The 115,377-nt window shown below is 47.1% G+C and overlaps 1 protein-coding gene across 2 annotated transcripts; it reads left to right on the forward strand.

Moving 5' to 3' along the window:
- The first annotated feature begins 10,215 nt into the window (after positions 1-10,215).
- Positions 10,216-91,825, forward strand: CAPN13 (calpain 13). 2 transcript variants are annotated; one of them, XM_045447257.1, is made up of 24 exons: positions 10,216-10,474; positions 26,892-26,935; positions 30,648-30,880; positions 40,061-40,139; positions 40,928-41,043; positions 46,640-46,776; positions 51,926-52,100; positions 53,038-53,112; positions 57,684-57,769; positions 61,403-61,477; positions 62,523-62,668; positions 64,277-64,419; positions 68,566-68,577; positions 70,762-70,961; positions 71,986-72,022; positions 72,381-72,437; positions 75,555-75,612; positions 75,725-75,783; positions 77,362-77,430; positions 79,566-79,641; positions 81,886-82,014; positions 83,029-83,084; positions 83,656-83,713; positions 91,550-91,825. In XM_045447257.1, the coding sequence occupies exons 3-23, from the start codon at positions 30,683-30,685 to the stop codon at positions 83,680-83,682; spliced, it is 2,010 nt and encodes a 669-aa protein (XP_045303213.1). In that variant the 5' UTR covers positions 10,216-10,474; positions 26,892-26,935; positions 30,648-30,682; the 3' UTR covers positions 83,683-83,713; positions 91,550-91,825. The 2 variants fall into 2 exon arrangements, with proteins under 2 accessions (XP_045303213.1, XP_045303212.1); XM_045447256.1 differs by lacking the exon at positions 26,892-26,935.
- Positions 91,826-115,377: the final 23,552 nt, after the last annotated feature.

A 115,377-nucleotide genomic window follows, 5' to 3' on the forward strand; every position in this document is an offset into this window, starting at 1 on the left:
CATGATCTCACCATTTGTGAGTTCGAGCCCCACATTGGGGCTCCATACTGACAGTGTGGACCCTGCTTGGGATTCTCTCTTCCTCTCTCTCTCTGCCCCTCCCCTGCTCTCTCTCTCTGTCTCTGTCTAAAAAAAAAAAAAATACTGCCGGTTGTTAACAAGAGGATCAAATATTCATGACTTGGGGTGGGATGTCTTGGAAGTAGAGTTTCATGCTTTTTCTTCCTTATTTGTTTAGGGGTTACCTGCTACATCACCCACCATCTTGGGCGTGTCTGGTTTGATCTGGCTTCTTGTGGTTTTGTTTTCGAGTACTTCCAGGACCGGCCTCTTCCCCGACAGCTGGCCCTGTCTTCCTCTTTGCTGGCCTCCAGGTATCCTGTTAGAACCTAACGAACTGCTTTCTCTAACACCAGGAACTGGACTATGTTTTGAGGACAGATGGGACTTACCAGGGCCCATCCAAGCCCCGTCCTCACTACCTTGGGACTCTGCATGCCCCTTAGTGCTACTTACAGCTTCCCATCTCCTCACACATCTGGTATACCAGCCTTCTTACCCTTCTGCCTCAGCCCTGGTACCTGACCAACAGTGGCCGTCCCTCTGTCTCTCCGGGAGAGCTGCTCATGTAGAACAACAAATGTTGTCCTTGGTGACAAAATTATCCAGTGAGGGCCAGGAAACACACACACCCAGGCAGCCAGCAGCTGACAACAAGTCTCCCCCCAAACATGCAGCAGCCAAGCTCCCAAGTGCTTATTAGCACAAGTGTCTGCTTTGCTAATATCTCCTCACACAGACATTTTGAGCCCCGGGGAAGTGAGACAGACACCCAGGTTTGCACACCCCTCCCCCCACCCCACAGTCCCATCATCATCTGTGAGAGAAGCTGGTGGGAAACACTGGCATGTGCCTTTCCACTGGTGGGAGCACATTTTCCATTTTCTTTTTCCTTTTCTTTCTCCACCCCCTGCTCCTCATGGAAAAAAATTAAACTATAGAAACATGTAAAGAAGGCATGAATATAATCAGCCACAGTCTTACCATGCAGAGGCAGTTATTGTGACATCTTGACATTTTTGCTTCCAGAATTTTCCTGAACCATTGTAAAACATAGTGGAAATCATATTGAATATATTATTTTGAGTCTCATTTTTTTTATAGTCTCACAGCCTTTTGCTAAGGTTGGTTATTAGTCAACTTCATAATGAATATCATTTAGGAGACTGGCAACCCCACTGATGAAGCAGAAATCCAATTTGAGTCAGTTCTTTGTCCTCACTGGTGGTTGTCTTTCACCTTGACTTTGAGATTTCTTCAGACCCAGGGGGGAGTCCTGTTTACTATTACAACACTCCACTCAGATTGCAAGCCCTCCTGCCAGGCCACCAATTAAAGACAAACTGGACAAGGCATTTGTTGGTACTCCAGTGAGAAGAGTGAGGATCTGAGAAGTGAGCAAGTCTGGGACCAAACATGGCGCAACTGTCTCCCCAGGGATAGCACCAGGGTTCTCTCAGCATCTCAGCTACCAAGACAAGCAGCATGAATTGGAGACAAGTCTTTCCCTAAGTGTCCTGTAGAGAGAGACAGCTCAGGTGGGCAAAACCCAGCTCACACAAACTCCACTGCCCCAGATACTGCACACCCACTGCATTTAATGCTCAGCAACCCTGCAAGGTACTTATGGATCAACCCCATTGCAAAGACAAATTAATGGAGGCCTAGAGATTTTAATGTCTTACCTAAAATAAGTAAGGGTCCAAGCTGGGATTCTGATCCAAATCCAGAGATTTTTATATCACACTCAAGTGGCCTCTCCAGGCCACGGAGAAGCCTCTCTTCCTCAAGCAAAGTAGTAAGATATTCATTTCTACTGAAAATTTCTCTCAAAAAATAAAGACCCTGAGTATGGTTGGTACAGTGGGTGAAGTGGTATGACAGGTAGATCCTGGTTCGGGGCTGAGACATTCAGTCCCACATGTCACTCCCTTACTTGCTGCATGTTGACAGCCGGTGGCTCTTAGTCAAGTAGGGAGACTCCAGGTATTGCCCTGAATTGTCCTTGACTGAAGAGTCACCCATTCCAAGGTCACATTGCCTCCCCAAAGGCAGCCTACATCCAGTTACTGGTCCATATAGGGGATATAAAAGGCTTGCCTTCATGCTTCAAAGTGCAACAATTCTTTTTTTTTTTTTTTTTCTTTTCAGATTTCTATTTAAATTCCAGTTAAGTAACATACAGTGCAATATCGGTTTCAGGAGTATAATTCAGTGATTCATCACTTACAACACTCAGAGCTCATCACAACAAATGCCCTCCTTAATACCCATCACCCATCTAGCCCATCTCCCCACCTCCCTCCATCAATCCTCAGTTTGTTCTCTATCTTTAAGAGTTTCTTATTGTTGGTTTCCCTCTCCCCTCCATATGTTCATCTGTTTTGTTTCTTAATTCCACATATGAGTGAAATCATATGGTATTTGTCTTTCTCTGACTTATTTCACTTAGCATGATACATTCTAGCTCCATCCACGTCGTTGCAAATGGCAAGATTTCATTATTTTTGGTGACTAATATTCATGTGTGTGTGTGTGTGTGTGTGTGTGTGTGTGTGTGTGTGTGTATCCCACATCTTCTTTATCCATTCATCAGTCAGTGGACATTTGGGCTCTTTCCATAATTTGGCTATTGTTGATAGTGCTGCTATAATCATCAGGGTTCATATATCCTTTCGAATCTGTATTTTTGTGTCCTTTGGGTAAATACCTAGTAATGCAATTGGTGGATCATGGGCAGTTCTTTTTTTTTTTTTTTTTTTAATGTTCATTTATTTTAGAGAGAGGGCATGAGAGAGGTAGGGGCAGAGAGAGGGAGAGAGAGAGAATTCCATGCAGGGCCCTCACAACCTATGAGAGCATGACCTGAGCCAAAATCAAGGGTCAGATGCTTAACTGACTGAGCTATCCAGGTGACCCTCTATTTTTTTTTTTAATGTTTATTTATTTTTTTGAGGGAGAGAGTGGGGCGGGGAGAGGGGAGAGGCAGAGAGAGGATCTAAAGAAGGCTCTGTGCTGACAGCAGAAAGCCCGATGCAGGGCTCAAACCCACAAACCTTGAGATCATGACCTGAGCAAAAGTCAGATGCTTAAATGACTGAGCCACCTAGGCGCATCAAAGATAGTTCTATTTTTCACTTTTTGAGGAACCTTCATCCTATTCTCCAGAGTGTTTGCATCAGTTTGCATTTCCACCCACAGTGCAAGAGGGTTCCCCTTTCTCCACATTCTTGTCAAAACCTGTTGTTCCTGTGTTGTTATTCTTAGCCATTCTAACCAGTGTGAGGTGGTATCTCATTGTGGTTTTGATTTCTATTTCCCTGGTGATGAGTGATGTTGAGCATCTTTTCATGTGTCTGTTAGCCATCTGGATGTCTTCTTTGGAAAAATGTCTATTCATGTAAAGTGGAATCCTTCTTAAGGTCCATCCAGAGTCTAGACCACCATGGGGTGTTCTGCGACCTTTGTTGCAACAACCTCTATCCAAGCCCTTCTGCACAGTGCCTCCCTCTTCCCAGTATTTCTTTCTTCATTGCCTCATAGGCACTGACCCCAATAGCATTCCCCAGTAAACATTCTGCACGTAAATCTCCTTCTCAGAGTCTGTTTCTCAGGGAACTTGCCTTAAGACCTGAGACCATTAATCATTTGCATGCTATGAATGAAGGAGATACAGAAATATACATTTTCCTTCCAGGACTCCTGAAGACTAGCATCCTCCCCTAGTACCACACTGAGAGAAGAGGGTCTTCTCTGCAGAGAGGCCTGGGGTTGGGGGGATAGAGCGCTCTGAGAAATAGCAGGCTGGATGGGGTGGCAGAGTTGGGGCCTTTCAGTAGTCAGAGGGGGTAGTTCATGCACTAAGCAATTGGAAATGCCCTTACCCGTGAGGGAGAAGGAGAGAAGGACTCAAGGAGGTAAGAGCAAGACTAAACCCATGGTTCTCAATCCAGGCTGCACTTTAGAATCATTCAAGGATCTTTTAAAATATATGACTGCCAGGAGCACCCTCACTCAACCCCAGGTGTCTGACTTGACTGATTTGGGGGAGAATAATTTAAAAAAAATCTTTGCAGGTGATGCTAACGCACAGTCAGGATTGAGAATCATTTGGCTAACAGCGGTGGGCAGGCAGGGCAGTCTAACAACTGCCGCTAAAATCTGCTCTACAAGTTTACTGTGACCAGAAGGCCCTGACTTACCACTGAAGATCCCTTCCAGGGCCCCTGGCGTGCTCATAGGAGGCAGCCCTACCTCCTGACCCTGTGAAGGCCCAATGACCCTCTGACAGCACTAGTGTCCTGGCAGGGTCCATGTGTGCATGTGAGGAGGGGGTGGCCTTTTCTAAGCAGTGGACCAGCGGCCACCAGAGTCACCACAGGGATTGATCCTCAACGCAGTCTCCTGGGATGCCGGTTAACCTGCGGATTCTCGGGCCCCACCCTAAACCAAAACAGAAAACTCTACATTTTGTAACAACACCCTCCCCCGGTGAATCTTGTGGGTCTAAGTTTGAGAACCACCATTGAGAGCTCACTGCCCGAGAGAGCTTTCTCTCATGCATGAGTTCACTGGCGTGAAAATTTTGCCTCCTCTAAAGGAAAGGAACCCTTTCCAGCACACACTAGAGTAGGAGTCAGTTCAGGGTCCCTGATGAGCAGATCAGCTTGCCAACAAGGATCTGAGGATGAGCAGGAGAATCCTCTTCAGCAGATTCTTTCTAGAATCTGCTAGAAACTTTTTTTCCTTTCATCAGCTATGGTAAACATTGCTTGTGAGTTGTCCCCAATATTCTTTTTTTTTTTTTTTGCATTGTGCAGTTGAACTGACAGCTTTGCATAATAAAAGGTTAATATGATGAGCAAACAAGAAATGAATAAAGCTTGATTGTTCAGACTTAGGATTTGCAACGGAGCACTCTGTATTCATCTTTAGCTCAGCCCATTGTCCAACGATTGTCCTCTCAAGATACAAATATGGCTCTAGGATGGATAAAAATAGATACTAATAGGTTTGTAGGCATCCTCCCAGTAGCATCTTCTTATCAAGGAGGCACAACTATTTCTTTGACCTCCCTTGTTGGCTTTCTGTAATCATCACTGGCATATCTGAGCTTGCCTACAGTCTGATCTTTATGAAGCATCTCTGAATTCCTCGTACACAGTAACACTTGGCAGTTTTAACTTCCTCATTTCATTACCTTGTGATGGTGCCAGGATCCATATTAATGAAATTATTTTGATTATCTTTCATAGATAGTGTGTCAGTGGACAGTTAACAGCCCTGTAAAGGATCTCACGAGGATCCTCGGCTACTTCAGGCCCCAGGGTTTCCCCTTTCTTTCTTCTCTAAGGCTCCTGCCTATTTTCCTCTTTCCTTCTGGGGATTCATTTATCTGCCCTGTTACAGTATTTTTGTCACATTCAAGACTGGCTTAGATGGAGACAAGTCTCTTCAGGACATCCTCTTCTATTGGTACCCCCCAAATGACCTTAGACATCCTTTTCAATTAGTTTTCTTGTTATTATGTTGGAGGACAGATGGAGAAGCCCAGAAATCCATAGGAGGAAGCTGCACTTGTTTAACCTGACTCTGCGGGATCATTGTCTTAGAGGGTCCCAAGGGTCTCTCCCATTGGGTGGGTCTGAGGTCCTCTTTTCAAGGCAACTGACTGAAAACTAAGTGGTCCCACTACAGCCCAATGTGAATTTGGTGATTCCGATCTGATGGATTCCTAGTCCCTGCAAGAACCTGCTTGTTGGTCCTTTATTCTGGGCACGCCCCCTGCTCCTCCCCAACATTTGCTCACCCCAGAGACTGGTCACCAACTTCCTTGGCAAGTGTGACATTTCCCCACCTGTGTACCAAATGCCCTTCCTCTGTCTTTAGGCCATTCTGCACTAACTTTGTGCACTTATTATTTTACTTGTCCCTACTCCACCCCATTTTCTTCCCTTCAGGAGAAAGGATAGGTTTTCCACAAGGCCCCGGCTTAGCTAAAGAATGAAAGTAGGCAATACAACTTACTCCAACCCTCCCTAACCCACCCCCATGTGTTGGCTCACCTAAGCCTTCTTGCCTCAAATTCCTGAGAACTTGTTTACTGGAGATGCAGTCAAAGAAGGAAGTAGCAAAGGCAGTCCTATCTCCCGTCTCCTCACCCACGTATAGTCCCAGAACAGTCCTGGTCTGTGCATCCTCCTCAAGCTGCAACGACAGTGCCTACCTTCGACTTTCACGGACCTGGGTGCTCACCAAAGGAGCTCACCCTGAGGGATGCTGGAACACTGAAGGAGGCATAGCAACCACCCAATAACCCTGCCCTGATGTGCACACACATCTCCCAGAGTGTTGTCTTCCTGCTCCTTCAGCACAATGGGACCTGGGCCTCTCCAGGCCCTCTCCAGCACAGCCACCACATCAGAAGGCAGGGAAAGGGTTCATTTTTTTTTTTTCAGCGCACCCATTTCTAAGGTTTCCACATCAGTAGCAAAGCTCATTTCTCCTTGGCCAAATGCTTCTGTCTTTCTCAATTCAGCAACATGTGGCAACACCAGAAACAAATGTGTCATGCCAGTCTCTGTTAGTTTCACCAGGCAATACTTAACCATGTGTTGACTGACTTGTTATTGAAACAGAGCTTTAAGAAACAAGTGAAAATGAGATCCTTTTCACTCGCTGGTCTCTGGATGTTCCCTTTGTCAGCATCAGGCTGTCCTTTTCTGATCTGGGCTATCATCTGGTCCTTCCTCTACATGCCTCTGGTTTCCACCTGAGAAGTCCCCACTCTCTTCCAAACTAGCTCTCCTAAACTTCCACCAGCAGAGAACTATGTCTGCTTTTACTAAATCGTGGCCCCCATTTATTGAACAGTTACTGTGTACCAGACTTAGCATGAAACAATTTACCTGTCTTTGCTTTTTTCATCCTCAATGATGTCTGCTGAGTTAGATTCTATTATCTAGGCCATTTTGGAGTTGAGGAAGCAGGCTTAGAGTTAAGTAGCTTCTCTAAAATTCCACAATCAGTAAGTGGTAGGGCAAGGACACTATGATCTGAAAACTTGTGGGCTTATAATGCTTCTCTTGAAGATAATGCTGGATTTTTCACCTATTTCTCTGAGCCTAAGAATATGACTGGGGCAGTTCATAATCCACCCAGAACACAGTCCGTTGCACAGCAAACTCAAGCTAGGTGAGCCTCCGGCCACTTCATACTTTTTGGCACTAACACACATCAACTCACTTTGTTGACTTGATTTTTTCTACCCACAGAGGAATGTAAAGATAATGAAATCTGTCAGATGATCTTTTAACTATGTGGCAAACACTCTGAATACCTGTTTGGCTTGCCACAACAGTCCCCTGGCATATTTTTCAGGGGCATTTGATTTAATCCCCTAAATCAATGCTGTATTTGTTTTCTTATTAAAAAAAAACAGGATGGAACTTATCAAAATGAACAGGACTGCAGACAGTTTATCTTGGGGATATCCTGGAGGATTGTGATGGGTAAAGGTACAAAGGGGGCTCTGGGGTCCTGGTAATTCCCTTTCTCTTCACCTGGGTGCTAATAACATGGGTTTCATGTCATGAAACATTCATCAAGCTGTCCTCTGGGATTTGTACTCTCTCACCACTCTGACACCTGCCTGGACCACCTCTACCACTCTCTTCTCTTGGTGGGGTCCTCTTCCATCTGTCCCTCCATAGAGGGCCTCCCGTGACTCCTCGGTGGAGATGAGGTTTCCCTGCTTTAGGTTCTCGTAGATGTGCACACCCCCCTACCCCTCTGATCACAAGTAAAATCCTCCAATTCATTTTGTGGCTACTGGTTTCATGTGTGTCTCTCTCACTAGACTCTAAGCAGCCAGGGCTTGCCATGTGCACTGGGTTTGCTGCTGTGTCTCCTGGACCTTGCATGGTGCCTGGAATGATGGTGGGAGGGAAGTAGCCAGAGACCTAGAATAGAGAGGTGGAGGGAAGAAAGAGAGAAGGGGAAGCAGCATCAGGGGAGGGAACCAGGAAGAACCGTGTGTCCCAGGAGCTGGTATCTTGAGGTGTCTCTAGACATTGGCCAGATGGAGCACTCTGAAGTGTCTACGTGAATGAATGAGGATTCTCCAGAGAAACAAGTCATTCCAAGGGAGAGTAGACTCTCCATGGGCAAGACTAGTTCAAGCACTGTGTAGCCTGGGTTCACAAAGCATGGAAGGAGACCCTGAGCCCAGTTTGTCTCAGATTTTCTCCTGGCTCAGAGGAGGTTGCAAAAAAAGAGCAATTTCTCTGCCAGTTCTGTGGGACACTGAGAGCGGGAGGTGTCAGCTGCAGGGGTGTGGGCAGCAGCCTCAGGGATGGCCAGGACACCATGACACTGGCAGAGGAAGGGCGGGTGACTACAGCCCTGGGCTGATGGCTGCATTTCTTACGTCCGGTGGGCACTGGAGGCATAGCCCCGGTGGCCCAGGCATGAGCAGCTACAGCAGGGTCTGTGCACTTGGCAGTGATGGTGGAGGCATGGTTGGGCCTTGTGACACAGTGACCATCTCACGTCCTGTAGGCCATCCTGACTCCGTGCAAGAGGAGCTGGGGCCTATTTGGGGACCAAAGAACTGCATCTCAGAGCTGATGCCAACTGCCTTTCGTGGGAAGGATTTGAGGGGCATGACACACTTCCTTCTGCCCTGGAGGAAGACCAGCTAGAAAATTATGACTCAGGGTCACCCAGTTTAAATCCCCTGGATTTCTCTGAAACACACAAATCCCCAAGGGTTGGCTTCTAAAGAGCACATGTGAATGAGGAGAGAGAACACCAAAGAGCCAACAAAGCCCCAAAAGAAAACGGTCCCTTGGATTTGATACAAGTGTTCTTTCCAGAGCCCCACTCGCCCGTTCTCACAGCACAACTATCACCCACAGCTCTTGTCTCCTGGTACCGAGAACTCTCCTTTGGGAAACAGTTCCCCTTGTAACTCAATACTCCCAAAGAATGCCTCTGGGGCAACAGTGCCTGCTCTGAGGGGGTGGGGGACAACTATTTGATGAAATGGGAGAAGACGAAATCATCATCAGTAAGCAGGAAAACTCCCAGTTATTTTTCTTTAGGCTCTGTCTCAAGATATGCTTATGTGAGAAGGGCCTTCTAAAGCATTTTCACACCATATTTTTGGAAACTATGGCTTTCAAATGTTTTTGATTGCATACCCTATTAGTAAAATCATGTTGCTTACACACACACAGATTGAGGTCTATTTATTCATTAATTATATTCATAAAATAGTGTGTTTATTACAGACTGTATTTATAGTGAAAGTTCTAGCAGAGTGTGTTCCCTGGGGTTCAGGTGTCCCTGTAAATAAATACGAGGGAAGCAAAGCAAGGGTCATAACCCTCACTTCACAGATTAGTCAACCAAGCTTCAGAAGGGAAAGGACTTGCCCAAGTCAGATAGCTAAGAATTGTGGAGTTTCCAGTCACCGGAGGGACCCCTCCACATCTACCTGGCTACTTCCCAGGGGCCACGGACTCAGCCACACTTTCCAGTGCTCTAATCTTCCTTCCGGGTTCTAAATCCCTCTGTAGCCTGCCATGACAGTTTGGGGATGCATCTAGTCACATCGGTTCCTGGTGATTTCCACATTTTTTCTTGCTTTCCCTACTTTACCATTCTCACCTACAACACAGGGCGAGCTGGGCTCTCGGGGTTCTGGAGTCAGGAAGCACCTTGACCCTTTCTCCCCAATCCATTAAGCAGTGATGATGCAGAGACCTTGCCCACGCCCAAGCGTTATTGTGTGCTGAGACCTATCTGGGGAAAGAAGATGGTCTCGCCAACAGAAAGCCCAGGTGATGTGATTTACTCTGAGTGGGCCCTCTGGATGTACAACACCTGGCAACCGCACATCCTGTGTGAGAATGAGGCCCAAGGAGGGCTGCTTCCTGGAGCTTCTTAGCACTTCCTCTGTACTTCAAGGGGGTTTCTGTAGAAACACCCATTTGATTCCCGTAGTGAAACAAGGAAACTGAAATATCTGGAAACAATGAGAGAAACACAATCCAGCAGCCAAGAAATTGGACCTTCAGCTGGGGGCTCCAGGAAGTGAGCCAGGATTGGGAGGAGACAGTCAGCTTGGGCCAAGAAGTGTCTGGAAGACTTTGCAGTTAAACTCACTGTCCTCCCTCCAGGAGGCCCTGAGGCTTGGTCCAGGAGACATTGTTTAACTAAGGTGGGGCACTACCTGGTGAGCGCATATAAGGAAGAGCCTGAGGGAAGAACCCGGAACTCTGGGACTCTGCCACAGGGCTGACTCACCTGCCACCCTCCTCTGCCACTCTCCATCCCACAAAGCTGCTGCTGCTGAGCCAGTCCTGACCTGGAATACTGCTGACATCACATGCGCTCATCTAGGAAACAGGTAGGTAGGGTGTGATTGGTGACCTCCCGGGGCTTTGGACCAAGGTGGTGGTCCAAACCTGAGTGAGCATATGAATTTCTCCAGAGAGCGTCTTAATTTTCAGATGCTGAGCCTCCCACCAGAGCAAATGGTCCAAGGTTAAGCTTTAAGGAAAACTGGGGCAAGGGATGAGTTGACTCCCTAAGAGAAGATCATCTCAGCTTTGCATATTTCCTACAATGACAGGATCTTTGCTTTTGTGCACAAGGGCAACGTTGACATTAAGGGATACTCTGATGGGAGGAATCCCATCACCTTTTCCACCCATGTTCAACTTCTGACACATAGCACATGTTTAATATTTGCAGAAGGAAGGAATGGGACCCAGACCTTGCCTTTTGTTTTCAAATGCTCTAGCTTAATAATTACAAGAACAAAGTTGAAAAATCTGGGTTAACCACAAGACTGATCACTTCAGAGATTCAGGTGGTTCCTTCTACCCCAACAGCTGCTTCACAGTCCCTGCCTGTGCCTCTGTGGCTGCTAAGATTGGGTCATCTTTGAGATGTGATTCTCTTCTTAGAGAGACTGAGTTCTAGCTGTTATGCTTGAACCCAAGCTAACCAGAGTAAACGCAGACATTCTCCCTCTGGAGTTCTAGTTGGGTTATGACCTGCCAACTGCCCTGTTTGTCCTGGGAAAGAAACAGAACTTGGCTGACCCCCAGGTGGCATCATCTGGATAGTCATTGAGCACATTCTCTCACATTGCCCCACCTGTATCCAGCTGGACCTAAACCGTGTTTTTGTGCGTGACACCTGTGGGAGGACTCAATACTTAGCACATTGGGTGATGGGAACATAATCTACAAACATAATCTGTTTGTGTCTCTCTGATCCCTCCTTCCCAGGAGAGTCTTGATTCAGATTTGCACATAAAAGGCTCTGACTGGGGACAAGACAGGGAAACTGATTAAACTGAGTAAGCCTGCACTTTCAAAACCCAGAGCCTGGTTAGAAGCACTGCTTGGGACCCAGGCCACCCTGGGTTGAGTCTTGCTTCTGTCTTCATCCCCGAATTCTCAGGGGACTACTTCACTACCATGCACTGCTGTTTGCTTTGCAGGAACTGTTTGGAATAAAAAATTCTGTAATATCACGGGAGGCCACATCTGCTGGCCAGTCTGCAAAGCTAGTTCTCCCAATAAACAACCAGGAAAGCTTGGCCAAACCCTATTTCCTTATTTTAATAACTAAGATAGTTAACAAGGTGATCCCTAAGGGGCCCAGCAGGCCCTCCTGAACTGTGATGATCCCCGCCGGAAAGGCAGCTGAAGATCCTCTCCTCCTGCTCAGAGACCATCTATTTAGCTAATAAACAAATGCCGGTCTTTAAGAGCTGGTGGGGGGGTGAGGAAGTGAAGGCTGATCCCACTGCCTCCCCCCTGCTGGGTATGGCAGATGCAATAAGTGTCTTGTCCTGAGGTAGTGACCCAAGATGGGCTCCCTCGGAGTCCCTGGACTCTGGGGTTAACATCCTCGCGCTGCCAAAACAGCCACAAGGGACCTTTAAAACTGAGACTGGCCAGGACCTTTGGTTAATTTTATGCTGAAATGATGGTCCCTTGGGCAGTACTCTGCCTCTGATCACTGGCTGGATCAGCTCTGCTGTGCCCGCCTCCCATACCTGTAAATCAGGCCTGACCAGGACCTCACGCAGCTCAGAGAAGGAGCCAGACTCCATCACGGCCCGTGGACCACAGCCCCTAGGGTTATATCTCCATCGGAAGTGACCACACATCTGCCTGTAGGAGATGCGGCCAGTGACCCACATCTGGATCAGTGCTGGAGGTAGGAGGGGTCCTAGGAATGTTTGCTCAGTTCTCCTCGCCAAACATCAAGTCTTGTCCCCAGTCCAGGCCTCACCCAGAAGTGACTGCCAGTCGCTGAGCTATGTCATTATGCCCCATCTCCAAGATCCGCAACCTCCTTTCAGGTACTAAAGTTGCCTGGGGGAGAAATTCAGAGGCATTCAGGGTGGGCTGGCTTCTAGGACGCTGGTCTGCCAGCCACAGCCCACACTGCCCACCGAGGGCACATTCCTTCAATTCCCAGCCTGTTCTGATCCAGCGCCCTGTCTCCCTCTGACACTGTCCGCAAACCCTCCTTTCTTCCTGTGACCATGTCACTTTCTCCAGATGAGCACAGGCCTCCCCATGGCTCCCTTGGGGCCTTGCCTGTTCTGGCACGCGGCTGCCGGGCCTAGGCAGCGGGAGGGAGGCTGAGGCTTCCTGAGGCAGTATCTGCTACCCGCCCCCACCCCCCCACCTCCACCCTGCTCAGGCATCGACCGCTCAACCCAAGCTGTGGCTCTGCAGGCACAGTCCCTCTCCCACCTGCCTTTCCCCTCCCTTCAGGGCCTCAAAGGCCTGCCTCAACCGTCTGCTCCTCTTCCTCCTTGTCTCCCCTTCCTACCCCAGCCCTCCTCCAATGCTCTGGCCGCCTTCTTGCAATTTTTAAGGGCAGGGTGAGAAAGAATAAAGGAAGGTGTATGGGAACTCCCTGCGACCTGCTTTTCTCAGCTTCACTCACCTTTGCACACACATTTATACACACGCGAGCTCTAAGTTCATTTTCTTTTGTGGTGCTCTTTGACATACTTATTCAGGAGCTCTTTTTGAAAAACTTTTTTTTAATGTTTATTTATTGAGAGAGAGAGAGAGAGAAAGAGAATCCCAAACAGGCTCTGGGCTGTCAGTGCTGAGTCCCGCATCGGGCTCGATTTCACAAAGAGTGAGATCATGACCTGAGCCAAAATCGGGTTGGGTGCTTAACGACTAAGCCACTCAGGTGCCCTTCAAAAGACTTTTCCTCTCCCACTGGTCCATGCCCTGTCCCCAACCCCACAAGTGTGACCCCATCCACCTGGGTGGAACCCTGGTTTCAGAAAAGTCTCAGAGCAAGCAGCTTGGGACACACCATTGTCATACGTCCTGGAGCTGATTGGAAAAGGGAGTCTCTCCCTTAGGGTGCTTGGCTGCTGGTGCTACTGACCCTATCTCCCCACCCCTGCCACCCCCCCCCCCACCACCACAGTGGGGAGCGGCCACTGGTGGAGCCAGCAGTAGGCTCCCAGTCCAGAGCTCTGGCCCATTGCTCCTGTGGCCTCCATGGGCCTGAGATGCCCAGGAAAGCCAGACGTGCACTGGGACACCTGAGGTCCAGCTGCTAGCATCCCTGTGCGGTGGCCAGAGGCAGCGCCCCGGAACTTGCTCTATGGGCCTGTTGTCGCAGGAGGGGACTTCAGAGCACTCCCTTGGGAGTCTCCATTACTGCATCTTTTTTATTTGCATCTGAGGGGGAAAAAACGGGCAGGATGCGTGGGCTCCATTTCAGCAACCCAGGATGCTGGGCTGGCGTGAGAAGGACTTTAAGTAGTAGGTTCTGTCCTTCCTTGCACTCCCCTTCTCCCTCAGGATCTCCACCCCCACCCACCTGCTGTCTCTGTCTTTCTGTATCCCTGCCCCCCTCTCTTCTCATTTTGTCTCCTTCCCAACCATTTCCTTCTCTTTGTCCTCCTCTGCTGCAAGATAGGCCAAGAGGAAATCATTTAAGAATACATTGATTATCTAAATGTAGAACCAATTTCCGAAGAAACTTAAAAAAAGAGAAAAGGCCCTAACCCCAGTGTGCGCAGTCCTTGGCACACCCTCTCTGGTTCATGCCTCTGGGAGGTAAGCCCTGTGGGGGCTGGGCTCCCTGGGTGGGGGGATGGGTCAGAAATAGCTCCTCATGGTTTCTGAGAGCCAGCAAGGAAACAGGGACTTCAGTCCTACAACCATCAGCACATGAATTCTGCCGGTAACTGTGGTCAGCTTGGAAGAGAAGCCTGAACATTAGATGAGAACACAGCAGGCTGACGCCTGGATTTCAGGCTTGTGAGATTCTGAGCACAGAACCCATGCACATAATTCCAGGCTTCTGAACCTACAGGATTGTGAGATAACAAATGCATGTGATTTCAAACCACTGTGTTTGTAATCTGTTGAAGAACGAATTCAGATGCTTTAAAAAAAAAGGGGGGGGGGCCTGGGTGGCTCAGTCGGTTAAGCGGCCAACTTCGGCTCAGGTCACGATCTCGCTGTCTGTGAGTTCGAGCCCTGCGTCGGGCTTTGTGCTGACAGCTCAGAGCCTGGAGCTTGTTTCAGATTCTGTGTCTCCCTCTCTCTGACCCTCCCCTGTTCATGCTCTGTCTCTCCCTGTCTCAAAAATAAATAAAACGTTAAAAAAAAAAAAAAAGAAATTGCACCTCTTAAAGACCCAGATTATAATTTGATACATGACAGTCCCCAGTGTCCTAACACCCCCTAATTTGCTTAAGAAGGAGCTGGAATTAGCTAAGTAGAAAGTATCTTCTCTTTATGGGTGGAAAAAAAAATCCACACCCAGAAATCCCAAGATCATACCAAATATGACATCGTGTTTCTGGGGCACATGTAGAACCCGGAAGGAATGCTCTGCCTTGTCCTCAGAATATATGGCCAGTCTGCTAGGGAATTTTCTAGGCTTGTTTTGTGATTAAATGACACGTATCAGAGAACTTGGGGGATGGGAAGGAGTATCTTTTTATGCAAAGGCAAGTTTCTTTTTTTATGTTCACACATGACAAACCCAATTTAACTGAAAGGGATAGTATATTCAGTGGGTTCCGATTTCATTGTCTGCCCACCAATATCATTTAGGGAACCCACGTTTTCTGTTCCAGAAACACACAACATAACAGTTGAAAAGCACCTAAAAGGAAGTCCAGCCTTTTGAGTGTTCCAAAGGCAAGAGGAGGGGACAGCTTGCCCACAGCTCACAGCCTCAGCAGAGCGGCACAGACTCCCTTCTGCCTGGCCAGCAGTTGTTTTGTTACCCCACAGAAGCTCCTGGTGGTGGTGGGGATGGGGGAGGGACCCAGCAGCTGAGGTCTCTGAGCCTGTGAGGCCCTGGGTGTCAGAAGAGGCTGGGTCTACATGTTGAGGGCACCAGGGAGCAAAGAGGATGGGGCTACACCTCTATGGACCACAGAGCTGTTTTGGTGCTGTCTCTCTCCCCCTCTTCCTCGCCAGACTGTGCTCTCCTTGGCAGTCGGTCAGCCCTGATGCTGAACCCAGAGTTCCTGGAAGGCAACAGAGAGTTGGAGCACTTTCTTCTCTGGTAACTGTTCCAGGTCTGGGAGCTTTCTAAATCTACAGCCATGCTAGAGCCTTCTTGCGTTTCTCTGGCTCCTGTGGCCCTTCGTGGGTAATGACCTCAGACCCTTCTCAGCCCTAATGAAACAGAAAAGATGCCCCTTGGTGGGGACAGTGACATACTCTGCTTGTGGGCCCGGTTGCCAGCCTTGAAGCTGGCAGCTGGATAGGAATCTCCTCCCAATGCGGGCCAAACTTCTCTTCCTTGGTCTTAAGCCTCAGTTTCTCCTGCATAGGGAGCCCACATAGTCTTCTTTCGAGGCCTGCCTTTCCAGGGGCCACACACCCCACTCCCGGCTTTCAGGCCACAAAGGCAAGGAAACTCAGATGATTCTAAAGTCAGGGAGTGACCCAGCAGAAGCACTGGTGTGGGTGTTAAGTATCTTTTTAAAACATATAATTTATGTTCACTTTCACCTTCACACTACCTCCTACTAGGTCTCCTTGAGAAATAGTCCTGGGCCTTCCCTACTCCCAGCTGATTTGTATATGCACAAAATTTTCCTTTTCTCTCTACCCCTCCCCTCCCCCTCCTTCTCTTCCCCTCGGTTTCTCCCTGCCTCTTCTCTCCCTCTCCTTCTCCCCCTTCTCTCTCCCCCTTCATCTCGCATAGTCTATCTACCTCTCCCTCCTTTCACCCTGCTCTCTCTCCAAAGCCCTGAAGTGTGCCTAGGTGTCATAGAGCTGAAAGTGGTTTGCACGGGGCTTTTTTCCGCCAGAGAGCAGTTAAGTGCCTTATTTTCTCCACTCGGGTGGCTAAATTATTCTCAATGTGTTAAACAGTGTAATTAAACACATACACACGCGAGTGCACAGGGCCCCTTCCCCCACCCTTCTTCTTGCTCCTTGTCAGCAGAGAGAGTGTCAGCCCCAGCCTTCAAGCTCTGTTAGTTTTAATTTGAGTTGTGGAATTAGTAATGGGTTTTGCTGGAACACTGTTGTGGGAAATAGATCGCTCCTCGTGCAGGGTTTGGGCACCATTTCAAACGAGTATTTGTTAAGGGGAAAACCATCCCTTGTCGTGTTCCGCTACATTACATCAGATTTATTTCCATTGTTCTGAAAAACACCAGCCAGGAGAGAGCTGTGTGCATCACTCCCGGGCAGGGAACAATTGAACTCGGGGCTTCCCGTTTCTTAGCTGATTGAAAACAAAACGCACACGGAATCACCCAATCACCCTTTGTTGCTGGGACATGCTAAGCTCCTCCTGGAGGCAAGCCCTGCACCTGTCGCTGTAAAGCCTGCAGAGCTGCTGGCGGAAAGTGACTGGATGATTTGGTGGCAAAACTTGGATGTTGAGGAAAAGCAGTTGAGAGAACCCCTGCAGGTCAAAGTTCTTGAAAGGATCTGTCCAAGGCAAGGATTCTTCTTCTGCACCCCCCCCCCACCCCGCTTTTAAGTTTATCGGATCTCAGCTTGACTATCGCCACTGGAGAGCGCACATGGTCATCCATGCCATTAGCAGATCTTTTCTTCGGCACTGTTCACCAAGGCAGCCACTAGCAAGTGTAGATCTTTAAATTTAGATGTAAGTTAATTAAAATAAAATAAAATTTAAAATTCAGTTCCTTAGTTGCACTTGCTGTATTTCAAGTGCTCATTAGCCACATGTGCTAGGCTATTGGGCACCACTCTGGGGACCCGGAGAAAACTGTTGGGCATCCAGGAGGCAACTGGCTAATGCCTGGCCTGCCCATCGCCTGTTACAGGGCTCAGGTTCATGGATAGGGTAGTGGGCACCTGAGGAGATCCTGACAGCATGATCATCAGGAGACCTACCACACAGCTCTTACTTCCCACACAGAGCCCTTAATAAGAATGATGGTATTTGGGGCATCTGGGTGGCTCAGTCAGTTGAGTGTCCAACTTCGGCTCAGGGCATGATCTCACAGTTCGTGAGTTCCAGCCCTACATTGGGCTCTGTGCTGACAGCTCAGAGCCTGGTGTCTGCTTCAGATTCTGTGTCTTCTTCTCTTTCTGCCCCTCCCCTGCTCGCACTCTGTCTCTCTCTCTCAAAAATAAACATTAAAAAAAATTTTTTTAAAAAGAATGTTGGTATTTAATACCTACCTCATGCTCTGAGGCTGGTTTTATTACCACCACCTCCAGCCCATTTTATTTGTAAGTAAAGGAGGCTCAGATAGTAATAACATTGATCAAGATCACTCAGTCACTAAGCGATATCTGAAGTCAAACTAAAGTTTCAAGTTTTAAGCTGATTCCACATGCTCTTGACCACTGTCTCATGGGTCTTTTTTTTTTTTTTTTTTTTTTTTTTTTTTTAATTTTTAAAAGGTCAAGGCAAAACCCAGTTTTCTGAATAGGAACATAACCCTGGTGAGGTCGAACAAACAGCAACAGGGAGCTTGATTTTTGTGGGACCAGGGGTGGCTGAATCTGTGCTCTCTCAGATCAGGATTATTCTGGAGGGCTGGGAACAGAACTTCTGGGCTGGGTCTGACAGTCCCTGTAAGTCCCTCGGTCTGTCTTTCTTCCAGTGAACACATCTAGATCTCCCACTTCCCAGGAAGTGATCTCTAGGTTCCTTGCGTGTTTAGGTGATGACATTCTTGTGCCGTTAGAAAAAAATCCCTGTATTTTCCAGGTAGGTATAACTGCACTGGGAAACCCTGCCTGCAAGCAAAGGGCTCTGTTCTGGCCAGGTGCCCTGTGCTAGCTACCCTAACACCCTGCTTTGGCTACCGTTAAGGGTACACCATTGCTGTGCTGCTTGAAATGTAACCCCCACCCCCGGAACTGAACAGAGCGGACTGGATGTCCACCACAGGTCAAGAGCAACTTTGTACAGGACCAGAAGCTCCCATGGTGTCTATAGCAGTGCCTTCCTGCTGTGGCAGCAGCTCAGGGTGGGCACGTCTTTCACCACATTGCCTCATTCACAATAGGAAGCCAAGTAAGCCATACAAAATCTTTTCAAAATGAAACTGAGCCAAGGCAAATCCCACTCACTATTTACTTGCACAGTTAACTTTTAAATGAGAAGACAGATTTGCAGTTTCCCTGGGTAACTTCCATGTTCTCAGCTTGGAGGTCCTTTAGAGTTTTAAATCTGCCATCTGCTTGGATAATTGTTCTTCCTTTATATCATTAAAATGATGGAAAAGTTGAAAAGTATCTTCATTTTCATGCCAACATCTTCATCCAGGATTAAGATACAAATGTTAAACAGGACAGGACAAGGGACAGAGTTCTGTGGTTATCACAGTACAATGATTTTGAGATAATCCAGAATTATTCATCCACAATTTCTGGCTCAAATTGTGACTTCTGCATACTCTCCTGTGCTATACTACACTGTATTTCTGGACTGTACAATACTACAGGATACAACCAACCCAGTCTTGCAGTCGAGTTTGTTTTTGCCACCTTATATAAATACAGGGAAGAAAGAAATTTTATCAAATACTTTTTAAAAAATCAAGGTGTGTTCTCTCTATACCTCAACTCACATGACCACACGTATGTGGCATTCTTCTGTTCCTCTAAAGAAGGAACTTTATTTTTGGAAGGGAAAAAAGAAAAAGAGGGAAAGTTATGTAATTGGTTTTGATAAGGTGATCTTTGCTTCTAGAAACCTGAGCATCATTTCCTAAGTAGTCAAAGTGTTTCTTTGCAAGTCCATTTCAGAATGTTGCTGTGAATATTGTATTTTTTAAACATATTATTATAGAATTATACAAAAAAATTTAGGGGCGCCTGGGTGGCTCAGTCGGCAGAGCATCCGACTTTAGCTCAGGTCGTGATCTCCCAGTTCGTGCGTTCGGGCCCCACTTCGGGCTCTGTGCTGACAGCTCAGAGCCTGGAGCCTGCTTCGTATTCTGTGTCTCCCTCTCTCTGCCTCTCCCTTGCTCGTGCTCTGTCTCTCTGTCTCTGTTTCTCTCTCAAGAATAAATAAAATATTAAAAAAAATTTTTTTTAATTTAAATCCATGCTTTAGGGGAATGAATGTGTTAATTGCAAATAAACTTCCTGTTTTATTTTTTTTAACATTTATTATTGAGAGAGAAACAGCGTATCAGCATGGGAGGGGCAGAGAGAGGAGGAGACACGGAGTATGAAGCAGGCTCCAGGCTCTGAGCTGTCAGCACAGAGCCCAACGCAGGACTCTAATTCACAAACCCTGAGATCATGACCTGAACCGAAGTCAGTTGCTCAACCAACTGAGCCACCCAAGCACCCCTAAACTTCCTGTTTTAAAAGAGAAACTCTCTCCCAGAGTTTCTTATATTAAGTTCCCATAAGTATTAACATTTGGCTCAATTTATAAAAATTAAATTTCTAAGCAAATAGTCGTAACACATTTATATTTGTGTAAAGTGAAGAGTATCTGTGTTCATCAAAAGACACAGTAAAGGAAGTAAAAAGATAAGCCACCAACTGGGAGAAGATATTTGCAACACATGTGACCAAGAAAAGATGACTATCCAAAGTAAATAAAGAATTCCTACAAATCACGAAGAAAAAGACAACGCAGTCGACAAATGGGCATAAGATATGAATATTCATTTCACATAAGAGGGAATGTGAATGAAGAATAAACATATTGAAAGATGCTCAGTCTCACCAGTAAGCAGGGAAACAGAAATTAAGACTGCAAGGAGTTGGCATTTTACTCCCATCAGATGGGTACAAATAAGACGTTTGCCAAAAATGAGTGCTAGTGAGGAGACTGAGTGATGGGAACTCTTTTACATTGCTGGTGAGATTATAAATTGGTACAACCTTGGAAAATAATGTACATTCAGTGAGGTTGAATATATGCACAGACAAAGCCATAAATTCCACTCTGTGGTCCTACCGTGTCACGTACGAACCAATAGCGCGCGAACGTTTCCGTTGTTTGATCTCCCTACGGACACATAGGATGGTCAGCGTTTGAAATTTTAGCCTTTCTAATGAGTGTGTGGTGTCTATCTCGTTGTAGTAATAATTTGCATATCCTTGATGACTTAAGATGTAAAGCATTTTTTCATGTCGGTAATTGCCTATTTTTGTTTTTTGGGGAAATGTTTGGATTTTTGACCATTTTTAAAGGGTTCTTTTCCTCTTACTGATTTAAAAGAGTTCTTTGTATATTCTGGGTTATGAATCATTTGCCTGATACGTATGTCACACATATTTTTTCTTAGCCTGTGGTTTGCATTTTTGTTTTCTTAATGGTGTCTTTCACGCTTTGGATAAAGTCTAACTGATGCATTTTTTTTTTCTTGTAAGGCTCATCTTTACGTGGTCTGTCACTGACATATTTTCCAACCCTTAAGTTTGCAAACATTTTTCCTGTGTCTTCCTCTATGCAAGTATTCTGTTTTCTTCTAATGCAATTTGAAAAAATTTTTTTGTTTATTCCTTTTTTTGAGAGAAAGCATGAGCATGCATGCGCGCGCACGCGCACACACACACACACACGCTGGGGAGGGGCACAGAGGAGACAGAATCCCAAGCAGGCTCCGCACCTGCAGAGCAGAGCCCAAGGCCCGGTTCGAAATCATGAATAGTGAGATCATGACCTGAGCAGAGATCAAGAGTCAAGCACTTAACTGACTCTGCCACCCAGGCACACCAAAAGTGTTATAATTTTAAGTTTTATCTTTATGTTTGTGATTACTTTGATTCCCATATGGATATCCAATTGATCCAGCATCATTTTTTTTTTAAAGGTGTTTCTATGTCCATTTAATCTTTGGAAACTTTGGAAAATTGGAAACTTTGTCAAAAAAATAATTGACGATTTATGTTGTGGTCTGTTTCTGGATTCTTTACTCTGCACCATTGGTCTATCTAATTGTCTATCTTTTTGCCAGCTGAAGGTGGGTTGGCTAACTTTTAAAAAAAATATATTTCTTTAAAAAAAAAGTCTTTGGTTATTCTAGGTCCTTTGAATCTAAGTGTAAATTTTAGAGTAAGCTTATCCATTTCTTTAATAAAAAACATTCTACAATTTCAGTTGGGATTGTATTGAATCTGTAGATACATTTGGAGAGAATTGCCATCTTGGCAATACTGAGGCTTCCAATTAATGAACCTAATACATCTCCCCATTTATTTAGGTCTTCTTTAATTTTTCTCAGCAATGATGTATAGTTTTTGATGCAGACAGCTTGGATGTCTTTAGTTAGATATTTTTCCAAGATTTTTAATAGAATGATATTGTTTTCCTATTGCCTACTGCTAGAATATAATAACTAATTTTTTTATATTAACCTTGTATCTTGCTAAATTCAATCATTAATTCTGTTAGTTATTTTGTAGATTTCCTAGAATTTTCTACAATCAAAATATCAAATAAGGACCATTTTTCCTCCTGATTTTTTTTTTTTTTTTTTCTGCCTTTTCTTAACAAGCTGGCTAGGACCTCCAATACAGTGTTAAGTGAAAATGGTTATTATGAATGCTAAAAAAAAAAAAAGCGGTGGCAGGGGCACCTGCGTGGCTCAGTTGGTTGGGCTTCTGGCTTTGGCTCAGGTCATGATCTCATGGTTAGGGGGTTCGAGCCTCGCTTCAGGATCTGTGCTAGCAGTGAGGAGCCTGCTCAGGATTTTCTCTTTCTCTCCCTCTCTTTCTCGTTGCCCCTCCCCTGCTTGCACTTTCTCTCTCAAAATAAATAAACTTTAAAATTTTTAAAAGAAAGAAAAAACGTGACAATGGCATTCTTGCCTTAACTGTGATCATAATTGGGAAAAGTACTCTTCTGTCACTATGATTTTAGCTGTAGGTTTTTATAGATGCCCTTTATTAGTCTGAGAATGTTTTTACTTTTTCTAGGTAACTCTCCTTTGAGAGTTTTTATCATAAATATATGTTGAATTTTGTCAAAAAATTTTAATTATTGGTTTTCTTTTTAGCTTTTTAATATGGTTAATTACAATGATTTTTTTTTAGCATGAAACCAACCTTACATTCCTGAAATAAATCTCGCTCAGCCTTGATGTACTATTCTTTCTCTTTTCTTTTTTACATTGTTGGATTTGATTTGATGAAATTTTGTGAAGGATCTTTGCCGTCTCTGTTCATGAGGGATAGTGATCCATAATTTTTGTGGGGGGTGTGGATTCTTTGGCGAGGCTTTGTTATTAGTCTCCTGTTGACCTGATAAAGTAAGTTCAGCAGTGTTTCCCGTCTCTAATTTCTGAAGAACTTTGTGCAAGATGGGTGCTATTTTGACCTGGAAAGTATAAGAGAATTCACCAGTGAAACTATCTGGGTCTGGGAATTTCTCTGGGGGAAGCTTTTGTTAACAAATTCAATTTCTTGGTTAGATATAGGGTTATTCAAATTTTCTTTCTTCTTGGGTCAACTTTGATACCTTGTAATTTTCAAGAAATTCATCCATTTCACGTGACAGCAAATTTTTTCACATTAGTTTCTTCGTAGTAGTGGCCTCTTATGAACTCTTTAATATTTATTGGATTTATGATAATAAACCCTTTATCAATGATGATATTGGTGACTTGTCTTCCCACTCTGTTGTCCTCAACTTGTTTGATTCTGGATTTATTTATTTTGTTGGTCTTCTCAAAGGAAAAGTTTCACTTTGCTAATTTTCTCTACTGTTTCTCTTTTATGAATTTGTGCTCTTGTCTGTATTATTTACTTCCTTCTATGTCTGTGGGTTTTCTTATTGCCATCATGATATCATCTTGGACTCATAAGTTATTTAGAAGTGTGTTTAATTCCAGGTATTTGGGGGTTTCCTAACTATCTTATTGGTACTAACTTAAAATTTTAATTGTGTCATGGTTAGAGAATATTCTGTGTAATTCACTCCTTGGAAATACATGGTTTTATGGCCCCATGTATTTTCTGTTTTGGTGAATACATTTCATATATTTGAAAAGAATGTGTACTCTGCATTTTTAGATGTAGTACAGTGTATGTGCCAATAAAATCAAAGCGATTAACAGTGTCATCCAGATCTTTTATGTTTTCACTGATTTTTAAAATTTTTGTTTAGTTGCCCTATTAGTTGCTAAACTATGAGTGCTAAATTCCACTATCATTGTGGAATTATTTATTTCTCACTTTAATTCTGTTAAGTTTTGGTTCATGTATTTTCTGGTTGTATTATTAGGTGCCTACCCATTAATGATTTTATTTCTTCCTGATCAATTTTTGCCAATATTAAATGCCCCACTTCATCCCTGGCAATACTGTTTACTATTAAGTCTGTTTGGTAAATCTATTAATATGCACCTCAGCCTTTTTATGTTTACTGTTTTTATGGCATATTTCTTTTCATCCATTTAATGTCAAATTATCTGGTCTTTTTATTTAAAGTGTGTCTCACAGGCAGCATATAGCTGAGTTTTGCTTTTTTATCTCCTTTGTGAATCTCTGCCTTTTAACTAAAGTTAACATGTAATTATTGATATACTTGGATTTATGTCTATTTTTTGTATGTTTATCCACTGTTCCCTCTTTATTGATTTTTTTTGATTACTTGAATAGGCATGTTTTAGTATCACATTTTATCTTATCTATTGTCTTTTGGGGGGGTGCTATATCTCTTTTTATTATTTTCTTAGTGGTTATATAGGGATTATAATATACTTACTCAATCTTCCTGATTCTATTGCACCACTTCATGTAAAATAGAACACTTGCAGCCATGTGGCTAGCTTTACTTCCCTTCTACTGTTCCTTATGTTACAGTCATATGAATGATATCCAAATACTTTGAAGCATCTCCAGACAATGTTTTCATTTTTGCTTTAAACACATATATGTATTTTAAAGAATAAGAGGAAAAAAACAGTCTTGCATATTTACTCATGTATTTACCATATACCATTCTTGAAAATTCAGTTTTCCCTGTTATTATTGCCTATTAAATTGAAGAATTTCCTTCATCATTCCTTCTGGAGCATTGTCTTTGGATGATTAATTCCCTTAGTTTTTGTTCATCTGAAATCTCTTTATTTCACTATGATTCCTGATATGTATTTTCACTGGACACAGAATTCTGTGCTAACATCTCTTTCTTTCAGCAACTTTAAAATTATTCCACTGTTTTCCATCCTCCATGGCTTCTTGTGACAAATCTGGAGTCCTTTGCATCATTATTCCCTTCAATTTCATGTGTCATTTTTCTCTAGCTCTTTCTTTTTTTTTTTTTTTTTTTTTTCAACGTTTTAATTTATTTTTGGGACAGAGAGAGTCAGAGCATGAACCGGGGAGGGGCAGAGAGAGAGGGAGACACAGAATCGGAAACAGGCTCCAGGCTCTGAGCCATCACCCCAGAGCCCGACGCGGGGCTCGAACTCACGGACCGCGAGATCGTGACCTGGCTGAAGTCGGCCGCTTAACCGACTGCGCCACCCAGGCGCCCCTCTCTAGCTCTTTCAAACATTTTTTATCTTTGGTTTCCAACAGCTTGATTATGATGTGTCTAGTCCTGGTTTTCTTGACTTTTCAAGCTTCTTGGATTCAAAAGTTTGTCTCCAAACTGGGGAAGAGTTTGACCATTTCTACAAAAAAACTTTTTCTGCTCTACTATCTTGATTCTCTCCTCCCGAGCCTCCAATTACACATAAGTCACAGCTTTTGGTATTGTATCACATGTCCATCTGAGGCTCTGTTCTTATTCTTTTGTGTCCTATTATAATTTTCTGGAGAACATGGATTTAAAAAAGAAAGCAGGAATCAACCCAATTAAATTCAGACTATGCATCCAAGACCACCTTCTATGAGGTGCTAAGTGCTTAGAAAACTTTCTCAGCTTCTTGTGGCTAATAAGGGACAGAATGAGGACTTGAGTTGGAATCTTCTGAAGTCATTTAACTTTGGGGCTTCTTTCTTTTTTCTGAAGTCATTTAACTTTTTGCATCTTTCCCATATATTAATAGGAATTCTCCAACAAAAGGACTTGCAGGGTGCCTGGTGGCTCAGTTGGTTAAGCGTACAACTTCGGTTTAGGTCATGATCTCGCAGTTTGTGAGTTCAAGTCCTGCGTCGGGCTCTGTGCTGACAGCTCAAAGCCTGGAGCCTGCTTCGGATTCTGTGTCTCCCTCTCTCTCTGCCCCTCCCCCGCTTGTGCTTTGTCTCTCTCTGTCTCTCAAAAATGAATAAATGTAAAAACTTTTTTTTAAAAAAGACTTGCTGGTTATGTATGTATAAAATCCTGAAGGCAAGCTTAAATAAGTGTTTTTGTCATTGTTGTTTTTTTATTGAACAGTTCTTTGAAGAAGCTTTTGTGAATCTCCATGAGGACTACTGGACTTGAAATATTTTCCAAACCATTTGACCTCCGAATCTGTTCTCTGTGGAGGCTTCTGCTCCACCAAACACACTTAAAAATAGCTAATATGTGGCATTCATTCCACCAACACTTACAAGAATTTTATAGAATACCCACTATGTGCCAGACCTGGCACTAGGTGCTGGCAGACCAAAGATACTATCATCTAAGACATTTCTGCCATTCAGGAGCCCTTATTGTCTTTCCACAAAATTGAATAATGTTTATACACTCGGTGCTCTTGGGTCATTTTCACTTGTGTTTACCGGCATCCTTCACCTATTCTCTGATATGCCCCCTTTCCTCTTTGCTTGCACACTGCCTAAAGTGTGCTCCCAGGGGTAGAGAGTTGTTGGGACAGCCTGGGGTTAGTCACACCTACGGACTGAATTGTGTTCCCCCCCAAATTCATATATTGAAGCCCTAACCCCCACTGTGACTATTTCTAGAGATAGAACCTTTAAGGAGATGATTAAGGTTAAATGAAGTCATAAGCAGAAGGCCCTACTCCAATAGGACTGTGGCCTTATAAGACAAGGAAGAGGGAGAGCGCACACTCTCTCTCTGTCATGTGAGGACACATCAAAAAGGTGGTTGTCTATAAGGCAGAAAGAGAGTCCTCACCAGAACCTGACTGTGTTGGCATCGTGGTCTTAGACTTTCAGCCTCCACAATTGTGAGGAAATAAATGTCTATTGCTTAAGCTCCCACTCTGCAGGATTTTGTTGCACGCTCGACAGACTAACACAGTCACCCAATTCAGCAGAAGACACAACAGGGACTGAGTGAAACTTACTTCATAGACACTGAGGGGAGCAGACCAGGTTTTATAGCCACCAACTGCATCTCTTGCCTGCTTCTCACTCTAGTTCTGAACTTAATCCATTAGTTCACCATCTCTCTCATTAAGAACCTTATATAAACTCTTTTTGCCATTTTTCCAGCTCCTGTGCCATTTTTCTTGCTAGACTCAAGAGATAAACCAGAGGTAAGACAAAGTTTTATCCTGACTAGCAGGTAGAACTTCTATCCCTCCCTCTCTCTTTTTTTTTAATTAAGCCAGCTGAGTCTTCTGCCTTTATTTACCTTTCACAGTGAAGAAAGATGGAAAAATAAAAGAAATAAGCCAAAAAATCCCTCCCTAAAATGACAGGTAGGAGAGAGAGTTGGTTGGCTTTTTCTGCTGCACACAAAAGTGAAATGTCAAGTTCTGTAGACCCTTCCTGCTTGAGAAAATGAGAGCAGGCTGTTCCTTGGAAAAGCCATAAGCAACCCAGGGGGTAACACAGTGAACCTGATAGGTCTGAGGTCTGTGCATGGAGGAGGGAGCCTCTCTCTCCTGCCTGCCTGCTTTCTCTTTTTCCCATCAAAGTTCTCTTCTCTCCCAGAGCAGCAGACCACCTCCTCCACCAGCAGACAGCCAGGCCTGCTGCCTGTCCTCCAGAGTCTTTCTTTTCCTTCTTGGGCTCTCAGTGGGTGCAGAGAAGTAGCAAAGCTAAGCACTTGTGTGTGATGCCTCACCCCTGCAAACTCCTCTGAGACTAGATGTCATTAATAAGAGCAAGTTCTCATCTCTGAAGGTGTGGGGCTCTCTGCACAGTACTTTCATAATCAAAATTATCATCATAATCATGCTAATAACCACTATTTATTGACCACTTTCTGTTTATCAGCCACAGTGCTAAGTACTTGACAAGCCCAGATTCATCTGGGTCTTAAAACAATTCTGTAACAGGCACATTATTGTCATCATTTCACAAATGAGGAAAGCGAGGCTTACACAGGGATCCCTAAAGTCAACCAGTCCACCATGCAATAGTGAGCGGTGGGGGCCCTACTGATGGCCTGGGAACTGCTCCCTAAACATAAGGCCTTGGCAAGACTCTGATGGAGAGGTCAAGCCAAATTCTTCCAACTCACTTTTACATGCAATTAAAGGCTGTCCCATAATTGTGTTATTAAGAGCAACTATTTGGGTTTCCTAAACTAAAATCAGCTCAATACTGGAGTTTATCATACACTCTCATTGAATATTTTACTGAGAGGTACGTGGCTTGGCAATGGTGTCTTGGTTCCACTGTCACTGAGCATGTGCAGAACTGAAAGACCCATAATTTTCACAACTCTCCATTATCAGGTGTCATTGCCTTTGTCCTGAATTGGCAATCAATCTCTATTACTGTTTTCTTGTTCTTGAATGATACCTTACTGTTATTTCAGCTTTTTATATAATCTGTGGTGGCTCTCCTCTTAACCCTATAGTGAGTGGTGAGGTATATAGATGTATTTTCACCTGTTATTTTCCAAGAACTTGATTGGAGAAATGTATGTAACATATTGGGCTAAACCAAATAAAACATTTTTTACCTTAGGTGAAACCATACCAAATGGACTATATTTAACAACTTTTTAAAAGTTTATTATTTTGAGCGAGAGAGAGTATGTGTGCGTGCATGAGAGCAGGGGGAAGGTCAGAGAGGGAGAGACAGAATCCCACTGTCAGCACACAGCCCGATGTGGGGCTGGGGCTTGAATTCATGAACTCACAAACCTTGAGATCATGACCTGAGCTGAGATCAAGTGTTGGACACTTAACCGACTGAAACATCCAGGGCCCCTGAACAATTTTGACCTAAAAAAATGGAAGTTTCCTATTGTCCAACCTAATAGTTCAAATATAAATTATTTTTACCTCATTTGCTAGACATTTGTATGCATAATTCCCTCTGCATATGCATGTACAGTGACACATTATAGATGATATTCTGCCTCTGAATTTGTATTATCTAAATAATTTACAACATATTATTATTATATGTTAACTATAAGAACATTGCTAAGTTATTTTGAGTTTGTGTGGGGTTTTTTTGTATGATCCAAGATCTTGAATGTAAGCTCATATTCTTCATGAATTGTTCATTTATTTCCCTCTTTAGTTCTTTATCATCACTTGATTCCTTTTCTGCTGTTAAGGAGGAATTGATAGGTCCATAGGTCTTGTGGTCTTGGGTCTTCTGTGTCCTGCTCAAAGAAGTTTGAAAAGCACTATGTCAGTGGCTAAGGAGACTTTTCAAGTCCCATAGCCAGTAAGTGTGCATTCAGAATTCAGATGCAACTCAGCTTCCCTCACAGATGGAGGATGTGATACACATTTTGGTCATTGGCATCAGTCACACCCCTTTGGCTTCCTGAATAAGAAATGCTAGATTTCCTTGACATATCCTTAAGGAAATTGGGAGGTCAACATTTATTGTGTGCCTATGTATGCCAGCCACTCTGCTTGGTATGTTAGTTTGAACCTCATTTGATACCACAGCAAACCCTATGAGGTTGGTATCATTTATCTGTACAGATGGAGAAAGAGGTTTGCAGGCTTGAATACTAACTCCAAATTCTGGAACTGGTAGGTAGGTGATGAAAGCAGAAAGCAAACTTTAAAGCCCATTTGATTGTTCACCACTTTGCCTTTTCTTTTTCTCACTACACATCCCCTTCCCCTAACCCCGTATTTGATTCATCATGAAATCCTATTGGTTCTACCTATAAAATGACTCTGGGGTCTGTTTCTCCATCATTTTCACTACTAATGCTCTAACATTGTCCCTCCCACGAACACATGCACAGCCTCCTAACCTCCTCCTTGCCACAGTCCTTATCCATCCCCTCCATGTGGCCTTTAACTCTCTCCACAATCCTTTACACAGATGTGATTGTGACCTACCTTTTCAGTGTCCCTGCAGTGCTTGCAGAGGGCATAAAACATGTCACAATCCAGCTTTCCAACCTACTTTCCTGGCCCTCTCTGCCAACATTCCCTATCCCCAGCTCCTACCCCCACTGACCCTTCCAGACTGCCCACCCCTCCATTCTCTCTAACACCCATGACTTTTCCAATTCAACTCCTGGGCCTCTGTGCACTTGATACTCTAAATTATATAGATAATAATTTGTGTGTGTGTGTATATATATATATATATATATATATATATATATATATAAAATATATATGTGTGTGTGTGTATGTATATATGTGTGTGTATATATATGTACATGTGTGTGTGTGTATGTATATATATATATATATATATATATATATATATATATATATATATAAAACCAGTTCTCCATCTGGCACATTCTGCTTCCTTCAAGGCCCTGCTCAAATGTCACTGCCTGTGGGAGAGTCATCCTAGACTTTTCCTGGGAGCTCATGGCCCCTCCTCTTTATAACCACAGGATTTTGTACACATTTTTAATTAGACACTTTCTGTTGAATGATAGCTAGCTGTTTAAATGTCTTATCTGTCTTTCCTACTTGATAATGAGCCCCTAAGGGATAAAGATCATGTCGTATTTATCTTTGGATTGCCAGCATACAGAAAAGTGCCTGGCACCAGGTCAGCACTCAATAAATGTTCATTAATGTACAAACACCCCCCATAGTCTCTCATGCACATAAGAGCATACTGAGTAGTTCTTCGGTAGAACGGATTGAAAATTGGACTGGGAAGAGGATGCTTGGATTCTAGTCTGGGATCACCCACCAACTAGATGTGTCACTGGGGACAGAACATTTTGGGGTCTCAGTCCCCTCGCTTGTAAAGTAGTGGGAGGACATCTGAGTGCCTTTCCAAGGCTTACATCTAATGATGCAAAGGACTTGACAGCTTATTCCTAAAAATATCTCTCTTTCTTACCAGAAGGAAAAGGCCTTAGGCATCTTCTAAGGAGAGTCATGGCACACAACCAGGAGACTCTAGCCAAGACCCCTGTCATCAAATTCAAGGGCCAAGACTTCAACTTCTTGCGGGATCATTGCCTAAGCAGAGGTCTGCTGTTTGAGGATGAGACCTTCCCTGCGGAAACTTCCTCCATAGGTCTGCAGCTGCTCCAGGGAAAAAACCTCTCCAGCCTGATGTGGAGACGGCCAAAGGTGAGTGAGCCCCCCAGAAACACACCCAGCTCCTGGGCCCTCTCAACTGCCTGTCATGGTACCTCCTACTGAAAGAAGGATGGGCACGTGACTTGGTTTTCAAGGGTGGCCCAAACCAAATAGGAAGGAGAATGAAATTTATCTGGTCCCTTAGCTATAGTGTTGTATCATCAGTAGGATGGAAGGACCCTGTACCAGCAACCAGGACCCCTGGGTTCTAACCCAGTTCTCACACTGAGCACATCACTAGATTGCATGCTTCAGTGTTCTCATCTGAGAAATGGGAAACCATGGATATGAAGATTGTGGTAGTTGGTCTCTAGGGTCTCTTCCATCTCCACAATTGAGCCCATCTGTCAGTCTTCATCACTCTTTATTCTCTTCAGGTACCACTGTCTTTATTTTTTCTTTTCCCCTGTTAGAATTTAGTCAAAGGGAAGATATCATGTCAGTCACTGATAAAATAGGATGAATTTAAATAATTGCCTCACCCCTCTCATTTATATATGTATTGTCAGTCTTGTAAAGGCTTGATCATTTATAAAAGAATTTTAGACATCAAATTAGGAAGATCTTTCAGGGAAACATTCAAATCCCTATGCCAGTAGTTGGTCACTAACTCAACCTTGTGGCGAGATGAGCCCTGTTGGTTTTTCTAAACTATATTCATTCCCAAGAAATATTTCTCAGCCCACTGACCATTCTCATAATCTCATTAGGGAAAAAGATCCAGGTAAGGACCACTCTAAGGATCCTGAGGCCAATCCTCCTGTTCTTGCTTCCAAAAGCAACCAGCAGAACCTAGAACAAGAGAAAATAAGATAATGTCTAGTAAGCTAATGATTATGATATCAGCAAGTGTTACCAAGCACCGATTAAGTGCCAAACACTCTCCTGAGTACTTTCAATAAAGCCAGTTTAGGCTATACAAAAAGGATATTTTCTGATAACATAAAATAAGACATTAAACTCTGGAGGTACCGACTCTTGGTCTGATGTCAAGGGGGCAGATTTGTAGTTTTGGAGAGGGAAGGGTGAGCAGGGCGCAGGTGGGGCTCAGGATCAGATGGTGGTGCTTCAGGCTTCTAGGATCCATCTCACAGCCAGAGGCAGTTAAGTCCCCAGAAATTATCCTCTTCTGGCCTTCCCCTCTGAAGGGGAGCAGAACAGAGAACTCTATTTAAAGTTTGGAAGGGTTATATATTTTTTCCCCTTGTTATTTTTAGAAGCTGAGATTCTTTTAGAAATGTTCTTTTTTTTCTTTTTTACAAGGTGCTGAGCAATAGATACAAGACCATATTTATAGTGTTGGAGAATTTATAACATTTCTATTTAGGAAGAGTTCAGAGTTTCTTACTATCTGATTTCAGCAACATCTCAAATTTTATCTTTTGGGGGCAAGGAGAAACTGAGGCAAACAGAAGTGAGATGACTTCCACAGAATACTTCCAGGAACCTGAAATAGAGGAAGATACGTCCTACTCCCACTCTTCTCCTCAGCCAAAAGCTGAGACAAATGTCTTTTTGTCCCTCATCACAGTGTCCACATTTGTATAGTGTTTTCCTGAGTTTTCCATGTGTCCTGTTCTACTTTGTCTCCTTTGTTCTTTCCCAGTTGTATAGAGAAGAAAACAGATTCAGACAGGGGATGTGACTTGCACGAGGTGACAGTCCAGCTTTCATATGCTGCACTTTCCTTCACATGGGATTGTGTGCCCGACAGAACTCTGTTAGGATTTGAATGAACGAGTAAGTGAGTGAATGGATGAAGGAATGACTTTATCTACAGGCCCCTGACATGGGTTTCAAGCTCCATATGTGCAGCTGAGATTCCGTAGGTTGACTGGTTTAACAGGTAGAATGGTAGACAAGAAAGCCACTGAATTCACCCCTTCCACATGGTGACATCCTCAAGTGCCACAGCTTATAGTTGTGCCTGAGAAGAGCCTTGGATGAGGAGCCATGGCCAGTGTAGTTCAATCCTAGTTGGAATGGCCAACACTTACATAGTGCTGACCATATGGTAGGTCCAACCTTAGGTCCTTTGACTCATTGAATCCTCACAGTAATGTTATAAGGAGGTACTATTATTAACCCCACTTTACAGATGAGAGATAGAAACAGAGTTAAGTAACATGCCCAAAATGGTAGAGCTGGAATTTGAACCCTAGAGTCTATCTCCAAGACCTGTACTCCTATCACACTATATTGTCTCCATAAGGCCTCATTGTAAGCTCATGTTGTGTTCTGAGTTCCTATTTGCTACAAACAATATTTTGTGCACCAGTAGACTCCTAGTTCATCTAGGTAACCAGGAATCATTCTCTGTGTTGTGTCCTGCTTTCCATTTTTTAGGAGAAAAAGAATGAGGTAAGAATGAAATGTTGTACCTGTATGTCACATGATTATTTTAAGGAATAAATGAAGACAATATTTAGAGTCTAGCGCATTGCAAACACTTACTAAACACTAGCTATTGTTGCTATAATTAATTTGGGAGGGATGGCATAGGCCTCAGGGGCTGTCCTTTTGGATCCATGGGTTTTCACAGTCCAGCCAGCATCAACCCTCAGCTAATTTCAGCAAACACATTTAGAGAGAAATGTAGGTCAGATGAAACCATTTGAGGTCCTAGGGGGAGGCTGACAGGGAGTGTGGAGAGAATTTCTTCTCACGTTCCGCTGCCTGTCACCACTTTCAGAAGGTTGCCTCCCACTCTAGAGCTTGCCCAGTCACTGTCCAGAGATATGGCTGGCACTCCTTAAATTAAGTTCACCTGTATAATGGCTGAGGTGGCACCAAGTCTCCTGAGTCCATCTCCATATTCAGGGCTTGGAAGGACAATGGGGAAGCTCCATATTCTAAGCAAGTGCTAAACCATCATGGATATCATTCTACCTTGAATACTCACCTGGGCTTGGTAGATTCCCTAAGAGTGACTAAGAGTTGGCATACAACTAAACTCGGCTTTCTATGCCTGGCACAGAAAGGTTGTTTAATGTCCCATAATGTCTTCTCTCTCCCTCTCTCCCTCCCTCCTCCCCCTCTCTCCCCCTCTCCCCCCCTCCCCCGTTCCTCTCTCTCCTTCCCTCCTTCCTTCTTGCTCTCCCTCTAACAATCAACCTAATCCATTTTGCTGCTGGAACTTTGAAGTAGAAGCTCCTTCATATCTTGCTTCATTCAGTTTCTCTTTGTTTAAGAAATTTCCACCCCACCTCTCACATCCCCCCCCCACCCTAGTGTCAGTCAGTCAGGTTCTGCAACAGCCTGTGACCCTGCACTGACCAAATGGCACTGAGGAGACCCAACTCCTCATGAGCCTCTGCACTGCCTACAACCCCCACCCCATGTCAGCAAGAGACAATGCTGAGAATTAGACTTGTACATGGTGTATCTATTTGATATTTCCTGAATGAAAGTTGGTGCTAGAGTGACTTCCTTTTAGAATTTTAATTCCATAAATAATGCTAAATCCCATTTATCAAGTATGTACATGCAATAAGTATGAATCTAAGCACTTTACATATGACATTTCATTTAATTACCATAATAGCCCTGTGAGTAGATCATATTATTATCTTTGTTCAATAGATGAGCATTGTCCAGGAGAACTTTCCGTGATGATAGAAAGGTTCTTTTGGTACCGTTCAGTACAACAGCCATTAGTCATAAGTGGCTATTGGTACTTCCAATGTGGCCAATGCAACTGAGGGATCAAAATTTTAATCTTATTTATTTTTTTTTAAGTTTTTGAAAGCTTATTTATTTATTTAGAGAGAGAGAGAGAGAGAGAGAGAGAGAGCGTGCACCAGCGAGCAGGGGAAGGGAAGAGAGAGAGGGAGAGAGAGAATCCCAAGCAGGCTCCATGCTGTGAGCACAGAGCATGACGCGGGGCTCGAACCCACGAACCACAAGATCATGACCCAAGCTGAAACCAAGAGTTGGACACTTAACCAACTGAGCCACCCAGGCACCCCTTAATCTCATTTAAAGTAGCCACATATGATTTGTGGCTACCATATCGGACAGCACAGAAATATAGATACAATTCTTCACAGCAGGGTCATCAATGTGTATCAGATTGAGAGATGGCAATTTCATCTTGGACCCCATACTTTAGGAGAATCATTTTGCTTCTCAACTGAAGAATGGCTGTGGGCCTGAAACATGCTGTCTTATGGGTGCTCAGAGCTCAGAACCCAGCCCCATTGTGGATCCTGGCCTGTGGCCATCCCAAAATGAAGTATCACCTACCCAGGTAACAACTTTGATCTTTTAAGTAGAGTGGAGTTTCTGAAAGGATTGTTCATTAGAAATGATTTACCTTAGATCCCAAATGAGTTCTTCAGAAAAGGAAAGTGTTAACAAAGTAGACACAGGAGTGTAGGTTATGAAGGCAACAGGTAACAGAAGGTGACAAGGTAAACCTGCCAGCAAACAAATGCCATCGAGCCAAAGAACTTTGATGCCAATAAAACAAAGCTCTCTAGCAAAAATAGTAAAGGGAGTGACTCTGTCACCTGGCCCAGGCTGAACTCTGCCCACCCTCTGAATGATATATTTAGCCTGTGTCTGAATGCCAAGATGCTGACCCTGATGTTCCCTCATCTAACAGCAGCCTTCAAAATGATTGCAGGAATCACTCCAAAACATAGCAAGTGATGTTGCATTGGAAGACACCCCTCCAGAAGCGATTGCAGGAGAATGCCTGGTTTGGTACCACTTCACAGAGGGTATTTGTTAAGATTCCAGGGGTTCTTGCATTATATGTGCTTCTGGCATCCATAAGATAACATAGATTGTCCCAAAATTTGCCTCGAGAAAGGACTTCACAGTGCAGAAGTTGGGAAGATTACTTAGTATGACTATTGCTGATGGCTTCTGTATTAGGGTTCTCCAAAAAAACAGAAACAATAGGGTGTGTGTGTGTGTGTGTGTGTATCTATTATATATCTATATATCCTATAGGATATTACCCATATCAATCAGGCAGAGAAAGAGCAAATTCTCCCTCTAGCTTTTGTTTTATTCAGGTCCTCAGTGAATTGGATGGTGCTTATTCACACAGGGATCAGAAATCTGCTTTATTGAACTCAATTCAAATAAATGTTAATCTCACCTGGAAACACAGACATACTTAGAACTAATGTTTAGCTAAATATCTGGGGACCCCCTGACACAGTCAAGTTATAAAATTAACCATCACACCTTTCTTCTGTACAAATGATGTTTCAGACCCTCCAGAGGGCCCCTCTCGCAGAATCAGAGAACACGGACATCAAGAAGCCCCTATCTGCATGCGTGGTCTGGGGCCGGGGGAGAGATTTGAGCACTATGGAGCCACATTGCCTGGTTCACAGCCCTCTCCCTGTAGATCTGTAATCAAATTGCTCAGCTTCCCTGAACCTGCCCCCTTTCCCTGGCAGGGCTTCAGAATCTTCTGGACTGTGTAAATGCTGAACACTACCTCCAGTTAACCTACTAAATCCAGGCTGTGAGAGGCAGCAGCCAGCAGCATCCAGGGCAGCAAAGGTCTCAGGTGATTCTGAGTCATACTCAGGGTGGAGACTACTACTTGCCAGTCTTGTCACACTTCACTGTCCTGGTGTGCCCATCCCACCTGGTGACGCCTGCGGACATTGCCATCTTCCCAGTCATCTTTTTTCTTTTTAAGTTTTAATTTAAATTCCAGTTAGTTGGCACAGCATAATATTAGCTTCAGGTGTACAATTTAGTGATTGAACACTTCCCTACAACACCCGGCGCTCATCACAAGTGCACGCCTTAATCCTCTGTTTCTTGGTTTGCCTCTCTTTTTTCCCTATGATCATTTGTTTTGCTTTTTAAATTCCACATATGAGTGAAATCATATGGTATTTTCTTTCTCTGACTTATTTTGCTTAGCATAATATACTCTAGCTACGTTGATGTCATTGCAAATGGCAAGGTTTCATTCTTTTTTATTGCCGAGTAATATTCCATTGAGTGTGTGTGTGTGTGTGTGTGTGTGTGTGTGTGTGTGTGTGTGTGTATCACATCTTCTTTATCCATTCATCTTTACCTATTCTCTCAGCAAATCAGCCCAGCAGGCTAAAATGCTTCTGGGTGTAATTTCCATCTCTTCCTACCTCTGCACTTTTTAGATCATCGAGCACCTCTCTAAAACCCAGGGTGGGGAAGGAATGGGCAGCTCAGAGGATAGGAGATATAGATGCTAGTCTTGTGCCCAACATTGATGAAGACAATTCCAGTGTTTGCCAGTAAACTTTATGTTGAATATTGATTTGCAATAATTGCCATTTAATTTTCATGGCATGAAAATAGTTTTCTGTTCCTAATTAACTACAATTTTTTTATTTTAATTTTTAACATTTTGGTAAATCAGAGAAAGTTGTGCATTTATTAAATGCCTGTGTGGCATTCATTAGAAGGATATAAATTGTTTTTCCTTTGGTGCATGTAAATGCTATTTTATATTATTATAAATTCTGATACAAAATCAGCGTCCTTCATTTCTAGGGCAAACCCTACTTGATTATAGTGGGTTAGTCTTAATAATCTCTTGTTCATTCATTTGCCATGTGTTTTATTTTGGTATATTTCCATAAGTGAAATCAGTCTATGATGTGTGTATGTTCTTGTGCTTTCACTGTCCCAGGCTATGCTGGCTTCTTAAAATAAATGGTGGCAGGATTTTTCTTCCTTCCCTTCCTTCCCTTTCTTTCTTTTCGCTGAAACTGTAAGTGATACAAGAATGGTCTATTCCCTGAAAGTGTGAGAGAACTCCACAGGAAATCCTGTGTACTTGAAAGCCTTCACAAAGCTGTCAGGGAGATATTCTTTGATCATTTGAAAATACTATTGCAAAGTTATCTTTTAAAGTTTACTGACTAACTTGAATCATTTTTGGCCATGCTACTTTTAGTCAGATAATCACCACTATTTTTAAATTGATTAGTATAGAATTTTACGTCATGTTTTTATATTGCTAAAATCTCATTTTTATTTCTAATTTTAGTTGGGTTTCCCTACCATATTTGTTAAAGGTTGGGTCTATGTAAACCTTCTTCCCCAAATGGAGCGAGTTACTTGCTTTATTGGTCTTGCTGTTTTTCTATTTTAGAATTCACTAATTGTCTTTTATCATTTTTTTCTGCCTCTATTTGAGGCTCTTTTTGTCTTTCTAACATCTATGAGTTGATTGTTTAATTCATGTTTTTTTTCTATCATGTTTAATAATGAATGCATTTGAGGCTCTGGGTTTGTCTGTGAATATGGCCTTTTGAATTTTGCAAATATTACAGAAGGGAATCAATATTTATTGAACATGTACCTTGTCCAATGTCCCAAGGATCCACATCCTTCCTCATCTGTTAGGTGGAAAAACTCCTGCTTAGCAAGGCTAGTGGGAGACGATGGGTGAATAAAGCCCCTGGACCTCAGCAAGGTAGTCAGTGCCTCAATGGCTTTGCCACCGGAGTCTCCCTTTCACACATGAGGAAACTGAGGCTCAGATAAGTCAAGGAAGTGGTTCAAGGTCACCCAGGGAGAAGGCAGGGCAGGGTTCCACCCTGGGTCTGTCTCCATGACTCTCAGCACGCCCACCCCCCTTCTGCAGTCACACTGCAGGGAAAACCAGAGCAAACAGCAGAGGAGAGCTGGGGCTTCGGGCAGGTCAGGAAAGTTGAGCAAAGCTATCTTTGTTCCCCATCCAAGCCCACTGGCCTCCTGTCTCTTTAATTCCTGTGAGTGGAAGATCTTAAGCATCTGCTCAGTGACAGCAAATGCTAGTGAGATCTTTACCTCCTTTCCACAGTAGAAGGGCTGGGGACAGCTGGATGAAGTGCCTGGAGTTGTCCTGGAACCGGGACACTCACTCCCTCCATGGCCCTGCAAAGAGTTCTGTGCTGCTGGCTTGTGTTGGGGGAGGTCCTTGCGTCCCCCCAGATATGGGTACTTAGCTGCCCAGCTTGGAGCCCAGATGTGGGGAAAGGGCAGGCCAGCTTGGTGCCTCTACCCGGGGAGGGTCTGAGCCTGAGTGCACCTCTCCTGGTGAATGTGAGACGGCCAGTTATTTGTAGAGAAGGTAGTGGGAACAGGTTTAGTGAGGCAATTACCCCTCCCACACAAGCCGGGCTGAGGTGTTTGCAGACCTGCACGCCTTTGTTTGCCTCTTGGCATCTCCACCAGGAAACTGGCAGTTTCTGAAGGGCCGACAGGTCTCTCAAAGCACAGGACTCTGTACATTCATGGCTGTTGAGCAAATAAATCCACTTCCACTTTGCGGGCCTGTTCTCTGGGGGGACTTATTCGTCAATGTGAAAAGAAATGATACAGGAACAATGACCGAAGTATGCAAATGCAGTAGAAATCTGGGGACAGTTGCACAGAGAGGGTGCTGAGGGTAATCCTGCAGACTTCCAGTAGCGAAAACCTGGGGGCTCCCTGGGGCTCCTTGACCCATGGGAGCCCCTTCCGGAACTCTCACAATCCTTGTGTCTGCTGGGAGTTCCCCAAATTCTCCCTAGATATTGCAGCACTACAGAATCCTCTCGCAAACCCCTTTCATGGCTGCCACGCGCTCTGTGTGTTAGAGGTTGGGGCACGACTGGGCTCCAAGTAACAGTACCCAAGACAAGGGACCTGGGGTCTTCTAGAATCAGTTTGTGAGTTAGCCCAGGAGTGGACAAAGGTCGGAGTAACACATCTTGCATCCGGTAGAGCGCGTGGCTGGACTTGAACCTGGAGCCCAGAATGCCCTACTGCTGAGAGAGGACATGTCACAATGAATGCTTTATTATGTTTATAAAAGGGTCCTCTAACAAATGTATCTTTTTGTTTGTTTGTTTATAACCTGTTACTACAACACTGCTAGTTGGGACTAGGATGGCTGACTATTTGATGTAAGAATCCTGAGCCTTTATTTATGTTTATCTTTTCCTGCATTTTGCTTGTACATTTATTGCCTGTCTTGTCAGTTACATATATGTCCCTTTGACATCTGCCTTCCTGATAGCAATCAAACCTGAAGAATGAGGGGAACTTTTCTAACTCGGATTTTAAGCACCTGTTTAAGAATTAACCTCTACCCCTCAAAGACGAAGTGAGTGATGTCTTGGGTACCACTTGGGGACACAGAGGAATGAAAGATGCTCATGGCTTTTCTCCCTCTTGCCTAAGGATATATTAGAGGGTAAATCAGAACCTCACTTCATCCTGGAAGGTGCAAGCAGATTTGACATCCAACAAGGAGAGGCCGGTAAGGACTCAACGTCTTTCCTCCTGGCCCTGGATCAGGGCAGACAGCCTGAAGTCAGCCTCCAGGTAGGGAGGGACAGAAGGAGGTGCCCACCCAGACCCACAGATTTCTACCCCAGCTTCTGAGGAGGCAAGGTCGGCACCCTTGGTGTTGTGTGGATGGACTGTTCACACTGGCAACAAGATTTCCTGTAACTTCAGCTCTGGGCATCTCTGGCAAGATGCGAATCAGAGGCAGGTTGTCCCAACAACCCTGCTGAGGCCTGGCTAGGGCTCACTTTTAGGTTTTTTTTTTTAAGTTTATTTATTTATTTTGAGAGAGTGCACATGTAAGCAGGAGAGGGGCAGACAGCGGGAGACAGAGAATCCCAAGCAGGCTCCTGCACTGTCCATGCAGAGCTTGAGGTGGGGCTCGAACCCATGAACCCTGAGATCATGACTTGAGCTGAAATCAAGAGTCAGTCACTTAACCGAGTAAGCTACCCAGGCACTCCTGGATGGGGCTCTCTTGACTTCCCTCACCATCACCATCCCCCCCATCCCTTTTTACCTTCCTCATAGCCACCCCAACTCCCATCACCCCTACCCCACATCATCACCAGCTCCTTCTCTGTCTTGCTTGGAACTGGCCCCAGTGAACCCTTCCCCAGTTCTCCTCTCTCAGGCAGAAAAGGAATGTATTATTCAGAAGAAGGTGTATGGATTCTGGTGACAAAGACCCACGAAATGTGTGGAGTGGGGCTTCCAGATGTGTTCAGTAGACCTCTCATGGCTTCCGTCCCCTCACAGGAGATTGCTGGTTCCTGGCAGCACTGGGCTCCTTGACACAAAATCCACAGCACCTGCAGAAGATCCTGATGGACCAAAGCTTTTCATGCCACTACGCAGGGATCTTCCGTTTCCGGGTATGTGCATCACTGGGACACTTCTCACCTAGGTTCTCTGTGAGCACAGGCAGGCGAGTATCTTGAATATTCTCATGGTCTGCTAGCCTACAATGGAAGGCTCACCTGTGTGTTAGTTACTTTACGTACCTCTAAGAAAGGATTTGAGCTCAAGGTCTGGCAGCACATGGGAGAGCTGGGAGTTAAAACGTTTTCATGTAAACAAATAAAAAGAAATAGCAGAAACACTTAGCAAAAAAAAAAAAAAAAAAAAAGTCATTAATCAAGAACGCTGCACATCATAGAGCTTTTGTCTGTGTTGATTCCTGTGCTGTATCTTGCTATTTTGATTACAGTAGCTGTAGAGTAAGTTGCAACATCTGGCAGAGTAAGTTTTCCTTCCTTATTCGTTGTTCTTTCCTCAAAAATATCTTGGTAATTCCTGCGCTTTTATTCTTTGATGAGAATTTTAAAATCATTGTGTCTAATTAAAAAGAAAAGGCACTCTGTGATGCAGAGTGGAGTAGCATTAAATGTATGTATTTATTTGGAAACATTACACTTTTATTATTTTAATTATTCCTTTCCAGAAACATGGTATATCTTTCTATTCATTCAGAACTAGTTTTATGCCCTTCAATAAAATGTTATAGCTATGCTTCCACATTGGTGTCACACTCTTCTTGTTAAACTTATTCTCAAATATTTTACAATTTTGCAGCCAATGTGAATGAGATTTCCCCCTCATTTCATTTTTTTTTAATGTTTATTCATTTTTGAGAGAGACATTGACAGAGTGTGAACAGGGGAGGGACAGAGAGAGAGAGAGAGAGACACACAGAATCTGAAGCAGGCTCCAGGCTCTGAGCTGTCAGCACAGAGCCCAATGTGGGGCTCGAACTCCTGAACCGTGAGATCATGACCTAATCCAGTCAGCCCACTCAATAGACTAAGCCACCCAGGCACCCCCCTCATTTCTATCTAGATGTTGCTGGTAGGAGGAAACCCACTCCTTACTAAATACTAAATTGTATCTAGCCACCTTACCAAATTCCTTAATTAGTTCCAATTTTTTTTTTCTTTAGTAGAGTCTGGATTTTTTAGTTAATGAATATTCTCTGCGAATAAAGATAATTTTGTCACTACTTTTATTATTTATAGAACTTACTTTGCCCTTTGTCCTTGTCCCATTAGTTAGAAGTTTGCAATTTTGAATAAGAGTGACAAGAATAAAGTCCTGCCTTTTCCTGGTTTTAGTGATGTTTTCTCCTGGTGTGCCATTGTTTTAATGCACTGTGGGATTCAATTTGCTAAAAATGTTATTAGAATTTTTGCATCTATATCACACGTAGAATTGGTTTTTAGTTGTTGTTTTTACCATGTTTGAGTTATGTTGGCTTTTTAAAATGAACCCACTGAGTTTTGCATATCTTGATCTGAAATAATTTGAACAATGGTTGTTAATCATTCAAAGATTATCTGATCTTTGAAAGTAAAATAGACAATAGTTAAAAGATCTGGAACCACTTCCTTTTTCAACATGATTTCTTTTACTCTTCCAATGTGTTCAACAGCTATTAAAATGCTTGTCTCTTATTTCTTCTGGGGTTAATCTTGAAATTTTTTTTTGCCAGGAAAACCAACTATTACTTCTCTCAGACCAAATTTATTGCCCAAAATTTGCCTATGTGATTGTCTGAAAATTCACTTAATTTCTTCTAATCTATGGTTAAATCCACTTTATCAATCCCTGTGCTATGTTTTTGTTTTTCCTTTTCTTCATAATACAGGTTTTCTTAACCAAAGCAATCTGTTTATTGGTTTTTGAACAAATCAACCTTTGATTTTCATTATTCTGTTTTTCTTTTGGAGTTTTGTTTTCTATATAACTAATTTCAATTTATTTTTATTAAGTACTGTTTACTTTCTGTTAATTTTATTGTTTTTTGTTTGTTTTCTGAAACTGTACACTTTTCTGTCTTTTTTGTTTAATAATGAAAACTTTTAAAACCATAAATTTTTATATGAGATATTATCTATTTATAGGGTTTTTTTTTTTTATTTTTTTTCAACGTTTTATTTATTTTTTTTTTGGGACAGAGAGAGACAGAGCATGAACGGGGGAGGGGCAGAGAGAGAGGGAGACACAGAATCAGAAACAGGCTCCAGGCTCTGAGCCATCAGCCCAGAGCCCGACGCGGGGCTCGAACTCAAGGACCGCGAGATCGTGACCTGGCTGAAGTCGGACGCTTAACCGACTGCGCCACCCAGGCGCCCCGTATTTATAGGTTTTGATATAAAATGTCTTTTATTAATTTTAATGCAATGTACTTTTAGTTTTGATTAAGCTTTGGTTATAATTTATATTCTATTTATTAAACTATGATCAGAGAATATTCATCAAATCTCTACATTTGGGGAAATTATTAAGATTTTATTCATGGCCAAATCTACAACAATTTTTGCAAATGCTTCATGGACATATGAGAAGAATATCCAGTGATCAGAGGTTTTACATATGGAGTCAAGATTTCTGATTTGCAGATTGTTGTGTCTGCAGTTAACTTTTTTTTATCTTGACTTAACTTTTGTCTGCTTGATTTGTCAAATTCTAAAAGAGGTGAATTGAATTTCTTCCCCAAAGTTATACCTTGGAGCATCCTTCTTATGTTTTCAGATGTTTTAGCTTTAACCTTTTCCTGTTTTATTCTATGGTGCCCAAAGGTTTATGTTCTTGCTATCTGCTTGTTAGAATAAAGCTCACACAATATCACTCTTTATTGTGTTTAATGTGTTGGGCTTTGAATTCTTCTCTATCTGATGCTCATATTGCTAATTCAGCTTCCTGTTATTTACATTTTTCTGTTCTATCTTTGTTCATCTGTTCCTTATCAATTTCACTTCCATATTTCTATAAATATACTTTTATAAAAGTATATTTTAAACTCCTTGCTCACCATTGTTTCTTTCACCCTTCATTTCCCCTTATCTTATTTCCCCTTGTTCTAATTTCATCCTCATTAGGTAGTAGTTCCTTGAATAATTTCCTCTGATCACATGAGTATTTTTCACTTGCCCTTGCTTAAGAATGATATGTCAGTTGGGTTTGAGATTCTTGATCACATTCCCTTTCCTCAAGAGTCTGTAAACATTATTTCTTTGTCTTAAAGCTTCCAATGTTGCAGAAGAAAAATCCAATGTCAATCTATGCTTTTGGCTTTGTATGCAACATGTTTTTCAAGTTTATAAGAGGTACTTTCTCTCTCTCCTTGGTGTTCAGAAATTTCTCTGAAGTATGCCCAGATGTGTGCCTTTTTGAAACTAATCTTGGCTGGAATTCATTGAGCCCTTTCATTCTGAAGACTTTACTCCTTTTTCTGCTCAGCTAAATTTCCCTTCATTTTTTTCTGGGTGTCCTCCTTTACTTTGTATTCTCTTCCTAAAGTCCAACTAATTGCATACTAGGTCTTCTAACAAGTTCCCAGGTGATGCTCATCCTGGTGGTCCAAGGATCTGACTAAGGAGTGAGCTAGAAGATGCAAGGTTTACTGTCTGAACTCACCTTAGACTGCCAGTGTTGGTAGTAACAGGTAGTTAGGAGAAACTGAGGCACAAGCAGGACACTCTTTGCCCTTCTGAATGGTGAGAATGTTCCACAATTCTCCAGAAACAGCTGAGGTATTGATTTCTGGGCCTCTCTTCTTATCACTCTGAACTTGGCACTGCTTTCTGGAAAGAGCCCAGTGCCCAGGCAACATGGCTACTTTGCTCAAAATATTTCTGGCTTCCCTCTGACACCTGGGTGTTGACAAAATGGCACCAGCATGCTTCTCGGAGGGTCCAGACACTATTCAGATGCCAGCCCTCCTCAAGTAGAGGTGAACCAGGAAATGCAGATTGGTGACCTCATTCTTGACCATTTGCATCCTTTCTGGGAACAATGATCTTATCTGGTGTTCCCTTTGTATAAGGAGAGCAAGTTTGGTCAGCATTACTCATGTGGGAATATTGGGGTGAAGGTGAATTCTAAGGGAGAACCAACCAGAGGAGCTCATTCAAGCCAGGACTCATTCCAGTCTACACTGCACCAGGCACTATCCAAGGTCCTGAAAGAAGCTATTAAAAAATAGTTACTACTTTCAAAACTGATCTCACTTTCACAATATCGTCAGATCCCAATCACAGCCCTATGAGAAAGTTCATACTTTACCACCACTTGACAGATAAGGAAACTGATACCCAGAGAATTCAGTGTCTTACCCAATGTCTATTGCTCAGGTAACTAAAGGTAAAACCAGTATTCAAGCACAGTTCCACTAACTGGCCACTGTCTACTACATTTGCTATCCAGTTAAACCCCAAATCCAGATCAAGCTCTTTTTCCAGTACCCCACTTCTAGCTTTCCTTGGTGTGCCAAACATATTTCATGACCTTCCTCCTAGTAACACCCCTGTTGGCTTTTAACCTCACCTGTCTACACATTTTACTGCAGTAGGGACACAAATCCACAGCTGTGCCAGAACCAGCTGCAGTGCACTGAGTTCACTAATGACTGTGAAAACATCTTCTTTGCTTTGTCTCCATTGACATCTCTGTCTCAGTCTCCTCTACTGTGAAGTGCATCCTCAGCTGGATGAAACAGCCCAACATCTGGGACACCCAGATGTGGAAGAAGCCATGTGGATGGCTTCCCGTCACTGCCAAGCAGATGATAGATCACATCCACCCAGCTTTACTCTGAGCCCACCTGTCATAGGCTTGCCTTCATCAAGACTCAAGCCTGAAGCTGGAAGCCCTGCTGCTTATCCAGCACAGGGGAGACCAGCCAAGAAACTCCAAAAGGCTGGCTTTGTTATGAATTTACCTCATTTGGTCATGTCCCCGGGTGAACCATTAAGAGTTGAACACTGAAGATTAAAGCAGTCTGTTTTGGAGAGAAACATCTGGTTCATTTGTGCTCTTAGCAGTAGCAGTGCTAGCCAGTTTGATTTCTGCTACTCTGATGGCAGGACATCTTCACATGAGCTGAGGAAGGCCAGAGCGAGGCTCTCACTGCTCAGTCCTCCAGAGCAATCTTCATCATTTGGCCTCTAGGCCTTTGCCCACACTGTCCTTGCCATCTGGGATGCCTTTCCTACCTCCTTGCCACCTGCTTAAATCCTGCCGCCTCCCTCAAGCCTTTAGCCCCCGGTAGGCTCTCCTGTCCCCCGTTACAATACTCTGTATCTACCATTCTCCTTGTTATTCAGCAACTGTTCCCTGTGTTGCCCTTTTGTGCCCAAGATATACTTGGAGAGTCTCCTGTGTGTCTGAAGCTCATAAAGGACCCGCCAAAGTGAGGCCAGAGTTAGTAGCAAAGTCAAACAAAAACCCAAGTCTCTTTCCTCTCAGCATGTATTTTCTTTGACTCACTTGGCCTGTGACTCATCTGTCCAGTGAAGTCGACATGCCAGGCCCCTGTCCACTGACCTCGGCTGGGATTTTGTTCTGGATAGAGTTTGTTGTTATACTGGGGAGGTTATGTGGTGACAGTGGTTATTGTTTGGCATGGGTCAGGGGTCCTGGAGCTCCCTTCTGCCGCAGCTCTACTAAGGCATATATTCATCTCTCTTCTAGTTTTGGCAGTGTGGCCAGTGGGTTGAAGTGGTGGTTGATGATCGCCTGCCTATCCTCAACAGGGAATATCTCTTTGTGCATCCTCGTAACAACAACCAAGAGTTTTGGCCCTGCCTGCTGGAGAAAGCTTATGCCAAGTAAGGATGGCCCACCCCTCAGCACAGGGCCTCGATGCTGGCCTTACCTGCCCAGCTGCTTGTCCTGATGGATGCTCCACAGCAGCTGGCCCCAGGACTTTTGGCAGCTCTGCTGAATGCACATGATTCCCTGGGAGCATCAGAGCCTTTGCCACCTAGCTGGGCATCCTTCATAAACAATCACTGTATGTAAGGCTCTGTTGGAGCCACGGGAGGAACCCAGAGGCACATAACAAGGAGTGGGCAGGGCAAGGCTAGACAGAGATATGTACTAACAACACTATTATTTCAAGGGCTGGGATAAGAGCCCAAATAAAATATAATATCAGGTCAAAGTCTGATCAGAGGACAGAGAAAGAAAACAATCTTGACTTTCTGACTCATAGAGTCAGGCTTAGACTTTATAGAGGACATGGCATTGAGTGAAGCCTTGAAGGATGGGTAGAATTTCAGCAAGGAGAAAGGGGATATGTTGGAAGTTATTCCCAACTATTGGAAGGATTTAAGCAAAGACCAAGGGGCAGGACAGTTCAAAATGAGGTGGGGCAGTTGGGGGCCTGGAATGGCCACTATGAGATTGTATCTGTGTGGGGGGACAGGGCAGGAATTGCTGTTTATTATATGGTCCAAGAACCATGATTCAAAGACTACCTTCTAGTGTTAACAAGCTCAATGACTTATAAACACCCCAATTCATACATTTTATTTAGCCTCTTTGAGTTGCATCTATTCAGACAATGTTTATTAGGCATTTAACCATAGGCCAGGCACTGTGCTTGGAACTAGGATAAAGACTCTGAGACTGGCTTCAATAGGTGTGAGCAAAACTGTATGTTGTGTGGAAGATGTCACTGTCATAGAGACCTACACAGGTGAGGGACACATCAGAGCTAGAAATCAATGCTAGGGGACAAAAGGACCATCACTTTCAGGAGCAAATGAATTAGTGGAGTGTCATAGAATCAGATTCCCCAAAGATCACCATGACCCACCGCGTTTTACAGATTGGGAAGCCAAAATTCCAAATAGTGATGTGATGGTAGTCACTAGCTGGAATCTGCTGGGGTTTTCAGTTATTTGACCCAGGCACATCAGTTAGGAAGACTGAAGACCCTGCTGAGTTCAGTCCTATGCCATGAGGATGCCAACAACCCCACAGACCACCCCAGTCCCTACCCTTCTGGAGGTTACAATTTGAACAGCCAAGCATCTCAAGAGGTTTTTTTTTTTTTTTTTTTTTTTTGCATTCTTTTTGTCAAGCCTACTTGTGAAAAACTAAAGCTGTTGCTCATTTCCAGTGTCAAGAAGAGCTGTTCATTAGCATTTGAGAATGAATCCGAGATAACAGCCAAGGTTGTTGAACCAATCCATATGTTTGGGGAGGTTAATTTGCTTCTAAGTGACTTACGCAAACACTGCCATTTCTTTCCACTGTGGATTCAGCCCTCCCCACTTCAGGGCTTTGCTTTTCCCTTATGTGAAAAGGGGAGCATGCCAGTTCACTTGGAGAATTAGAAACCTTGTGGAATGAAATGATGACTTTGACCCCATTTTGTTAACAGTCAACCTAAAGCAATCATTCAGCTTGAAAAGAAAATGGGAAAGTGGACCCAGAATCCACATTCTACTGCCTAAAGAAATCTAGTGAGGATAAAATGTTTCAAACTAGTAAGCTGTTTAAAAGATTTCCCCTCCAACCAAAGAAGGAAATCATAGAATGCAGGAGTGAGCACAATAGAATTTGAGCTATCCGAGCTGGAGGGGACCTCTGTCAGTCTCGAGCCCTACCTCCTTCTTTGAAAGATGAGGAAACTGAGGCTCAGAACACTGAAATGAGCAGCCCAAGGTCAAGTGTTCCCCTTGTTGTGTGCTTTTCCATCATCCCTTGAGGCTGTCAGTTCTATAGGAAAAAGATTTGTCTCTTTGCTTCTTTGGGACTCAGTGTCTGGCACACAATTACCACAGCACAAACATGAATAACGCATTCGTCCAGATGGAGATGACCCTCCTTCCCTCCCCCGCCAAGAATGTAGGCCAGTGAACACATGCATTCTAAACTTTCAACTCTCCTTGCAACTGGGGAGTCTGGAAACGAATCGGTTGAGTCAGATCTATGTTGGCAAGGTTTTGTCCCCAGAAGTCATAAAATAGGAGATTGCGGGACAAGATCTGATAGGCTGCATATCATCCTGTATGGAATCTTGGCAATTAAGAGTCACAGCATCTCAGCATCCTTTCTGGTTCTGATTTAGATGTCTAAATTCATCCCTCTTTCCTAGCATTGCTGGGCAGATAGACATTTCCCCCAAATGAAGCTGAAGCACAGAGACGAGAACAAGACGCTCTCAGAATTCCTGGGCTAAGGTGACAAGGTGTAATGACAGGTGTGGTGAACACAGTTCTATCTTTCTTCCCTTTCTGTTTCCTGTCAGCAAAGGGGGCTAAGAATAGTTGCCATGTTTCTGAAGCATCAGCAGTCTTCGTGAGCTCATGTTTGTGAAGCAGAGAGATAACTCCTTGTCAAAATACCCAGCTTCTGCTGAGACAGGCATTGTGGACATTGTGGAGAGACAGTGAGAGAGGGGCGGCTGGCCTCCCCATGCATTGAGTATCTCTGTGGCAACTGTAGGTTGGTGTAAGCATAAGGTATCAGAGGAGGCCCATAGACACCAAAGCAGTGGGCCAATGTATCAGGACAGGGCCTGGGCTGCTTTTCTGGAATGGCTCTGATGCAGCCCTGTTTAAAGCCAGAGAGGGCTCTTGAGGGCATCTAGATGGGGCTGTTGCAGTGTGGGAGGTCACACTGGTGGGTTCTAGAATGGGCTCCAGAACCCCAGTCTTTGTGAACTTCCAGTACCTTCAGCAAAGCCCTTCCTAATCTAGGACCCAGAGCCAGAATACATGTGGGGAATCAAGAGTCAGGCATTCAGCCCCAACTAGGCATGACCCTTTGATAATGGTCATTGAATTTGACTTTGAATTGAATAAGGTCATTGAATAAGACTTTGAATTTGACTAAGTAAATACCCCAGAGATAAGAGTCTAGGGAGATAGGAAGATAAGATTAAGAACCAGTTTTAACAAGTTGAAATCAATCTGCCACATGGCAGTTTCTGTAGAAGGGCCCTTCTGTGTATCCAGAGCTTTCTTTTATAAAAAGACTCTTTTAAGCCCTCCGTGACATTTGTGCCTGGGACGTTGTCCTGCTTTGACTGGCTACTTGACATGTATTTGCTGAAGCGAACTTATGTGAATTCTGAGTGACGCCCAGTGGCAGAGGTGGAGATATAGTGAGATAAGAGGGTCTGGAGGACCCCACAAGCCTACCCAGTCAACCTTACTGTTTCCAAGTGAAGGACCAGGAAGGGAAGGCTGAAGGCCCCCTGGAGGGGCAGCAGGGAAGATCTCAGACCCAGACCCCCTACCTGATTCACAGGATGAGAAAGAAAGCCATGGTCAGAGATTCCCCACATTGCCAACAGCTTGTGAGGGGCTTGGCCTTGGCTTATCCCTCCAGGGACAGAAGAGAAGGTCTCTGGTGAGAAGGCTGAGTGACAGGGGCAGTGGTGAGGAAGTCTCCCACTGGGCAGCTCTGAGACCAGAAGGCAGGGTCTTCTTCCCACTCCCTGCCTGGCCTCAGCTCCATGTCCTTTGTGGGTTTGCATTGCCTGTATTTTAGGGTTCCCTGGGAGCCTTTTCAGTTGACCCCATTGACAGGAACTTGAGTTCTCAAAACAATTCTGCCCTTGTCTGGCCTGCTTCAGTGGTCCATCTAGCCTCTCTTCCAGGAGCACCATCGCTGGCTCCCTTCCACCATGCTTTTTTGGCTCGGGGATTCTTCCTCCCTGGAATGCCCATCCCACTGTCCTTACCTGGATAAACTCAGAGGTGTGCTCCTCCCCAAGCTCTCCCTGGGCCCTCAGGCATTTCTTCTCTGTTCCAAGATGATCCACTCACTCTCATAGCAAACAGAACCCCAAGGGCAGAAAGTAGACATTCTAAGGAAAATGTCCCCATGGCAGAGGGCTGTTGCAAAGAAGTAACAGTTGTGGAGGTAGAAGCAGAGCGAGGGTGGCCTTGCTGTGCCTGATAGTGATGTAACAAGCATGCACTCTGCAAGCCAGATACTTTCTGCATGTCATCCATGCAAGAACTGGCAGAAGGGGCAAAGCAGCCCATCGAGGCAGGGACTGTTACATGCCCACTCCCCAACTGAGCAAGGGGAGCCTTAGAAAGTCTCAGCTTCCTGCCCAGGATTGAGAGCTCATGAGAGGGGGAGCCAGGAGTTGAACCCAAGTGGTTTGGCTCTTGAATTTGGAATCTGTCAGCCTCTCTAGTGAGTGACTGGGGCTACTCAGGTTTGGGGGATAATGGGGAGGAAGTGAAATGAGGTGATAACCCTGGGCAGGGGCAGAAACCCCACACAAGAGTGGGAAGAGTTGCTTTACAGAACATGTACGAGGGTTCCAGGTGGCTTGCTTTGAAGTCATGTTGTGTAGGACTTGTCCTCACCTGTGTTACCTTCAGTCAAGTTGACTAACATCCCTGATGATCCTGGGATGAGTGGGTTAGTCCTGAGAGTAGGAATTCTGGACCATGCTTCACACTACATGAGAACAGAGGCTGCATGTGGCCACAGCAGGCATCAGAGTCATTGGCTGAGCTCTTGGAGGGCAGGGACAGGGGGTTGCCCATCTTTGAACAGCCTGTGCCTAACACAGTATCCCTCACATGAGTACTTACCACTATCATTAAACTGAACAGGAAACAGTGGACATTCATCACCAGAATATCCAGTGTTTATTGAGGGCTTGCCACGTGCCAGGTTAAATAACTTGTCCAAGGTTAAGCGGTTAAATATATGGAGAGGTTGGGATTCAGCCCCTGCCCTGTGGCTCCAGCACCTGCACTTCTGACCTCTGCACAATACTGCTGCTTGTGAGGCCGCCCAGCCCCAGCTGAGCAGGGGAAGGACAGTGGCGCTTTGCCGGAAACGCCATCGTAGTGAATGAAGGCAGGTGGCCCTAGTGCAGGTGCAGATTAGGCATTCCTTCTCTGGGCAATATGTGGATGTCAGGTGGGCAACCTCCCTGCCTGGCGCATCTCACCAAAGTCGCCACAAGGGTGGTTGTGACTTTCCCCCTCCCAGGTTTCGTGGGTCCTATCTCAACCTGCACTACGGCTTCCTTCCTGATGCCCTGGTGGACCTCACAGGAGGGGTGGTCACCGGCATCGACCTGCACTCCTTTCCTTCTGACCTGGTGATGATGCTGAAGACAGCAGCCAAGGCAGGCTCCCTGATGACCTGCGGCACCCCGGCCTCGGTGAGTAGACTCCCAACACTGGGTGGAGCCCTTCCTCGTCCAGGAATGTCCAGCCACCAACCCATTCAAGTAGTCAGGGGCATGGCCAAGCAGACATCACAGAGCATGGAGACCATCCTTCACTGAGGCCGCCTGATTGAATCCTCACAGCAGCCCTCCCTCTGGGAGAGGGGTTGCAGAATTCACTTACAGAAGAGGAAAATGGGCTCAGAGAAGCCAAGTAAAACACTCACCATCACACAGCCAGCAAGTGGCTGATCAGGGTTCAGATGCTGCTGCCTGACTCCAAAGCCTTTACCTAGTGCTTTCATGTGAGCAGTGGGGTCTGGAGTGACTGGGCTGCTCTCTGATTCTCACCGGCTCCAAAGACAGCATCCCAAGGTCAGTGTGTCCCATTTTGAAAAGCTTGGGTGATCCTCCAAATTATTTCGGAGTCTATTCTGAGACAGCCAGCCCCCTATCCGTGAGGATGTTTCCTTCACCCTGTAAACACGTGAGCTTTGAGTCACACACCCCCAATCTGAAATGCCACCTGAAAACTAATATGCATTTTGCACCCCAGTTAGTTACTCATGGCACAGGGGTGGTGGGTATTCCCGACTCCCCCAGAATGCCCCACCGACGTGTTTTGTGCTGTGTGTCATTGGTGACCAGTGACTGGAGGAGCACACAGTCCAGGTCAGCCTCGGGACTCAGTGGGGTTCTGTCAGTAATGGGGCAGTCTCCTGAGGTATGAAATGCTTGGGGCCTCAACCACCCAGCAGCCTTCAAACTCTGCCTCTCTAGAAAAGAGTTCCAAGAACATATGCCGTTCCAGTGTGAGTCAGTGGGATGCTTTTCATCCCACCACAGCTTAGCTGCTGATTGAATTGTGCTTTTCTATTTTTCTGAAGAGCCTGTGAATGCTTAATGCTTGGTCTGCTTTCGTCCTTTGAAGCCGACAGGTGAGGCCAGAAGAATGGAAGACGGCCTGGTGAGTCAGCATGCCTACACAGTGACCGGAGCCGAGAGGGTAAGGCTTCCGGGGGTTGAGCCCTGTTTTCTTGCTCCTCTAAGCAGGGGTCAGCATCACATGCCTTCAGCAAGCTCAATGTGGACGGCCTCGAATATTCCTTCTATTCATCCAGAAACTCTGGTGCCCAGCATCTTTTTCCCCAGATGCCTACTAGCGATCTTGCCATTCTTGACCTGATCTCAGGCAGGCTGAGTGTCTAGCTAGACTGTGGGATTAGCCCCAAAAGAAAACAGAATGAGCCACCCAATTGACTGGGGCAAGTTTTGCTCTGAAAGGGTTTTATTTGTTATGTGCCAACTAAACTGCTACCACAAAGACACTCCAAAATACAGGGGCTCAAACAAGGTTCATTTCTCTCTGAGGTAAGTGGGCAAACCCAGAGCTGACAGGTGGCTCTGTCATCTGCAACATGGGGACTCTACCCGTGAGCCCAGGGCAGCTGCTCCAAGTCCCTCCTCTCCCAGCCAGGGAAGAGATCAGGGGACAGTTATACATCCATAGAGAAGCATGCATCACAGAACACACACACACACACACACACACACACACACACACACACACCCCATTTCCTCTCAGATCCCATTAGTCTGAAATCAACCAAGTGCCACACTGAGGCCCAAGGGAGTCTGGGAAACATACTCTCTAGCTAGGCTGCCATATGCCCAGCTAGACTTTATTTCCATGGAAAAGGGGGGGTGCAGAGGAGGAGGACAGTTCTTCCCATTGATGCAGAAACTGACTTTAGGTGGACGAAAGTATATGTGATTACTGCGTGCAGTATCATTTGGTCTGGAAAACACTGCTAAAGTCCAGCCTCCTCCATCCATAATTGAGAAGCTGAGGCCTGCGAGGGGAAGGTCAGGGTTAACACAGCTACTTGAACTGGCTGGGCCTAGACACCATGTCTCCTCAGTTCCTCTGTGCTTATCACACAGCTGTGTGGTTTCCCACACACAGTGATTTCCCACACACGTTCCCCAGTCTTCTCTATTTCCCGCAACTCATGGGGTCTGATGATGTCCTCTGGGCCCTGAGAGACAGTGTTCCAAGCTCCAGGGTACATTTTTCACAGGTATTTATGAGCCATAAAACATATGGTGTCGAGTTCTATTTCTGGCATGCTTTCTTACATTTGCCCTCCTTCTCCCTGTATCCGTCCACCTCCTGTCCAGGGACCTAAGGTCAGTTGCTTCATTGTTTTGTGTTTTGGCAAGTGTTCCACAAAACAGAGATAGTATCTTCTGCCTTACGCTCTTCTCCTTAAGGAGATCCATCACAAAATGCTTCTTCTGCACAGCACCTGAGAGACAGTAGTACCTAATAAATGCTCATTGGATTAATGGATAAGTACACTTGCATGAGTGAATGAATGCATCTGTCTTTGGCCTGTGAAGATGATGTCACTGAACCTCCGCCTCCATCATAGAATGTATACGAGGAGCTCAAAATACATTTCTTCCCACAAACAAAGAGGAAGTTGTCCTGATTAACCCTGGCCAGAAGAGATCCTAGATGCAGCAGCCCCAGACTCTCCTCCCCTGAATTCTCCCAAGGCCGTCTCAGAATTCTCAGTGGGGACGGCCAGTACCATCGTCACTCCAGGCCACATACAGACACTCTGCTTCCCACGACTCCCTGTCCCAGGTGTGGAAAGTCTAGGCTATGGGTAGCAAATCGGTTTTCTCATGTGCCAACCTGGATCCATTGGCAGTGCTGCTTGGATTATGTGTGAACAAGACTGTGGCACTGCTTCCAGATTTAGTGGAAAAGCTGTGATCGAAGAATGATATTGGTGCTGGGCATGGAATGAAGGAGCCATGGTACCTGCGTGCTGTCTCTGCCACTCCTGGAAAAGGCCATTTATACATGGAGACTGTCTTTGTTTCTCCTCTGAACACGGGGGAGAAGGGACTTGTGAATTAAGAGGTCCAGATGGCCGTGGAATGTGTGTCCCCACAGAGCTGGGCATGGGATAAAAGTGACTGCCAGGTTATAGAGTGACCATGTGAACACCTAGGGCTAAGCCCATACAGGTGAATACGGGAATCAGGGTTTGGGCTCCTGATGGTTCTGTTCATAGCCTGAATGTTGGCTCCCCCACAGCACACACTAGGAGTTGTTCTTATAACACAGTGAGTGGTCTAAACAGGACACCTCCCCTTTAGTGTTGGCCATCAAACTGTTTGTCCTGGATGGTCCATCCCCCCTGCCCCTCCCACCCCTCCTGCCACTCAGGGTCTGCTAACACCTCCTAGCATGTGCTGTAAGGAGTCCAGCCTGGTGAGATCCTCTGTGAAAGCAGTTTTCCAAATACCCTTGGGAAATGCTGCTCACTATATCCCCTTCTTGGAGATTCACAGTGGATATTAGCATGTTAAAGGCTCTAAGAAGGCCAGTACTGACAATACAGGGACAGCTTGGTCTTAATCTACCATTAATCATGAAACCACTTCTCAGAAAAATTATTAACAGCTTGCAGAACTAGCATTTAATAGAATACACATGAGGCAATATTATCCTACACTAGATAACGCGGGTCACCTCTCACCCAGGGATACCCTTTCTGAGGGAACTGACCAGGGCCAGGGGTATAGTAAGTAGCCAGGAGAGTGAAACAAGTGCTCATTCTCAGAGGTAGTCGGGACCTTGGCCTTGAGTGTGACTCCCGAGCCTCCCTGCCAAGGCCCAGGAACTTGACTTGGTTAAAGATTTCTCCTCCAGAAAGAGGAGGTGACAACTGACCACGAGTGCTAAGATTAAGCCAACCTATAAATGCAGTGTGTTTTTTAATCTGTTCATCCTCCTCCGGGCGGGACACAGGAAGATAAATGAGATTGGCATATTTTATTATGCACCTAGCTCTGCGCTGCCTCCCCTGGGCAAGGGGGTGAGTGTTTATCTGCATGCCTCATTTAGCCCTGCTTACAGCTCCTTCCACTCACTGGCCGTTCGTCTCCCCTGTGCCCAACTGAGCCCCGACTATGTTAGGCACTGAGGGTGGCTCATTAAGCTTTCTGGGCCACCGGGCAACCATTTTTCATGCCCTTGCTCCATCAGGCACTGCCAGTTAATAAATCGACTGTGCGTGCAAAGCCTGGAGTGCCTAGGGGTGGGACAGAGAGGGGTGGGAAACCCGAGCATGTGCCAGGAGCCTCTCCTCTCCCATGTGGCATTAAAAGCCGAAGCACCTTCCCCTACGGCGCCAGCCAGATAGAAGTGGATGGAAAAGAACCTTCTCCAAGCCAAGTTCTTTGGCCCTTGTCTCACTGCGTTGCTCCTTCATGGCACTGCCCTGTTGGTGATGACATGGGCCATGGCCAGGTGACCCAGGGGTGAGATGAGAGGTCAGGGTTGTGGCCCCACCAGAGAGTGAGCTGGCCCTGGATTATCTGCTCCCATCTCCAAATCAGGAGCCTGGGCTTAGGAGACTGACAGTGGCTGGAGTGAGAATTCTTCTGCCACTTACTCTGTGGCCTGGGGAAAGTTGCTTAACCTCTCTGGCATTCCGATTCTTCCTGTGCAAGACGAGGGTTCTATAAACATCCACTGCGGGGGGTGGGGGTGAGGGGTGAAGGATGTAATGCTCTCAGCCGGCACCTGGCTCCCAGCCCGGCTTCACACGCGGATTTCTTTTCCATACGGTGACCCTGCACTCTGGCTTTGTCCGCTGCCTCTGACCTGGAACCACTGAGCAAGTGAGGCCCTTCTCTCACCCCTGCAGGCCTTGTCCTTCACAGACGACCTTAACACAGATCAGTGTCATGCCTACAACAGCACCATGATTTAATTCCCCCCACCAGGCCGAGGGCTTCTGGATCTGGGAATGTAGGTTCAAAGGGTTGCGACTGTTCCGTTGTAACTTGTCAACGGTCCTGCCCTCTGGCCTCCATGGCCCGAAGAAGCACGTGTGCTGGCCTCCGTATCTGGGAGCTGGTGACCGTGAGGTACCTGGGGAAGGAAGAGAAGTTCAGCCCATCGAGGTGCCGGCAGAGGCCGGGTGATGGGGGCCTGGGGCAGTGCCAGGGTGCAGGTTGAGAAGAGCTATGAGGGGCTTTCCTGCCCCCCAGGCCATCCCACTCCTGCTCGGTCTGCCGCCTCGACATCGTCGCTCAGGACCACACCGTGGAGACCCCGGCACAGCTGCCTGTGGGCCGCAGGCAGAGAAACAGCCCTGTCTGTCAAATGGAGAGACCGGTGGGGACAGGACTTGCAGGAGGCTGGGGACCCATCAGGTTGTCCCCTCTGTAGCACCACACGCTGTTGACCTGCTCTGACGTCTCAGCCCACATTCCAGGAGGCACCGATACGGGATGATGAAGCTGTGCCCACCCTTTGAGGTGCTGAGCAGAGAGAGGGGCCGTTTCCTCCTCCCTCATTCCCACCCCACGCAGGCAGCAGAGACACATTGATTTTTTTTTTCCTTTCAATTTTTTTTTTTTCTGGCTGCAGCCAAATGAGGTCAGAAGTTAAATTAGTCCTTGGAGGTAAAAAGCAGCTGCATTCATATCCCCTCTTTCTGCTGACTTTTGCTGGAGAGCCCTGAGAGTTTCTTTTTCTGTTCTTTGCAGATTCAGTACCGGGGGAGCTGGGAGGATCTTATCCGCCTGTGGAACCCCTGGGGCAACACGGAATGGAGAGGGCGCTGGGCGGACGGGTATGGCTTCTGAAACCCTGTCTCTACCCTTCCTGAAGACCTGGTATGCAGAGAACACCCCGCCCCCACAGGGTGGCCTCTGTCTCCCCTGTTGTGGATCTCACTGCAGGCCTGTCCGGTTCACACCGGTGTGCGGCTGTGGGTCCAACTCATATTCCCATGATGCCATTCACCAGGCATCTATTAGACACCGACTGTGTGCTCTCTGCACAAAGTGCACTGTGTACTGTGGGATATGTACAGACGACAAGACCCAGTATCTATCCCCCAGAAGGTTACAGTCCAGCGCCGTGAACCCACATACCCAGAATTAGGGTTTGTTTGTTTGTTTGTTTGTTTTTGAGGGTTGGGGAGGGAGTAGGAAAGAAGCCAAGTTCTATCGGCAGAGAGAGATGGAGAGGAGGAGCCTCATCCCACAAAGGGATCCCATGCGATTCTGATCCTGATGACACCATGAGGAAAAGACTTCATTTTGGGGGGCAGTTGGGGAGCTGAGCCAAAGATCTGGCCACCTGGGTTGTCAATCCTCCCTACTGATCTGGACTCCCACTTGATGTCTGGACTCAATCTTGCTCATAGAAGTGAATGGAGGTAAGTGTCAGATGCCCATTGGCTATGTCACAGGCAGCTACTCTCTTGACCTGGCTGGCCAGTGGGGACCAGCTCTGTGGCCAGTGGTTCCCTGGAGCGAGGCTAGCATTTCTCAGCTGCCAAGAAGACTGATCCCTGGTCCCCACCCCCTTGCCGATTAAGAATGAGATGGCCAGTGATAGGTCACTCAGTGACAGGTTACCTGCTCCCCTGGCAGCCAGCAAGGGGCGAGGGGAGGGGAGGTGGTGGGAAAGAGAGGAAGACTTGAAAGGAAATGCAAAGCATTCAGACAAACAGGTGAACAGGACCCAATGAGCAGTAAAAACCAATACAGTGAGAAGTGCATTCTGGAAGGCAAACACAGAGTTGGCCAGTGTCCCTGTCCTGCTTATTGGCTGCCCAGAACCTGGCATGATGCCACAGGCTGGTCTGTGGCAAGGGCCACTCTGATCCTCTTTGAGCCCCAACAGCTGGCGTGTGCCAGCTCACGTGGGCACTTGGCAAACATAAGATCAATGTCCATTGGGGTGGGGGGGGGGCAGGCGGAAGGGAGGGAATAAGCAACATGGATGCATAGAAGGAACCTGGTGGGTCTCAGATGCCCCCTGGAGAACAGGGCTGCTGAATCCCCTCAGCAGAAGGGGGATGAACTTGCAACAGCAGGAACCACTGGAGAGCATTGTGTTTTTACTCTCTGTTCCCCTTTCTCCTTTTATCTTGCCTTTATTCATTCCTCTTTCCCTGGGGCAGCCTCCCTCCTCCCCCAGGGTAAATCTTAACCTCTGGCCTTTGCCAGTTCTTCTCAGTCATTACCCCAAGTTGCCAATATGGCCCAGGGGTATTGTGACTGGCAGAATCCCTGATTCCCAGTTGGCTGTTGGGGTTGGAGTGAAGGAAGGGCACACATCAATGACACATGTGCCTTGCATAGGAGAAGAGGCAACAGATTTAACTGAGTTGATAATTTGCCCACATCCCCTATGCTAAATATCTCATGAGCAGTGAAGGCAGCAAGGGGCACCAGAGATTAGGGAAGAGAAGCTTCCCATGGGTTGGCATGTTCAGGGCAAGCTTCACAGAGTCGAACTTGAACTCAAGCAGAAAAAAAAGCATGACTCACCTGGGAAGAGGTCACCAGGAAGGTGGGGAAGTATAGACCTTGTGCTGAGCTGGGATCACTTACAGTGTGTTCTTCGGGGCGAGCAAACTGGCCTGCGGCAGCAGAACCTGGAAAAGAAATGCTGGGGGCTGGGGCCAGAAAGCCCAATGTCACCTCATAAATTTGGATTTACACCCTACAGGCACAGGATTTGTGAAGGCCCTTCAACAGGAGAGTCGTGTACAGAGCAGGGAACGGGGAGCACACCTGGCCACACTAACTCTGAAGGATCACACACCGGCTACGTTTAGGCTCACCATCTCCCACCAGAAACGGGGCCAAGTCTCCATGCAGGTGGTCGATTTCCCCCTACTTTTTAAGGAGTGAAAATGGATAGAAGGAGCCGGATGGTCCAATCTCCGCCATAATTGAAATTTCAGACGCACACACTTAAAGGCAAACTTGCGTGAATCGATAGCATATTGATTTACACTACATTTATTTTTCCTTACACACTGCAGAAAATGAAATTATCACTTAATTATAAAATTGCCATTTTACAATAACACATCTGACTGGCTCGGCCTGAAAGCCCGAAGTCTGAGTGGTGGTCCCTGCCTTGCTTTTCCAGCACAGAGCTGACCCAGGCCCTCGGTACAAGCCACTCCTAGAGATAAATTCATTGCATGTTTGTGCCTCTGGGGCCTGTTGCTTATGCGCATGTCTCTGCCACTAGGAGGGGGCTGAGGGAGCGACAGCTGCTCCCTTCTGCCTGTGAGGGCCTCCTCCTTCACAGACCCTAGGACTAGCTTCTGGAAAACATGATCCCAATGAACTGGACAACTATATAAATTAAGCAAGCAGAGAACTGCTGCATGCCTGTTTGCCAAGGCCTGTGCCAGCCCCTGTGATCAGGTAATGGTGAGAGACGCTCATTGAGCTCCTGGAACTCGGGGTCTAGTGAGGGACAGCGAGAAATCCACAAGCACTAGAAACATAGGGCACTAAGTCCTGAGACAGGAATGGTGCAGGGTGCCGTGTGTGTCCCAAGGAGGGACACTGACTCTGGAGGTGAAGTGGGGACACCACAGGAGAACAGTCAAGGTTTCCCAGCAGAGGTACCTTTTAGGAGGAAAGAGGAATAACATTGGGTTAAAGGACTGAAAGGAGGAAGAGTCTCCTGGGTAGAGGGAGCCTCATGGCGAAGGTCAGTGTGGGGGCAGGACAGGTATTACCAAGGACATGAGGACAATTGTGATCTAAGGGTAGAATTCAAGTGTGGGGTGTGTGGGGAAGTAGGGAGCTGCTCAGGTAGGGCTGGAGAGGTAGGCAGAGGCCAAGGTTCTGATGTGGGAGCTTTAACTTCATCCTGAGAAGAAAAGGTATTTTAAGCAGGGAGATGGCAGAATCTGATTTCTCTTCTAGAAAGATTCTTTTTGATGGCAGAATGGAGAGGGAGGTGGGAAGTCCAAGAAGGAGATGAGGCTTCCTGAACTAGGAGGGCAGCAGGAAGGAGGGAAGTAAGTGGATAGTTTTGAGAGGGGTTTCAGAGGTGGAATCCTACATCATTGCTATCTGGTGATTGTTTGGATGTCAGGGGGCACGAGGGAGTGGCTTCTTGAGTTTTTACTTGAGCAATGGGAGGAGACAGAGGACTGGTGCGGTTTGGGGTAGGTTGGTTTCCAGACCACTATGGGCTCCGGTGGAGATGTGGCGTGGCCCCTAGCATGTATCCATCTAACGCTCAGGAAAGAGGATCATGCTGGGGACAATTTGGGAGCCACCAGCCTACAGAGAATGACCGAATCCTGTCACTAGGTAGAATGACCCCCTCCACCTGCACCCCCAGAAGGAATGAGGGACAGGACTTCTGCTGGGGCATGTTTTGCTGAGGTGAAACGCTTTGGGAGATCTCACCCTGTGGTCTGTCTCTGTGTGCCCAGGTCACCAGAATGGCAGGAAACCCACCACCAATGGAGAAGACTGCTGTATGAAAATAAGGACGATGGCGAGTTTTGGTATTTTTTTTAAGTTACATTTTAAAACTTTAACTATTGCCCACACCCTCAATCCCTCCCCCTTTCCCTACACTTTTGTGAGACTAGAGATTAGCTTTGTAGAGACCTATGTAGAAGGAGACTGTTTTTTCCACCAAGACATGAAAGGTTTGGATGGGAAATTATTTGTGTGCTTTCTCTTTGCGTGAAAGGTATTTCAGTCTGAAATATCAGAACTTCCAGGAAATGTTAATGGCAAAAGGGAATACTGACACCAAACCTTTGAAATCAACAGTTTCCTGAAAACCAGGATGCCTAGTTATCATGCCTGGTTACCATGCCTGTATCTTCTACGCCATCCCATTAGGACCTACAGTCTCACCCTGGGGTTCCAGAGTCTTCCAAAAGAGCAATTCAGTATTAATCTCCCAGCCCTGACTCTAGAGTTCTGAGTGAGACATCCGTATCCTCACCCAGCAGCTACGCAGGACTAGATGTTTTAAAAACCCATTCTCTGCCATGTGTTCACATCTTAAAGGATAATACGGACATTTTCCTGAGAGGTTTGTGATTTACTTAATAACATATTTAAATAAAATTTAGCATGTGTGAAGAGGAGACTGGGTCCAAGTTATTAAGAAGCAGAGAGACAAATGTCAATTAGAAAGGAAAAATATTTCCAATATCTCCACTGTAATCACAGTAAAAGATGGGGTTTTAGGTATTGAACCCATTTTATTCTGATTCAGCAGTGAATTTGGCAAAGGAACCAAGGGAAAGGCGTTTCTTAACAGTGTATAGGACCCAGAGCAGAGAGAGACAAGAGCCATCCTTCTGGCCATGAGAGAGACATGCAGAACCCAGAATTTTATTCTGTCCTATTCTCTCAACCCCTGGAGGGAAGAGAAAGGTACTTGATAGTGAATGAGCCAGAATGAGGCCCTTGTCTTGGGGTAGGACAGTGGTAAATCCATGGAGACTAGAATTGACAAAGGTACAGTGGGGAGATGGGAACCCCCACCCTAGGGACAAAACCAGTGAAATGATGTGTATCTGTTTATAACAGGATGTCATGTCAAGATTTCCAAGACAACTTTTCCTGCCTATACGTATGTAACCAATTTCCAGTCAGTCTAAACCATGGAAACATGCCTCCTGAAAGATGGTCCCAAATGATGTTTAAGAACCATGCAGTTCCAGGAAACACCACAGGTAGTGATGACATTGGTAATGATTCTGCCAGATGGAAGCTTCCAGCCCTAGCCAAGTCCTGGCTTCAAGTCTCAGTGGCTTTTGATTCTGGACCATCAGCCTGAACTTGAAAGGAGAAGAATCTGTCAGCCTAAAGGGACAGCTGTGTTTCTCCAAGGGAAACAGTTGCTGGGTGGGCTGGGTGGGAGAATCTCAAGTGTGCCTCTCCTGCCCTGTCATGCTCTCTCACTGTCCTACTGACTTCCACCCGCCTCCCAGAAAGACAGGCTGACTGCTCTTCAGTGGTGGGGAGCTGTGGAAACAACACTGGACAAAAGTCAGGGCCCGGGTTAAACCATCACTTTGCCCCATCCAGACATAAGGGAGAATATTCCTGTCCCATGCTGGTTGGTACATCCTGTAACAGCATACTGAGATCTCAGAGGTGGGCACCTCTGAACCTGTCTTTGGGCTCCCCTGAGGTAAATCTTAAGTGTGACCTTGGGAGGGTCACATATTCTCGCTGCACCTCCTGCTCCCCATTTGTGACACAGATGAGTGAAATAGCTCCCTATGAACGTGAACCTGAGCGTGCTTACACATCGTCCATAGGAGAAGCTACACAAACAAGTTTGCGTATGTGTGAGTGTGAATGTGGGTGTGTTTGCACCTAGACATGAGCATTCCCTTTCCCCAGCACCTGCCTGTTGAGAATGGTTTGCTTGAATGACCCCAGGGTGCCCCTGTTTTCAACCTCAAGGATCTTCACACTTCTGGTGGTCATGGATGGACTCTAAGAAACTCCTGAGTCATACTTGGGTAGCAAATTTACTGATTCACCTTCCAGAGCCTCATCTGTCTGACTGTGGGGCCAAAGTCCCCTTCCCTGGATATAGTGCATATCAATGAACTAACCAAAATGGTACCTTGGGGCTGTTCTTAGTGATTCTTTGCAAGGGAAAGAGAGAAGGGAGCCAGTGCGTGAGCACCTGCCCTGCACTGCTAAGTACACTTGAATGCATTATGTAGTCTGGCCCTCACAGGAAGCCTCTGTGTCTCCGCATTCCCCTCTCAGAGCTTCCCAGTTGTGACCCGAACCTGCGGATGTGTATTGATTTCAGCTCTATCTTGACTTATCTTCATTCTTTCATGTATCTGAATCTAACAGTCCTCACCTTCCTTCTGTCTCCTGCCCTGGCTCCGAGGAGCATGCTTGGGTAGTGGAGTGCTATGAATTACCATCTCTCTGCCTGTTTTCCTCTGTCTCCCCTGGTGCTTGGGGATTGACATCATTTCCAGGCTCTGATGGTTATCGCCAGTGTGTAAGCTCATACATACCTGAGGATTCTGAAATTCCACTTATGATTAAAAATAGCCCTCAACTTTAAGAAACATTTTCACCCAGTGGGGAATATTCTTCCCCTTCTTGTTTTTAAGAGGAAGAGACAGAGGCTCACAAAACAAAGAAGCTTGTGCTATAAGTAGTAGTCGTGGGGCCTGGGGCCTGCCCCTTAGTATCCAAATCCAGAGTGTCCAATACAACCCACCAGAGCTTTCTGAATCAACATGGCCCCATCTGGGAGTCATAGGAGCTGAACTGAGCTCCAGTGACTGCTCTTTCTCATGCAGAAGAACTTCTGAGGGACATGCAGTTCATCTTCTCTGTGCCAGAGAGTATGGAAGACAACAATGTCGTCATGTCCTTCAACATCATGCCGCAAAATTTAAAGGCAAAAGATGAGAAATTTCCACTCACCTTCAAGGTATTCAAGGTAAGGCAGCCTGCTTCAGGGCTTGCCCTTTCGGACATTTGTGTATTCCTTGTGCAGAGAGAGAAGCTGACTAGGCTGAGAGATTTCACTGAACTACCTCAGACATAAAACCCAAAGGGCTGGGGCGCCTGGGTGGCGCAGTCGGTTAAGCGTCCGACTTCAGCCAGGTCACGATCTCGCGGTCAGTGGGTTCGAGCCCCGCGTCGGGCTCTGGGCTGATGGCTCAGAGCCTGGAGCCTGTTTCCGATTCTGTGTCTCCCTCTCTCTCTGCCCCTCCCCCGTTCATGCTCTGTCTCTCTCTGTCCCAAAAATAAATAAACGTTGAAAAAAAAAAAAAAAACCCAAAGGGCTATAGAGTTCACCTGGTTCAACTCTAAATTTACAGGAAAACCTGAGAGGAGACCAGGCTTGACCAAGTTCACAGAGGGACACACCTCCTAACCGTGTCACTTGTCAGCATTTCCTGGTATGCTGCAAGCCCAAATGTTTGTTATCCAAAAAGTAGTCTGGTCCAAGACCAGCTGTTTAACAATGCAGATTCCTGGGACCATCCAACACCTTCTGAATCTGAACTTCTATAGCTGGAGTCTGAACGTCTGCATTGTAACGAGCTCCCTGGGCGCTGCTTACGTGCATGAAAGTTTGAGAATCATTGGCTAAACTTTGGGAGGAGTTTAGAGGAAAAAATAAATCCTGGATGTAAAACCAGGAGGTCTGTTTTTCTCTTGTATTTAGACCAAAATCCAGTCTTGGTGGTTGGCTTCCAAATATATGCTTGGCCACTCATCCAAAGCCAAGTTGTTCTCTCTACCTGGCCTCCCCTCCTCACACCCATGGCCCTCCCAACCAGCTTTGCAGCTCCTGAGGGGTCATCCTTCCACCCACCAGCCTGCACCCATCCCACTGGGAGGAGCTAATCGGAGAATTCTTTTTTTTTTTTTTTTGAGACTACTTAAGTGTTACTAAAGAAAATCTGATACCTCTGCTCCCACCTCCTTTACCAAATAATTTTAATTTTTAATGTTTATTTTTTTTTGAGAAGGAGAGCACTAGCAGGGGAGGGGCAGAGAGAGGGAGACAGAGAATCCAAAGCAGATTCCAGGTTCTGAGCTGTCAGCGCACACCCTGAGGTAGGGCCCAAATGCACAAACTGTGAGATCATGACCTGAGCCGAAATCGGTCGCTTAAGGGACTGAACCACCCGGGTGCCCCACCAAATTAACGCATCCCAAAGATAAAGTGTATGGTTCTTAAATCATATGCTCCACACCCTCTATGGACTGACTTGGATAACTATGGTACCGCACCCATCAAATGCTAGGATCCCTTGTCCTTATAGTGGAGCTGAAGGAACTGAGGCCCAGCAAGGTGAAGTGATATGGTCAGAGTTAATGGCAGAGCTGGGGATTGGGCACCAGATGTCCTCCAAGCCTCTGTGGCTGGGGCTCTGATTATAGCATCCCTAGGAATAATCTTCATTCCTGTTCACTGAGACTAAGGCAACAGTCAGAACCATGGGTCAACTCATGTATGACAGGCAGGGCTCCTGGGTACTCTGCTCATGCTGGAGCAGTCCTGAGTCCTGGCTGTAGTTCACTCCAATGAGAAGACTTCACGGTGGTAGTGTACTTCAGCGTATTCACGCTTATCGCTTCAAACACTACTTCTATAGATATGAAAGCCAAAGCTGAGAGAGCAAGAGTGACCTTCCCAAGGTCCAGGTAGAAGGGAAGGTACTTGATACCAGAGCTCCTGGTCCCCGGTCTGGGTCTCTCAGCAAGGCGGAGGCACTTGCTTTCCTGGTGATGCTCCCAGCTCGAAGGAAAACAATGATTCTGGCTCTAGAAGAAGGAGAGCCCTTTGGGTTCTGTTCTGAGCCCATTTCTGCTTCCCAGTTGCATGAAATCAATGGAAAAGAAATTGTTGGGGTTTGGCACAGTACTTCTGAGGTGCCTGAAACCTGTTGAGGCTGGAAAAGAACATCTAAGGATGCAATAGTGGACAATTGTCATCTTTCTCACCACCAGACACCTGAACACTCTCTTCCACTTGGTAGAAGGCAGGGCCTAATTCCCCACTGCAGCAACCAAATAGACCAAATACTCTCTCTCCCCAGCCCCTGGCTGCAAATGGGGTAGGTGTGTGAGCCAGACTTGTCCAATTAGATGCTCCTCTCATGCCTGCCCACCCCCCCTTTTGGTCACTCTGGGTTTGGACTCTTGAGGAAGTCATTAAAAGTGGTAGAACCAGCTGAGGGATTATGTACAGCAAATCCTGGGGCCCAGCAGCAGCAGTGTAGGCAGATCCTGGGCTGGTGTCCAGCTGCATAGCCATCTCCCCTCCTTCCCACCCACTTTCTCAGCTGCATCCTCTAGACTTCCCATAAATGGCTTTCTGCTCACCCCACACTGATTGGTATCTCTTGCTTCCAGCCAAGAATCCCAAATGATTCAGGTGCCTTCTGAGAGCACTCTCATCCTCAGAGTACCCCCAACTCTTATTTCTGGGAAGAACAAAGGAAAGGGGCTGGGAAGGAATGGAGGCATCTGGTCTACTCAGCCAAGATTTAATAGTTTAATAGTTCAGGGCACCAAACAGGACTGCACCCCTCTTCTGATGAGAGACAGGAGCCCACAGAGGGAAAGAGGGCTGCCCCAGTGCACAACTGGGGATGCTGTTCACATTGCCACCTGTGAGTCTGGTGCCCCAGAGCTGGACATCATAGCAGCCTTGTGTTAACCAGTTTGCCCAAAGTCTTTACAGTTCAGGAGCCCTGGAAAGATCATAATCCTATCTGTTTTTAAACACTGCTGAGCCCATTTATCTACTGAGATAAATATCTACTGAGATTAAATACAGAGATGCATTTCTCAGCTGTACACTTTGCTAAAAAGGAACTCAAACCTGAGGTCTCTTCAGGCTCCCAGGAGGTCCCAGTGGATCTTGCAGGATCCTGATTGAGCTGAACACCAGAGAACCATCTAGTCTTTGGCAGCTCAAGAGACACTTGGGTTCCTTTCACAGTTTGGCTGAGAAACAGGCTGTGTGCATGCCAGCAAGTAGACCTCCAGAAGTCTGCAGGGCTCTGATGGTGTTTGCGGGCAGTGCTGCTTGCACGACTAATGTATACGGCCCTCCCACCCTGGCATGGTCCCATGATTCCCAACTCCTACGGAAGCACTGCTCTGCCTTGCATCAGAACAAACATGGGTGGTATGCAAACAGAAGACAGGACAGAGAAAAAGGACAAGGGTGGACAAGTCATTTCATCTTCACCCCAAAGCTGCTCTCCCAGGCTGGGAGCTTCCAGCTCATTCTTGGGCTCCAGAAAAGTCTGTCTGGGAAAATCAGGTGGTCTGTACACATGGTTGTGTGTGTTGGGGTGGGTGGTGTTAGGCAGGATCAGCAGAGGAAAAGAACTGAAACCCACACCAACTGCAGAAGACACTGCCGGGTGGTGGGTCTTAATCACCAAGGAAGCAAAGCAGCTTGCTTTATTCCCTTCTCTGCCACTTAGACTGCTGGAACTATTTCCACATCCATAAAACAGGGTCTCAGTATCTGCTTTCAGGGTCACCGTGACAATCCAACACATTACACGGAAGCATCTTGCAGATGGCAGAGTGGCTTAAAAATAGGGCTGTGTCCTCAGTGCAATATTCAGTTCAAGATTAAAACTAGGTATTTCCCAATTCAGATGCACACAGACATTCCTTACGAACACCGGGGGCCTAGAACAAATTCCCACCTTATCTTTCAGTGGTATGATGAAATAAAAGAAGTTTCTTCACATTGGAACTCCTGATGTTGAGAAACTGACATCTGATCTAGGTTCTGTCTTACCTCCAACCCTGTTAACATCTCTCTCTTCCCTTCTCTTTTATCATCATTGCTGTGAAGAGTAACCACACCTGGCTGAGCTGAGTTTCCTTCCCCCTTGACCCCCCTACAACCTACAGTGGGTCAGGTTTTCTTTCACATCTCTGCACAGGGGATGAGTAATGGCCCCGTCCCCTGGGGGTGCAGGGAACAGGCTGGCTGCCCAGGAAGAAGGAATGCAGGGTCCGGAGCTGGGCTGTTGGGATCTGCTTGCCCCTGAGTTTTGGTTTAGGTCCCTGAACCTGCCTGTCTTTCTCTTCCCCACAGGTCGACCCTCAGGTACGGTTCAGCCCCTTCTCCTGCCTCTGTTGCTGTGCATCGGTAAAGCATTATGCCTCTTCCAACACCATAACTTTGGCACATCTCTTGCTGTTTCGTGGCTGCAAATTTATTCTTATGTCCTGTGACGATGCAAGCTTAGAATCTCTGAACAGGTCAACAGTGCAGGACGTGTGTTTGCTGTCCTGTTTTGGGGGTTGGACCCCTTGAGTTGCTCTCTGTTTTGACATATAAGAGGGTCTGGAACCACAAAACTATCCTCAAGCATTTGGCCTCCAATAGATAACACTGATGGAGCCCTTTCTTTCCCACTTAAGAAAAGAAGCAGAGCTAGTGGCATCTTAGAGGGACTTTAGCCTCATGTTCTTCGTCACCTCTAGATCCACCACAAACAGGATACACACTCTGCAAATTCACCTTCAGGGCATATCTAGCTTATCTTACAACCAAATTTGCTCCCTCTCCTAAGCAGGCCCCGCATTGGTGCAGGATGAGTGAAGAGTAAGGATGGAGAAGGACAGATGGAGTTACAGGCACTCAGACTCCTTAAATGGATGTGGGGTCTGTGGGGCTGTTGCTGCCAGGGCATGTGTGGGACCAAGGATGGCAGGGAGGGAGCAAGATGAAGTCACAGCCAACAGGTAGTCCCTGTAGCATGCTGGTGGGTCCAGGGAAGCTCCTCCGGGCCTTCCAGGGGTGCCCCAATAGGTAGAGAGAGGTCAGGACAGGACATCTTCAAGCAGGGGATACTCAGAAGCCCAGGCAGAAAGCAGGCAGCAAGGAGGCCCCTGATACCAGTGGCCTAGCCACAGAGTTGAATTTAGGATCTGATTTTGGTTTTGGGCACCCTGGTCATGGAAGCGGAGCTTCTTGAAGGGTTTCAAAGGGAGGCACTCGGGTACAAGGAACAGATCAGTGTTTTATTTCCCAGAGCTGGAGAAAGGAGTGGGGACTCAGCCCAGGAAAAGGTACAAGACCCATCCCTGGAACTACAGGGTCAGGTCTTTGTGCAACTAGGCCTGTGTTAATTCGATGCTGGTCCTCTGAGCACTAGACCACCATGCCACCTACTCATGCTTCTTGCTGCCACTGAGCGAGTCTGCTCTGAAAGATAGGGAGCCTGGAAAAGGCTGCAAGAGTCCAGTGGAGGGAGGCAAGCAGGGAAGCAGGGAAATTCTGGACTGCAAGAGGTACACACACTTCTGTGCACACTCATGGATGTGCGCGCACACACACATACGCACACACACACCCAGAGCCACAGGGCAGTACTGACTTTTTGGAGTAGAATGGTTCTCATCATTGCTTTTGCCACAAGGGCTCAAGCAAATGAGGTTCCAAACCTACTGGGATCACTGTTAGTGTCAGCAAAGTCACTGTGGAGGTTCCACCCAGCCCTTTCTGCCCACCCGGGACAGTGACCTATCTCCCGTCTCATCTCCTAGCTCAGCCCTTTCTCCACCCCCTGAAAAGAAACTCTCCCTTTCTCCCTGTTTTTCCCCAAGGCAGAGCTCACAAATAATCATTTCACACTGCATAACCATTCTAGATGGAGCCCCCATGCTTGACTGTATTGGGGAAAATTTATTTAGTAAGGGGTTTTTATTATGTAATATGTATGTGACATCTGGTAATGGGAACTGCATTATATTTATTGTCTTATCTCTAAGAAAATATTGAAATAAAAGGAAAATGATCAGGACCTATTATTCTCCAATGAGAAGAAATTCCAGGGCTCTGCTGGGAAGATGAAATGGAGGGAATAAAGGAGTCCAATTCTGCTGTGCTATATACAGTCCAAAGCATCCTGGGGAAGGTTCAGGAGGGAAGGGGCTTCTGGGGCTCCAAAAGTCATTCAGTGTTGGAACAACTTCACTAGTTTCCATGAAAGTCTTTATATATGAGCAGAGACATAAACCCCAAAACCCAGGCTACTGTGGGATTTAATGAGGTGAAACCATGTGCCGTACTTTTTTTTTTACACTCGTTGTGCTGTCAGTGTTTCTATTAAATGACGGTCTGAACTCTGTGGCATTTTGAAAGTCCAGGTAAGCACTGTCACCCTTTTCAGAGCCTGTAATGCTGTTTTGGTGAATGATGTGGGGTCTGAAAGGTGGCGGGCTCTCCTGGGGGCTGGGCGCATGCACACAAGGGGCTTTCTGACCATCTTCATGTTCCCTCCAGTTCCAGCCCTTCTGGAAGAGGTTGCCACCCACCTTCTTTTCTCAATTCAGAAATGCTGTCAAGGGCATAGTTTCTAAAACCAAGTGCAACCTCACAAAGTACTTCAGTCTGAGCCCTGGGACCTACGTGGTGGTCATCGCCACATACAGAGAAGTTGAGTTTTTGCTCCGGATCTTCCTGAAAATGCCAGATGGTGACAGGTACAGAAACTCTGGGTTTCAAACTGTTTTATTTCACTTAAATTTATAAGAACACATTGTGTCATCCTGTGCAGCATGTACTGCATCAGGGGACATGGGGGGCTCATTTGCAAGAAGCCCACCACAAAGGGTGGCAAGAGAATCTCTACCAATAAGTAGACTATTGAGCAGGATGTGGCCATTGCTCAGTGGGAGTGCAGAGTCACATGGGAAGACAGAGTAAGGGGACCGACATCTGGCAAGAGGGATTGAGGAAGGCTTCTTAGAGAAAATGGCATTTGAGCTATCCCTTGATGGAAAACATAGTCTAATGTTTAAAGGAAAAGGTAGTGCAGGTTGAAGAAAACAGCATGACCAGAATCAGGGAAGTGGGTGAGCATAGAGCCTATTGAAATAGAAGTGATGTCAGCCATATGCATAGGAAGGTGGTACATGGCATGGCTGGCAGTTGTCTGAAATGTGACCAGAAGGTGGGGTACATCAGGGAGACAGTGAAATATGGGCCTGAAAGACAGAACCCAATCATGGAGAGTCTTCATTGCTAAGTCAGTGGTCAAGACTGGGATCAGCAAATACATATCCTTGCTGGGCATCTTACCCCCTGTTGGACCTGAGGCAGACATTGCTCTCATCATGGCCATCTTTACAATTGAGCTTGGATGAGGCCTCGGTCCAGTATGCAAGATAGCCACTATGCCACCAGAGTTGGAACATAAGACAAAGCTTATCTGCCATCTTGGCAATGGGGGTCACTGTGCGTGTGTACTTGGTTGTGAAAAGGAACCATTTGCTAAATAATTTGAAGACCAGACGATGTCCAATCAAAAGACTAGATACGTGGTTATGATGTTTATCTGTCTGCTGACTGTCATGGCTGCCCACTTCACGACCTGCTGTGCCGAAGTCTCTCCACTCAGATCCTTGGTATAAATGTCCAGTGCCACCTAAGGTGTCCTCCATATTCAAGCCTCCTTTAAATAGTGAGTTTTTCATCATTTGTCACACTGTTTCCCTGGTTTTCTAGGAACCCGAGCAGCAATTTCAGCCTTACAACACTAAAGGTAGGTATGTGGAGAGGTTTGATTGGCAAGCTTCCTTGACCACATCCCATGCCCAAGAACTTCTGTCTCCTTTCTTACCTTAAAGCACTGACCAGTGAGAAGAGACACCATCATCATGGGCCAATGATGGCTCAAAGGGGCAGAGCAGAGGGGAAAGACCAAGCCTCCAGTGTCAGGCTGGAACCAATCCTCTTCCACAAACTCCAGTGTTCCATTCCCCTACAAATTTTATTCGATTGCTAGATGAAGCCTCTGTCTCAGATCCAGGTGTGGGGAGTGGTTCTTGTGCCTTCACTGTCCAAGACAGGTAGCCTCCTTCCACAGAAATTTGATATTGACTATTTTCCCTTTGATCAAGGCAAGTCTTCTGGAAAATGGCTCCCAAGGAAGCATCTTCCACAAATACGCTCACCAGGTACAGTCCTTAGCATGGGATGAGTGATGGTGGGACTAGAGGAAAGGAAACTTATCCCAGGCCCTTATCAGGATACAGAGAAGAAAAGTGATGTAGTTGGTCATTTTATCAGTCTCTCTCCCTGGATGTCTCCAGAACTAATAGGGCTACCAAACCAGAACTAAGAGACATCTGGGAGGGGTGTACAGCTTGGTAAGGATGGGGCTAATTATGGGGTGAGGTTAAATCTTTAAACAAGTAATTGGCAATACCCCCTGAAATCTTTCCTTCTCCTGATCTTCACCCCCTCCAGCTTGACATTATTCCTCACAGGAGCTAGCCAGCTTCACTGAAGTCACCAATGATATTTTTCCTGCCAAGCCACCTAGGTGCACAGAGGTTTTTCTTAATGGTTTAATAAACTGTTATAAAGAACTCCTTGACTTGCCAGGATAAAAACATCTGCCAAGGGCTCTGCACAATGGGCCTTTTGCCATTAATAGTCATGTTGGTTTGGGAAGTGCAAAGTGATGGATAGATATGATCATGTGTCCCATGTCGGCCTTGGGCCAGGCAGAGGCCAAGGACAGGAAGGATGCCAGGCATTCAGAGGGCTAATGGGGTAACTAGGAGGCTGCTGAGAGGGAAATTATTCAGGCAGCCTGGGCCCAGAGGGAAAAACAAGGAGAAATGAAGAATGTGGCTGTCATGAGGGGAAAGTGTTACGAGGAGCCGCTCAATATGGAACTCCTTAAAATCAATATGGGCCCAGGATTCAGGTCCACATCTGGCTGATTTAGAAGGCACTTCACTTGATGCAAGACAAAGTCTTCCCAGATGATAATCCCCAGTCTGTGAGCTCCCAGAGGAAGGGATGGCACCATATGCATTCTTTGTCCCCAATACCTATCACTGTCCCTGGCACAGAGAAGGTGCTCTGTCAATCTACATTGAATTAAGACAGATTAGCTTCTCCAGAGCAGATGTCCAAACTAAGGTTATTGCCCCAAGGCAACAAACAGGACCTAATTAGGAGGCCTGAGACCAAGCTTCTTTCAGGGGCAGATGGCAAAATCCTCAACATGGTTCATGCACCTGCACATCTGAAATAAAAAATATAATTTGTCATATGACAAATGGTACAGGTTCCCTAATCAGGGTTTTTCCAAATAACAACCAAATGTCTCCTCATAGAGGATAACTGGTAGCCCATATGGGGCCTTTGTAGGAATTAAAGTAAAAGACACACACAGCTTTGTGCCAAGGTGTATAGCTCGGAAGTGAAACAGACTGGACTGCAGCCCCTTTTCATCTCTTGGCTGAGCACCCTTGAACAGGGCCAGCCTGGCATTATTCTGCACAGCCTGTAAGCAATCCTCAGAGGCTGTAGCCTCAAATGAAAGTTGAAAGCAAGATGTTTGTCCGTGCACTCCCCGAGTCCTCTCTCCTGATCTCTTTCTATCTGTTTAGTTTCAAGCGAACACAGTGACTTCCTACCACTGCTACCACTACCATGATCTACCTTCATCAGCCATGATAGTGGTGATGGTACTGTAACCCAAGTCTGCCTGCCAGAAAGTAAGGACCTCTCAGCCTCTGAGTTAGGTCATGTCCATCTATCCACCATTTATTCAATTGGCAAACATATACAAAATACCTAGGACATTCTAAGCACCACACAAAGTTTTGGCATCAGCTCCTCAGGATTCCTACATTGAAGTGGTGGAGGAAAATGTGCAATTGTTTTGGAATTTGCTTAAGGCAGCCTTCATCTCTATTCCTCATCTCCTCAAACATTTTGGTGGTTCTTGGGTGCAGGGTCCAAATCACAAGCTGTCCTAGGATAGAAGGACGTGCAGTAGGAAGGAGACATTGTCCATGTCCCAAAGCTACTTACATTCTAGTTGGTAACTTACATTCCATGTAATGGTAAGTGTTCCTTACCAACTGGTCTGCAAGTTGCATGCCATGATTCTTTTGAGGAAAGAACTCTGTTGCTAGTGGGCACACAATGCTGACTTTGCTGACATAACCCAGTCAATGAGATGTTGGAGGGATGACTGAGAGCCAGTTTCAAACACTGTTAGGGTGTTTTTCTTGGGGGCATTATGAGGGATTCTCCCATGAGGACAGGCCGTGGGACTGCTTTTGCTTTCAGTTGAGTGGTGAGGCCATCTCTGGGGACAGCATGCCTGTCATCTACAGGGTGCTGGTTCTCGGAAGAACCCAATGAGACACTTTCCTCCACCTGACACCTGACCCAGTACCACTCTGCAAAGCCACCAGCTGAGGGACCTCACTCCGGCTCCCTCCCCCATGTAAAGCTTTCCCAGGGTGCTGATGTGATGTGACATCACCCCCTCAGCTTTTACCAGCCTACGCGTAAGAAGTAGCCATGCACAGCACGGCTCTGCTTCTCTATAGAATCATCATGGAAGACACCGCCCATAAAGCTGCTCAATGTCCCTAGGAGAAAATCGAATGCAGTTAACAACTTCAGAAGTTCCGGCTGGGAAAAGTTTCTCTCCCCTCAGCCTCCACTGCTTCCCGTTTTTAATCCAAGGAAAACCATGTCTTCCTTTTTGCTTCAGTAGCTAGGAAAACTAATGCTAAGTAATGTGCTCAATTAGAGCGGCTTGTCTTAGCCTAGATTTCTGGCACTTTCATCTCTTCTTACCACACACACACACACACACACACACACTCACAGTCACACTTATGCTCACACACTCAGTAGTCATATTTTCTCTCTATCCCTTCCTGGAGGCAGATGGGAAAACACACCTTCAGGGCTGAGTTGATTCATTCAACAATACTCCTCCTGAGGGGCTCCTAAGTGCCAGGTAAGGCAGAAAGGAAGGAACCACTGCTGTCCAGCCCCATAATAAATGAAGAGATAAATGCAAGGTGACCCACACATGGTACCCAACATTAGGAGTGATGAGCACTACAGATGTTCAGGGGAGGGGTATCACCATGGCCTGGAGCGATCGAGAAAGGCTTCATGGCAGAGGTAGGTGGGCACTGGGTGGGAAGCAAGGGCTTAGAAATCTGAGTGCTTTTCCAGAATAAGGCAGGTATGCCCCTCAGCTCCTGAGCATGGATGGGACTCCTGTATTCCTCTCTTGTTTGGATCAGGGGCTGGACATTGATGCAACCCAGCTTCAGAGCCTTCTCAACCAAGAGCTCCTGAGAGGTAAGGTCAGACCCACAGGATTGCTGGCCCCAACCTCATGCCCACTGCTGAGGCAGTCTGGTGTCACTCCCCACCCCTGACGTTTCCATCCTTCCTGTTCTCTGCCCCCCAGGAACTCCAGGGGACACCTTCTCTTTGGATGAGTGCCGGAGCATCGTGGCCCTGATGGATGTATCCTTTGCAGCCCCCCACACCCCGGCTCCTCTTGCAACTTTAAGAGCCCATCTGCTCTGTGGGCTTCCCCAGGGGTCTAATTCGGATGTTAGGAACCTTTTTACTTTCAGTGTTTTCTCTTCTTTGGTTCTAAGGGCTCACCAGAGAGTCTGGGCTTCTGTGGATTCTATACCAATGCACTGACTCTCCAGAACAAGCATAGCAACCATGACAGTAGTTACCATCTATCAAGTGTCTATGGCACACCAAGAACAGTACTGGTATATCGACTTTTCCTTGTGGTTCTTGCAAAAAGCCCCCATGACATAAGAAGTAAAGAGAGGTTAAGTAATTTGTTAAGTAATCACACAGCCAGTCAGAATTTGTGCCTGTGTTTGAAGAGTTTTCAGCCTCCAGAATCCATGTCCTAACACCATTCTACACTGCCTCCCTGTAACACCAAGGGGGCTATTTTCCTTCCACCCTTCCCCTTGCCACTGGTCAAGTCTTCATTAAGTTCCTTATTCACCAAGTCCCCATTAAGTGAAGATAGCAACCCCTGAAACTTGGAGAAAATGCCTTGATCTACACAGCAGCCATACCCCTTGATTGCTACCAGACTGCAGCTGAAGCTGTGGAAGCTGGGGCACTCCAGAGACGTGCCCGGGTTCCAGGGACACCAGTGGCCGGACTGGGAATTAAACCCAGGTCTCCTGACTCCTGTCCTGACTTCTCCCTCCGATGAGCTATTTCTCCCCTGCTACCCCATCCAGGCATGCCACCCATGGGCATGCCCCCCAGCTGCTGCTCTGAGGCTCATCCCTCTGTGTACACGGCCTCCCTGGAGTGAGGCCGACCCCCACTTCTTCACTGTTAACAAGGCCCGATTGGGAATGGGAGGCCGGCCATTGTCGAACAAGAGGGCCTCTTGATGAAGTCATAAATCAGGCCCTGTCTCTGCTGGCTGTGGTTTGGAATCACTGGGAGACACTGCCCAAACCCTCACTGATTAATGAAAGTGGCCCACAGCACCCCACAGCCTGGGGCCGGTGGCCCTGGGGGAGGTTGGGTCTGCCAAACCCCTGCAAAACAGACAGGTCTGTTCTGCCCTTCCTCCCACCCCCCCACCCCCCCCGCTCCCCTGCAGCAACTCAGAGACGGATTCTTTTCCTTGCATTAGCTCTCATTAAACCCATCTTACGGGGTGACCGGGCCTGGCTCTAATGCCATTTGTGTCTATGCGCACTTGCCTTTCGTTCTGCTGCAGGCGTTGCAATGACCCCTCATGCTCCTTCCCACTCCCCCCTGCCAGGGGCCCCACCCCTCCCGGTACAGGCTGTGTTCAGGGCTTTCTCTTCCCCTGGATGCAAGTGATATTGACCTCCTTTCCTCAGGGCTTCTTTCTCCCTCTGATTGTCCATTTTCCTTTGTAAATTAAAGCTAAGCCAGGTCCCTTTCAGACACAGTGGGAGCCGGCTGCTGTGGGGCCATGTCCAGGTGACACTGGACTGGTTGATGGATAGAACAGCTCCCGGCTCTGTCGGCAGGGCCTCTGCTCCCTGCATGCTGCATGGTTAACTCTTAACTCCCCACCAGCTCAAAGCGAATGGGAGGCTTGAGCAGGAGGAGTTTTCAAGGCTGTGGAGCCGTCTCGTCCAGTGCCAGGTACCGGCAATGTTCTCTTTTTGTCCAGTTTAGCAAATATCTGCTGGGTGCCTGACCCCCACAGGGTTGAGGAGCATGAAAGAGGAGGAACTCACCAGGCCTGCCCTCAAGAAGGGTCACATTTCAGGGAGACATACACGCACTACTAGAAGGCAATGCTCGAGCAAGTGGCAGGGTGAGGAATGTTCTAGGAGGTTGGAGAAGAGAAGGGTCACCGTGGACTATAGTAAAGCCACCAGCCCACTTTGCCCTCCTCAGTCCTCCCCGGGCCCCCGAGACACTCCCCCGGTGCACCAGTTCATCTCATTCCCCTCCTGTCCACGTGCCAGATATGACAACATCACAGATGTGGCCTGTGGCCTCACCGTTGTTCTCAGGATGAGGTCTGAACTCATCAGAGCTGTATGCAAGCCCCTTTAGCTGAAACCCTACTTTGGGGTCCAGGAGAAGCCCTTGTACTCATCCCACTCGCTCTTTTCAGACCCCAGGTGTGTGACGTAGAGCCTGGCCGGTATCTACCACACTGATTGTCCAGCCGCAAGAGTCGCTTCCCCTGAGGCCTTGCCTGCCTCCTCCAGGCCCGGGTGCTTCCCCCTCAGCTCCTAACACCCGAATCTACAATAATACGATGAAGCATTCTCATGTGGCTATACCAGGATGTGTCGCCTAATCCCTGGCTTGGAGTCATTTGGCTTTTCTGAGGACACTGGAATGGCTGATGTGTCCCCCCATTAGATCATAGGGCAGGGGCCCCTTCATAGTCATCGGCTTCCTCCAATGCCTTTCTTAGTGTCTAGTACACAGCAGGCACTCAAAACTGCTGAACCAGTGACCGAACTCATGACCAAATGAGCAAGCGAATCCCATTTGAGAGTTGCTCTATACTCACCAAAAGTCAAAGAAGGCCCAAAAATGTTCTCGGGCTGCTATTTCACAGCGATTGTTGCCCCAGTCGGCCTCGGTCACTCGCACACGGGCTGGGGGTATTTTGCCTCAGAACAGCTCCTGTGGGCGGCTGAGCACAGGTCCCAGACCAGGAGCCCAAGTTCAGTCGCGTGGCGCTTGTGTGTTTACTCCCTGGAAGTCACCTGCCCAGGTGCCTGTTTCCTCACCTGGGAAGTGCGATGCTGATCGGGGCTCCGGGGAGAGTTAGGGAGAGGCAGCAAAGTCCCGGGTGCATGGAGAGCTGCCCTGCACAGAGATGAAGGCTTAGAGTCACTACCTCCTGCAGCGCACTAGGACCCAAGTTACAGTCCTCGCCTGCCCGCCACACAGCGCTCACTGCTGTGCAAGGCGCTCTCCTAAGTGCTCCGTACAGATTTGTTCACTGACCCTGAGCTACAGTCCCCATGAGGCAGGTGATGTAATTCGCACGGTGCTGCAGGGCGGCGGGGGGGTGGGGGGGGTGGGGGGGGGGGGTGGGCGTAAACTGAGGCCTGGAAAGATTAACTTGCTCAAAGTTACACAGCTGGTAAATAGTCAAGCCAGGATTTATTTTTTTTTTTAATTTTTTTTTTTCAACGTTTATTTTTATTTTTGGGACAGAGAGAGACAGAGCATGAACGGGGGAGGGGCAGAGAGAGAGGGAGACACAGAATCGGAAACAGGCTCCAGGCTCTGAGCCATCAGCCCAGAGCCTGACGCGGGGCTCGAACTCACGGACCGCGAGATCGTGACCTGGCTGAAGTCGGACGCTTAACCGACTGCGCCACCCAGGCGCCCCAGTCAAGCCAGGATTTAAACCCAGTGGTTCAGTTGCCAAATCTTCACCACGACCCTATGCAAAGTCTTTAGCGAACTCTGCACCTCCGGAGTGCAGCAAGCTGCCACGTGTCAGGAGCCCAGTCTAGGAGGTGAGGAAGGAAAGACAGGAGGTCAGAAGAGAGGAAGGCGCAGGCCTGGGAGAGGAACCCATGGCCCTGCAGCTGGTGGCCAGTGTGATCGGCTTCACCGGGTGGAGCCCATTCCTGCCTCTTCCCCCATCCTTGGCTGAGCTACCTCTGAGCTGGATCCACTCAAGGTTTATGCCTCCAGGGATGCAAAAGGGATTTCTGAGAACTCTTTCTGCCCAGGACATCCTCTTTAAGGTGGGCAAGGGCACTGACATGGACTTCTTGCTTCTTTTCCCAAATCAGAGTGTTTTCCAGAACATCCAGAAACGTTCCGGAGTTTTCCTGAGTGTGGATTTGTGGAAGGCTATAAAGGATGCGGGTAAAGCAGGGGCCCCTTGGGGGTGTCATGATTGGGGTAGCAGTGATGGTGGGGTGTGTGTGCATGTGTGTGTGGGTGGAGGGAAGGAGAGAGAGAGAGAGAGAGAGAGAGAGAGAGAGAGAGAGAGAGAGGCTTGCACACCCTTAGCCTGCTTGTAGGCAAGACCAGTGCCGACAGTCAGGAGAAAACAGAGCAGCAGGTTCTCTGTCCTGGTTTACACCGGCATCTGTGGGCCTCCAGGCTCAGGACTCAGTTTCGATCCTTCCCAACTTGAGTTCCCATGTCCCAGTCAACTTTCCCAACTGCCTTGTATCCCGGAACAACTCTTACTGTAGGGAAATAACCCCGCGTGATTGATACCCTACCAAAACTCAAGGTTGCCTTAGAGACACTTCCATGTCAACATCTGGCTGTCAGGGTTAAACACCCATGAGCAGGTGGATGTACTGTCCTCACAGAAGGTTTGGAGCAAAATGAAATCAAACGACACCTGTCTGCTTCAAGAGTGCAAGCGCTTTGAGCCCTTGGATGATGATAAGCATACCGTAGGTGCCTAAGAGCTTCAGAGTTCAGGGAGAACCTGCACTCACATCATTACATTTGATTGTCCCAACTACTTTGTGATCAGGAGTCATTATCTGCCTTGTACCGGTGGAGGAAATGGATCACAAAAAGGTTAAGTCCAGAAACTGCCACCTTCCTTGGGAAAACATAAGATCAGATTCCCCCAGGTAAATGCCAGGGAAAGAGGGACTCTGTGGTTCTTCCTCCGGTGACTCCCAGTCTGGAGAGCAGGAAGAAGCATCTTTATGCCTTAGCATGTGTCCTTCGCTTAATTCTTCATAGTAGACAGTAGCGGTTCTCAAACCTGGAACTCTTTGGAAGCTTGTTAAAGCACAGATTGATGAGCCTTATCCCTCACCCAAAGTTTCTGATTCAGGAGAGCTTGGGTGGGGCTGAAGAATTTGTCTTTCTGGAAGGTTCCTAGGTGAGGCTGATGCTCTTGATCTGGGGGCTATGCTTCGAGAACCCTCGAATTGCTACAGAAAAATGAAATCCCATAGGAGACCACACTAATGACTCCAGAATAATAAAAGGGAGAAAGATAGAGAATAGTTGGAATCCAATTAAAAAGTCTTCAAGGACCAAGCAGATAACTGAAAAGGGCACTGGAGCTAACCATAAGAAAAGAGGGTGATTTTGAATGTGGCAAGTTGGAGAGTACATATCCTATTTAAAGGCATTCAAATTCACATTTTATTAATTCTGCTAGAGAAACCAAATGTCTCTGGTGCATGGGACCCACAGACCACCAGGCTCATCCCCTTGATGGATGGTTTGGCTTGCGAGGTTCTGCTGGCCCACCAAAGCTTGCAGGCGTGGCCATTTGCTAGTCTGCTCTTGTCTTCTAGGTGGTTGGTGCCTCCTGGAGCTCATAACCAGACATGCAGGACAGCAAGGCACCTCTACCTTGCCCGCCTGTGGCCACCTTCTGACTGTGGTCTCCCCTCTGAGGACCAGCCTCTTTCCTGGTCATCCAACTTAGGACTGAACCTCTCACTTCCAGGAACCACATTTGCTCACACTAGCAGCACCCACCTGTAAGACCCACACACAGTCATGGGGTTGGGGAACAAGGTGGTTTTATAAAGTCACCAACAGAGAGAGGCCTGACAGAGGCAGGGCTGGGAGCAAACTCTGGGTGTCCTGGAAGCTCCCATTTCACATGGGAATTAGCAGATGATTGTCCCCAGTGCAGTCAGTGTCTTGAGTATCTTGAGTTGGTAACTGGCCAAACTCCAGAACAATGTCATTGGGGCCTGGCAACCAACAAGAAGGAAGCAACCATAGAACCATAAAAATACAAAGTGGAATGGGGCCCCTGGGTGGCTCAGTCGGTTGAGTGTCTGACTTTGGCTCAGGTCATGATCTCATGGTTCATGAGTTCAAGCCCAATGTTGGGCTCTGTGCTGACAACTCGGAGCCTAGAACCTGCTTCAAATACTGTGTCTCCCTCTCTCTCTCTGCTTCTCCCCACTCATGCTTTGTCTCTCACTCTCAAAAATAAATAAACATTTTTTTTTTAAAAAAGTACAAAGTGGAGTGAACTGACCCCTGAGCCAGGCTGAGTAGGAAACAGTGGTAGAAGGCCACCATTCTGAGCAGGTTTTTCAGACTTCACACGTCAGAAGACCAGACATGCTCCAGCCTCCTCCCGCTCACTAGCCCCACCCCATGGCCCAGACTTCCTTGCAGGGACCTCCGTCAGCAACGAGCTTCTGGATCTCATGACCCTCCGGTACAGTGATCACAATGGCAGGGTCAGCTTCCCCAGCCTGGTCTGCTTCCTGTTGCGACTTGAAGCCATGGCAAGTAAGTGTCACCTGGGGGACATCTGGAGACCTTCACAATGACCAAAAAAACACAGGAGAGGACCAGGAATGCCCTCCTGCTCCAGGCCCAGGGAAGGCCTCCATAGTGGGGTGGTTGTCATCTTGCGTGAGGAGCCCTTGCTCCCAGAGGCAGAAACAACATTAGCCTGTGGAACGGTGTAATCAGCTCAGGTACCCTGCATCCTTACCCGTTCTGTCCAGTATATTCCTCTGTCTTAGGCCTCTCATTTCTTCATCACCCTATTTAGTGCCTCTTTCGGGAAGTTCATTCAATCAGTGTGTCTCTTCTCTGTGGTGTTTACGGTTTAAACCTACTCTGTAGTCTTGTGATGAATGACTGGGGTCTCTGCTGAAGGAATTCACACACAAGTGGATAAGTGGGGGCAGGAAGGCATTCCCAAGGCTCTAGAAATTCGACTATATGGGTCAAACATTTGGACACTTTAGCAACATACTCCTTTTTTATAATGAAATCCTATGTGAAATCCCAAGCCATACTATAGCTCGAGACTTGTGGTTGGGGTAGAAATGGGGTCTGGCCTCATCCTAATCCTCACCATCCCTGGCATGAGCACCTCTGTAAACCCCCCATCTCTGAGCTGGGTGATTAATAAAGACTGAGGGAACAGAGCTCTGGGAGTACAGAAGAGAAGGCTGAGGCATAAACCTCCAGAGAATTCTCAGTTGGACAAGGGAGATTCCCCAAACTTTGCATGTGGAGTACTTTATAAGACGGACCCACATATCCCCTTGGCCGTGTGTAGAAGAGTGCAAAGTACAAGGGCACTAAAAGAGGGAGAGGTGCATGTGGGCCAAAGCAGTGACAGAGAGCTTTTCTGAAGAGATGAGCCCTGGGCTGTCCCACAGAGTGAGGTTTGCTGGGAAGAGACCAGGAGGGAGGCCAGGCATACTGTGGAGAGTGAAAGAGTATGCGGAATCACCATATTTGCTTTTCTCTCCCTTGGCCTGTCTTGATTCCTCTCCTCCTCTTTAGAGACTTTCCAGAACCTCTCCAATGATGGAAAAGGACTCTACCTGACAAAAATGGAGGTGAGGTACATTCCCCTCCCAGACACAGGGCACAGCCCCAGGCCACCCCCCCCTTCCTGATTCTAGGGGGCATTTTTCTCCCTGAGGATATTGGATAGTCTGTCCAAGGCCAGCCAAGCTGCCACCCACCCACCCCCCACCTCCAATTACTGCCTTTATATATTACTGGCTGCCAAGGCTGCTTTAGGATCTTGGCAGACAGATTTTATTTTTTTCCCAATAGCTTAATAAAGCAGAGGATTATGTGGGAGTCATAAATCCAAGAGGGAACTTAAGAACACCTGCTGAGCTCACTGTACATTAAACTCACTCCCAATGAGCTTTAGAAAGAGCCTCCTGGCCCAGCCAGCTGGCCAACCTCCGCTATCCCTCTCACTGCTTAGCTACTCAGAGAGTAGCAAAATATATGCTGTTATGGGCAGGTTGAGGTCTCTTAAGGGGTTCAAATTAGCTGGAAAAGTTTGATGAGACTAGACTGAGATCTTTCAAGAGGGAAGGGTACCATTTGCCCTGCTCTGTATTAAGCTGACAAATGTAAAGGTATGTCATAACAATGATGCTTATTTCTCAGTGGATGAACCTGGTCATGTACAATTGAAGCAAGGAGTAAAGCAGACCCCAGAGTCCAGGTAAGACGTGGCAGCTTTAGAATCATTTCCTTCTAGGAGCACAGTTCCTCTTTTCCTGCAGGAACTGTACCCAAGACTCTCTTCCTGGGAACAACCTCCCCAGAGATTACAGAGCCCTTGTTTGTGTGGGTCAGGGCTCAACTGCACAGCGCCCCTGAATTTCAAGGCTAATGCTGCAGGTTTCACTCAAGCCATGCATGGAACGAGCAGTGGACATTCATGAAAGCATGTGGCCTGAAAGTCATGAGTGAGGGATTTAGAATTCTTATTTGTTAATTTATTTTTTATTGAGATATAATTGACATTTAACAATGTATTAGTTTTAGGTGTGCAATATAATGATTTCATATATGTATATATTATGAAGTGATTACCACAATAGGTTTAATTAACATCCATCGCTACACATAGTTACAACTCTTTTTCCTTGTGAGGAAAACTTTTACAATTTATGCTGTTAGCAACTTTCAAATACACACGCAATACAGTGTTGTTAACTGTAGTCACATGCTGTATATTACATCCCCAGGACTTCTTTGTCTTATAACTGGAACTTTGTACCTTTGGATCACCTTCATCCTTTTGCCCCCCCACCCTCACTTCTGGCAACCATCAATCTCTGTACCCATGATTTTTGTTTCTATATTCCACATATAAGTAAGATCATACAGTATTTGTCTTTCTCTGATTTATTTCACTTAGCATAATGCCCTCAAGGTCCATCCATGTTGTCACAGATGGCAGGATTTCCTTCTTTTCCATGACAAATATTCCTTTGTATATAAAAAACCTTTTCTTTATCTATCCATCTATTGCTGGACACTAAGGTTGTTTCCATGTCTTGGCTGTTAGAAATAATGCTGCAGTGAACATGGGGTGCAAATATCTTTTTGAGTTAGTGTTTTTGTTTCCTTCAGATAAATACCCCAAAGCAGTTGCTGCATGACATGATAGTTCTGTTGTGAATTTTGGGGGGAAAACTCCATACTGTTTTCCACAGTGGCTGCACCAATTTACATTCCCACCAACAGTGCACAAGGGTTTAATTTTCTCCACATCCTCACAAACACATGTTAGCTCTTGTCTTTTCTGTAATAGCCATTCTAACAGGTGTGAGGTGATCTCTCATTGTGGTTTGGATTTGCACTTCCCTGATGCCTAATGATGTTCCACACCTGTTCAAGTACCTGTTAGCCATTTTTATGTCTTCTTTGGAATAATGTCTATTCAGATCCTCTCTGCTCACTTTTAATTGGATTATTGTTTTTTTGTCTGTTGGGTTGTATGAGTTTTTTGTATATTTTGGATATTAACCCCTTATTGGATATATGATTTGCAAATATTGTCTCCCATTTGGCAGGTTGCCTTTTCATTTTGTTGATGGTTTTCTTCGCCTGTGCAGAAGCTTTCTGGTATGCTATAGTGTTACCTGATTATTTTTACTTTTGTTGATTTTGCTGTTGGTGTCAAATCCAAAAAGCCATTGCCAAGATTCATGTCAAGGAGTTCACCCCTGATGTTTTCTTCCAGGAGTTTTGTGGTTTCAGGTCTTATATTCAAGTCTTTAATCCATTTTTAGTTGACTTTTGTATGTGGTGTATAATAGTGGTCCAGTTTCATTCTGGAATTCTTCGTTTGAAATTCCAAAGAGAAATGGCAATCACTCATCACAGGAAAGGCTAATGTGTGAAGCAATAGAAATGATCAGACTTGGGGAGTCGAGAGTTGGGTTCAGCCTGTGATCTACCACTGCCTTGCTATGCAGCTATTCAGATATCTGTAGGCATCAGCATCTATATTTCTAGCATGAGTGTGCTAAAAAATTAATGCCCATGTCACGTTTCTTCTACATGTTTATTTTCAAGGAACAGGCCCTAGAGTCACATAGTCTACACCCCACCCTACTGTAGCCCCAACAGTCTGCTAGAATCTTCCAGGACTGGGGTGCTCAACATTTTGTGCTCCCCATCGTTGGACAGCTCCAGGTTTTAGGTATTCTTTATTGAGGGGCAACAGTCTATTTCTCTGGAACTTTCCACCCATGCTTCAAGTTCTATTCTGGACCACCATAGAAAAAAGACTGAACACGCAAGACCTTCTCATACTTGAAGATAGCTCTGCTGCCTCACTGAGGTCTCTCCTTACTCATCCCTGTTGATTCTTATCTGATACCTATTGGTGACCATTTTCTAAATGCCAGTGTCCCTTTGAAATACACAATTCTGCTATGTAGAGGTCTTGTGATCAGCACCTTTGGGGTCCCTATTATTTTTGTAAACAGCTTTTGTTTAATCTCCCAATTGTGCACCTTAAAGTCAAGAGGCAGATCCTGTCTCCATAAAAAAATAATATTTAATATTTTGGCATAAATATTTCCTGATGAACTCTTGGTGCTGCTTAATGAGTACAAGTTAACAAACATTGCAGAGATCAAAGTTAATTAGATTCACCTGCATTTTCTTCACTTCCCCTTTCATTCCTTTTTAAAAATAGGGCATTTGAATATTTCCCATTTCCAATCTGCCTGATTCCTATTCCAATCTGCATGATTTCTAATGTCAGGAATGATTCTTCAATTGTCTTTAAGCTAATTCAGCATGCAGGACCTAACGCTTGAACTTTTGAAATAACTGGACAGTTCTCATTATCCTTTCTCCTGTACAGGATCCCAATTCCCTCTTAACTTTTTTCTACACTTCCTGTTCTGAACATTATGTAAGAAGGAAGTATAAGATACATGGTTATGTGTGTTTCAATCTCTTTCATTAACACTTATCATCATCCCTGAGAGTGTTCCCATTTTCCTCATTAATCGCTGCCCTCTGATGTCATATTCTTAAAGTATATCTACTCACTCTTGGCTCCTGGGTTGCTGTGCAGGATTGGAGGTAGGAGGATGAAGAAGTTCTGCCTCCAAATCCACAAACTCACTTTCATCTGTCACCATCTCCCACTTTCCTCCTGTTATGCTAGAGGGCATATGCCTCTGAGGATGTTCTGGATCTCATTAACTTCCCCCTTCACAAGGGCCTGATTGAACGAATTCTCTCCTCCATATTCTGAATACTAACTCTCTCTTCTGGAGTCTTCCAATTCCCACTGAAACATGCTTATCTTTTAAACTTTCTCCATCTCATATTCCCTTCCAGCTACAACTCCATTTTTCTCCTCCCTTTACAACCAAACTTCATACAAGATGTCTCCACATCCTCACCTCCCACTTTCCCCTCAAACTATTCCATTTGGACTTTTCAGACATCATCTCTCGCCCTGACTTTTGCCTCGGCTCCCTCTGATTTTCCTATACCCACCTACTCCCCTCAAGTCAATTTCCTGCAGTCTAGGCCCACTTTTTAAAATGCACATCCATGGGCATTTGGGCACATCCATGGGCTCAGTCAGTTAAGTGTCTGACTCTTGATTTTGGCTCAGGTCATGATCCCAGGGTTGTGGGATTGAGTCCCACACTGGGCTTCATGCTGCGCGTGGACCCTGCTTAGGGTTTTCTCTCTCTCTCTCTCTATGGTTCTTCTGCTGGTTCTCCTTCTCTCTTTAAAACTAAAAATATAATAGTACTAAATAAAAATAAAACGTACATCCGATCATTGCACTCTCCAGGTTGAAACACTTCAATGTCTTCCGATTGCTATTGCTATTTAGGAAAAGTCTACAGTCATGAACATGGCCTGCATCATCTGACCCCTGCCCACCTATCTAACCATACCTTGTGTCGCTCCTCCTTCCTTCATTCTCCTCCCATCAGACCAGCATTACCTTTGTCTCCTCCGATATTTCATTTTTTTTGTCAACATCACACCCTTTGCCCCTACTGTCTACTCGGCCCTGGGGTTACATAACTCCTGATCCTTTTGTGTCTTAACCCCATTGGATTGTCATATTACTCACTATCACACTTCCTTAATCGTAACAAACCTTTTATTGTTGTTGTTGCCCACTCCTTACTTTTTTTAGGGCCTTACTGAAATATAACTTACACACCATATAGTTTATCTATTTAAGATACAGAGTCCAGTGATTTTCAGTATAGTCACAGAGCTATGCAACCATCGCCACAATATAATTTTAGAACATATTTTTGTCACCCCAAAAGGAAACCTCATGCCCATTAGCAGTCACTTGCTATTTTTGCCCCACTCCTCCAGTCCTGGGAAACCACTAATCTGCTTTCTGAATCTATAGGTTTGCCTATTCTGGACAGTTCACATAATTGGAGTCATGCAACCATGGTCATGTAATGATTTCTTTCATTCATGTGACAGTATGTATCAAGCCTTCATTCCTTTTTGGTGCCAAATAAGATTTCATTTTGTAAATACACCATATTTTATTCATCCATTCATTAGTTGATGGACATTTAGGTTGTTTCTACTTCCTGGCTGTTGTGGATAATTCTGCTATGAATGTTTGTATGCAGGTCTTTGCACGGATGTATGTTTTCATTTCGCTTGTGTGCATACCTAGGAGTGGAATTGCTGGGTCACATGGTCACTCTATATGTTGCATTTTCAGGGACTGTTTTCCAAAGCCACTGCACCATTTACATTCCCACCAGCAGGGAATGAGAGATCCGACTTCTCCACCTCCTTGTCAACACTGTTACTATTGTCTGTCATATTTATTAGAGCCATCCTAGAGAGTGTGAAGTGATAACCTCATTGTGGTTTTGGTTTGCAGTTCCTTGACTGCTCGTGATGAGAATCTTTTCAGTGCTCACTGCCCATTTGTATACCCTCTTTGGAGAAATGTCTGTTTAGATCCTTTGTTCATTTTTAAATTGGTTTATTTAACTTTTTGTTGCCCCCGTGTAAGAATTTATAATCTTAGCTACAAGTCCCTTATCACATATGTGATTTGCAAACATTTCTTTCCATTCTACAGGTTGTCTATTAAGTTTCTTGGCTATATCATTTATAGAACATAAGTTTTTAATTTCAGTGAAGCCCAGCTTACCTACTTTTTGTGTGTGTCACTTAAACTTTTGGTGTTGTATACAAGAAATCATTGCCTCATCTAAGATCATGAATATTTACTCCTATATTTTTCTCCTACAAGTTGTATAGTTTAGCTTTTACATTTAGGTCTTCGATCCATTCTGAGATAATTTTGGTGATGTAGGAGTCCAATCTCATTCTTTTGCAGGTGTATATCCAATTGCTCCAGGACCACTTGTTGAAGAGACTAATCTTTGCCCCATTTTATTATCTTGGCACTCTTTTCAAAAGTCAATTTATCATAATGTAAGGATCTATTTCTGAACTTTCAATTCTGTCCCAGTGATCTATATGTCCTTATGCCAGTTCCACACTGTGTTGATTACTATAGTTTTATGGTAACTTTTGAAATCAGAAAGCTTACATCTTCTAACTTTGTTTCCTTTTTCAACATCGCTTTGGTAATTCTGGGGTCCTTGTGTTTACATATGAATTGTAGCATCAGCCTGACAAATTCGTCAGAAAAAATAAAGGCAGCTGGGATTTTGATAGCAATTGAATAAATCTGTACATCAGTTTGGGGAGTATTGCCAACTTCACAATATAAAGCTTTTTGATCCATGAACAGGAACATGATCTATGAACATTTTTTAAGATCTTCTTTAATTTCTTTCAGCAATGTTTTATTGTTTTCACTGTAAAAGTCCTGTACTTCTTTTGTTAAATTTATTCCTAAGTATTGTATTTTTTTTAATGTTTATTCATTTTTGAGAGAGACAGAGACAGAGTGCAAGTGGAGGAGGGGCAGAGAGAGAGAGGGAGACACAGAATCCAAAGCGGGCTCCAGGTTCTGAGCTGTCAGCACAGAGCCTGACATAGGGCTCGAGCTCATGAATGGCAAGGTCATGACCTGAGCCGACATTGGACACTTAACTGACTGAGCCACCCAGGTGCCCCCTAAGTATTATATATTTTTTTAACATTTATTTATTTTTGAGACAGAGAGAGACAGAGCATGAACAGGGGAGGGTCAGAGAGAGAGGGAGACACAGAATCCGAAACAGGCTCCGGGCTCTGAGCGGTCAGCACAGAGCCCGATGCGGGGCTTGAACTCACAAACTGTGAGATCATGACCTGAGCCGAAGTCAGACGCTTAACCGACTGAGCCACCCAGGTGCCCCTAAGTATTGTATTTTTGATGCTATTACAAATTATTTCATTTTCAGATTTTTCATTGCTAGTGTATAGAAATAAAATTGATTTTTGTATATTGATCTTATATTCTGCCACCATGCTTAACTCATTTATTCTAATTGCTTTTAAGGGATTCCTTAGGATTTTATATATACAAAATCATGTCATCTGCAATCCTGCAAGTTGTTTTATTTCTTCCATCCCAATCTGGATGCCATTTTTATTTTTCTTATCTAATTGTCTTGGCTAGAATTTCTAGTACAACCCTGACTAGAGATGGAGAAAGAAGACACTCTTGTCTGCTTGGTGTTCCTGATTTGGGGAGAAAATACCTAGTCTTTTGTCAATAAGAATAATGTTAAATATTTGTCAAGCTGAGGAAGTTCCCCTCTATTTGTAGTTTGCTTATTCGACACACTTTTAATTACCTGCTTGATATCTGTATTCCCTGCTGGACTATCAGCTTAGATATGTCTTTTTTCTGCTATCTCCTTAGCACATAGCAAAAGTCTGGCATACAGAAACTACTCAATAACAACTTCCCAAATGACTGAAAGAAATACCCTTTCAGGTTCGTGTCTTCCTTTATTTGTTCTTGTCCCAACTTTTGTAAATGTTGTCTTCAACCCAGTTCTTCCTACTCCCAGCTATCTGTCTAGTTTCTTGCTCATCAGGACTACTAGAAAGTAGATAATTAACATTATCTTGTTATAATCTCCAGTACATCATGACCTATATATATATATTTTTTTATAAAAGGCTATTGTCTGACCTGTTGAGCCTCTCACCCATTTGAAATATGCTTTCCTGAGTCCAGGGCACACTTCAACTCTGCCCAACATTCCCTTCGTTTGTTACCATGAGGTCAAAGTTACTTTCCTCCAGGATTTCCATCACTCCCAGGTTAGCAAAGAGACTCTAACTGTTGGCCAACATCCAACACAAGGAAAGTTCCCTTTCCTTGTTCATTTGGCCCTCTGGGCAATGAAGCTATCACTGGAACAAGTGAAGGCCTTGTCAGAGGAGCTAAGTGAGCTTCTCCCCAGGGATTAGGGTTACTAAAGCCCCCTCATCAGTCTCTTTGGACCCACCAGGCAAGCTGGCACGTACTCCCATTGGGACATTTCTGTTACCCTCCCCCCCTCTCTCTCTCATCTTCAACCCATCTGCTGTGCTCTGACTTAGTAAATTAGGATATAGAAATGTGCAATCAGACAACTCCTCTTCCTCCCCTCACGTCATATCTATTTCTTTTTCTTTTGAACAAAGCATGTACCCCCATTATCATCTTGCAGACAATGTTTGTGTTAACATTGTTTTAAAATATCAAATTCATACTTAAAAAAATATGAAAACTCAATGCATTGGTATATGGTGCTTGGAGAATTAAGGCTACGTTGATAGTAATTGATTTCAATTACTTTGATTTCAAGTCTAGAGTTTTAATGTAGTCACACTCTGCTGACAGTTTGTCTAGCTAATGTCATCCACATTCATGTTTATTTACCCTCAATATGGTAGTGAAATGCTTTAATCTAAGGAGATTATTATTTGTAACAATTTACCACTACATGGAAGTAAACTGTCCTGTGCAAGGGGCCAGTTTCTCTCACTCTGAATGAAAGTGAAATGTGAGTGGCAATGGCTCCGATCCTGCTGATTTACCAACAACATTTTTCTCCTATTCTAGTAAATCCATCTCCTGTATCCTGCAGACCAAAGACACTCTTTTTGGGACATGGAAGTCTGGATTTGCCTGTAGCAAGGTGAAACTTCTTACCTTCTTTGGCCAACATACACCTGGAGATGACTATAGAACCTGGGGTATCCAGCCTTCCAGATCTGGCCTTTTTTTTAGTTTGTTTATTTATTTTGAAAGAGAGACCATGAGCGGGCAGAGAGAGAGAGAGAGAGAGAGAGAGAGAGAGAATCCCAAGCAGGCTCCATGCTGTCAGCACAAAGCCCAATGTAGAGCTTGAGCTCACGAACTGTGAGATCATCATGATCTGAGTCAAAATCAAGAATTGGATGCTTAACCAACCAAGCCACCCAGGTGCCTCCACACCTGGCTCTTAAAGAGAACTGTATCCAGCTGGAAAAAATGACTTGGGTACTCCAATGACATAAGGCAAGAAGGAGGAAGAGTTGGCATCCAGGAAACAGATGAATCAGAACATGACCCTTCACTGACTGGGGAAGTCCCACAGAGAGGGAGAGGGAGTGACCAGCAAGGAGCCAAAAGAGTGGTCTTTGGGAAATATGGAATCAACAGTTTATCTGATTACTTAATCATGGGTAAAATTGTGCTCAGAAGGATTTTTAAATTTTGCTGGAAAGTTTTGGAAGAATTGTTAGGATAATGACATAGATTAAGCAGATTTTTTTTTAATGAGGTAATTATTAACTCCTGGAAGAACAAAGAATTATAGGAAAAAAACGGAAAAGTGATTCTAGAGTTTTTTTCAGTCAGCAGTGAACAGTACATCCATAATTAAAATAAAAATTGAATATTGATTTAACAAAAAGTGACATAAATATATTGGGAATCGAATAGAGAAAAGCAGGTATGGAATAGGTTAGAAGCATGCCAGCCCAATCTTCCAGCGTAAGCAGTCAGTGGCATTTAACATTGACAATTCCAGGGATAACTGTGCAGGCATATCACTTAGAAATATGGAGGTAGGCATCATAAGAAAGAGTCTGCAGAGAGGAATTTAGGACACAAATGGGACAGGGGACTGCTGTTTTTCCTTCACGCCTTGTTATACTATTTGGATTTTTAAACTGTGTACATTAGGCTAGACTTATATGAAAAAATAAATAAGCAACCTAGTAACTAGACTGAGAGACAAGAATTTAAGACTCAAGAGAAAAGGAAGGAGATAGAAAAGAAGAATCAAGGCTTCTTCTTTACCACATGGCCAGGAAAGTTAGCTGATTATAGCTGTAGGAAAAAAAAAAATGTCCATACAAGAACTCTTTCATCCAAGAGATGGGCACTTGAGAAAAGTCACTTTTGTACCAGAATCCACAGCCATCAGACCAGCATCCTGCTGGAACAGAGGACAGAGCTGTTTTTATTCTAGCTGCTTCTGGTCTCAGCCCTTCCAACCCGTCCAGGGAGTCAGAAGAGTATCTCCCCACCTTTCCCTCCACTCTGCCACAGGCACTCAGGTGCCCAGTGGGCTGCAGTTTGGACTAAGGGCAGAGTAAGTGGGTAGGGGGCCTCCGAGGAATTTCGGAGAATGTGGTGGAGACATTCCCATCCACTGGGGAGCCATGGGTGTAATGGAACTGGTCCAGCCTCACCAGCAGGTGGTACAAGTTCTCCGCTGTTGTCAGGTGGTCCCAAACAGTATCTGTGGGAACAGGCCCAGGCATCTGTGGTCACTCAAGGGAAGATAAAGCTTCTTTACTCTCCCCTAGCCTTCTGCATTTGAGCATCTGTGTCTTTCTCTAGGACAAGCTCCCATTAGTCCCTCAAGAACCTGGCTCTCATTGGAAGAGCTGGCGCTGCCTCTGTGGTGGTGACACATTGAAACCTGCCCTTCCCTGAAACGTAGTCAAAGCTGCCTTCGAGGAGCCTGGGCCAGGCCCTCGGCTGGGTCAGGTTCTAGTAAGCCCAAGGTCACAGAGCAGGTCCTCTGGATACTTTGGGACTCCAGCCTGGGACGCTCTGGAAGATGAAGCAGGAGACATTCCACTGTGGGAAAGAAGGGAGGAAGAGGCATCTCAGCCCCCTCCCTCCAGTCCAATAGATTTCCAGGAAAAGCCAGAGTGAGCCAGTCTGCCCACCCATGGGTCCAGAGGGTGATAAGGGAGAAGTCTGCTGGATGTCGCAGAATGACCATACTTCCACTGTCTGAATCCCGATTGTTTCACAGCCAAATGGCAAAACAAAACACAGTTTCTACAAAGGTCTTGGACTCTGTGAGAAGTAGAATCATAATTATGGATTAAAAAAAAAAAATGGGGAAAGAGAAATCCAGCCACCAAGGCAGGTACCTACCTCCCTCTTCATCCATGAAGGTGTCTCCCAAACATCATGGCCCATTACAACATAGAAGAGTTTCCAGAGAGTGACAAGGCCATACCCCACTCAGGAGAATTTGTAGTTTGAGAACGCACTCCTGGAAGCATGCCCCAGTGGGAGAGTCCTTACAAATAGAACTCAAGAGGACAGGAGGGTGGAGATCTTCCTGAGTTGTAACCTTTCTGAACAGACACCATCCAAGGCAGATGGAACAAGGCAGGGATACGCCATTGCAAACGCCCATGTTCAGGAACAAAGTCAGCATTTGGAAGTGGATGCATCCTGGAATGAGGAACAAGCACAGCCACCTAAGCTGTACCCTACAGGGGCTGTTGCAAAGTGCTCATGATCATGTCAGTAGTACAGCAGAGACAGCCACACAGCTAACCTCAGACCAGGTCATTTCGCCTCCAGGCCCTATGCTTAGTCAGGATAGTTGGCCACAGTTATCAGCATGGACTTAGGAGGTAGACAGAGCTAATGCCTAAAGACTCAGACTGCTGGGCTGTCAGACTGCTCTCTTACATAAGATTTTCTGCATGTGAAATACTGGTACCAACAGATCAATACAGACTTTGCTTTAAAAAAGGGGGTGGGGGTGGGGTGGGGAGCTGGAGACCAGAAGAATGAATGAGCCCACCTCCTGCAGGACTTCACCTGAACGTCCAGGTGGAAAACCAACACACCTGCACACTTTGCTGCCCCAACTACATGTCGCTCCAGACTTCTTCTGGGTCTTCTGAGGCCCTGGGAGACAAGAAGGAAGGAATTTTGCAGACCTAGGGTTGCGGTGAGCAGCCCAGCGTGGCCATGCTGCCTCTGCCCCACTGGATGGGTGTCCACAAAATAGTAGTTTTCGCCCTCACAGGGCTTTGCTCAAGAACCAGTCTCATTTTCTCTTTAAACTAACAGGATATACGGCAGAGTTTACTCAGCTGATTAGATGAAAAGCTGACTCTCACAGCCACACAGGCGCTGGAGGCCGAGGGCCTAGGGAGGCTCTGCATGGGCCTTGTGGGCGCACCTGGCTTCTCTGCTTGGAAGGTGGGGCTGGGGGGAGACTTTGTCCTCATGTCCCCATAGGAGGGAAGGGCCTTGATCCTTAGCCCTGGCACAGGACAGACTAGGCATCTTAATCCCAGGCTGTACCTTCCCAGGGTTCCCCTCACCCTTCAGCCAAGGTCAAGAAAATCCCCCAAAGCAGGACTGGAGACACTCTGGCTCTGCCAGCCTTCACCTGTGGTTCCTGGAACAGGCTATGTTGTCCCTGGGAGTGAGGCAGAGGGCAAGGAACACAGCCGGTGCCAGGCAGAGGGTGGGGAGGGGTGAGGGACCTCAAGGAACAAATGATGAGGCCTCACCTGCCCCCTGACCCCCAGACTCTCAGAAGCTCTACAGCGGCAGCCACTCCATGAGGGAAGCAGGGAGGCCAGGCTCTCCTTGCTATTTTATAGATGAGATCCTTGAGGCCCAGGGAAGAAGTTGCCACCCCATTACAATTGGCGGGAACTCTCCTGGCAAGGCTGTTCTCAGGCTTCCAGTCCCTTCCAGACAGGAGAGGATATAGAAGGGGATGTAAGGAGTGTCAGGTGCCAGCAGAAAAGAGAGAAACAGGGCGAGAGAAGGAAAGACAAGCAGATGATATGGAGAGCCAGGAGAAGAGGGAAGATTCCAGTGGGGCAGACAAACGAGGCCTGGGAAGGGAACAATAGAGACAGACGAGTAAGATGGGAGGGGCAGAGGACAAGACAGATCAGAAGATCACGGAAAGAAGAAGACGGACCATGGGTGTGGATGGGGTGTGGGTGATGGCTCCCTGTCATCGGAGACCCACTACCAGCAAAAATGTTGACTTGCCCGACACCAATATTGGGCCTATAACTCTCAAACGTCATTGCTCATCAAAATCACTGGGGATAACATTACAAAAAGCTTCCAAGATTCTGATCCAGAAAGTCTAGGGCTAGGCCTGGGAATCCACTTTTATTTAAAGCTCCCCCAGTGATGCCTGTAGTCCTTGGGTGACATTTCAGATGTCACTGCTTTTCTGACTCCACTGAGTGATGCAGCCGGGGTGGCCCTGAGATGCCCCATGAATCCCAGCTTAACGCCTCCCACCTACACTGCCCCAGCCACACTCCGCTGCTGTCGGGTGGATCTCCAGGAGTCCTTCCTCCCCGCTCCCAGCTGCCTTCTCCCCCTTCTCCCAGCTCCCCAGACGACTGATGTCCTGCTTTATTTTTCCCTTCAAACAAGCTAATTAAGCAATAATCCTAGAAGAATCCATCACTCTGACAAGGTTGTTGATTAACCATCCCCCAAGCCAAGCCAAAAGTGCTTAATATCCCCGCGGAATGGTCAATGGCGAGTACAGCAGCCCTGGGCTGCCGCAAAGCAGGTGATGGCTGTGTCTGAGAAGGCAGATGCAGAACGGGTGATTGGGCCTGACTTTGGAGCCTGGTGGAGGACAGAGGAGAGGCAGGGGGACTGGCTTGAGGCCCCACAGGCTGGGGCATCTCTAACAAGATTCTAGACCATTCTTTCTGAGACCGCCCAAAGCCCCCAGAGAGTTCCTAGGGTTATGAACAACTCTGGACCACGGGAGAAGAGCTGAAGGAAAGGGGGTTGGACCCAAGGACATAATTCTCCAGCTTTACAGCTATGCCAATTATATAGCTGCTGGAGTGAGAGCAGAGACAGGCAGAACGATGAAATCACTGACTTTGAGAGATCATTTCAAGTCCAGACGATATATCTTTCTCTTTTCCACGCTTAGACTCTTATTGTAAACACCCCCCTATTCCCCTAAAAGATTTACTTTCTTCAGCACTGGGAAAAATAACACTTGGCGACCACGCAGGATGTGATAAAACACTGCCCCCTGGCTGCCACAGTTGTTGCAGCTTCAAAGCATCCACCTTCCAAAGGCCCCTTCCCTCTCAAGGAGCACCTCCAGCCCACCCACCCGGAGCATGCACCATCTGAGCTGCGACATCCGTGGAACTGTCCTATCACCTGTCTGCCTCCGATTCTGGTCTCCTTTCCTCCGTGTTTTGCATAAAGAGTCGATGATGTTGGCAAATATTCTGGACCAAGGGAAAAGAAACTGATCCCCATCTGGGCCATCCTGCTTTGGTCACTGATATCTTACATCTTTAAGAGTATCCAATTTGGTTCTGCCACAAGAAAAAGAAAACAGCATATAGTAGGTGCTCATTGCATGCTAACGAGAACAAACGAGTGAAAATATGCAAAGAAAGGGAGCACGGTGGAGCAGACAGAGCACTGGACAAGGACTCTGGAGTGTAAGGCTCAAGTCCCGGTTCTGCCTCCAGCCAGCTGTATGTGTTTCAGGCCTTCTCTTTCTGGGCCTCCTTCTCTAAAACGAAGAGGCTGAAGTTGGAGTTCTCTAAGGTCCCTTCCACATCACAAACTCAAAGGAGCCGGGTCCTAATGATTCTAATCCATAATCATCATTAAGGGGCAGCTATTAGCCAGGAAAAAGGAGGCTGTGGCAGCGACAGCTCTTACTGGGACCCACTCTCTGGAGAAACAAATTGAACAGTGCTCTCTTCCCTCGGCCTGGGAGTCACTGCTCCTCAACAACGTTTGTGACCAAATTCAAAAGCCCCTTTACTCCACGGTTGGCCATTAGCATTGGTATTCCCCTGGGAGGTGGAATCGGGCCACAGTGGGGCCGCTGATGCTGGTGGGACAGTGACACCTAGTGGCCATCCCCACTAGTCACAGCCCAGGTCTGCCACTCAGCGCTTGCCAAGCACCCTACTCCCCACCGCTAAATAGTAACCCCCGGTGTGAGTAAAGGGCCCTGGGTTATAGTCTCAGTCTTGCAACTATCTCTCCATCTGCCCTTAGTTTCTTCCAACAAGGAGTTTGGCCTTTATGTCTTTCTTCCAGCTGCCTTGTCCCCTGAGACTCTGAGACCCTGTGACTTATGGCGTATAGCCAAGGATCTTAGGCCCACACAATGGGCAGGAGGTCCCTACTGGAAAGGCACAGCCCAGACAGATTTCTCCACTGGAGCCCTGGGGTTCCACCCACGTGATCATGCCCAGTCCTGCCGCACACCCACCTCCACACGGCCACGAGACAGGACCACACGGCCGGTCCATTGACCGCAGATGTTTCAGGCCTAGGACGTCTTCATCCTGACTGCCAGCCACTGGGGTGGCGGAAAGTAAGAGAACCAGCCAGAAAGAAGCCTTGTTGAGCTTTCTTTTGGGGTCAGGGCAGTTCACCTGGTTTTGTCCATTTGGGGTGCCAGAATCTTGCCCCATTGGTGGGGTCCATAGGATTCATATATCCCTAAAGAACAATGCAGATGGGTTCTTTTTAACACACTTTCCTCCATATACTGACTCCACAAACCACAAAGAGTAAGAAACGGATTTGGTGCAGAGGCTTCAGGACCCCCCCACCGGGCCCAGGTGTTCACGCTACCTTGGCACAGCTGAGGACAAAGAGGTTGAGCTTGGTTGAGTCTTTCCTGAGTCCCACCTTATTTCTGATACCGGAAGAGCTGGGCTCTCCACCTCTTGAACCATGTCCCTTATCACCAATTTTTGGTCTTTGGCTTATTAATCTTTCCCAAAGTAGAGTCTTTGAGTGGTGTGTGATTTCCACAAGAGACCTTGGGTTTTTCCAATATGCAAATTGCAAAAGTGCTAGACATCGCTGAGTCTGTTTCCCTTTACTCCTCACGGTTCCCCCTGCACCGTCCCCGGGAGGTATACCGAGGTGGCACTCTGGAATCCCTCGGAAAAGGAAGTCACCGGTTCAGGTTGGGGATGTGGTGAGTGATAATCTTCCTTGGTCGTTAAATAGTACAGGTGGAAACACATTTTTGGAGATGGAGAGCAGGTGAATCGTCATTGTACAACACCTACTGTGAGTCAGGGTCTAGTCGGGAGACAAAAATCACACCTGCTGTTTGAATAGGGAAAATTTAATACAGAGAACTATTAGCTAGTGAAAGGTAGTTAACTACGAAAAGGGATAATAGAGGACTCTAAGGAAGACAGGTGTAGAAGATGCAGGAAGCAGCTGCCACCTCTAGGGCCGAGGGAGGTTACCCAAAGAAGGAACGAAGAAATTGGATGAGATTCAGACCATGCTGGACAGAGTGTGGCTACAGCCCATTGGGTGGTAGGGAAGTTCACTGGGGCACCAGCAGGCTGGAGTGGAGTGCAGGAGGCCCCCTTCTGGGTGCCAGCAAAACTCCTTGGAGAGAGCACCCTGGGGGAGGGGACCCAGATGCCACCAGCAGTCAGTCACCTTGGAGGAAGAAAAAGGCACCCTGGAGCCAGGAGGGGGAGTTCTTGTTCCGTATGCCTTGCGGTGTCCCTCTCGCACCCTCTGCTGTCCAGGGCTGGCATTGCACCAGCTGAGACACCTTTACGGGGTCCAGTGTTACAAAGTAGGGCAAAGAAGCTGGGTTTGGAGTTAAGCACCTACTCTGTGCCAGACCCTGTGTTGTGCATGTCCCTCACGGATTTCATAAGAGCTCACGTACAATTCTTTGAAATAGATTTTAGCATTCCCATTTTAATGTTGAGAAGGCACTGAAAAGCTAGGAGTAAACTGAGAAGGATAAGCAGCTGGTATACGGGATAGAAATGGTGTTCAAACTGATGTGTGTGTGACTCCAGAGTCTGTGTTTCTCCACCATGCTAACAGTGCCTCCTTCTGTAAAGGATAAAGGACAGTAAGATCCTGTTCTCCTCTTCCGTGAACTCACATAAACTTCCGGCATTGCTTCTTGCACTCTCTCCCTAGGGAGGCAGGTGCCCAGTGGATGCTCTGAGGCAGAGATCCCCAAACCAGAGACATGGGGAGACCTGGTAAGAATGGAGGCTCCCGGGCTTACCTCTGCACTTTCCAATTCAGTAGCCTGGGGGGAGGAGGCTGGACCCTACATCCTACAAATTCTCCAAGGTCTGGTGCACTTCAAGAGAGGAGCATCACCTCCGCTGGACCAGAGGTAGAAAGTGAGGAGCCACCTGGCCTTTGATGGGGGATGGGGGCCTTCAGGCTCACAAGCTCCTTGCAGCCCCAGCACCCCGTGGAGAGGTCACTACTGATAGCTGGTTTCTGAAATGAAAATCAAATAGGGCTCATGGATCTGCTTCATGGGTGATGAAGTTGTAATGACTGTAACAGAGGTAGAATTGATTCCTATTTGTCAGCTGGATAATTGGAGGCTGGGCTCCAGGACTCCTTGGCCCTTTTGTCTTGCAGCCTCTTTAGGCATCTTTTCTAGATGGGAGGCATTTCCAAGCTAGAGCTTGCCAGAGGTAATCCCATCTGGCTCAGGAATAAGACCCCCCCTTTTGGAGAAAATTCCATGTGCCAGGAGCTCTGTGCCTTCATTGCCAATCCTTAAACCTTCTCGTGAGACTAATACCACCACTATCCAATGAGGAAGCTGAGGGTCTTGCCCAAGGCCACACAGATATAAGAGGCAGAGCTGAGATTCAGAAGCCCGGGGTGTCACTCCAAAGCCAAAGTAGGGCAAAGAAGCTAGGGTTTGGGGTTCAACACCTCTCCCATGTCCCTTCTGGGAGCCCACGTAGCCTTGTGAGAGGAAGCGGCTCCAGACTTGGGGTCCTGCTGGGGCAGAGCCAGGCCGGTCCTGAGAGGGGCCAAATGTTTGCTGCCCTGGGAGGGGTGGTTCAGCACAGCCCAGGAGGCCCCAGAAGCGCCCCAGTGGGGAGGGCGCCGACGTTACAATAGCTGATCAATCCTTCTGAGAAATGGCCACCTCTCAAATCATATCCAGGAAGGGGGAAAATTCAGACATGTCTCTAGTGGCAGATTGTTTAATCCCACAAAAGGGTGAGAACAACTGAACCCCGCCCCCCCCCCCCCATGCCACACTGCCCAACCAGCGCAAGAAGCAAGGCATCTCCCTATCGGCTGATGTGGGCTTCCGTGCGTCTGTGGCCCCGCCAGGTCCACACGCTCAGGCTTGTCTCCAGCGGCCACCTCTGCCACACAGGGCACTTTCTGCAGGAAGCCGTGTGGCCCTGTGTGGAGTGGGACAGACCAGCCCAGATCCTGCCACCTCTCGGCTGGGTGGCACAATCCTCACCCTCCGGGCCCAGCTGCCTTCCTCTGGAAACAGGCACTTAAAAGTACCACCTCTGGTCCAAACTCGGAGAACGTACAGCATCCAAATGGAGCCTTCGGGTAAACTGTGGACTCGGGGAGATGATGATACGTCAGTGTAGGCTGGCGACCTAACAAGGGTCCCGCTCTGGTGGGAGATGTTCATGGTGGGAGGATGTGCACGTGTGAGACAGGGTATCCGGGAACTCTCTCAACTTCCCCTTTTTCTCTGAACCTAAAACTGCTCAAAACACCAATGTCTATTTAAAAGGGAAAAAGTACTGCCTCTTAAGGCTGAGGGAGAATTAAGTAGGATAGTGACATCAAAGGCCCCAGCCCTGTGGGGCCCGCAGTGAGGCCCGTGGTAACTGAGTGAGGGGTAACTGAGTGAAGCCCCCTGCAGACCCTGGAGGGCCCCGATGGTGGGAGCAGCCTGATGATCACCTCCGTCACTGCCTCGGCTGCCAAGGGAGCCCTCTGGACGGTGGGGACAGGTGTACTGAGTGAATTGAGAACTGGGCCAAGTAACCTCGTTAACGTCATGAGACAGGTGACAAATGCAGCCCAGGGTTGTGCATAATAGGCCCAGGACTAGGATTTGTGAGATCAGTTTGTCCCTCCCTCTCTCCAGAAAAAAGTGTTCAGAGCCGAATGAAAGAACAGGGAAGGACTTGGCTATCTGGCAAAAGCACAGTTCTGGCTGGCAACTCCCCTGCTCTAAAATCCTCACTTGCTCCTCAGTGCCTTCGCCTGGGACAGACACCTTCCCTCCAGCTGCTGGATCCAGTAGCCACTCCGAGTGCCATTCAGGGGGTGGAAAGAGAGCAGAGTGGTACCAGGAGACCCAAGTCTTTTTAAAAAATGTTTTTAATGTCTATTTATTTTTGAGAGAGACAGCGCGTGAGTAAGGGAGGGGCAGAGAGAGAGGGAGACACAGAATCCGAAGCAGGTTCCAGGCTCTGAGCTGTCAGCACAGAGACTGATGTGGGGCTCAAACCCACAAACCGTGAGACCATGACCTGAGCCAAAGTTGGATGCTTTAACCGACTGAGCCACCCAGGAGCCCCAGGAGCCCCAAGTCTTAAACCCAACTCTGGGGTAGCTCTGTGACCTTGGGAACATATCTCTCCCTCTCTGTGCCTCAGTTTCCCCATCTGGAATTCCTTCCTTCCTTCTTTCACGGAATTCACTACCGAGTGCCAACTATGAGCCAGACAATTTGTAAAGTCTTTCCTTGTGACAGTATTTTCTGTACACGACAGTTCAAATGCTCTGGGAGAAATACTGCGCACACCCGGACCCAAAGCACCAACATGAAAATTTTGTTTTGTTAAGGTTCCCAGAGACATACATTTCCTCCCGGGCTGTGCCGTAGAATCCACATTTCTGAGCCCACCTTTTGTAAATGGGATGCTTGTTTGGAAAATGGCTGGATAACGTCAAAGATTGCAGGGCTATGACCTTGTGCCCTTATCTGTCTAGGGCGGATGGGGGACAAAAGCAGATGCTTCCTGGCTGCAGCTCTTGATTCCCCTTGAGTCTCTCTCATGGTCGGACCTGTCCTCCCTGCCAGGTCGCCTCCCCTGGCCCCGAGCCCATCAGAGGATTGGGAGGTTCTCTGGGCAGAGCGTGTAGAGCCCAAAGAACCATGAGCTTGGCTCCAAACAGATCATGTTGCCAATCCTAGCTCTGCCATGTCCTGGCTGTGGGACCTTGGGAAGTCACTCAACATCTCTGAACTTGGTTGTCCTCTGTTAGGTGGAAAGACTAAAATCTTTACCCGACAGGGTTGTGGTAAGGATTAAGTAAAAGAACACAAGTGATGTTTCCGGCCACACGAATGGCAATAGCACCTGAGTTGATATGTGATGTTCGGTATCCTGTCCTCAGACGAGATGCTCGGTGGACAGCATGAGGACAGGTGCAGGGAAGAGCTCCACGTCCAATCCCCAGCATCAGCCTTATCCGTTCATCCCTTCTTCGTCTTTGTCATTTCCTTCCCTGGGACAGCCAGGTGGCAGCATGGGGCCGTGGAACGGGAGCCTTCTCTGGCTGTCCCCTCACAGAGTGCGCTCCCAGAGATCCTTGGGAGCTGTCTATTGAGCTCTTACCATGCTGGGCGCAGGGGAGCAATACGGACGTCTGGAGGGCACAGTTGTCTGCCGTGGGCACCAATGGGAGCGTCTGCAGTGGGGCCGAGCCGGGAGCAAACCCAGTCCCCCCCACAGCTGTCGGCAAGTGCCCTCCACACTCGGGGCCCGCTGGGGTTCAGGAGTCGCACCTGCACCTGAGGCTCAAGGAGGGAAGCGAGTAGGAGCCAGGGCCCCGAGTCCCCGAGGGTGCCCTTGCCCACTGAGCCCAGGCTCCCGTCGGTCAAGGCCCCCACTGCCCCGAGGCCCAGCCTAGGCCCTCCGAGAGATGCCGAGGACCCCAGGAAAGCAGTGTCCTTTTGTCTCTGCTTCCTCCAACGGGACCTCTTTGGATCCCGGAGGGATGTTTGCCACTGGCAGCCGCAGTGGTTTGTGGGAAAGTTCCTCCAAATCCCCAGCTAATCCTCCTTTGCCTGAACTCCTTTAGCAATTGCATTTGTGCTCCGTGGCCTCTAATCCCTTCATCCCCAGATGTCCCCGGGGAAGGCACATGTGCACATGTGTGTCCTGCTGGGCATGGTGGCCAGTGGGTCTGTGCCAAACCGCACCTTGGGACCACCAGCCTGTCCCACTCAGAGTCTGCCTTCTGTCCTCCCTCCTGTGGGTCTCATTTGACAGCCTGCGCCTGGTGGTGTGGGGACAGGGCAGCTGACCAGTGGGGCCCCACCCTCCACCCTGAGAGACTGTCCGGGAGATGCTCTTGTTTGAAGTTGGAGCCTCGGGCTCCGCCTCTCTTACTTGGGGCTGAAGATCCTGGATCTGCCTCGTAGGGATACTTGTGAGCACTTACTAAGGTCATTTGTTTAATGGGCTTAAGGCAGAGCCTGCGGCTTCACAGGCAGTCAGAAGTAGTTAGCTCCGGTTAACCTGGAATGTCTACCTGCCCACCCCCACCCCCCAGTGGCTACCTCTGGAGGCAGGGACCCCTGAGGGACAGCAGCTCCTGACAGTGAGAAAACCCTTTGTGTTGGTCGGAAACCGTCTCCAAATCACAGGTTGCCCAGGCAAAACACAGAGGCAGTGTGCAGTGTGCGATCACTTGTGTCGCAGTAAGTGAAAGAAGAGCCGTCTGCTCTGGTCATCGCGTAAAATATTCCCGAAACGGTAAGAAAGGGGCTGTGACGCTGGCTTCCTGGAGAGAGTGGGGGGGGGGGGGTGGATTGATAGGGAAGGGAGGGAGACTTTTTATTGTATGTTACTGAACAGAGACCCATGTGGTTGTATAGCTTATTCAGAACTTCAATTTAAAACTATATACAAGAATGAGGTTCCCCGGGTGGCTCAGTTGGTTGAGACGAACCATGAGATCATGACTTGAACCAAAGTCAGATGCTTAACCGACTGAGCCACCCAGGTGCCCCGTAAATTCCATTTTTAAAGATCGCCTAACGCCGCTCAATAAATTAAGCTTCTAGACTTTTAGTCTCAGAAGGCTTCAGGATTGCTGCAAAGAGCATCACTCTTACCCTTATCAAAAATAAAAGCCAAATAATCTACCAAATGACCCCTTTCCTTAAAATGACCCCTTCTTCCCTTCAAGAAGTGAGGTAGAGGGCATACACATAGCTGAAGTCTTAGGGAAAACAAGCACCTCCAAGGAGAGACAAGACCCGGGTGCTCGCTTACCTGTTCCAAATGTTGGACACCATACACGCTGGAAAGAAGAACTCAACCAAACTTCTGAACATTACTAAAGGCCAAGTGTGGGGCCTGCGTGAAGGCACAGGTCCCTCGGGAGGTGCAGGCAGGAAGCAGAGACCCAGCCACCTGTACTCCCTTCACCATGGACCACACCAGGCGCTCACAAGAAGGACAGTGGGCAGGGAGGAGTGGGGAGGCCCGAACAAACGTCTTGGATCCAGTCTGGGGCAAACAGTGCTTCAGGAAAAAGACGAGGCCTGCACAGATCCTACTCCCTGTAGCCCTTAGAAAAAAGAATTAAGGCCACTGGCAAAAGGGCAGCAAATGCTGTCACTCTTAGGGCACAGGTGAGGACCTGATGTGTCCAGGAAAAGGGAGAGTAAACCCTGTACCCCTCACAGAGGGGTGGAAACACAGACCAGGAATCTAGGGAGGGGGAGGGACAGGGTGACAGAAGTAGCCTCCGACAAAGACACAGGGACACCGCACCTGCCTAACACTGACACTGAGCTCAGCAGAGAGTGTCCCCCCCACCCCAGCCCACCCCCACCTTCACCCCCAGGGTAAGGAGTGCTAACAACCAACAGCAACATATAACAAAGGGGGATCAAGGGCAGGAAGAGAATATTTCTCTGAGAAACAGGCACGAAGGGAATCCCTAAAGTGGAAGCTTGTGAGGAAGTCAGCTCACCCCTAGTCGATCTGTAGATTTAGTGCAGGGTCAAAAAGACCCCACAGCAAAATGTCAAAAGGAAATTGACAAGCGGATGCTAATTTTCCATGAAAAGGGGAAGGAACTTGAATGGCCACACCCACTCTGAAAAAAGAAAAGCCAAGTTGGAGAACACACATTATCCGGTTTCAAGACTTACTAAATTTACTGTAAAGCTACATACTGGGAAGAGACGTAAATGTAAAACTGAAAATCATAAACCTTCTAGGAGGAACTTCCAAGAAAACCTTGTGACTTCGCTATCCGGAGACAACCTGTCCATGATGTAGCTACAGACACCGGGAGCCCCGTTTCCAGTCTCCCACCTCCCTGATTGACTTCCCAGTTGTTATTTTAATTTAAATGCAGAACTGAAGGAGTCATCCTTGCAGGAGGTCCCCGCGGTGTCTCTCAAACTTGCCTGGCCATCCGGGATCTTCCTGCAGATTCCTCACCCCGGTCCTCAGTGCTCGGCTTGGGGTGGGCCGCAAACAGCGTCCGTCTGCCCAGCAGCCTTCCCTGGAGCCAGAGAACAAATTGCTCATCGCAACCTGAGGCCTCCCGCCTGCCCCCAGCCTGGCGGGGTGGGGGTGTGGGGGGGCTCTAGGGTCCTTCTCTCCCGCCCTCACCTCATTCTCTCAGGCACGGTGAGTGTGCAGTGAAATTGAAAGAAAACAAGTGCTGAAAGCCACAATTTCTTCAGTGCTTTTTCTATTCCCTCCAGCCTTTCTGTCTATCACACGAGGTAGTCATGAGTCAACCACAGAGAGTCTCGGAATAGTAATTCTGGAACCGAGAATCTGCATTTCTGCCGCATGTGTGTACGTGTGTGGGTCTGCATGTGTGTGTGTCTGTGTGTGCATGTACGTGTTTGTACAGAAGAAGGGTGTGAGCAGCGGACGCAGAGGCAGGGAGAGACGAATAGGAATGAGAAGTGTCTTTTCTAGGGAAAGAGCCAGAAATTACATCCGTTCAAAAATACCCTGCCTCTCTCACAGATAAATATAGCCACATGAGTAGATGTGTCCCCAAACGAAACTTTCCCAACAAATCCGGAAAGAGTCACTTGAAGAGACTGCTGGTGCTGGCTCTCCCCTCTTGCTCTCCTGTCCCCCGTGTCCCCGTGCTCCCAGGGCACAGTCAGGAAGACGAGCGCAGAGGGACGTCTGTACCCGGCCTCCCGCAGGATTCTGGCCAAGGGGAGAAGCAGGAGCGGTGTGCTCCTTTGTTAAAGGGCTGCTGGCCAGAAGGGCAGGGTTGCCAGAAGTCTCCCCCATGGGAAAGAACTCGAGAGGCTACTTCTCTCTATTACGGGGAAATGGAAGCTCAGAACAGGAAAGAAGCCCCACAAGAGGCGAATTTACCAGATGTTGTAGCCAGACCCAAGGTGCCATCAAAATCACTTGGCCACCGGTATAGCAGAAGCGCCTGCCAGCCAGACGGAGGGGAGACTCAGGGCCCAAGAACTACATGCCAGCTGAGACTCGGCTCCCCTGCGACCCACACACAACAGACCCTTCCAGCAGCCCAATGAGGTAGCTATAGCCGCCCCCATCTTTCCGATGGGGAAACTGAGGACAGGAGCCACTGGGTGATTTCTCCCAGGCCCCGTGGTTGGTCATGCAGAGCTGGGCTCTGCTCCTCTGTGAGCCCAAGGAAAGGCCACCCTGCCCGCTCAGCCAGCTGAGCTCACAGTGGGGCACCGCTGTGTCCAGATCCCTGTGGGAACACAGAGCTGCAAGTCCTCTGGGAGGAGGCTCCTGGGGCCTCCCAGGAGTTGCACGGTTGTGGGCATCACTGGTCTAGCACCTTCTCAGCTCCTGACTCCTCCTGGAGCCCCCTCCATGGGACTCTGCACCTGTGCCTCCACCTCTGCTGCGGGCCTGACCGCCTCCCTTACCTGGCCAAGCGAGAGCTCCTCCTGGGCTCCAAGCCCTGGTGAAAAGTGTCTCAGCATCTTCCAAACCCTTGGAGACAGGCAGACCCGGGTTCAAACGCCACCTCTGCCACTCCCAGATCTCTGGCCTTGGGGAGAGCAATGCCTCGTGCATCAGTTTTTTGGGGCTACTGAAACAAATACCACACACTTGGTGCCTTAAACAACATGAGTTCTAGCCTCTCAGTTCTAGAGGAAAGGCGTCAAAGTCCATCTCACTGGGTTAAAATCAAGGTGACTGCAGGGCGGCGCTCCTTCGGGCTGTAGGGGACAATCCCTTTCGGTGTCTTCTCCAGCGTCTCGAGGCGCCCGTGTTCCTCATCTGGTGGCCCAGCATCACTTGGACCTCTGCGTTCATCACTGAGCCTCTTCCTCTGACTCTGGCCCTACTGCCGCCCTCTTCTAAGGATGCTTGTGATTCCACGGGTCCGTATGTATAATCCAGGATAATCTCCCATCCTGAAATCCCCAATCACATATGCAAAGCTCCTTTTGCTAAGTATGGGAAACTATTCACAGGTTCGTGGATTCGGACATGGACATCTTTTCAGGGAGGGAATATCATTCAGCCTTCCACACCTCAGTTTCCTCATGTGTAAAATGGGGTGATAATCTGTACGTCGCAAGTCTGCTGGAGGACGAATCATGTTGTGAAGTGACAGCTGTGTCCCTGGTACAAAGTTGAAAATGAGGTCACGAAAGGGTGGCCTCTGCCCTCCTCCCTGTCTGTGTTGGCTTTCTGTCCCCAGGCCTGTCCCCAGGCCTGGCTCTCAGCGGGGACTTAAAGTATTTCGGTTGAAATAAACTCCTGGTAGTGATGGATGGCTCTGACCTCCCGAGTGCTGGGCAGGACTGTTTGCAAATGGAAAGGCTTCTGGGCAGCAGTGGGAGGAATTTGGGCAGAAACATGGAACGGTGTGTTTGCGGACATAAACTCCAAGTGGTTTTTGTTGGGAAAGCTGAACTGCAAACTTCCATCTGCTTCCATGTCAACTGCTATCCCCGGTGGGCTCAGCTGAGACCCATCCCAGCCACGGAGCATCTCTCCCTGGGGGCAGTGTGAGGCTCTCCTTGCAGCCAGAAGTCCGAATGCTGTGTCCCCTCCCTGCTCACTGCCCAGGCCTGGGAGGGTGACAGATCTGGCTGCCAGGGGCTGGAGCATGTGACCAGTCGAGGAGCACAGATTCTGAAGTCCCCATCTTCTGGGAAGGAAGTCAGAGACTGGGGGAAGGGGCAAGGTAGGGGGAAGGGCTGTGTCCTTCATTGCAGGGGTGAGGCGGGGGAGGGGCCAGATTCCCAGGACCCCTCCTAGCGTTCCCTCTGGCAGAAGGCTACCACTCAGAACAGTTTAAACCCATTTTAATCCAATACTCTTTACCAGCAAAACATCCTTCAGGGGCGCCTGAGGGGCTCAGTCAGTTAAGCATCTGAGTCTTGATTTTGGCTCAGGACATTACCTCCCGGTTTGTGAGTTTGAGCCCCGCGTCAGGCTCTGTGTGGACTGCACAGGGCCTGCTTGGGATTCTCTCCCCCTCTCTCTCTGCGCCTCCCCTACTCATGCTCTCTCTCTCTCTCTCTCTCTCAAAAATAAACACTTTTTAAAAAGTCAAAACAGGGGCGCCTGGGTGGTGCAGTCGGTTAAGCGTCCGACTTCAGCCAGGTCACGATCTCGCGGTCCGTGAGTTCGAGCCCCGCGTCGGGCTCTGGGCTGATGGCTCGGAGCCTGGAGCCTGTTTCTGATTCTGTGTCTCCCTCTCTCTCTGCCCCTCCCCCGTTCATGCTCTGTCTCTTTCTGTCCCAAAAATAAATAAACGTTGAAAAAAAAAATTTAAAAAGTCAAAACATCTCTCCACATGCCCTCCAACAAATCCATATTTATTTCTAAATGTATGGTGCACATTACTGTACCAATGTATTATGCACATCAAAACTTTCAGAAATGTAAACAGAGTAAAGTAAAAGGCTATAAATACACACAAATAGGAAATCTACATTTTGATCCTGTGATTGTAGAACAAGTGAACAGGGGACACACACACACACACACACACACACCCGGCCCCTGGAGGCCACCAGCAGCAGAAACCACACTTGGCATTGGTTGTTCTTCTTTTTCCTTGAATCTTGGTTATTCGTACGTCTGATTCAGCGAGCACATGTCCTGCCAGGCAGGGCTGGTATCTTGTTTTTCTCCACCTGGCTTCTAGAGTTGCCAAAAGACAGGACAGTTATGCTTTAGACAGTGCAAAGTGCAGAGTCCACAGCTGGTGCATAATAAAGTCATTCAATAAATAGTTTCTGAACGCCTACTTTGAGCCCAGCTTTGAGGCAGGCCCAGGGGGTTCAATGTTTATTTATTTTTGACAGAGAGAGACAGACAGAGCATGAGTTGGAGGGGGGGGGCAGAGAGAGAGGGAGATACAGAATCTGAAACAGGCTCCAGGCTCTGAGGTGTCAGCACAGAGCCCGATGCGGGGCTCTAACTCATAGACTGCGAGATCACGACCTGAGCCGAACTCAGACACTCAACCGACTGAGCCACCCAGGCGCCCCCAGGCCCAGTGGGTTCAAAGCACCGGACCTGGTCCCGCCTTCATGGAGGGAGCCCAATAGAGCAGCTGGGGTTTGAACCAGGCTTGGGATGGCTCGGGCATTTGAGGCAGATGAGCGAAGGGAGAGCATCGAGCAGAGGAGGCGTGTGTGCCAAGTGTGAGCCCCCCTGACGTATCTGGGGAGCTGTCCCTGGGCAATTATGGCTGGAACTCACAAGGGAACAGAAGGGCATGGTGAGAGAGAAGACCAGGAGTTGTTACACCCAGACTTTGTGATCCCCAAAGACCACTAGAGAGCCGAGTCCGATATAAAAGCAAAAGAGCCTTTATTCGAGCTAGCTCGAGCTCAGTTCCCTACCTGCAGCGACACAGCGGTGATATACCGGGGAGAGAGAGCGAGTTTCAAAAGGACAAAGGTTTTATTGGGGCCTAGGGGCAGTTGGTGAGGTAATGGCTGTGGCTTCAGCCGATTGGCTGGGGAAGGGTCCGAGTCCTGTTAGGCAGGTGAGCGGGAGGTTACTCAAGGGGAGGAGGCGTGGTCAAGGTGAAGGACACAGAACAAGATGGAGTTGGCCGGGGTAGGCCTGCCCTTTCAGAGTGGCAGGAGGTAGGCCCAGAAGCTTCCAGGTAGGAAGAGTGTGCGGTCAGTCCTGCTTCTGTGGCTTCCCGCCCGGGGGCCTACTCGAAGTGCCCGTCCTGCCATGCATCTTCACAAGAGGAAAGGGACCAGAGGGCTGGTGAGGAGGCATCTGGAACCACATAGGAAAGAAGTTCAGCCTTCCGTTCTCACCGGTGCAAAGGCAGGCGTGGCGCCAGGCCGAAGCCAGAGAATCCAGAGGTCCGAGTTTCATCGGGAGGCTAGCCCACAACCCCCACCAAGCCTCCACTAACTGCCCTGTGATGCCACCAGGCTCCTGGGTGTGAACAAGGGGCTCTGTATGGCTCCGGCAGGGGGCTCCCGCAAAGAAGGCCTGCTTCAGGGCCAGCGACCCCCACCCCACCCTCTGGTGGGTCCGTGGCTCCAAACCCTTTCCCTGCTCCCTGAGGTGGGGAGTTTGTGTCCTTTCAGTTTACCTCAGACCCCTGGGCAGTCTCCCAGAGCAGGGAGAGCTCCGAGCTGAGCTGGTCATGTCTGCTTTGGGCCAAGGAGCCTAAAACACTTTCACGGGAACAAACCTCACAGGCCAGGGGAGGAAGGTGTGCAGATACTAGACCTCTGGGGTCTAGTATCTAGTTGGGGTTGGGTGCTGTGCATAGAGGAAAGTCCCATAGAGAGGGAGCCAAGGGCCTCAAGCAATCCTCCCTAACGTACCATGTGGCCTTGGGCCCGGAGAACTTGCCTGCCGGACCATCTGCCTTGGGCCCCAGACCTCAGTGGGCTTAGGCCTCACCGTCGGAGGGTGTGGACGGAAGCGGACTTGGGGCATCAGACTGAGCCTCACTTCAGAGGCTGGGAGGAGTTGAGAGAAATGTACGCTTTACTCCCAGGTCAGTAAGAACGTGCAGAGTCTGAAGGAACATGGTCCCTGGGGAGAGGGGATGAAGGCCGGCAGTGTTAGCTCCGCCCCCAACCCGCTGGGACCCATATTCTGACTTCTCATCTGCTCCACGAGGGGGGTGGGCTGCACGCCCTCTGCAGTTCCTTCCAGCTCTGACATTCTTGACGCTACCTGGGCTTCTCCAAGCCCTGCTCAGCCCTTTTCCATCTTCCAGCCTGAGCCAATAGCCCGCCAAATGGTGGGCCACCCCACAGGTGATCGGCCACCACAGTGGGGTTTCTCGCAAACTGCTCTCACCGGCAGTTTCCTTCCCCAGGAGCAGGAGAGGCAGGCTGAGTCCTGTTCCCCTACCTCCTCCCACCACGGGGCCCGGGGAGGAAGCCCCGCCCCCTCCTCCGCTCCTCTGGCCTCCGTGGCATTCTGTGAATGAGTCTGAAAACAAATCATCACAGGGAGAGAAAATAAGCCACTTGTCCCAAAATAGCTCTCTGAAGCTCTGCCGGCTGCCTAGTCCCATGCCTTTGCAGCAGCGATGTTCTGTTATTTTGAAAGAGCCGAGAAGGCCACCTGATGGGTCTTTCTGGAGTCTCTCTCCTGGGGAATGAGCCTGTAGTGTGTGCCTGGGCATGGGCTAGGGCAGGAGTGAGTGTGCTGGTCTTGGGGCAATGGATCAGATGCCGCAGACCTACGACGAACCCCACAGGCTTCCTCCTGCAGCTTTCCCCGGTGGAGGGACACATCAAGGGATGGTGTCCAGGCCAGAGGCACTTGGATCATAATTCAGTGAAAATGTGGACAAATGTCCCTCCTCACTGGCCACCAGGACTGAGAGCACAGAGTTAAGCACGAAGGGCTCCGTGGACCCAGAAGAAAATGCCAACCACCGGAATCATGGCTGAGAATTTGAATAGCTCACCCGTCCTGTGCTGATAGGTTTACATTAGGGCCTGTGGGCACAATTCAAGGAGTCCACGGAAGGTTTTTACATCTCTATTTTTCACTACCTTGGCCAAACTTTAGCTTTTCTGAAAGCACTAGCTTTTGCATAGTGCTATGATGAATGTATGCAAGGGACCTCAGACAAATTTAGCAGCGTCTGTGATTTGTCACCAGTAGAATCCACAGATACAGCACACTTGTTGCAGAAGTCTTAAATTATTGTTTAAGCTCATCACGACTTCAGAATTACGGTGCCTGTCAGGCCTGTCACTGATCTTGTTGATGTGTTCACAAAAGAGCACAGGCGATACGGGATCACAAATCTGAGGTTTTTAAAAATATTTTGATAACCGCATTTCCATGCGATTGATTGGAGGCCTTTTGTAATCGGATGTATTCTCCTTTAATGCATTTAAAAATTTTGCTCTGAAGAGGACTTCATAAACTTCACCAGATTGCCATAAGAAAGAAGTTCCTTCACTTTCCCTGGATAACCTGGCATAATCCTCCCACCCAACCAGCCAGTGTGGAGGGTGCAGGGCTAGTAGGGTCCACATGGAGCTGCAAACGTTTGGGGGCGCACAGAACCCTCTGTTCCAGCAAAAGTGTGTCAGGAAGCCCAGTCCAGCACAGCGTGTGAAGGTGGAGCTCCCTGCTCTGGTTGGATTGGGGGCGGGGGCGGGTGGGGGGAGTTTCTTGAGCTGCCTTATCCCTCTATCCACCCCTCCCCACCCACCCCTCCCTTTCCTTTCCCCCTTCCCAGAAGGTCTGTGGACTTCCTAGGTTTCAACAGAGCACATCTGCAAATCATCAACCTAATGCAACCCTCTCTAAGGGTCGTCTTGCTGGTGGCATACCTCCCATACGGCCCTGCGCAAGGGAGGTCCCCAGGAAAGGCGAAGTCAGAGGATGTCATTTATAAATGCAAGGTGAGGCCTCTGGGTGTTTGTGGAAAAAAAAAAAAAGGCAGGAGAGATTGGGGATCCTAGCCCAGGGCGATCTGGGTTCCAATACTTACCAGCTGTGTGGCTGTGGTTTTCATCTAGTAATCAGTAATAATAGCTCCCACTTTAAAAGGTTGCTTGGGGAATGAAAGGAAACAATGCACGCAAAGAGCTAAACTGGCTCCATAAATTCCCACTGCTACCCTTTCCCTGGGGAAGGCTTGTACCTGCCGCAGGCCCCTCCAGCCAGGGACACAGCCTCCCTCCCATCCTCTGCCTTGGAGGCAGCTTCAGCTCGGAATTTTCACCATTCAGAACTGAAACCCTCAGTTCTTCCCCTCTTTGCGAACATGTCACTTGGCCTCTCAGGGTGTTTTAGCAGCTGCTGAGCTCACCCAGAAGGCACACACTGTAACCATTATTTCATCATCTAATAATTAGCCTGACATGTAGAATGGGCCCCAAGGGCTCTGGGATGACAGTGCTGTTTTCAAATGCAAAGATACTGTAATTTTGCACCTCTGCCAGGCACGATGCAAGCAGAAGGGAAAAGTGACCCAAGGCTTTGCGCGCCCTCAGCAGCGCTCAGCCTGTTACGCAGAGGCTACACAGAGGCAGGTTATTGGGGAGACAATGAAGCATCATCTCCAGGACCGCTCACTTGCACAGTCCCCTGTTTGCTGTGAAATTTGCAATAGTGTATGTGTGCACGTTTTTTCCTAAAGACACTCTTCAAAATGTACAAATTTCAGGCTCCACAATACCTAACCCACCCCAAGGTTGTCCCCTGGGTCTGCGCAGCCTGGAAGTGGACCCCCTCCTGCTGCCATTCAGGACTGGCAAGCCGACTTGGGGGTGCAAGTTACAGAGCGATTGCACTTTGGGCTAAGGGATTTGATGATTCGCTGGGGCAGAAGGGGGCGCCATCCTCAGGGCGGTAGTTCCCTGTACTGCCACCTGCTGGCCAGGAGACTTGGTGCAGCCGCATCAGCTCTAAGCCTGGGAGTCCCTCCCCGTAGAATGCACTTGAGAAGCCTGACCTGCCCACAGTGCAAGACTGCTAGAAAGAGTAAAATTTATCTGTTATCTGTCAGTGAGCTGAGGTGGAAATGTCAGTGATGATTGTGAAAACACACAAAACATTGATTTAAGGATGAAAAGGCCGGAAGTAAATCCCCCACCTCAGCCCCTGGCAAGTCATGGAACAAGGTATATAACCTGTGTGTGCCTCTCTCGACTAAAACATAAAATAGGGAAATGCACCGTTATTAGCAGAAGCCCAGGGGCTGGGAGGGGAAAGCAGTCATCTCTACCTTCTGCAGCCTCAGATCTCTTAGAGTAGTGCCTGGAACAGATGACCAGGGAAGAGCATGTGGGGTTCAGGCAGGACACAGGGGAGAGGTGAGGAGTGAAGGAGTAGCTCCCGCAGCAACAAGGCTGGGCTCTGTCATTACTTCTGTCCGTGGCCCAACATTCCATCTGGGCTCAGAACCCACAGCCCTTTGACACCTTCTCTTCTTTTTTTCCCCACATCCAATCAGTTGGGGCATTTTAAGTTTACTTATTTACTCTGAGAGAGAAAGAGAGAGTGAGCTAGGGAGGGGCAGAGAGAGAGAGAGAGAGAGAGAGAGAGAGAACCCCAAGCAGGCTCCACACTACTAGTATGGAACCTGATGTGGGGCCCAAACGCACGAACTGCAAGATCATAACCTGAGCTGAAATCTAGAATCAGACGCTTAACTAACCGACCCACCCAGGCACCCCATGCAATCGGTTATTAAGTCTAAATTCCTACCCTCAATATGTGCTGTTTGGTTCCCTCCCCTCTATTTCTACAGGCCACCATTCATTTCTTATCTGGATGAGAGCCACAGGCATCTAATGCATGTCTCCTCAGCCCTTGAGGTGCCAGACCAGGCTGGGGGGTGGGGGCGGGGGCGGCGGGTCAGAGCCTCTAGACTGGCACTTTACAGTCTTGGGAAAC

This window comes from Leopardus geoffroyi, chromosome A3 (genome assembly GCF_018350155.1).
Source record: "Leopardus geoffroyi isolate Oge1 chromosome A3, O.geoffroyi_Oge1_pat1.0, whole genome shotgun sequence".
Lineage (NCBI taxonomy): Eukaryota > Metazoa > Chordata > Mammalia > Carnivora > Felidae > Leopardus > Leopardus geoffroyi.

Coding starts and splice junctions, on each gene's coding strand:
- CAPN13 (XM_045447257.1), top strand. CDS start 30,683: ATGGCACACAACCAGGAGACTCTAGCCAAGACCCCTGTCATCAAATTC. Junction 72,438..75,554: donor TCCACAAATACGCTCACCAG/GTACAGTCCTTA, acceptor TGTTTGGATCAG/GGGCTGGACATTGATGCAAC. Junction 82,015..83,028: donor GCGACTTGAAGCCATGGCAA/GTAAGTGTCACC, acceptor CCTCCTCTTTAG/AGACTTTCCAGAACCTCTCC.